Source organism: Marmota marmota, unplaced genomic scaffold (assembly GCF_001458135.2).
Source record: "Marmota marmota marmota unplaced genomic scaffold, marMar, whole genome shotgun sequence".
In the NCBI taxonomy this organism is placed as follows: domain Eukaryota; kingdom Metazoa; phylum Chordata; class Mammalia; order Rodentia; family Sciuridae; genus Marmota; species Marmota marmota.
Window position 1 is genome coordinate 1439794 of NW_026000093.1, and position 144179 is coordinate 1583972.

A 144179-nucleotide genomic window follows, 5' to 3' on the forward strand; every position below is an offset into this window, starting at 1 on the left:
AGTTTGTGTTAGAACAACATATTCTGTACAGTGGGATGATTTGGCTGCATTCCTCACTGAGAAAGATTTGGATATACTAGGGGTGAATTGTGTCTCTAAGACATTTCTGTATCTGGTTAGAAATACCATAGTCGATATTCTTTAGTATTGATACTATGGTAGAGGACACTGTGGTCTCACAGTGCTGCCTTCATTGCTAATGATGAGCCAAGCAGGAAAGAGACTGAGGAGGATTACCATGGGCAGTTGTTTTACTTTTTAGGGTCTGTGATTTATCATCAAGGTTCTTGTGTAACTGATGTTGCAAATGTTCCACAATATCCTGGGGTGATTGGTTCCAGGATCCCTTTGGATACCGAAATCCATGGATGATCAAGTTCCTTGTACAAAATGGCATTGTATTTGCATAAAACCTACACACGCCCTCCCATATACTTTAAATCATATCTAGATTACTTATGATACATAATACAAAGGAAACGCTGTGTAGTTATTCTTACTTTTGATTCCTAGCACCGCACAAAACGTTATTGTACTGTATTGTAAGAAATAATGAATAATGACAAGGAAAATAGTCTGTCCATGTTTGGTATCAACACACTTCCTTTTTCAAATATTTTTGGTCCGTGCTTAGTGGAATCTATAGATGCTGAGCTTGCAGATACAGAAGGCCAACTGTCCAACTCACGGGACAAAAGCTTTGCCCTTAAAGAGATGAGATAGAGGTGCCTAGAGAAGGATCTGTGACTCTTGTTATGATGGTGCATCCCAGGGAAAGTTTCTGCTCTGCTTCCTGGGTTGGGTGACAGCAGCTTAGTTTTATAAAACAAGCCACACTGAGCCCAGTGTTTCACGTTGTCCCTATATTCTCTGAGCTACCCATATCTTTTTGATAAATTGCAGTGTACTTTCTCTTGGCCAGAGTAGATATTGTTTTCAATCAAAGAGAACTAATGGATACTATGAAAACATGTTAGTAGATGGCTCAGAAAGCAAGAGTTTCAGTATTTCACCAACCTGATAGGCCCTGTGCCTGCCAATGAAGACGGAGGACCTGGTCTAGCAAGTCATTTCAGGAATACATTGTTTAAATCACCCACCCTGAGAGGAAGGACCAGTGGAAACAGCTTGTAATAATAGATCTAGAATGACCTATTGGGTTGTTTCTCATTTTCTTAAGAGGACTTGTGCCTCCACTTGCCACCTGGGTTTCTGAAACCTGCTTGCTTACCTGCTATAAACTACCTCAGGGCCTTAACTATCTAGGTTAAATTGTGATTATAGGCAAGGAAACAAAAAATGATAATTTATTTATTTATTTATTTATTTGTGTGTGTGTGTGTGTACGCGCGCATGCATGTGTGTGTACAGGAGATCGAACCCAGGGTCTTGTGCTTATTAGGTAAGCGCTGTATCAGGGATAGAGTGATTGGTTCCAGGATCCCTTTGGATCCATCAGTGCTCTATCAGCTCTATCCCTCATTGTTGTTTTTGAATGAGAGTTGGGGACAGAAGTTTGAAAAGCATTTTTTTGTGTCTTGAGAGAATATCTATAGATATTGGAATACCTTCCCTCCTCCAGTCCTTCCTGTACACGAGGACAATCAGAGGGTCAATGCTGAGACCTTAGCTCCCTGAACTGCTCAAGGGAAGGCGCGCAGGCCTGGCATCCTTGGCTGTAAAGCAGACAGGGTTTTCTCACGCATCAGACAGTCAGCGTCTTCAGAGATGATATAGCATCCCCTCCACCCTTGCAAGGTGGAGATCCTGAAGTCCAAAAAGGTGAGACTGAATCGATGCAGCTCTCTGTTGGGTTCTGGTGGCCCTTCTTGCTGGGTTAGCCTCAAGGTGGACAGGGCTTGGAGTTATATCCCATATCAGGGTCTCTCCACTCAGCACCATTACCCCCAGGAGATGAGCATGATATACCCCGAAATAAACCCAACTGAGATGAGGCTGTGTTGGTCAAAAACAAAGATGAGCTGACTGATGACTGTCTCCTCCACTCCGGTGACAGCTTGACCCTGTCACATACTGTTCCCAGAGGCTGCACTGTCGTCACTTTGCCTGAGAATAAATAATTGCCTGAGGCCTTGGTCCATTTAAAGCACATCATTGTGCTTATCTGAACACAAACAGACTGAAGGAGGTTATGGAGGAAGAAATATAGCTCGCCGGTGCGGTGAGCTGGATTTATAGGTGTGAGGTTAGAAGTGGAATCATAAGAAATTCGGTGGTCAGAGTTAATGGAGTGTTTCAATGAATTGATATTTTTCTCCCGGCCGCGACAGGTTTTGCATGGCTGGGTGTTATTTTGTACCTTCTTGGTTTTGAATGAAAGCCTTTTCCAATTTTGTCTAAATTCAAATGCCAGTAATTGAGGTTTGTAGTCATTGATTAAATCATTGTTATTCAAGAAAACCAAGGCCAGGGTCATGCCCCCCAGATCTGCTTTAATATGTATTGATAACAAGTTAAAAATGTGGATGAAAAGAGAAAAAAACAGCCAGTCTTGGACTTTCCTCAATTGTCACATGTTCAGTGGCCTTGGTGGGCTGGGTCCTTCTTTCCCTCTTGTTTCCCTCCACTTTATGACTCCTGACCCTGTCTTTTGTGGGTGCTTGGCTGCTTTCCAGGATAGGTTAAGTGAGTACTTAGTTTGGTTCAGCTTTCTGTTGCTGTTATAAAAATACCTAAGATAAACAACTTAAAGGAGAAAAGATCTAGTTTGGATCATGATTTCAGAGGCGTCAGTTCATGCCCCTTGGCTCTGTTGTTTGGGGCCTGTGACAATACAGTACAACATGGCAGGAGGGCACGTAGAGGAGGAGATCTGTTCACCTCATTGTGAACAAGGATGCAGAAGGAAACAAGAAGGAGCTAGGAGGGCTGAGGTTGTGGCTCAGCGGTAGAGCGCTTGCCTTGCCCGTGTGAGAGACTGGGTCTGATACTCACACCACATAAAAATAAATAACAGAGCAAAGGTGAAAAAATCAAAATTAATATACTTTTAAAAAAGGAAGGAGCTAGGATCCTAATAGCTTCTCCAAGGACACACCCCAATGACTTACCTTTCTTCCACTGGGCCCCATCTCCCTCCTAGTAGCTCCATAGGCTGGCAATTAGGTGTAATAGGCCTCAGACAATTTTTCATATCCTGCATGTCTTATTTCCAGTGAATCACTATCAAAAGGAAACTCAGGGATTTCTATATGCTTCTGTTTGTATTTTTACTTGACCTATGAAATTTTATTGTTTAAATCATTTCAAACACTGTTAGAATCATAGTCCGTGAGTAGTGTGTCTGATCTGGTTACAATATATATGCAATATATAGTATATGTATACATATGCTATATATTGTATATATTCTATACAATGTTATTCTATAAAATATATATTCTATACCATATATACATATGTTATATATATATTATTTAATATATATTTAATATAGAAAATATATATTCTATACAATATATAGCATATATACATATGTATATATTGGATATGCACATACATATGTATATATTTTATAGATTATATTTTCTATATTCAATATATTTTATATATGATGTGCATACCATATTTACAAGTCATATAAATATGACACGTATATCATAGAAAAATCCATTTCTAAATATTGTGTTAAGAACCACACAATAATAAGGCATAACTACATAATAAGAAGGCACTCTCCAACAAGTGTTATGCATGTTTTCATCTTGGGATTTAAGTTGATTTGACTTTTAAAAAACATAATCAACTTGCTTTTTATCTCTCTGTGGGAATGAGTTCCTCTTCCCTATTTCCCACTTAAGAACCACTATGCAGAGTTCTGAAGTTAATAAAAGTTTTGAATCTTTTAAAATCTTCTAGCCTTGATCTCAAAAGTGCTAAATGTTGTGCATTAAAAACGCTGGTGATGCCTGGCATTTTTCATTTTGTCAAGGAGACACATGTACAGTCTGTAGTCAATGGGAAAAGGTCGGTCCCTCAGCAGAGGTTCCCCTCCACCAGAGGTCCCAATAGCTGGAAGCCTCTGACTGTGGAGCTCACACAACCCTGACATGGGATGGAGTTTTTCAAGTGGGAACGGAGACTTTCTGGTCACATTTAAATACCACAATGGACATCTCCAGGGTCTCTTCACTACGTCCATCACTTGTGAGGGAAAATTTAGCTTATTTTTATTCAGTTTTAACAAAAGACAATATGGATTTTACTACATACAAATTAAATGGCCTAAATAAACTTCAACTTCTTACTTTCTTGTTTATTGTTTTATAATCTTGTGGAGCAGAGTTAATAATACCCAGTTTGTGGGACAGTATTGTCATCTATCTGTGCAGTTTGCTTTGATGCTGTCTAATAGATTTCTCCCTTTTATGCCTTGCGTACTCCCTCGACCTCTCCTGTGGGCACACACTCCCATGTGCTTAGTGCTGGTGGACTTGCATGTATACCTGAAACAGAGAAACACCCTTGTCTAATGTACAGGTTTTGACTTGCATGTAAAATATGGCACTCATGTAAAATATCACAGATGGATAATTGATAAAGAACTGGAATTTATTTCTTACAGTTCTGGAGGCCAGGGAGTCCAATAGGAAGACCTGACATTGTTGTCTGGGAGGCTGCTCTGATCTTCCAAGAAAGCACCTATTACTACATCTTTTTATAGCTCTTTTTCTTTCTTAAAAATATTTTTTAGTTGTCAATGGACCTTTATTTATTTATATGCGATGCTGAGGATCGAACCCAGTGCCTCACACATACTAGGCAAGCGCTCTACCACTGAACCACAACCCCAGCCCTATACCTCTTTTTCTTTCTGCATTTTTTATGCTTCTTTTATAAAAGCCTTAATTCCCATTCACACAAGGGTTTTTTATTAAGACCATTTAATTTGCATGTAGTAAAATCTACATTGCCTTTTGTTAAAATTGCATAAAAGTAAGCTAAATTTTCCCTCATAAGGGATGGATGTAGTGGAGAGACCCTGGAGATGAGCCCACAGTACATCGGGTGAGCCCTCTGTCTGATGTGCTGGGCTCTGACTGATTCTCTTCTCTCACTGGCACTGGCTTCCTAATGGTGATGCTGAGCTCTTGCTCAAGTCACCCAGGCCTGACTCTTGTCACCACAAGGCTGCATGTGAATCTACACAATTCCTGAAGAATCCCTTGACTTTTCCCTACTGGGAATAAAGCTTCCTTCTGTTTTACTTGGGTGGGACACCTCACTGTCATCTGGGGTAGCCTGGTTGCCAGGCATGCAACTGCCACACCTCAGCTCCTACCCAGTCAGTGCAGGTATTAGGTGAACCAAGGATTCTAATGCTGTGTTGGAGGATGGTTGTTTCCAGATTTTCCACCCTGCCCTTTTAGAGTCTCATTTACTGAGATCCCTCCTCAACCTCAGATGTGGCTCCAAAAAACTACGTTTTATCCTGACAAAGCTCTTACAAGGTAGAGATGACTCCGTCCCTTTATAAATACGGCAATGGAGACACAGAGGGGTTGGGGAGATTGAGCAAAATTTCACACTAAAAGAAGTGGTGAGGGCATGACTTAATGCAGATCTACACATCTATGTTTTTTTTTTTTAATATATGTATAATGGGATTGAACCCAGGGGTACTTATCCACAGAGCCACATCCCCAGCCCTTTTTTTTAATTTTTATTTTTGAGATAGGGTCTCACTAAGTTTCTGAGGGCCTTGCCAAGTTGGTGAGGCTGGTCTTGAACTTGTGATCTTCCTGCCTCAGCCTCCCTAACCGCTGGGATTACAGATGTGCTGCACCATGCCTGGCTCATGGCTACACTTTTTGATCTTTCTGCCTAAATGCACTGGCTCTCAAAGATGAGAGGAGGAGGAAGTATAGAGGGACTAAAATGGTCAAGTGCCTCCAGCCATGGAAAGGCTGCATTTTCCCCAAAAGTTGACACCCACCCCTCTGATTGCAGTCATTTAATGTGACGATCACAATATCAACATTTTTCGTGGGCAATAATGCAAAATGAGAGAAACAGGGAAATAAGATGACTAATGTGAGAAAAGCTGGGGTGGTGTCTAGCCGATGGATGATTCATTTATATTCCAGCAGGACATTAGGTGGCTGTGAGCCTGCGATGAGCACAGTACCCCTTCCTTATGTGGGAGCACGCAGCTAGCACTTGAGGTTTTCCCACACAGATGGTACTTGCAATAGTGGCTGTCTACGTGGGAAATGCTGTGACCCAGGACCATCCTGTGTTTGTGTGGAGCTCCGTGCCGAGGCCTCATTCAAGGCTGAGGGCACCTCCAGATGTTTCATCCCCCCAGCAGTTGGAGAACCTGTTGCAGCCACAGACATCTGACTCACTTGAGAAACTTGAATGTGGATCCTGTTTGCCTCACTAACCTTCTTTCCCATAATCTTCTTATCTGGGCCAGACCAGACCTCAAGTTAAAGATGATAAAAATGAATGAGACCTTTCTCCTCTTAGTTAACCAACTCTTGCTTTATCATTTCCAAAGACATGATCCAGGCATAAGTGAATATTTACAAAGAGAAAACTCTTCATATTGTGACATAGAAAAGCCTGAAGTCCCTTGCAAAGTCGAATTTACTACAGAAAAAGGAAGGAAGGAGAAATGACACAGTCCCCACCACCCCCTCCCCTTCTGCACATGCACACAACGATAGGCCCTGGTAAGGGCTGCTCCCTGTTACAGGCAAAGCTGCTGAGAAAGCACACAGCACAGTGGTGAAGTCATGCAAATGCTATGCCCCCAAAGGCCACAGGAATTGTGGAAAGATTTGTGTAAATATCTCATGCATTCTTGTGATCTAAGGTTTATGGAAATGAAAACCACAGTCAAAAAGCCCATGCCACATTTATCCCTCCTTTTCCCTTTCCTCCTTCAGTGTAAATTCATAGAACATTTTTTCTGGAGTGGCCAATAAAATAAATTATTTCAGTTTTATGACCAGGAAGATATGAAGTGCACAGACAAACAACAATGAATCTTAAACAGAACCCACTGGAAGAGAAGAAGAGGGAACCCTGCTGGGCATCCCTTGCACCCCTAGGCTAGAGTGTGAGAGATCCCGACAAGAATGCTTCCCACAGAGGCTACTTCATTTACCCTCGTTTCCAGATGGTGTTGGGAGAATTATCTGTATTCACTGAGATTTGGGCTTCCCTTTCTTCTCCTCTCCTTTTAAAATTTTGGGGTGGGTATTGGAGTTGGAATGTCTCACACGCTCAGAGCACAGCTTGGACATTCAACTTGCTGAAGCTTCTCTGGCACCGAGTTTAAAGAAACCACTGAGGAACACATGGTTTCCTACACAGGCTCCAGCCAGTGCACACCCTCCCTCAGGATCTCAGCAGCAGGCCTCCTGGAGCCTTGGCTTGGGAATGAGGAGGAGCCCCCTCTGGAGAGTTGCCCAGGACACTGTGGACCCATGCAAGCTCCCCTCCCTTCTTCCCCTCTTGCATCACATGGGAGGGAAATCATGGCCATTTTGACCCTAAAGATTTAAATGCACCTGTGTGCAATGCTAAAATTCTCATTGAATTTGTGTTTTAATTTATATATATATATATATATATATATATATATATATATATATATATATTTTATTTATAACCTGCCCTTTCCTCTAAATCACATTCCAGTATGTGTTTTACCCATATCGTGAATAGACTTGACTCAAGAAAGTGAAGGAAATGACCCAACTTTTATTATTCTAGTTGGAATTTTCTTCATTGCTCTTGGATAAGATCTTGGGCCGACCTCACAGCTTTCCTGTTCAATTTCAGGTATTGAAAATCCAACCTGAAGTACATAAAAAGTTTGATCTCTCATCTAATTGAAAGTCTTCCTCCTCTCCTGTTCTGTTCCTACTCTGTCTCAGTCCCGATTTAGCGTTGGGACCGGGCGCTGGGGAAGAAGAACATTCATCTATCCTTTCTTTGTACTCTGGAGTTCAGACTTTGGGAAAGAGGAGAGTTGATGATAAGAGGGTCTCATTTGCCTGGTAAAGCTATTTATCAGACTCTGGTGTCTATCCAGAGACTCTGATGCTGATTTTTCCTTCCATTGATGCTCTTGTGGGTTTTTAATGAATGTCCATTTCAGAAGGATATACTTTCATAGTCTAGCTGACCACTTTGACCCAACTTGGCTTCTGTTCTGACAGTGGCACTGTGAATTTTGCCCATGGAGATTTGGGTCGTTACCTGCCTCACAGGAAGAGTTGCACCTCCCGCGATGGCCAGTTGTTCTTGCTCTGCCATCATGGCAGCTCATGTAATTCCTCATGGTTAGAGTTTTACCAAAGAGAAGCAGTCACATTCATCTAATTCCCCAAGGCCTCTCCGATAGCCCCTGCATAATGCTACAGGGCCTGCGAAGAGCCTTCAGTTGGCTTGAAGTACTTGTGTCTTAGGGAATTTGAATACCATAGCCCCCATCCATCCTTACTAGGACAAAATGTCTCCTCTCACCAGGGTAGGAAAGCAAAATGGGATAATAGACACCGAAAACTCAGCCCTCCACAGCATTGTTGAAAAATAAACAGAAATCGTCAAAGACTTACAGTGACCAAAATAATGCTGCATGAAGAAAAAGGCAACTTAAAAACATGGTAGGAAAGCTTTGTGGAATTTTTATTTACTCTTTCTCCATGCCCCTTCCCAGCTTGGTGGTGGACGTTCAAGAACCACAATAAAAAAGGAATGCGGAAGGTAGTCCACATTCCCAGGAAGGAACCCTGGTCTCCGAGTCTGGGATTTTAAATGGACATTATTGTGTTTGCGTGTTCTAACATGCCTGGGGGTTGCCTGGAATACTTACAAAAGGTGCTTATCTCTGCTTTGGCTAACTTGGAAGTCACTCCGGGTGAAGAAACAGTGGGCATTACTCACAAACACTATAAGGCAAACAATCCACAGACTCCTGGACAGAAGATGACAGTTGAGATATACAATTGACCACACAAATCCTGGGAGGGGAAAGCTGGAGAATTTCTTTGTGAAATTAGGTCATTCAAAAGGCACTCATGTATACTGGGAAATTTAGAAAGCAATATGCATCCCCAGAACAGGACACATGTGGAGAGAATGAAGACTGTAAACTTTCACTTCTTGTTGATTTACAGGCCCAGTGCAAGCTCTGGGCTAAGTCAGAGCTGCAAACAAATTGATTAAATATTGAAGGAGTACACCAGCACAGAGTCAATCTGCAAAGACTAGGAGAGGTTTTGTTGGTTTGCCTTCTTTTAGTTCCTGGTATTCAAGGGGATCCCTATCAAAACACTACCTGAAAGCAAACGAAAGGAACAAAGCTTTCATTGACTACACAGGGGATACAGTCTTTGAAAAAAATAGTCTGGTAAAGTCATTACAAAAATGGATGATCACAGCCTTTAATCAAAAACAGCAAACCCTGGATAAGGGGAATAATCTTATTTTCGGGGTTGCCATGCTAAAGTATTCAAATGTCCAGCTTTCAACCAAAAACTCACACGTATGAAGAAATGGTTACTTGTGGCTCATTCAAAAGAATACCATAAGTGAACACAGAAACTATCTCTTAGGGAAGAAAACACTGGACTTTCTAGAAAAAGAGTTAACTCATTTGTTTCAAACAGATGAAGAAAAACCTAGACAAAGAACTAATGGAAATCATGATGATGATGTATGAACAAAATGAGAATACCAATAAAAAAAAATTAGAGAAGAAACTAAATAGAAATTCTGGAGTTGAAAAGTACAATAATTGAAATGAAAAATAAAACCACTAGAATAATTTAAATGACATATTATACCTGAAAGAAGAATTAGTAAACTTGAGGATAGGACAATTAAGTTTACACTGTCCACGGAGCAGAAAGGAAAAAAAGAATGAAGAAAAGTAAACAGAATCTAAGAGACTGTGGGACAGCACTGAGGAAAAGAACGTACATATTATTGACATCTAAGAAGAGAGAAGGAAAGTGGCAGAAAGAATATATAAAGAATGAATGACTGAACGCTTTCCAAATTGAATGAAAGATATGAATCTACAATTCCAAAAAAACCCCAACAAATTCCAAGTAAGAATAATTAAAAAATATCTGCACTAGACACATTACATAATTGCTGAAAGTCAAAGACAAAGAGTCAGTTTTGAAAACAGCCAGGAGGAAGTCATGCATCACATACAAGGACTCGTCAATAAGATTAACAGCCAATTATTGGAAATCATAAAGCAGTGTGATGACATATTTAAAGTGCAAAAGAAAAATATTGTCAATCAAGAATTTTATGTTCGGCAAAATTATCCTTTAAAAATGAGGGAGAAGTTAAGACATTCCTAGATGAACAAATACTAAACAAACTTTATTTATTTATTTTTAAAATCAGAATACCCTCCCTACAAGGAATGCTAAAGGGAGTGAAATGAAAGAATAATAGGGCATAACTAGAAGCTATATAAAAAAATAAAAATCTCTAGGAAAGTTAATTATATAGGCAAATATAAAATCCACTCTAATTATGTTTTTGGTCCATAATTTTATTTTTAATTTCCTAAAAATTTAAAAGAAAAATGCTTAAAAATAATTATAAATTTATATGATTGAACATATGATGTATACAAATGTAATTTGTGATTAAAACCTAAGTGGGCAGTGATGGAACTGTGTGGAACAGAGTCTTTGTATGGCATTAAAGTTTAGTTGATATCAAGTTTACAGTATAATTATAATCCCCTTGGTAGTCACAAAGAAAACAATGAAGTGAAAAATGAAAATAAAATTGGAAATGGAAGTGGGAACGTTATTACTGATCAAGGAAGTAAAAAGGATTATAAGAGAATCATATGAACAGTTGTATGTCAACCAATTAGATGACCTAACTGAATTGGACAAATTCCTAGAAACATGAAAATAATCAAAACCGATTCAAGAAGTAATAGAAAAATCTCAAGAGACCTGTAACAATTGAGTTGATTGAATAAAAATAAAAAAAACCTTTCAACAAAGAAAAGTCCAGGATTAGATGACTTCATCCATAAATTTTAGCAAACATTTAAAAAAGAACTAATGCTAATCCTTCTTAGACTCCTAAAGAAAACTATGAGGGAATATTTTAACTTATTCTATGATGGTAGCATATCCCTCATATCAAATTCTGATAAAAATATCACAAGAAAATTATAGATCAATATCTCTTTTTAATATAGATACACAAATTCTCAGATACTAACAGGCTGAATCTCACAGTATAAAATGGTTTTACAGCATGACCCACTGGGATTTTTGCCAGGAATGCAAGGGTGGTTCAACATAATGAAATTGATCTATGTAATACAATACTACATAGCAAGGAACCCATCACAATGGCTTCATAATTGATGCAGAAAAGCATTTGATATAACTCAACATGTTTCATGATAAAAATTCTCACCAAACTAGCAATAGGATGGAACTAAATGATATGAAGGGAATTTATGAAACACCTGTAGCTAATATTGCACTTAATGGGAAAAGACTGAAAATTCCCCCCTAAAATCTGTAAGAACGCAAAGATGCTCACTTTCACCACTGCTATTCAACATTGTATTAGAAATTCTAGCCACAACAGTCAGGTAAGGAAACAAATCAACAAGCAAACAAACAACAACAACAACAACAAAAACCCAGGTGTCCCTACTGGAAAAGAAATAAAACTATTTTTATTTGCAAATAACATGATTCTATATACAGAAAATATAAAATAATCCACAAGGAAGTTGCTAGAGCTAACATATGGGTTCAACAAAGTTACAGGCTAGATTAGCATTCACAACTCGGTTGTGATTCTATACACCCACAATGAACAATACAAGAAAGATAGTAAAAAAAAAATCATTTCCAATAGCATAAAAATACCTATAAATAAATATAACCAAGTTGTTTAAAGACTTGTACAATGAAAACTATAAAATATTGATGAAACAAATGAAAGAAGGTACAACTAGATTGAAAATACATTATGTTTACAGACTGAATGACAGTATTGTTCAGATGTTAATTCTACCCAAAGCCAACTACAGATTCAATGCAATCACTATTAAAATTTTAATCACCTGTTGGAAGAAGTAGAAAATTTGATCCTCAAATTATTCATACAGATTTGCAATTGGGCCCTAAGGAACAAAAACAATCTTGAAAAAGAAAAAAAAAGTTGGAGAATTCACTCATTCTTTTCCCATTTGAAAACTTCCTATAAACTACAGTAACTAAAACAATTTGGTTTAAGAATAGATAAATTGGTATAAGAATAGATAAATTGACCAATTAATTGGAATTTAGAGTCAAGAAATAAACAATTTCTGTTAAACTGGTTTTTTTTTTTTTTTTTTTGAAAAGGGCACCAAAACCTTCAATAGAGAAAGAATAGTCTTTTTAATAAGTTACAAAGTACTGGATCAACTGTCTATCCACATGCAAAAGAATAAAGTTGGATCCCTGCCTCACCTCCTATGCAAAACTTAACTTGGAATGAATCAGTGACTTAAATATAAGAACTAAACTCATAAAATACTTAGAAGAATACATAGAGATAAATCTTCAAGATTTTGGACTTGACAATTTTTTTTAACCTATGATACTCGAAACATAAACAACAAAAGAAATAAAAATAAGTAGGTTGGAATTTATACAAATTTAAAAATATTTGTACATCAAAGGACATTAACAAGAAGGTGAAAAGACAACATATGGAATGGGAGAAAACTGTGAAAGATATGGAGAAATTGAAACCCTTGCTGGTGGGGATATAATATGGTTGAACCTCTGTGGTAAACAATGTCATGGTTCCCAATTCTGCTTCTAAGGATATAGCCCAAAGAATGAAAAACAGGCACACATAAACAGGTATATGTATGTGCATGTTCACAGGAACAGTATTAATATAAGCCAAAAAGTAGAAACAAACTAAATGTCAATAAATAGAAGAATGGATAAACAGATTGTGGTATATCTATGTGATGGGATATTATTCAGGCATAAAAAAGAATGAAATACTGATAAATGCTACAGTGTGCATGAAACTTGAAAGTATATTAAAGGAAGGAAAACAGACATGAAAGGTCATATAGCATATGATTTCACTTCTATGAAATATGCAGAATAGATAAATCCATATAGACAGAACTCTGGTGGTTTTCAGAGCCCAGAAGGAGAGGAAAATGGGGAGAAACTGCTTCGTGGGTAAGAAGTTTTTCTCTGACATGATGGAAATGTTTTGAAACTAAATAGGTGGTGGTTGTACAACATTGTGAATGTTCCAAATGCCACCAAATCATTTATTCACTTTAAAATAGTTAATTTAACAAAATGCCCTCTCAATCTGCAATATTTGTCTGGAGTCCCCACCTAGGCTGGAAGTGGGGGATGACAAAGAATTCCAGAACAGATGCTGTGCTATTTCTAGAAAGTCTGTCACCTTTCTTTAGAATTTGGCCAGTGCTTTTGTCTCTTGGGCCTTAGTAGACTCCTGTTACAGTGCTTTGTGACCTATGTTGAAGTGCCCATACATGGCCTGGGACTCATCTCTCCAAGGTGAATAGAATGACAGAGTGGGGTGTGTGAGCAACAGGTACCTGGGGTGTGATGTGCCCCTTGGCATCTCAGGAGAATCTTTTGCTTTTACAATGAAAGGAAGAACAAAACCCAAGCCAGGACCAGCCCCAGGGCCTGCTTTCATTAGGTCATGTGAAAAATTTTTTATTATATAATAATGGATCTTAGGTGTGTGAAAGGCCCAGAGACTTCAGGGGGCTTTACTAACAACCACATGTCCTATCTCCCTTCCTTTCATACACAGAGAAACTGAGGCTCAGGCATATTAAAAGTTTGCCTGAAATCTACAGAGACAGACGGTGGATTAGTGGTTGCCTGGGACTGGGGCAGTTGGTTGTAAATTGGGAGTGACTGCTAATGTTGGTTTCCTTTCGGGGTGGTGAAAGTATTCTAAAATTGATTGTGACGCTGATTTCACAACTTTGTGAATATGCTAAAAATCACTGAATTTGCACTTATAATGAGTGAATCATATGGTATGTGAATCATGTTTCAGTAGAGCTATTGGGCATTATTTTGGGAAACTGGAATAAAATTGACCTGTGGTAAGCCATTCTTATAGACCGTGGCCGCCATTAGAAGATGGCGCCGGCTTCCACTGTGGCCTATGATAAACAACTCCTTTTATGGAGAGTTGGCGCGCAATCCCTTACCACCCTATGAGAGAGATCCACGTGGCGGCTTAGGATTGGGATGCGGGGGGCTTTATTAAGCTGTGCTTGGGCGTGTCGAGCAGCGGGCGCTAGAAGATGATACATGATTCAAGGCCTGAATAAACTGCTGAAAGAAGAATCCTGTGTCGTGTTTTCCCTTGCCGGCGAGGGGTCACGACAGTTGACCCAATTATTTGCATATACAAGTGTGTTGCAATGAATTCCACTTTTATGTCTAACTATAATGCATTTGTTTTTTTTTGTTTAAAAAATAAGTTAGTAGAAAGAAGACCTATAGAGTAGAGAAAGGGGATCAGAAGAGAAGATAGGAGGGAAGGGGAGAATACCGGGAATTGAAATGGAGCAACCCATGTTATATGCATTTATGAATATGTCAAAATGAATCTGACAATGATGTAAAACTATAATGCACTAATATAAACATGAGAAAATTGTCACCTGGATGCATGCATGGTTAAGTCACAGCGGGTTAACTCCCTAGCTCTTTTACCATCATGATCACTTGTCACCAAGAACCTCGAACAATGCTTTGTTTCTAGGATGGGTATGGATCTTCTAGATCTCTTGCCTATGTAGCTGCTATAGGATGGGTTGTACTGTGCATTCTCTACTGGGCTTGAAGTGGTTGATCTTATGACTAGACCATCTCGGTTGGAACGAAGATGGTGCTATGGTTTGGATGAGAATCCTCTAAAAGTTCAGCTGTGAAGACTCATTCCCCATAGTGGGGCTGTGGACCTTCAAGAGGTGGGCCCTAGTAGAAAATTCTTAAGTCATTGGGGAAATACCCTCAAAAGGAAAGGTGGGACCCAAGTCTCTTCCTGTCTTGAGATATGACTTCTCTTGATGTGCTGTCCTCACCAGAGGCTCAAACCCATGGGGCTGCTTGATCATGGACTTGAACTTCCAGAACTGTGAGCCAAAACATACTTCTCTTTACTTCTTCAGTAACCTGTGTCATGTACTTTGTTGTAGTGTTGGAAAACTGGCTAATATACAGGCTTTGGATTTTAGGAACAAAATCTGCCCAGGAAGAAAATAATGAAGTCAGTTTTCAAGACTCTCCCAAAGCAATGGACCCCGTTGGGAAAGCCCTCTGGACATCTTCTAGAGAGGGCCACATGAGATGAAATGGGGAAGGATATGCCTGATGCAGAGCCCACCTCACTTCCCAAACTACCTAGATATGAACCAGATGGACGGTGAACAAAACCCTTCTCACAATTGTGTTTCCAAACCCTCTGGGTAAGTGCATCCCAGAAGCATTCATTAATTACTGCTAGCAAAGATGATTTTGTATAAACTGGGATTCCAAAACGTATGAAAAATGTAACAGGCCCAAAGCTTGCTTCAAACATGATAACATGATGGCCTTGCAGCCATTGGGCTGCCCCCACAGAGTTGACTAGCTGGGTTTCCTGAGTATGACTGCATTTTACCCTGTCCTCCAGAGCTGGCTCCACACAGCACAGAATCAGATGCCAACTTGGTAACTGCACTGATGTGATAGGGATCCACTTAGAGAAGATGCCAGTACACCCGGATAGGGGCATCTTGTCTTCCAGTAAGAATCTGCACAAAGAAACTAACCTAGACTTGCCTTGGTGAGTTAGAAAAATATCTTTCATTATGATGGATTTGGTTGGTTTATTCACATGGATGTCACCTTCTATGCAAAAAAAAAAAAAAAAAAAAAGGGCACATTGGGTGTAAGACGATTTTCCTCAAAATAGTTTCTTTGTACCTGTCTCCAACATGCTTCCTCCTCCATCTGCTGTCACTCCTGGGGCAGGCTGCTGTGCTCTCCTGACCCGAGTTCAGTGGTCTGTTGCTTATTTTATCTCCCCAAACAAAACAAATTTCTCTCCATTTTGTCCTATTTCCTACCAGATAGAATCTTTTGTTTTCACTGCCGTGTCAGCTTCCAAGAATTTTTTTTTTCCTTTTCCATATTGAGACCTGTCAAGACACCCAGGGTTCAGTGGTTTGTGGCCAGGCTCCGGCCCAAGGTCGAGGATTCCCTCCTTTTCCTTCCCAGTATTGTCCAGCATCCTGCAGGACTGCTGTCCTAGCCACACTGGCAGGATAGCACCTCCTGGCAGAGGCGCCCCCCTGCTGCCACGGGCGCCGCCGGACCCTCAACAAACCTCACCCTTGCCGGAGATGCCCTGATTCCCTAAGGAGGATGGAACAAGAAGGCTCGGAAAGTACAGGTTTCTTTTGATCCTTGGCTCTCTGCCTTATTCCGGCCAGAACAAGTGCAGAGCCATTGAGGAGGTGGCTTCCTCACGCATATTCAACAGCACCTTGGCCTCTAGTAGCCTCTCATTCATTGGGTCTTCATCTGTATTTTATGTATTTCAGGGGATGTCCAGTAGAATCCTCAACAAAACTAGTTGGAACAGCACAGCTGTTATTCCAGTGCCTTTTCAATCAAAGAAGAAGATTTCTCTCTTATAATCTTTCTGGACTGAGCTTTTACCCCAATCTAATCATATTGCTTTGCTTAAAAAAATTGTCCATGGCTTCCATTACCCAGAGGACAAGTTTGGATGTGCATCATACACTCTACAAGCTCTTCCAGGATGCTACCTCCTGTTTCTCTGTCAGGACACTGTGATGTGCATGCCTGGTGTGGCTCATCTCGACCTAGGAGGTACTCCAATGACCAAGTCTCTTCTGTGATACTTCTCTTGCTTTTCAAAAAAATCGTATCATTAATGATGATGATATAGCATTTATTAATATAGTGCACTGTGAATCAGTGTATCCCTGACTGTCTTGCCCCTTAGTGAGATCTTGGACTTAGGCCTAATATGGAGGCATTTATTCCCATGCCTGCTCCCTCTCCAGAAGAAGACATTGGAGCAGATAGTAAGTGCTCAAAAAATATTAGTTGGTGAAGGGTCTATAAGGTCATAATCAAAAGGCTTTCAACTTTATTCAATTTATTATCTTTGAACACTGTGCCAGGAAGTAGAATGGTATAAAAATAAATGAGAGGCTGTCCCTGAGTGGGGAAGTACATCATGCCTAAGTGAGGACTCCAATTACAAACTGGGAGCAACAGAGAACACTTGTGAGGTGATTGGTAGCATCTCAGAAGGATTTTCCAAACTTATTCCCGTTTATGAACATTGAGGGTCAATAAGGTGCTCCCGGGGGCATCTCCAAGACTGAGTGAGGCACATTCTGATGTTCAATTTTTTTCCCCATATTGAAACCTGTAAGTAAGTATTTAGCTCCTCTTTCAAACTTCAGAAATCACTTAAGAGCATTATTTCTGTTATTTCTATTTTAAGTGAAATACTTTGCTCAGATAATGAAACTGATGTTCTGTGAGACAGTTTAAATCAGTGGCCCTGAAAAGATGGAACAATGGGGGTTATTTAGGAGCTAAAGACCTTTTATGGGAAGGAAGGCTGAGACCCCATTTCTCCCCAAACCCCTCATGCAAATCCTCCTCCTCAGGGCTGTAGTGATATACATGTGATACTTTTTGAGCAGAAAATCAGGATGGATGCTGTACTGCATTTACCATATCATGATGAATACTATATAGTTGGATTATTAATAATCTGTGTTTTCCAAGTGTGTCCAACAGAAGATATCTCTGAAGAGGTTTTCGAAGTTTTTCATGGGGAAGATTTATGGAGGCTAAATACATTTCGTAAATGTTAAACAGGTTTCTTTCTTGCAGAACCTCCACCAGGGATATAGAAGATGCCCTGGGATTTTCCAATCACATCTAAGCATAGGATCTCCTCTCTGAGCACAGGAACCCCCTCTTTCCTTATAAACATCTTGACGGAGCACACATTTTAGAAATGTTGATGTGTAAAAAGAAGAGAGACTTTGCAGCCAGAAGATAAAATGACGATAAAGCCCACCACACCTCCTGGGCCTTGTAATGACAAGTGTTGGATGTGCAGCTAAAGGCCCATCCGCAGAGTTGATTCTTGGCTCCTGTGTGATCATGTTATTCACACCTGGGGTAACAAGCTTTTCTATTACTGTTGTGCCTACATATCCAAGGGGGCTTGGTTTCAGTACCTGCTGTACATTCCCAAATCTGAGGATACTCATGTTTCTTATAAAATGACACAGAATTTAGATACACTTATCCTGCGAATTTAAAATCATCTCCAGATTACTTAGAATGCCTAATACACTGTAAGTGCTATGTAAATAGTTGCTATACTCTATTATTTAGGGAATAATTACAAGAAAAAAAGGTACAGATGTAATTTTCCTCCCAATATTTACCATCTGTGATTGATTAAATCTGCAGGTGTGAATCTGCAGATATGGAGGCTGACTGCATTTATTCCCATGCCTGCTCCCTCCCCAGAAGAAGATATTGCTGTCATGGAGCCTAAACTACTATAGCCAGTGGGAGGCAAGGAAAAAGGAATGCGAGATTATCACCTTGCCTCCTGACATCGTGACTCTCCATGCTTAGGAAAAATACCTAAGGGTGCGAACATGTGACCTGGGAACGTGACAGATCTGATGATTTCTTTAACCAATACTGACCGAGTTTATGTTGGCATCAGGCACTGTGCATGGGACATGGAGGTAAAACCAGGCAGTCTCTATCCTTGTTGGATTTCTAACTGAGAAAACCAGACACAGTCTCTATCCTTGTTGGGTTGCTGAGTGTGTGAAAGATGTACTTATCAAATAAGCAAAACCCAGGGTAGTATTTTTTCTCTATAGAGACAGTCAAGGCCTTACGTATGGTGGACCTCTACTCTCTGTTGTAGCTACCCAGCTCTGCTGTGATAATATACAAATACCTGCATAGTATGTAAGCATAACTGTGTTTCAATAAAACTTTATTCAAAAAAACGTATGCTGGGATGGATTTTGATGGTGGGTCACAGTTTGCCAGTCCCTGATCAAATAAGTATGTCAATGAAATGTACTAAGTAGTATCAGTGAAAGATATATATGGTATAGTCAAAGTGTACAAAGAGGAATTTAGTATCTTAGACTTGAGATCTTTTTGAGACTTAATATGTTAGATGAGGAAAAATTAGGGAACGAGGGAAGAAAGAGCATTGTAGAGATAGAGGGGACTAGAGGCATGGTGTAGATGAAGCCAGGGGACGAGGCCAGACCTGCTGCACTGTTTGATGATGCATAAGACTTCTGGGTTTTTCAAGAATAGTGGGAAGTGTTCTAAGCAGGGAAGCACAAACACAGCTATGTTTTGGAACCACCCTGCTGGCTATGCCCTGGAGAATGGATTGGTGGTGAGGGAGGAGTGGATGGGAATCTTGTAAGAGTTTTGGTAAAGACTACAGAAGTGCGAAAAGTGGTCATGCAAAGGAAAGAGGAAAGTGCAAAACTCAAGCAATGCTTGGCGAGTAAAATCAGCAATTAAATACAAAGGTAAGGGTATAAGAGGGTTCAAAACGATTTTTATTTTGTAAGTCCCAGGTGCCTTACTTACCTGATTCTGTTGTTGTTTCCGAGAGAGAAAACATAAAAGAGAGATGTGTTTGTCTTTTAGGATGCTCTGACAAAAACTTCCACAGACTAGGTAATTTATAAACAAATTTGTTTCTCACAATTCTGGAAGTGAGGCGTTCAAGAGCAAACTGCCAACAGATTCCCTGTTGCACAACAGCACCTTTTTCATAGATGATGAATTTTATTTGTCCTCACATAGAAGAAAGGGGTGAGCAGGTTCCCTTAAGTCTCTTATCAGGACGCTAATTCCATTCATGGGGGCTCCACCCTCATGACATAATCACCTCCCAAAGGCTCCATTTTGTAAACCATTACATCAGGGGGCACAATTTCAACACATGAATTTGTTGGGGTGGGGGACACATTCAGTCCATAACTTTCCACTCTTGGCTCAGCCAAATTTATGTCCCTCTCAGATGCAAAATACATCATTCCATCTCAACAACTCCAAAAGTCTTCATTTGTTTCAGCATCAACCTTGAAGTCTAAGTCTGAAGTCTCATCTAAATAGCATCTAAACCAGATGTGGGTGAGACTCAGGTAGGATTCATCTTGAAGCAAATTTCCCTCCAGCTATGAGTCTGTGAAATCACACAAGGTGTGTGCTCCCAAAATGTAGTGGTGAGACAGATCTAGGACAGACATTCTTATTCCAAAGGTAGAAATAGGTAAGAAGGAGGGGCTTGTAGTTTCCCAGCAAGTCTAAAACCCAGTCGGCCAAACTGTATAAAATCTTAAGGCTTGAGAGTAATTCATTCTCGATGGATGTTGTCCTCCAGCCCCATTGGTTTGTGTATGGGTCCTAACTTCTGAACCCACTGGAGTAGGAATGTCACCTCTTCAGGGCTTGAAGAACAGAGAGGAGAGAATTAGGTGACACAGAATAGGGAGGACTGAGCAATGTGGCCCAGCGGCCTATGGGACATAGCAAACCTTGTAACCCAGAGTAAAAGTTGAAGGTTAGCCTTCATGCTCTGGAAGCCCTAACATAGCTTCAAAGTCTTCAATAAGACCTTGAGTCACTGCTGCGTGTGTGTTTGTGTGTGTAAATGCAGCATGTGGACAAGAAGTAGGGGGCAGAATGACTTGGAGAAAGTATTTCCAGAAAGTCAGAAACTCTTGGGTGGTCCCTGGACTTGTTTTACAGGGAACGGGGTAGAGATGAGAACACAGTATTATTAGATCTTAAGAAGCAGAGTCTCCAGCTAACATCTGGATTACCATATCTGAGGTTAAGAAGGGTGTGGATGGCAATCTTTTTTTTAAATTGGTGCATGATAATTATATATAATAGTGGGATTCGCTATACAGTATTTGTACATGCACATAACATAATTTGATCATTCTCGTTCCTTGGTACCTTCCCTTTTTCTTTCCTCCTTCCTCCTCCCATCAGCTTGCTCTACTCTATTGAGATCAATGACTTATATCATTGTTACTTTAATTGGTGAATTATAAAATGCACACACATATGATTCGTTGTGGTATATTTATACATGGATGTAGCATAATTTGATGGATTTCATTCGTCAATGGGTAACATATCTGATCTTTGTGGAACTATTCATTTTATGATCATTTATTCCCAATGGGTGCAAGCTTTCTATGGTAGAAACCTGATCCTACTTGCTCATTTGCTAAAGCTAGAATAGCGCCTGGTTCAGAGAATGGCTGAATCCTCGGAAAAGCAAGAAGAAGTAGAAATGCCTGTTATTAAAAAGAAACCAAAGTTTAGAGAGCCAAGGAGTAAGCAAAGAATGAGGTTCATTTTGTAGTTCATAGACAGTTTATTCCTTCCTAATACTGAGGCTGCAGGCAGGTCCTATCTTGGGCATATTGTTTCCTTGTGTGTCTGTGTCCTCTGCAAAGTCCCCTTTGATGATGTAATGATTTGTACAGAGGGAGTCCCAAGGAAAGCTGCTTTCTGACTCCCTGCTTTATAATACCTCCAATTCCAGATCGAACTCTAGAGACTTTGCTCCTTCTAGAACTCTCGTCTCGCCCTCTCTGCTCACTCAACCTTTTGTCCTTGATCAAGTTCTCACTCATCTTTAGAATTTTAGGTATACACTCTATTATGTGAATACGAGTGAAAATAACATAGGCTGAAATGTCACCCCAGTGTGGTTAAGGTCCGCTAATCCTTGCCTCCACTGTTGTTTCTTATTAGAAAATTGCTTTTGACGAACAGTTTAAAAAAGTTGTAGGAACTGCCAAGTGTGAGTGAGGGGAATTTCATTTCTCTGTGTTGACTTTTGTATTTGATAAATTACTGTTATCAGCAGTTACTTTGGCTAGGGGAGTGACAAGAAGAAAAGTCTTGCTGAAATATTATTTAGAATATAAAAGGTAGGGTTCTCTAACCTTGTTTATAAAGTTTGCTAAAATCCTTCCATGGTACCACTCTTTAGACACCAAAGTTGGAGTTCTAATCTGTTTGCAAAACTCAGCTTTCTAGAAGCTTTCTCCCATAACTTCCTGTTCCCAGGAATCATTATGCATTGCTGGTGGGTATGCAGACAGGACCACCATTCTAGAGGGGGGGCCTGACCCTTTAGCCAAGTCAAGTACAGGACTTTCCTGGGACCAAACCATAGGCTCTGCAGAAATACTCAGGTGGGTCCTGGAGCTGATGGGGGTGAAGGTGATCCTAACAGCATTGTTTGTGAGGCCACAGGATTGGAGCAGACTGGATGCTGGTCTCCAAGATCTGGATAGAAGGTATTATGGTTTAGATATGATGTGTCCTCCAAAAACTCATGTGTGAGACAATGCAAGAAAGTTGAGAGGTGAAATGATTGGGCTAAGAGAGCCTAAACCTAAAAAGTGCATCAGTCCCCTGATAGGGATTCATTGCGTGGTAACTATAGCTTGGGTGTGGATGCAGGAGGTGGGTCACTGAAGGTGCGCTTTTAAGGTTATTTTGTTCCTGGTGAGCAGAGTCTCTCTCTGCTTCCTGGTAGTCATGTCCTGAGCTGCTTTTCTTTTTTTTCCTGCCATACCTTTCTACCATGATGTTCAGTTTCACCTCAGGCACAGAGAAATGGAGTCAGCTGCCTATGGACTGAGACCTCTGAAACTGTGCTAAATAAAAGTTTCCTCTTCTAAAATTGTTAGGTCTTGTTAGGTCTTTTGGTCACAACGGCAAAAATGCTGACTATAACAGAAAGGCAGCAGTGTATGTAAAATGCATAGAAAATGTTTGCTAATTAAGTGCGATGAACTCAGTGTGTGTCTAGTGACATGGGCAGTCTTAAAAATACCTCATGTCTCAGTATCTGAGGAGGGTTGGTTCCAGGACCCCTCATGGATATCCAGATCCATGGATGCTTAAGTTTCTTATTTTATAAAATACCATAGTATTTGAACGTAATATACACTCATACTTTCTTGTACTTTAGATGATCTTGAGATTAGTGTTTTTTTATTCTATAAATTTTTTAGTTGCACGTAGACACAATACCTTTATTTATTTTTATGTTGTGCTGAGGATCGAACCCAGTACCTCACATGTGCTAGGCAAGCACTCTACCACTGAGCCACAACCCCAGCTCTTGAGATTAGTTTTAATACCCAATGAAATGTAAATGACATGTAAATAGTTGTTAGGATGTATTATTTAGGGAATAATGACAAGGGAAAAAAGCGTATGTGGTTAGAATAGATGCCGTTTTTTTTCCTTGAATATTTGTGATCCTAGATTGGTTGACCATGGATATAAAACCCATGCATATGGAGGGCTGATTTCTTATTTAAAACAGGAAATTTGATGAGATAAACTACACAGTCCTTTGCACAAATCAAAAATGCATGCACACAAAACCATATAATACGCTTTCCAAGAACACATTCAAATATGAAGAAATGAGCCAAGTGTGGTAGCTTACACCTATAATCCCAACAGCTCAGGATGCTAAGGCAGGAGGATCACAGGTTCAAAGCTAGCCTCAACACTTAGGAAAGCAGGGTCTCAAAGAGATAGTCATATGCCTATGTTCATAATAGCATTATTATAATAACCAAGATGTGGAAGCAAACCAACAAGTGTCCATCAATGGATGAGTAGAGAAGCAAACTGTGATATATATATATATATATATATATATCTNATCTAGATGTGTATAAGAGACAGATATATATATATATAATATTCAGTCTTAAATAAGAGGAAAATTCTTGCACATGCCACAACGTGGATGAAGCTTGAGAATATTATGCTAAGTGAAACAAGGCAATCACAAATAGATGAATACCGTATGACTCCACTTATATAAGGTACTTAGAAATTCTCAAATTCCTAGAGACAGAAAATAGAAAAGTGGTTGCCAGGGATAGGAGGAAGGGGAAAATGAGGAGTTAATGTGTAATGGGTAGAGTTTCAGTATTTTCAGAGGAAAAGATTCCCAGAGATGGCTGTAGGTGATGGTTGCACAGCAATGTGAATGGACTTAACCCGGCTGGACTGTACATTTAAAAATGGTTAGGATGCAAATTTTATGTTATGCATATTTATTTATGTTATGCCTATTTTCCTCAATAAAAAAATTTGACAAAAATTGTCTAAACCCTAAACAGGGTTAAGGGTCTGGATAGGATTTGTGACCTGAGCCCTGCAAATTTCTGCAGGCTTACCTCTACCCAGCACTCTTCTCTCACCACAACCCAATACCAGATTCTGGAAAATATTTCTTAGTTCCTTTCTAGCCTTTTCAGATGCTGTTCCACTTGCCTATAATAAATTTCCTGCTCTCATTTTCTGGATAATTCTGGGTAATCCATAAGCTATCTGCATTCTTCTTCCATGTCCCAACCTGCCTTGATTCCCTAACTTGATTTGATTTCTCTCCTGAGCTCTTATGATACCCTCTCCTCCCTGCATAGTGTGCAGATAGCTCCAGTCCTCTCCCTTCCCTGTGGACAAGGGACCCTGGACAGCCTCCAGCCCTGGCACCTCAAAGCAAGTCTCCTGCTGGAAGTCAGCAGGCATCTTCTATCAAAGGAATGTTTTATTTTCTAAGGAAGTCCAAACATTTAGCTGCTTAGGATAGTAATGATCTTGCTTTCTAATAAATTCTCAGAGGGAAAAAATAATTTTGACTATTTCTTTTCAATTCAGAACTTCTTTTGAACACTAGCCTCTCTGGTTGGCGTAGCTTCACTGTGTTTGCTTGCATGCCTGTGTGTGGGTGAAAACCTTTCCGCGTCTCTCATGCTCTGTGTTGTTTTCTACTGGGGTGGGGTGATTAACAGTGAACATCCCACAGCCCTTTGGGACCTCCTCCTCCGCAGTCTCCATAGAGAGAGGCCATTCTCTTTTGCAACAAACCATGTGCACATCAAACATAATGACACGTATTCCATCTGGGTGTGCGGTCACCCGGCCCCATCCTTCAGATGGGGAGATCTGAATTAAGCACGTACCCTATCTTGGAGTATATTGCTTTGGTTGCCTTTCCTGTCCTGACTGCTGAGGTAGGACCCATGCCTGGCCCTGTGCTTTGTATGGGCTTCTGGTTTCAGTGTCTCAAATGTTTCCAGGGTGTCACTGGAGGTCTTTGCTCCTGAGCCCAGAAGGCTGGATGGGACTCCAGGGATATGGGTGCTTCTGTTCAGCAGGATTGGAAGGTCACATAGGACTTTGGTGTCACCATGCCGGGCAGTGTGCAGCTGTTGATGATGTCCTCCTGCCCCACCACCTACTGATATGTCTGATTGGTGAAAACAGACACCTTCCTGGCTCTACTTGTTGTCCTCCAATCACCTCCAGCAGGCTAGGTGGCCAGGGAATCAGGACCACAGCTTCTGGCCTAGAACTCTGGATCTGCCCCTCAGGCAGGCAGGTCTGGCCAGGGCTCCCCAGCAGAGGACGTGGTGGGCTCACCCACATTTTCATAACCAACTGAGCTATGAGAGGCCTCCTCTAGCAGCTATGCCGGTTGCCAGCCAAAGGCTGCTGTGGAAGGTCTTCTACCCTGGCCCCACTAATTTGTGTCCTTCCCTGAACACACAGCTCACGGAGGATCGCCAGGTCTGGCAGTCTTTGAAAGAAGACTTTCTTTCCACATTGGCAACCTGTCTCTTGAAAGACACTCTGTTCTTTTTCTTGGATGGGCCATAATTTCACAAGTCACACATTTACTTTAAGAAGTCCCCCCACCCCCGTCCTGCCATCCACCTCCCCTCAACAAAATTTCTCTCTTATCTATTTTTTTTTTCCTTCTTGGCCTCTGGTGTTAATTGTCATAAGGTCAAAGTGTAAACTCTCTAGGGGATCCCAGCATTGTAAGAACTTGAGTGAAGATCAGAAACAAATTGCAAGCCGCAAAAACATGAGGGCCACAGCGTGGAAAGCTGCGAACTTCCCAAACGGCCGCCATGTGTGCCGCTCGGCTGGCTGGCGCCTGAGTCAGCTTGGCTTGGCAGTCTCTTACTCAACGCTCTGTTTTCCTTGGGGGGTGGGAGGAGGAGGAGGAGGGCCCAGGGTGGATCAGGGAAGGAGGGAGGGCAGGACTGAGGGAGTTCAGTTGCCCTTTGCCTCATAATTTATATTTGGTCAGAGTAGCCCTGTTCCGCTTTCTTCTGGCTGGAATGTGTCTTGGACATGTTGTTTCAATATGAGACAATCAGCTGGGCCCTCTGCGGAATGTCCCTGGAGAATGGAAACGACCTCCCAACAGGGTCATTTGTTCAGCAGAATTCTACGTCGCATTCTCCAACATCTGCGTTCTATTAATACCTTCAGAATATTTCCATCAGCTTTGGGAAATCAGAAGATGGTTTGAGAGATGTTTGCCACCAAATCCCAGAGCCTTTTAAAACTATTCTTTGTGATTTGGTTGCATTTGTGGGAGACCCCCCCACCCCACCCCACCCCACCCCATTCCTTTCATTTATGGTGGTACAGGTAGATATGCATCATCACCCAGTGAAACTCCAGCCACCCAGTAGTGGATGGCTGTGGATGATGATCCTCAGTGGAAGATGAACTTGCAAACTGCACAGCAGAGAGATGGCCCAGGCAAAGCCAGAACGGACTTTCTGGGACATTTGCTGAAAGCTGTCAGAGAGGGGCCCTGGGCAGGGCTGTCTTCCCCAGTCCACAAGGGGGCCTTACAGAGACGTCCTCCAAGGGGATTAGAGTCTTAAAAGAAAGAAGGAAAATAGCGAGGAAAGCAGAAAAGCAAAGATTTCAACACAGAGGTGCAATAAAGTAAGGGAGAATTTCTTAAATTTTTTTTTTAAATGTGTAACATCTAGAAGGAATGTTAAGTGAGGCTCAGGTTGGTGAGGCACATTTGGTGAGAATGTGAAATGCAGATACAACTGTGGCCTCACAGGAGGGTGGCCTTGAGCTTTGTAAGGAGACATGATGAAGGTGGAGGGTCTCTTGATGGGAAAGACGAGGAGAAGAGTGGAACCCTCTGATCCTAAGAAGATCTGCTCAATCCAGGCAGCATTTAGTGAATATTCATCAAGTGTCCGTGTGAAGCAGGCTTAGAGGTGAGAGGAGACCCCACCAGAAAGTGATCCAGGTTGAGGATGAGGTCTCTGAGCTCTGTTTTCCCCTCACAGAGAAAGCAGAGTCTGACTGATGTTTAAACCCTCCGGAGAATGGGCAGATGTCGTTTTCTGGGAGGACTAGGCCTGTGTCTTCCTGGTGGCTGTGACTCTTTATTCCAAACCTGTCCTGGTGGATGCTGAAAGAGCAAGTCCAAAAAAATCCATTCAGTAATTATCATAAAACAACAACAACAACAACAACAAAAATCTCTGCTACCAAAAACCACTGGAAATGTAATTGTACCCAACATGTACTTATACTTCACGATTCTAATACACACTGTCAGATGAATGAAGGATAAGTCTTGGTTAAAAGGAAAAAAAAAAATGATGGAGCAGCTTTCTTGGAAATTCCAAGGAATGCCAGACCTTGATAAGGCCTCTGATAATGACAAATGGCTTCCTGGTTGTGTGGTTCTTTGCCGGCCTGAGCTGGGTGAGGTGATGTGAAAGTACTCTCTGGGTAGGAAGGAGCAGCTACGTAATGTGTCAGATGATGTTTCCTCTGCTGTCTGTCTGTCCATGGGGAGAGGTCTGTCAGACACACCTGGCTTCTTGAGTTGGGGCCTTCTGTCCTGTCTGCTTCTCAGCCTGTTGGCCCTGTGGCAAATTCTGAATTATAGACTCATGTCCCTTTAGCCAAGATTATTAGGGTGTTCTCTGAACAAATGCCTCAGAAGGGCAATCATATATATTTTGGCTTTATATCTACTTTCCCTTTGTCCAAATTATGCAAAATCTGGAAAACAAACAAACAGATACAACAAATAACTGGAGTCAGATCTTTGGCTCAGGAAATTCCTGAGCTCACGTGTTTGCTCGGAAGAAGTTCCCACAGCTCAGCCGTTATTTTTTTTTTTTATCTATCCCCACAGGATGCACTCCTACTCTCTATCCAGGGTCCCCTGCTTCCTGTTCGTGTTCCCACAGCTGCTGAGGGCCACGGCTCCAGTTTGTACTTGGAGGGTCCTCGCTGTCTGCTTGAGCTGGTAGCTCTCCTCCAAACGTGGCAGATGTTCAGCATCAGGAATCAAAACAGCTTTCACACCACGCAGCGCATTCTTCCTCCCCAGTCCTGTTCATTTCCTCTCCATGGGATGTGGAACAATTTCCCTCATCTGTTGCTCACGCAGTGGGTTTGGGATTTTGTGAATTTTACGATGATACTTAGATTCCGCCCAAATCTGTTCCAAGAGGTTGAAAAAAAAAAAAATGAAAGAAACAAAGAAGAAGAAGAAGAAGAAAAAAAAAGGTTGATTCAGCTCCAGTCCGTTTCTACTTGAGGGCTTTCTGTTTTTGTGTGAGACACAGGTGAAACTGAGAGCCAGATGAAGGAGACCAGAGACCACATGGGGCTTCCTGAGCCTAGGCATCCTAAGAATGGCCCTCACTAGTTTGGTGTTCTCTCTCTCTCTCTCTTTTTTTTTTTCAGGAAACATGACAAGTCTGAAAGACTAAGGGAAAAAGCAAGTCAGTTTTTGTTCATTGTACACTGGACAAATCCCAGACTGTATTTCTGCAATGCTGCATTGGCACAGAGGGCTTCCTGGTGCGAGACAGAGAAGTGGGCACCGCTGTTGTCAGCTATACTCAATATGGGATCAGGGTCCAGTGACACTGATTGGAAAATACACATACTGCAACGCTTTCCTTCAGGATTCCCAGGCTATGTGCAGTTCCCTTGGCTTAAATTCTTTGTTTTCCTCTTCCATTAGCAACCAGGAAGGCAAACTCACATTTGCAACTCCTCACTGGGGACCCATTACATGCAAGCTCATTTGATTCTCAAAACACTGGCAATAAGTGATATTATACCCATTTTACTGATGAGAAAACTGAGCTCAAAAAGATTAGGTCAGCTTGTCCAAGGTCAAGGGAACAGGTAGAGGTGGGATTCAAAATAAGATTTCTGCACAGAGTGCAGAAATTTTACTATGTCCAGTTGATTTCCAAAGCATTGACTAGGAAAAGAGGCACACAATGGGAATTTAGTTTTGTTTTCTTTCTTTTTTTTTTTTTTTGGCTTCTTGGCACTTGAGTGAAATGGGCAGTTTTTCAAGGATTCTCATTCTAACTGTCTGATTTCCTCTTTGTTTCAATACACATTATGTTTCACAGATGCTGTCTTAGCTGAGTGCACTCACTCAGGCTAGGTCTCAGTAAGCGTGTGGAGGGGAACCAAGGCATTCATTCATGTTTTTCATGCAAAGGCGGAAGGCCCCTGACTCAGTCTCAGTCTCTTTGCCCTTTGAACTTTCAGTTTTGTGTGGAGTTCAAATATTCCCACACTAGCTCATGGCCCTGTTCGGCTATAGGCTGGAAAATGATTATTAACTGTTTTTGCATTCTTAAGGCGAGTTGGTGAAATGATTTCCTTCCCTGCCTTGCTTAGAAGCCCTGGAGTTCTGTTTCCCACCCGCCCTGGACGCTGCTGGGCGAGGCTCCGAGCCGGCTTCAGCATGGCAGCTGGCCTGCAGGAACCTATTAATAGTCTTCATTTCCAGTATGTGCCCTGTAAAGTCAGGCCTCATTTTTAGCAGCTCACTGTTACTCACAATTCTAGGAAAAGTTCCCTTTGCATGTTTTCCTGCCAGAGGACGGTTTGACTCCCTCTGTCAGCCCAGACAAGTGGAGAAAAGAGAGCTTATAGTAGATACAGGGGGGATCCCCATGCATCTTGATAGGTTCTGCTTTTACCCAAACTCCACCTCAAGAGGGACCTGTCTTTGTTTAGCAAGTGGCTTTGATAGGCTTCACAGGGCAGGGTGACAGGCTTCGTGGCTGTTCAACACTGAAGTCATGTGTGACTCATCTCTTCCGCTCACATTGCTTGTCCAGTGCATCACGCATTTGATTGGTTTTTAACCTCCAGAATATAACCAGAAACCACCCGTCTCACCATTTCCAACTCTGTCTGGTTTCTCAAGCCACCCCTGTCTCTGATGGGCCTGCCTGATCACCAGCTCACACTATCTCTCATCTTGAGAAATGACAGAGGGCTCTTGAGCTTTTCATGCTTAGCTTGACAGCCTCAGTAGCTTGCTGCCTCAGGCTGAGCAAAAGCCAAAGCTTCAAGTACCCTTTAAGGCTTGCATGACCTGACCCCTTCTACCGACCCCTTTGACCTCATCTTCCCATCACATGCTTCTTCCCTTCCTGGGCTGGACACATTAGCCCTTGCAGATGCTGCTATTCCTGCCTCTGTGTTTTGCACATGCTATGCCTCCATCTGGAATGTTCTTCCTCCAGATAACCGTACTCTCCTTAAATGTCCTTTTTATTCTAGAAGACCTCCAAGACTTAAATAAAACCATCAGGACTGGCAACTGCTATGCCCCTTGTTATGCTTTGAACATGAGTAGTATCCCCCAGAGAGCCATGTGTTAAAGGCTTGGTCCCTTCGGTGATGCTGTCCAGAGATGCCGTGAACCTCAAAGAGGCAGGACATTATGGGAGGTCCTAAGGCTATCGGGGGCATGCCCTTGAAGGCGATTGTGAGACCTTGGTCTTTCTTAGTCTTTCTCTGCTTCCTGGTTTGTGATATATGAAGATTCACTCTGCCATGTCTCCTGCCTCCTGCATAATGTGTTGCCCTCACATATGGGGCTATCTGATCTTGGACTTGAGCTTCCAGAATTGTGAGCCAAAATAAATCTCTTTTTACTTCTTAAGTAGCCTGTGTCAGGTGTTTTTTTTTTTAATATTGATTCAAAGCTGATGATTCTCCCCTATTCTGTTTGGCTTCCCTCCTCTGCCTCATTGTTACCTAATAGGTCATATGCCTGCTACCTGTCTCCCGTCGTATGAAGGCAAAGGCAAACCCCATAAGGGGACCTAGAGCAATGGCTGCTCAGAATAAAAATACAATGAATGTTGGATCAGGAATAGTTGTGGAGTTAAGGTGACATGAAGTAGCCTCACACTGGGAATTAACATGACTTTCCAATAAGTAAGAGGGGTGAGAGGGTAGGAGGGGGGGAGAAAAGGAGCATGGCATGCAGCGGGGTATGACCTGGGTAGAGATGTGGCTGTTGGACTTTAGAAAGACAACTGTCCAAGATGGAGCTTTGTAATCTGATATGACTTTCCCCCTCTTCATGTGCCTACATCATTTTGCCTTGGTGTGTAATAGTTAATGAAGAGGTTTGAGTCTCACAGTGAGTTGATCAATAAATAGATGACACTTGTTGGATTCAAAGGGCAAGAATATAAGCAACAAACCTCTGGAGATTTTCTGAAATCTTAGTGATGGCATTAGCCATGCACAGAACACAGAGTTAGGAAATAAATTGATCTGATGTTGAATTTGATTTTAGGGGTGAGCTTACATTTAGATACTTTCTTGGGCCTTCCAGTTACCCTTTGCTAGAAAAGTCACAACTTACTCTCATGTTGACAGAAAGACAGAGGATAGAAGGAAATGTGGAATCAGGGACTTGAAGTTATGGTTGGGAGGAATATTATATAATAAGGCATTGTTAACTTTCAAGTTATGGAATTTAAAATTCAAGGAAACTCAAAGTATTATTTCTCCAGCTTGGGTTCTAACTTGAGATCTCTCAGGCTGGAGCCATAGTTGCGTCTCTGTGTTTATTCCTGTTACTTATGCTCGGCAGGGTAAGAAAGCCTCCTACTTATCCCTGAATGGAAGGCGAGGAAGAACAATGGAATGAATGGATTGATCTTCCTAACCGCATAAGCCAGCTTATGTGAGCCTTCCTCGAGAAGACAAATGTCCTCTCTATACAGACATCATGTTCTCTTTTTTTAAATATTTATTTTTTTAGTTTTCAGTGGACACAACATCTTTTTATTTTATTTTTATGTGGGGCTGAGGATCGAACATGTTCTCTTTTTTAACAACTAAAAATTATAGATATTAGAATGTCTTTAAAAAATTCGGAATGAAAACCTTTCATGCAGTGTTCTTTCATGCAGTGTTCTTCCTAGGGTAACAAACTTGTTCCTTCTTTCACTAATAAGTTTGTTGAAAATTTGTTGGGCCAGCTCAAAACTCTTTTTTTTTTTTTTTTTGCCAGTCATCAGAGTACTGTTAGATTGCAAGTATAAATAACAAAAAATCTAGCATGGGAAGTGATGACAACCTGTGTGCAGACAATACTCAGCCACGTATTCCAAGGCTGATATGTCCCTGAAGCTCTTCAATGGGAAAGGCCCTGAGGTTCAGACATTGTGGGTTGCCCAGCCTTACAAAGGCACCAACCAGTCTGGGAAGAAATGGCTGAATATTGTCCAAGTACTAGTGCAGCCACAGAAAGGCAAATGCTACACATGCACTGAAGAAGGGCTCTCTCTCCCTGGCAGAGTGGCATACGGGGGTGGGAATAGCATGCAACCAGAAGTCATGGAGACTCCTGTTTTTGCCTCATTTCTATCTTGCCTACCTGAAGCCAAACGGTGACTTGAAGGTACCCTTCAGTGCTAGTGACCCTGGCTTAAGAGTCTCAGACAAGGACTTTATCACCCTGCCATTGTTGGATTCTACGATATCCAGGAATTTCAAGATCTCAAGATTCCCTACACCCTCGCCTCTGACTTCACCTCCATTTAACCACAGCATGTTGCTTTTACCTCTCAGTCATGGAAGATTATAGATGTCAGCAGCTATGTTTGCCTCTCCTTGAACAAGTGGGTAGAAATAAAGTGTGAGGAAGCAGGTGCCTTTGGGACAGATGGAAAAGCCAGCATGGTCCTGAGATGCCCCAAAGCCATTCGGGAACCTATGGGACCTGTGGGCTCCCTTGATGACTCCCAGAGACATTTTGTCAAGACCATCAATCATTTAGCAGTAAAATAATGAGCTTCAGATGATGAGGGACAATAGAACAGAGGACATTTAATGTCTTTCTTTCAACTCCCCCCCCCCACTTTTCCAGAAACAAAAACTAGAAATAGCTAAAAGCCCAAACTTAAATTCCTACAAGAGCCAACTTCTCAGACTGAGAATTGTATGTTCACAGAACAGTTCCAGACAGCTGTGGAGTGGGGTTTGTGAAGGTTCCCACGACTCCTGGGTTCTCTGAGCTGTGGTTGCACCCAAACCACAGGAATGGCCTCCATGTCTGCAGTGGGCAGTGCCTAGATCTTATACGAGTTGACTAGGAGTTGTCAAGCCATCTTTCCGGGGGATCTTTGAGGGATGCCCAGTCTAAATACCAAGCCTCTCAGCTAAAACCTGAGTGTCAGCATTCATCACGGATGTGGGGGACTATGTCTTCCAAGCAAGCTTCCACAGAATCCCCTCACATGGGAATTCATAGCCTGCATTCTGCTTGGTGAAACAGCATCTACTGGAACATTCGTGGTCTTTTCCCCCCCTTTTTAACAGGAGACACACAGTGAAATAAACCCGATTAGGGCTTTTTGCTTCCTCTTGCTGTTTTCTGATTTCAGAACCCAATGAGAGCCCCCTTTTCTGCAAAAGGCTGTCCTTTGCTGAAGGAACCCAAAGCTATTCCAGGATTCATCTCAGGCTACAGTGATGACTGTTAACACTGCCTGAAGTGAATGTTTAAATGCCATCCGAGAAAAAGAGTTGCTTGAGATTTAGTACTGCAGTCAACTTGTCTTTCTCATGAGAACCAAAAAAATGTGTCTGAAAGTTATCTCAGCCTTCTGTTTTGACTTCTGTTCCTTTGCACCATCATCCAGCGGTTGAGTTCTTGGGATCGGGAGCCTGAGGGACATGACTTTGGATTCTGTGGTTGTCCTGGTTTGCCTTCAGATCATTTAATTAACTTCTCTAAGCTTCAATTTCTTCATTAATCACCTGGGAGCAATATCAAGACCCACCCCACTGAGCAACTCTGAGCTCTAAGTGAGATAATTCCTGCACACGAGTATCACAGTGCAGGTAAGTGGTAAATATTCAATGAATGTTTGTTCTACCTCATTTTGGGGCCTGGACCTACATCAACTTGAAAAAACCTGAGCAAGGATGAGCAAGTTCTAAGGTGCAAAGAAAAATCATGACATTTTCCATTTTTTTCCCTTAATTATAGAGGGAAAAAAATGGTGTTGCCACGTGAAATGTGAATTATCCAGAATCAGGATGAGTAAATTTTTCTAGAAAGTAATTTTTTTTTGAACAGCCGAGATTTTAACCCTTTTGTCAGCAGCACTTCAATTTGAACACTTTTTCAGTGAAAATCTTTTTGAAATATATTATTCAATTTCCTGCCTTCTTACACAAAGTTTCCTGGACATAACTCATCTATTTCCTTCTGTCCCAGGTTGTCACTGTCTACATCAATTTTACTGTCCTGTTTTAGGATGGAGAGGGTGTGGGAAACACGGCTAACCACAAGCGTGACTTGCCTCCCTGATGTTCCACACCGTGAACACGTACCCCTTGCTGCTCTGAACTCCCCACTGGACTCATGGCTGTGCCCTTAGACCTCTTTTTCGTACTCCATGTGTCTGTTCCTAACACCTCAGTGATGCACAAAACATAGGGAGTGTTGTGTGGGTCTGGAAGAGAAGGTAAGCTTTTTTAGACCCTGGGGTGGGGGGGGCTTATGGTCTTGGGAATATGGCAGTCACTTGGGAGTTATTTCTGCGTCTTTCTGAGCTCTGAGATTTTGCTTTCTACGTGTGCCTTAGGGTTGATCTTGTACTTCCCAATATTATTTTATTGTTAAATCTTTCTTCACAAACACGTGGGAAGGATTAAGACTTCACTGAATTATCTCTGTTACAAAAGGGTCTTAAATCATGGTTGGATGGTGGAGACTGGAAGTGGAGGAATTTGCTTAGGTCTTAAAGCGTGTCGTGTACACTTTTTCTTAGTCAATAACAGTGTTTCTGTAGGTAGGAAGAGTAATTCCTTTTGCTTGCTGTTTTCCCAGTTGACATGGACACAGTCCTAGGAAGTTCACTTGCTTCCTTCAATTGCACTCTGAGCAGGAAAGCCAGAAGCGACCTGGGTTGGAGATTATTCATCCAGGGCTTCTTCTGCTCCTGACAAGTCCCAGGATTGAACCCCTGTTCAAATTTAAAGAATGCTAGCAAAAAAAAAAAAAAAAAAGTCATAAGAATAGCACTAACACTTTGTACTTAAAATGAGATCATACATGTATTTATTGCAGTTTCTGCATGTGTTTGATTTTCTATCCCTAGGATTGCCCAAATAGTAAGTTTTAATTAAATATTAAATTTCAAATATTTGAAGCATGAGCAAAACCCTCATGTAAAAACAAGAAGGTTTGCCAGGAACACACACCACACACACACACACACACACACACATACACGTGCAATACACGCACCCACAAACTCTCTGAACTATTTGTGATCTTTCACAGTTAGAGTTCTGTTGTACAAGCCCCAAGCTAGGTTGTTGGATTCCACCAGCAGTCTATAACTGAAAAAGCATTATACAAGACCCGTGAATACAGAAGAATGGAAACCCACCCTATCTCCATTTTGTTTTAAAAATCATAAAGCACAAAGTTGTTTTTACAAAGATTGACTGTGAAAATATCAACTTCACCTCTGGTGGCATCTGAAACAGAGGACTGGTGTGACTGAAAGGAAGCATATTACATGTAAAGTGCCTGGTAGCTCCCTCCAAATAACTCAGGCTTCCTTGGTGAAGTCCCCACCTAATGCTAACTGGCTTTGTTGTGACATTTGACATTCTGGATTGTCATGGCATGGAGAAGGAGAGAAAGACTTCATTTACTCTCTATAAATGGATTTATACGAATACATGCTTGTGGAGCTGGGGATGTATCTCAGTGGTAGAGCGCTTGCCTAGCATGTGTAAACCTTGGGTTTTATCCCCAGCACTTCAAAACAAAACAACCACAAAAACACCTACACCTGGCATCTGATATAGACCTAATAAGTGTTGTCTCAGTAGCTTTTTGTTGCTGTGACTGAAATACCTGAACAATTTAGAGAAAGAAAAGTTTATTTTGGCTCACAGTGTCAAAGGGTCTGAAGTGAGGCAGAATATCATGGTGGATAGGCATGGCACAGGGAAGCAGCTCAGGATATGACAGCCAGGAAGCCGAGAGAGCTTTGCTCACCAAGGACAAATATAAACTCCAAAACCTCCAGTGACCTACATCTACACACTACCTGCCTATTGTCACTGCTCAGTTAATTCATATCGATGGGTTAATCCACTGATTGGATTACACCTCTCATAATCGAATGATTTCATCCCTGAAAATTCTTGCATTGTTTCGTACATGAGCTTTGGAGGGACATCTCATATCTAAACCATAACACCTCTTTCTATTTGCTGTGACTGCTGCTCTGCACTTCATGCTTTACCTAAGAAGTTCAGAAAGTTACTTCCTTCTTCAAGGAGCACACCCATAAAACTGCTGGAGAAGAATTAAATGTGAAGCTTTGAGAACATCCTGGGTTATACAACAGAGCCCAGTGGCCCGGGCTGAGGCCAGCTTAGGGGTCAATTCTTGCCACTTGCTTGTTGCAGGGCTTTGGAAGATTTACTTTATGTATCTTTGTGCCCCCATCTGTAGAATAGGGACAATGACAATTATAATTTTTATTTTGTGGTGTTTAGAAAGACCACTAACATTGCTCTGTGAGATATCTTTGCAAGTGCTATGTTCTTCTGTGATAACCCTGCAAAGCAGGGTTTTATACCACTGGATATTTCAGATGCCTGAAAAATTTTCAAAGACTTGAGCCTCTGCATGAAGGTTACAAGGGAATAAGGAGTTAGATATTGGTTCAGATCACCTCCACTTGAGCCCATGTTCTTCCTGCTGCCGTACACTGCCTTGCAGGCATTAGGCTCTGAACCAGTCAGGCTGCTGTTGAAAGAACTGGAAGAGTTCACACATCATCGGAGGGAACCTGTAGCTCGGGTTTGTTGGGAAGGGTGAATGGCAGCATCTCCCGGAAGCTGTCAAGTGCATGTTCTCAGAAGGCCAGCCACTGATGTGGGTAGGAAAGGTTCTGGGTGAAGTTTGGGGCACACTGGTGTGAAGGTGGTGACCAAACACACTGCCTTCCTGTTGGAGCAGGATTATGCAGCTGGCCCCAGCTAGGGCAGGGGACAGGTGCAGGAGACATCTACCCCTAGATGATGTGGGATGGTAGCCATGCTGATACTCATTTGTGTGACTCTCCCTGGCTGACCACAGTCCTGGGGTTTTATTTCCCAGCTTGCCAAACTTGGCTGCATTACTGGTTGCTATGCAAGCTCACCCCCTCTTTGTCCTCAGGGGATGTGTTCTATGACCCCCAGTGAATACCTAAAACTGTTGGTTTTAATATGCATACGCTCCAAAGATGATCTTTCACCTATTCTCTTAAAGGAGGCACTTTTATAGCTTCTCTTTGGCTTATCAGAATTTCCAGGATCACTACTTGGGTGCTTTGCATACATTATTGAGGGAAATAAGGGTTCCTTGAACATAACATTGTGATATGGCAACAGTTAATCTGATAACTGAGATGGCTACCAACTGTCTTCCAGGCAGGTAGTGTACACAGTGTGGTTAGGCTGGACAAGGGGCTGATTCATGTCTTTGGTAGGAAAGAACCAGATGGCCAGAGATTGCATCATGCTCTTCAGAATGGTGACCCATTTAACACTTATAAATGCTTTGTTTCTGGAATTTTCTATTTAATTTCAGATCATGATTGACAGCTGGTAACTAAAGCTGCAGAAAGCAAAACTTTGGATAAGGGGGACTACTGTAACAGTCCCACCTCTTGCCTGTCTTCTGCATCTTGTGTCCATCTTGACATTCTTACCTTTCTCCCTAGCTCCTGGGGTCTCTTCAGCATGTTAGAGTGGGATGAATTCATGAGTGATGTTTGATGGCTCTGCTTCCTGCAGTTTTGTGGGACTAGGAGCTCCTGTTGTCTGACAGCCCTTATGCCCAGAGACCTGCTGGACAGGCTAAATGGCTCAGTCATATTCAACAAATGACTTCCTGTGTGTTTTATGTAGGGACTTTCCCCACTCTGCACATTCTACTAGATTCTGCAGAGAAACAGAAGCCACACGAGCTCTTTGTATTTCAATAATGCAAGTAACAGAGAAGGACTGCCTTGGACCAAGCAGCAAATTAAAACTTCTAGACACAGTAGAATGAATAGCCAGGTTCTTTTTTCATTTCTTTCTTTCTTCTTTTTCTTTTCTATTTTTTTTTTTTTTTTGGTAATTTCCCAAGCTCAGGAATGAATGAAAGATAAATAAATAGTGGCACAGATACTGAAAACCAAATTAGATTTGAGGTTTCTTCCCGCTCCGATCAAATAATAAGTAATCCAAACAGTTATCATTGGGGAGATTAAGGAAGTGATACTATGAAAATAAATGTGCCTCTCCCGCGGCATCCTTTGTCCTGTGTGTTACTGCAGTATCAGAGGGCTTGCTGCCCGTGGCTGCTACTGCAGGCTTTGGCAAGCTCTGAGAAACAAGGACTCCCTGAGAAGCAAGGAAAGCATTTATTCAATGGGAAAGGAGATGGGTTCAGTCCCAGGGTCCCCGGTGAGGAAGGGAAATTTGGAAGTAGAAGACACTGTGTTCCTAGAAGCTGGGAGTCTGTATCCAAAACCATCCCTAAGTTTCTGTTCCTTCTCCTCCTCCTCCTTCTCCTTCTCTGTTTTGAAAGTGAAGAATGGATTGGCTTTTCTTTTTCACTAATTTACTTTTTGTCCATGAAAAAGATTTTTTTTAAGATGATGGTCCCGCAAGAGAGTGCGGGATCATCATCTTAAATTCTCAGTCATGAGATGTCATTAGTTTATCAGCAAGAAAAACTAACAGGATTCAGGCAGGTTTGAAAAGTGACAAAGCAGGCGGGTTTGAGTTGTTTTCAACTCCCTCTAACTGCTGTTACTTGGCTTGGTGAACTGGCCAGGAAATAGCTCCAGGGGATGCTTAGGCCTTTGCTCCAGACAGAGTCCCTGGGAATTTAAGCTCTGCCCTTCCAGCTCAGCCAGGCCTATGGGCCTGAGAGAGGCTCTGGGGTGTTAATCCAGTGCAGGCCAGCCTGTCTGTAGTGATGGAGGGAAAACAGAATGAAATTCCTCTCCCATTGGTTTCTCCAAATAGTCCCTGGGAAAATAAAATGTTGACCGTTCTCACCTTGAGAAATAATCATCTCTGCTTCTTAACAATAAAATACATCCCCCAAAATTGTGCTGCTAGAATTGCGGTTAAATAGTCTGCATCCTAAACCCTTAAAACATATCCTTTCTTTCATAGATTTCTTTTACTTTGCTGCAGGGTAAAGTGCTGTGTGCTTTAATTTTTTCCCCCTATTTTTTCACAATTGATTAAATGAATTAAATCAATCTGATCAATGGTTTAGAAAACAATTTTCCAAGAGCATTAGCAAATACTGTTTACATTATTTGAGACTTTGCTTTACATACAAAACCTCTGTCCTCGTGCTCTCCACATTTTACTGGCACAGAAAATGTGGATGAGGGCTCCCAGACTAGGAAGTGGGAGAAATGGGATTTGAAACCAGTTCTGCTCGCGTGGAAATCTGCAGTTCTTTGACCTACACACTGCACTCTGAAAGATAGCATTAGTTTTAGAAAAACAACTGTTGAGAAATGAGGTCTCTCTCACACACACACACACACACACCATACCTCTGTGTTCTGTAGTATCTGCAGTTTTCAGAGTATCTTTTTGTCACACCTAAACACAATTGGTGTTGTAAATTGTATTTTTCACATTCACTTTTAGGGTTGCCCTTAAAGTTCTGCAGAATACTATGTGGGCGCTTGATGGGCCCTCTGAACTTCCTCATCATTGAGAGGTTATTTCTACAACAGGATTGACTGAAATTGCACGTGGTCATGATGTTTGGCACTTAGAATAGAAATAGACAAAGTGGGCAATGGATTCTTTGGAAGATCAGAAGCAGAATCCTGTTTCAGGCCTTGTGTTGGTGCCAGATACCTGTGTGTGTGTGTGTGTGTGTGTGTGTGTGTGTACACGTTCACATTGTCTCAAGACTGTCTCCAAGAGGCAAAGCCTCCTTGTGTTCTACCATCCTTTCTCTGCTTAACAGAACTCTGGTCTTATTGTGGGTGGCAACTGACTAGCTAAAACCCCTACTTTTCCCAGCAGTCTTTGCTGGGAAGTGGCCACAGGACAATTCTGAACATGGTATGTGGTAACTGGATGTGGTTTCAGTAAAACTCCTTCAAATGAGAACAGAAGATTGGTGCACAGCTTTTTCTCTTCCTGAAAAGGGGAGGGTGGCTACAGCCCAGAGCTGGGAGCAGAGTGGGTACCAGACTGTACCTGGGAGGATGAGATGTCTCTTAGGGTTACAGAGCAGAATCCTGAAGGAGCCTGTGACACTTTTGACATTATGAGCTGCTGCTCAGCCCGGGAACAACTCCTTCTAGTCTTGTTATTTTGTAAGCAAATGTAGTATTTGGTTGTAGTTGTCTGTCTTACTCCCATCTTACCAGTAGGCAAAGAAATCTCTAACTCAAATACCTGTGTGATACTATGTAGTTTATATATGTTGACACTCCAGAATATCATTCTTAATTCCACTACCCTGTGCCACATCAGTTGAAGTCTAAGAGGTGAAATTGGGAGAGTTCCCAGAGGAGCCCAGAGTAGATGTGTCTATTGTGTTTCTTGGCCTTATATGGACTTATCAGCCTCCAAGGGATGGCATAGCTTTTCCATCAGGGCAGCTAAAAGAAATGGTTGAGCGTATCCTTTCTCAAGTCCCCAGAGTTTGCCTAGCAGCCTTCACAAGGGAGCTGCAAAGGTCTGGTAAATGATGCTCCAAGTGTTCTTCACTCACCTTTGGTCCATCAAACATTCCTGAAGCTGGCTTGCCCAAATCCACATGCTGGATTCCTTCTTCCCTGAATGGAGGGAGCAGAAAGAGTGAGCCATGATGTAGTGACTCTCCCAGTCCCTCTAGCCATGTTTCCAGATCTCCCGCCTAGCATTCTTAAGTCCAAAGCTTCCAGTGTTCAACTTGTTCCGGGAGAGGAGGGTTCATGTCCCCTGGGGTTCTGCAGACCTCAGTGGCCAGTGTTCCCTTGTGTGTAGCTTAGAAACCTTGGCTATGCTGGGTTATGCATGTAACAGAAGCTTGGCCCTTTCCTGACTGTGCTGAGGTCCTCCACCAGTGTCACTTTCCCCAGGATTTTTCCCCTTTGACATGAGAAGTTAAATACTGACTCTCAGTGAGACTGCTTCGTGGCAGAATGATCATCAGTCAGAAAAGCGCAAAACCTCCTTGGGGCTGTGGAATTCAACTGGTTTCTATTTCCTTATGGACTTTATGAACTGTAAAAGGATGCATTTAGAGACATTTTAGAGATGTTTTGTAACTCACACCCTCTGTCTACATTCTTTTTAGGATCGAGGAGGAATGCACAGAGATTTACAGATGTACTCTAACTTCCTGTGACCTCCTGGGAATGACTAGTCCATGCTTTACCCACTATGAACAGCACAGGCATAATGCAAACCTTCCCCAGGATAAAACCAAAAGTCTGCTAAAAATGAATGACAATGAAATCAACACATCATTCATCTATTTCTTTCGCTTTCTTATCTATGGAAATATTTTGAGTATTTTTTTTATGCTTATAGCCTGGGCAAAGGCAGATCAGGTTTGCATGAACTTGAAATGATACTAGACCTAGAACAGTGTTGTAAAATCCAGCATGTTTAACTTCATAACATCTTTCTGCAATTCACTAATGTATTTATTTAACACTGCTGAGCATAGAGTATATGCCACGCATTGTGCTATGCATTAAGGACACACCGTTGGGCAAAACTGGGTAGGAGAAGAGCCTAGGAGGACAGTTGGAGAGTAATCAAAGAAACCCAACGTTAAATCTGTAATTGCAAACTTGATAAATAATTTAGAAGAAGAGTTCTGCATTCATAAAAGTGGTGGTAGTCGGGGGGCACTAAGTGTAGTCAGAGTTGGGGTTGGGGGGGAACAGGACTCAGGAAATGTCCTTTGAGCTGAAGTCTCAAGGTTAAGTTAGGTATGAATTCACCGGGGGACAGACAGTCCAGTTGGTCCTTCCAACTGGGTGGAAGCAAACATGCTGGGTGTAAAGACCTGGTGAGAGGTTTTTGGTAGAAGGGGCATGGCAAGGTGAGAGGCTGTCTTGACTCTGTATAAAGGCCTGGTGAGAGACTGGGAAACATCAGGGCAAAAGCAGATCAGGAGTAAGAGAGGAGCAGGAAAGGAGAGTACCTGTTCAGGACTAGTCTTGACTATCCCAGAGGCCATAAGATCATAAGGGAGGGGTGGGTCAGAATGATGATGGTATAAGACAACGGAGAGGAGCCCACAGGTCTTGGAGCAGGGAAACCTGGGCTTGGTGAAGTTTTCCTCGGAGGCCCATTCATTCACAAGGACTGGGCAATGGATTGGAGGGGAAGAACGGGCAGGGATTGTGGCAGGCTCTCAAGCTCTAGCTCCTTATATTTGAGAACCCTGAAGGAAAGTGAATTACAGGGAATTCACTATTTGAGGAGGGAGCACAGCGTATCTGGGACACCCATGGGACAGCTGAGCATCCAGTGGGTGATAGTGTTTGTGGGTTGGGGTGCCACTGTGGTCCCACATTCAGGAGTTCTCAGTATGTGAGGGGTACTAAAATCATGAATGGGTCAGATGGCTGAGGTGGAGAACAAAGTTGCTTCTTTAAAAATGAAAGGCCGATTTCATAACCTCTACAATGATAGAAACGTAAATGCTGACTGTGTCTCTCCGTGCGATGGGGGTCAGTCCTCGATGGGGTTCTTCTCTGCTCACAATCCGGCGGTTGATGTGGTCACGGCTAAGCCTATAGTGGAGAAAAAAAAATGAGAAGCCATGTATTAGTCAGCTTTTTGTCACTGTGACAAAAATACCAGACCAGAATAACTCCAAGGAGGAAAAATTTATTTTGGCTCCTGGTGTCAGAGGTTCAGTCCATGGTGGGCCAAACTTCATCGCTCTGGGCCTGAGTGAGGCAGAACCTCATGGCAGGAGAGTGTGGTGGAGGCAAACTGCTCAGCTCACGGCAGCTGGAAAGTTGAGGGGGAGTGTGAAGACCCAGGGATAAGGCATAAGCACTGAGGCACACCTTCAGTGGTCTGCTTCCTCTGGCCAACGCCCAGCTGCCTACAATTGCCACTCAGTAATCCATTTAAATTATTATTCCATCAAACGGATCAATTCACTAATCAGGTCAATAACTTTCATAATCTGACCATTTTACTTCTATTAAAAATTTCTGATTGCTGCATGAGCTTTTTTTTTGGGGGGGGGCGGTGGTGGGGGTATCTCAGATCCACACAATAATTACAGTTTTTCTGTCCTAATCTTACAGTTCAATGTGAATGATCTCTGCCCATTCTCAAGCCCAGCCTCTCGGTCCAGAGCCACAGGCTCTGGCTGCATGTGTCTTCACACTCTACCCTGCCCCTGTGCTTTTACAGGGGGCCTCAGTCCAGTCTGCAATGGAACCTACCCTCCATGTCTGCACAGCGGCTGATAATGTGACCTTTAAATTAACTTTAGAACTGGAGAACGTTATTTAAAAAAAAAAAAAAACTGCCTGGCAGCAAATGCCCAACTGGACTAAAATCAAGCAGAAGGAAAGAGAAGGAATCTGGCCAAGTCGGCGTGGGCAGCAGACGCCTGGCTGTAGCCATTAGTTCTAGCGTCCAGGGCGGGGTCCCTTCTGGAGCCATGTCTCCTTCCCAGGGTGGATGGAACTCTTTGGGGCTGGCCTGGCCTGGCCTTGCTGGATCCAGCTTAATCCCCCCACTTCCACTCCAGGAGGTTCCATGGAATCATCCCTGAGGGAGCCTGTCAAGGAGGCTCCTTTCCCTTAAGATCTTTGCAAAAAAGATGAAGGGGCAGGGTTTTGTTTCAAGGCGCCCTGTGTGAAATTGATTTGGGGTTTTCATGCGAATGTTTGTGCATTCTCTGCCTCTTTGCTGCCCCGTCGTCGCAGGATGTAATGAGTTACCCAGAGGAAGGCTCATGAAGAACAAATCCTAGTCACAGCTATGAAAATGAGCTAACCTTGGGTCAAGATGTGAAAATAAATACCCAGGCCTGGTGGACTAGGCCCAAGGCTGAAATGATTGAATTACACATAAAGGCTTCATTCAAGCCTTTTAATGCGGGATTGCAAAACTCTCAAGTTTGCAGACTAGCTAAGGGGACCTGGTAAACAAATCTGGGGCATAAGCACAAGGGGCTCTTGCTTCTTCTTACACCGGTCACTGGCCCTGGTTTGTTCACAGTTGACACCATCATCCAGGATTTAGAACAAGGTGTTTTTTTGGAAAGAACAAAAAAACTTTGATTATAAATAACACTGGAGTCATCAATAATCTTTCTCCACTGACAGGGTCCCAAGTGCCACAGTGGGACTTGTAAACGTGCGTCTGTGTGAAAACTGGACGAGATGCTGCCTGCTCAGCACTGTTGTAAAGTCGGAGGCGAACCATGGCCGGACATTGGCAGGTGCAGAACTTCACTTACAGACTGGCTGTGGTCTTTGGTATAAACGACCCTCTTAGGATGTCATCTGGTGTCTATTCTTTGCAATAGAGCTCCTTTCTTTATATATCACCCCTCCTCATCCCAATTGATTTTTTTTTTTACTGGACAAGAGGGCACTCACACCTTCTTAAAGAATTTGGGGTAAATCTTAGAAGCCAGGAGCAGAACATCAAGGACTTGAGAGCCGAAAGAGAACAAAAGTGGACATTGGAAGTCTCTTTGGTTAAGTAGCTACACTGAGTAAGTTGGGGCACATTCTTTAGTCCTTTTTTTTTTCCAGGTTTTTCATAAAAAATAATTATATCCATGTGTTGTTTACCAGAATATCCCGAGAAGTCAGTCAGGCTTAAATGTTGCAGAAATGATTATGGAAAAATTGATGGGGGTAGGTGGAGCTGTCCTGAGACAGGGCGTGCAGATGAATGAATGTGTTACTGGGCCCAGAAGGGTGCAGGAGATTTGCTCAGGAAAGTGGAGGGATCCTCTTCTGCAGCCTCTATGAGGCTCTGCCCAGCTCCCTAGAAACCAGGTCTGAGGCAGCCCAGAGTGGGGAGGGCACAGGATGTGGCATGGCAGCTCCAGGCTTCATGCAACAGTCCGGAAGCACTGCAGTGACCCAGAGTAGCACCCCAGGGAGTAGAAAGAATCAAGACCTCAAGGAGCTGGAGAATTAGCAACCCAGGAGTCCAGTCCTTTAAAGTTCCATCAGTCAGAGAGCTAAGGACTTTCTGATACACACCCTTTTTAAATTAAAGTACATCCTTCCAGAAGCCAATAGAATCCTCATCAGTGCTTAAAGGAAGTCACATTTTTTGGAATGCGACTCAGGGCTTCTTGAAACAACTTTTGTGATTCTAATTTACTGCTCAACTGTGGTTTTGGAATGTTGTTTTAGAAATTACCATTTCTATTCATGTCAGTGTATGGAAGATGTCTTAAAGGTGTTCCAAATTTCTTTGAATCTTTAGGTAAAAGGTATGCCCACCCGAAGGTTAAGTCTTATGTGTGATGTCATGGACGTATGTATTTAACTGAAAGTTAAGTTACACCATCTCTCATCTATCTATACATCTATGTATGTATTTTGTCTATCATCTACTTATCGTCTATACCTATCTACCATTATCCTCCTCCTCCTCCTATATCACATGCACACATTCATTTATGAGGTATTAAACAGGTATAATTTTACCTATTTAAACATACAATGATTTTTATCAGCCACAGGCAACAATGAGAAAGGAACAAGAGACTTCTCTTTTAAAACTTTTTTATTTAGAAATAACTTCCAACTTAAAGACGTGTTGTAAGAATATAATAAAGAGCCTATTCATATTTCTCCAGTTCTCAGAATAACAAACTTTATAAGGAAAGGCTCGAGTTCGGGGTCACACATTGCACCCACTGTTGTATCTCTTGAAACTTCTTCCATCTGGAACAGTTTCTCAGGCTTAACTTGACTTTTATGACCCTGACATTATTGAAAATTATTGGCTAATAGTTTTATAGTCCATCTTTCCATCAAGGATGGTCCAGAGTTTCCTTATGCTTAGACCCAGTTCTTTTTTTTGGGGGGGGGGGGGGACGGGTGGGTAGCAAGGATGAAACCCAGAGGCACTAAACCACTGAGCCACATCTCCAGACCTTTTTAAAATATCTATTTTTGTTTTTTTTAGAAACACGGTCTTGCTGAGTTGCTTAGAGCCTTGCTTCCTGAAGCTGGCTTTGAATGCAATATCCTCCTGCCTCAGCCTCCTGAGCTGCTGGGATTACAGACATGTACCACCGCACCTGGCCTCCAGTTCATACATTTTTGGACCAGAGTATCACAGAAGTGGAATGTCTCACAGAAATTCTTTTATCACGGAAGGAAGTGTTTTTCTCATTCCATCTTATCAGTTGGCAAATGGATGCCAACTGATTTATCCCATGACTTGTGACATTAACTTTGATCACAGGATGAAGACGCTACATATGCCAGCCTTTTCTACCCCCAGAGTTGCTTTTAATTCTGTGTGCAATTAGTATCTGGTGTAGCAATGACTTTGAAGCTATTTAATGTCTCATTCCTCATCCTCTCATCCACGTGTTTTGGCATTCATTGATGTTTCTTACTAGACTGGATGACTGTTGAGAGGGGATTTTAAATGCCATTGTTCTCTCTGCACTTATCAGTTGACATTTTACCGTAAGAAAAAAAAAACCTTCCCTGTCTCCTTAAAAAGTACATTCCTATAGACACGCATACATATACTTTTAAAATTTATTAATGTGAGGTCTTGTGGGTTCTTATTTTATTCATTGAGTTATAATTCATTGCTATCATTGTTTTGATGTTCAAATTGTCAGAATTTGGCCACTGAGACCCCTTCAGACTAGTTTTCGTGTTCTTTTGGCACGATCCCATTATTTTTTAAGTAATTTCTTATTTCCTGCACCATTATGTTCCCGGCTCATCTTATGCTTCCCTGCCCGAGCTTTGAACCAGCCATTTCTCTAAGGGTCTCTGGTTCCTTTTAGCAGTGCAGTAATTTATTTGTGAGCCAACATCTGAAATAAGGGTGGGGTCTTTGTTCCTATGGCACCTCTGTTCCCAGATGCTTTTGTGGACAGCATTAGGAAATACATTCTCTCCCTTTCTCTACTCTCTCTTTACACACACACACACACACACACACACATCTATGCTTATATACACATTTGCATCTATACCTCTTTCTACATTTTCCCATGTATATAGAACAATGTATGTCAGAAACCACGAGTTTGTACCAACACTTCACATTTCAAACCAGCACCATGGATTTATTATAGTCATCTCCTCTTCTGTATTTATAAGCATTTTCCTCTACAGTGAAAAACTCAAGCTGTTTACTTATTTGCTCAATTCCAGTTGTCCTCTCTGTAGCTAAGCTCCCCACAGTCCTCTGCTCAGACCCTCAGTATGGCCCAAGCCTTTGCTGGGGTGCCTTATAACCTGTACCTTGTTTCATATTTTGCTTTTGTTTTTTGTTTGTTTTTAATATGGGAACTATGTCCCGTAGAACTTCTGAAAAAATTTCAGTGGGTTGATAATTTCCAGCATTTTAAAAACCTCAAAATTCTAAAGAAAGCAAGAGTGTCAGAAATAGAACACCAAACAAGAAGTAAAACACATCTGAAAAATAAGCAAGACTTGGCTGTTCTCTCTCAGAAATGGGCCCCAGAGCTTCCTGGCTAGTTGTACCGCTCAGAGATCCTCAGGCCCCTTCTGTGCTCTACGCCGTGATTTGAAGATTGATATTTATGCTCTGTGCACTTTCATCAGCAGCAAGCATGAATTAATGATAGCTTTGTCCTAAGTCTGACAGATTGTTTAATTGCCGGTTACCAAACCCACTAAGATATGCAGCAGTTAAAGTAGCATTTGTCTGTGGAGTTGCACAAAGTCGACTTGCTGGGTCTTTCTTAATTCTTTGTTTTCCTTCATTACCTTGCAAAACACATGCTTTCCATGCTCCAGGGAGGTCACCCACAGGTGATTAGCTTGGGTTTGCCCTGCCATCGGGAATCCAAGGTCTTTATGGGGGAGCTTTGGATGATCTGTCCAGAAAACAGGCCTGAGCAGAAGCCAAAACCCAGGACAACACAGAGATCCATTTTTAAGGTACAAAATGGGAATGTAAACTAAAGTTTAACATGATGCTCTTCAGAGGCAGGAAGGAGGACAGGCAGAGCCAGCCAGCACTGGGTGGTGGTGGGTGCCTGGTCTTGGAGCGGCTCAGATAACTGCTCCATAGATCAGTTTGGATTCACGCAGCCTCTGCTGGTCCCAGAGGTTCCAGAATGAATGCCTTTCCTGCCATCCTTTTCTAGGGAAGGCCCGCCAGGGCCTGCTGGGGTCATTTACATTGGAATGCAGGCGCAATTAAACACTGACAGCAGGAGCCCCCCAGGGAGAGTTGAATGAGTGTCCAGCGGCTCTATAATTAAGAGCCCTTCCAGGGAAAGGAAGAAAGAGACAGTGTGAGTGAGGGTTAAGGTGTGAAGAGAGGCCTTGGGGGTGTTTGGGCTGCAAAAGCCCCCGAGGAAGGTTCTGGAGCCAACTTGCAGCAGGCCTGGTGAGCTGGTGGGAATGCACTGGTTGGTGTCCCGGGCAGCAGGGCGTCTGGTCTTGCCAGGTCCCTGACACTTAGCTGACATCTCTGTCAGCAGGTGGGGCGCTGGCAGATTACCTGGGGTAGAGAATTCCTGTCATGGGGCAGCTTTTGAAATTGCTGTTCAGGGGCTCTGCTGCTTATAAGTTTCTGCTCTGGGGTCTCCATGGGACAAGAGGTGAAAGAACAGATGCTTTAGAATGTTTGACCTTTGTGAAACAGCCTCCCCCCGCCCCCCGCCCCCTACACCCCTACACCCCTGTAAGTTCACTTTGCATTGTTGGAACTCTCTTTAAGTAAGCTTGTGGACTCACAATGCAGTCCAATAGAAACAGAATGTGAGCAATGGGTGTTATATCCAATTTTATGGTAGCGACATTCAAAGGAAGGGATCGATGAAGTTCATCTTAACCACATATTTTAGTTATCCCAATATATACAGAATATGAACCCATCAATATGGAACCAATACAAATGATGAAGAACTTATTTTTCCATCCCCCTCGCGCCTTTTTTTTTTTAATTCTAAGATCTGGTGTGTGTGTGTATTTTATGCTCAGTTCATGAAAGCTACCTTTCAAGTTGCTCAGGTATTCCCCAGGACTAGGGGCTCTCTGGACTTTATGTTTGAGATCAAACTGAAAATCAGGAGTTGACTTTCCAGTCACAAGACACTAAACCCTGGATCCACCGAGAGAACCTGGGGGTCTGGTCATCAAGAAAGATGATCTGTCAATCATTAGAACAGACAAAACATAATACTTGGACAATGATCTTCTAAGCATCATGTATATGTGTGGGATGGGCAATAATACAGCATGGCCTCATCTCCCTCCAGTGATAAAAAAATATTTATCAGATATCAGTAAAGGAATCCTATTATACCATGAAAAGGTGATAGATGGAAAATATCATGATATTATGTTCTTCACATTTTAAAAATTTGTTCTTTTTAGACATATATGACAATAGAGTATATTTTGACATATTTATACAAACAAGGGTTATATCTTATTCTAATTAGGATCCCAGTCTTGTGGTTGTACATAATGTGCAGATTCGTGTGGTGCATTCATATTATACATAGGGAAGTTGAGTCAGGTTCATTCCACTGTCTTTCCTATTTCTATCCCCCTCCCTTACCTTCACTCTTCTTTGTCTAATCCACTATAGTCCTTCACTGAATTAGACAAAGACTATAATATTCTCCCTGCAATGCCCTGCCTGTTGTTGTATGTCAGCATATTATCGAGAAAACATTCAATCTTTGGGTTTTTGGGATTGGCTTATTTTGCCTAGCATGAGATTCTCCAGATCCATCCATTTACCAGCAAAAGTCATAAAATCATTCTTCTTTATGGCTGAGTAATATTCCATTGTGTATGTTTACCACATTTTCTTTATCCATCCATCTGTTGAAAGGACCTACTTTGGTTTCATAGCTTAGTTCTTTTGAACTGGGCTGCTATGAACATTAGTGTGGCTGTGTCACTGTAGTATGCTGATTTTAACTTCTTCAGATATATACCAAAGAGTGGTATAACCAGATCAATTGATGGTATCACTTCTAGTTTTTTAAGGAATTTCCATACTGCTTTCCAGAGTGGTTTCACCAATTTGCAGTCCCACCAGCAATGAATGAGTGTATCTTTTTCCCACATCCTCATCAATATTTATTGTTACTTGTATTCTTGATTGTTGCCTTTCTGACTGGAGTGATATGAAATTTCAGTGTAGTTTTAATTTATAATTCTCTAATTGCTAGAGATGTTGAACATTTTTCATACATTTGTTGACCATTTGCATTTTTTCTTCTGTGGAAGTTCCTTTGCCCATTTGTTGATTGGGTTATTTCCTTTTTCAGTATTAAGTTTTTTGAGTTCTTTATATATTCTGGAGATTAATACTCTGAGGTGCAGGTGGCAAAGATTTTCTCCCATTCTGTAGAGTCTCTCTTCACCCTCTTGATTGTTTCCTTTGCTATGAAGAAGCTTTTTTTTTTTTTTTTTTAACCATTCCATTTATTGATTCTCAATTTTACTTCTTGTGTTTTAGGGGGGAAAAATGGAAGTCTGGGAATAGGTTGAGATGCCCAGAAATTCATGAGCATTAAGGAGAAGAGAAGCTGGGCCTCATGGGGGCACTGATTAGGTCTGGATTGGGTCTTATCTCAGAAAATAAGAGACAGTGGGGTCCTTTGGGACTTCCATTTCTCTCTCAGAACACAAACATATAGGGGAAATTTCTTGAATGATTGTTTTTGAGGATACCATAAATTCAATTTGTCATTCTCTCCTCTCTTTCCAAGGAATCGAGCAGTGTTTCTTGTTGAGTCATTCAGACACAGTTATACTTTCCAAGTGGGACAAAGCAGGCCCCAGAATATCCTTGGGTCTTGCTGGTGATGTTCCTGTAATCCTGTTGAACAACCTGTGGGAGGTGGTGGGAAAGAGATATATGAATGTAAAGGTTGTATCAAAAGGAAGAGCAGGGGTCTGAGCCCTGGGGACCATCTGTCCAGTGGGTTCTAGGAGGTGGGTGAAGGAGACCTGTTACTATGCATGCAGCTCTGTCCCTTGAGTTCCTTCAGCTCCGAAGCTGGGCTGTGGGTGCTCTCATGATGCTAAGCACAGGTGTGGCCGTCTCTTGTGTAAGGGTGGGCATGAACTGGACATTTAACCCAACTTCCCTGGTGGCCCAAACAGTGACTTGTCCAAAAGGAATCTGACAACACAGGGTTTGCTGTGGTGCTCAGAGAGATTTGGGGAGTCTGGATAGAGTCCAAAGGCCTCAGCTCATAGGGACTTCTCAGATCCTGGGAAAGGGCCAGCTGACAGGCAGCATAAATTTCCTACAGGGACCTGGTATTCGGATTTGAGTTCTTAGTGGGACCAAATTGGGAGAGGAGAGAAAGTGAACATATTAATTTGGACACATACAGCCAGATATCAAAGGAAACCGGTGATTCGGGTAAGGCGACAAGATCCAACCTAATTTACTGAGAAGTCTTTTCACAGTGGGAAGAAAGTCAATTAATTCTTTACCAGATACTGTTCCCTGGTGCTGTGGACAGCCTTGCATGTGTTAGGCAAGTGCTCTGTCTCCAGGCTATATCTCTGACCCCTGGAAAGATTGTTTTTGTGCACCTGTGTAAAGCTACAAGGCCTTTACTATTGTCTTATGTGTAGTACGTTGTGTGTGCACACTTGTGTTTTGTGTTGTATGTCTGTGTGTGCGTATGTCCATATATCATATATGAGGAGCGCTCATGAAAAAATGGATCCGAATTTTTTTTTATTCATGTGATTCTAATGGCTTAATTTAGATTGGGTAAACAGCTGTTGAGGATTGTTTTAATATGTGTACAAATAAGGAGGTTAAGAGATCTGTTTGTTTACTTTCACCTTTCCTTTTCATTACATTTAATAATTCTGTTCAGGATAATGTAAATTGTTCAGAAAATTGTTTTCTTAGTGCCTGTTGGAATGTTACATAATTTTTTTTTAGCATCATTGCCAGAATTCCTATCTTCATCCCAGTGCCGGTGAAGACAAAGATAAAACCAAACTACAGCTTCTATAATAGCTATCACAGTAAACTGTATAAACTGATGCATCAATGAATAATAACTCAACAAGTAATGCTCAATCAAGGAGTTGATTTACTTTGGGAGGAAATGGACATATTGATGGATTCCTCTGCTTTGAACTGCTTGCAGAACTTGCCTGGACTATGTATCACTTGTATGCATTGTGAACTATCTGCTGGTGCAGCGAATTGTGGTAGAGCTGGCGTATCTTTGCTGATGGTGTCACCGGTGATACAATTTTTCCAAAGGAGCCGTCAATTGGCTTGGTGTCGTGGCATTTCTGTATCCTTCTCCCTTCTACTAGTGATGATCTAAAATTTGTGGGCCAACAGAGGTGAGGCAAAGAACCTCACCCCCCCACTGGCATCAAGGCCAAATTTGGGGGCCAACAGAGGTGAGGCAAAGAACCTCACCCCCCACTGGTGCAAAGGCCAAATTTGGGGGCCAACTGAGGTGAGGCAAAGAACCTCACCCCCCCACTGGTGCATAGGCCTATCCACAAGTATGGCTGTATGCTGGACCGGTAGTCAGTGACGGGTATGATCCAATTGCAGTGGTACCAACCTAAGACAGGAGGCTGACGCCTAGAGGTCAGCTCATCCAATGACGGGTAAGGACCATATGTTGTATTGGACAACCTAACAGGCAGGGTCCCTAAGCCACATTGCTTGTTGTTTAATTAAACAGAAGGGGGGAGATGCTGAGAGCCATAGCCATAGTAGGAATGACGCTTGGCATTTTTGGTTGAAAGGTGACCCCAGCAAGCCATTGAGATGATAATGATTATGTTAAGATGTGCATTCAATTGGAGATTAGACCCCTGCTGTCTGCCTAGGCCTGCTACTTTGGAGCTCTAGCGGGACTCCTGGAGAGTTCCCATTGGTTGGGGAAGTGCGGTAGGAGGGAATTCCGGAGGAGGGATTTCCTGTTGGTGTAGTGTGTCCCGGGAGAAGGCCGTGTGCGTGGCATATTCGCGGGAGTTTTGGAAATAAAGTTTGTTCCTGCTTGAGTGGCTCGTGATTTTGTGCCCAGCCAGACTGTGGCATTTTTGATCACACAATAAAGCAGGTCACACTGCACTTCACCTGCTCTTTCCATATATGCAGCCGAATGTTAGTTTAGTAGATAAGTACTACGTTATAGTCTTAAGTCTTCTGTGCTACAAGTTGTCATACAGGATCTCACATTCAATTTCTAAAGCCTCCTAAGGCTAGGACACAGAGCAAGAACAAGCCACCAGATTTTAAATGCAATACATAGAAAATTTGGACAAATTCTTCTCTTCTATAAATTCCCAACATATCCTAAGTTTCTTAGGCTTACCAGGAAGTGATCTTCTTTACTTACCTGGAGGGTGGGAACCTATGGATCAGATAGCAAACCAGTTTCACAGGAAGAATTTGGCTCTACAAAGTCAGTTGAGTACCTTAAAAGTGTGTGATCATATCTGATTAAATGGCCATCATTCCCAATGATAACACTTCATGCGCAGCCTTTGTCATGTCACCAAGGTTTCTAGCTATGTCCTGTTACGAGGAAAGATAGACAGTTGGACTTAGATACACAATCGTATTGCCATGACAAGTAAGAATACTTAATAAGAGTTTGGGATTCTCAAGGGCTCAGGCAGGGAGAATACCACTTTCAAATGTTTCATTTCAACCCAGTAGATTGTAAACCGAGTTTACTACATTGTTATAAATAACTTAAGAAGAAAGCAAGAGGACTTTCCTTTTGTATCTAGAAAATAGATCTTTAAAACATTAACAACGTTTCAAACAAAACCCACAATCATCTCTTGTCAATTCCTTCAGCCCTACACATTTGATTTTTGGTCTGCTAGCTCTTGAGTCAGCATTTTTTTTGTCAGAAATATTTTAATAACAAAAGAATACACACATATTAAGAATATTCTCTTTCCATTTGGAGGAAGAACAATAGCATTGTTTGGGCCACCAAGGAAGTTGGATAAAATGTCCAGTTCATGCCCACCCTTACACAAGAGACGGCCACACCTGTGCTTAGCATCATGAGAGCACCCACAGCCCAGCTTCAGAGCTGGAGGAACTCAAGGGACAGAGCTGCATACATAGTAACAGGTCTCCTTCACCCACCTCCTAGAACCCACTGGACAGATGGTCCCCAGGGCTCAGACCCCTGCTCTTCCTTTTGATACAACCTTTACATTCATATATCTCTTTCCCACCACCTCCCACAGGTTGTTCAACAGGATTACAGGAACATCACCAGCAAGACCCAATAACAATTCAGCATTAATAAACAAAGGCAAAGAAATTTTTTCTAACATACAATAAAAACTTAAATAATTATTTGTTAAACTATGACAAATAAAGATGTATGGTATTTTTTTTTAATTTGTTCTTTTTAGTCATATATGACTATAGAATGTACTTTAACATCACACATACATGGACTTGGGTTAGCATTCTCAAGAACACATCTGCTGGGTTCTTCATGACTCCGTCTACTTGACAGAGTTCTGGAAACCCTCAGGCAATGCCAATGGAACCCCATAGCCAAGGTACCTGGCACCGTCCTTTCCATGGGTTTTGAAGACAGTCCTTAGTTGAGAATGAAGTACTTTCACCTGTAGCAGATAAATGCCAGAGGAAAACAAAAAAGCATCTGTATATGACAAAAGATTGACAACTTTAAGTTAACTTATTACCAAAAATTTTCAGAAATGAGGTCTCCAATGAGAGTTCATAGCAAGAATACTGCAACAAACCAGGGAAATTTGGTTGTTACTATGGCATGCAAAACAAGATAATAAAGTCAATCAAAAAAATCCTAGACAAATATCTATAAACATGATTAATCTTATTTGCAAAGGAGAATGACTATTATATGTAATTTATTAAAATGGATGAACATGCTCCTAATAGTGTGATTATTTTTAGATATAGCTTGTAATAATCCTGAGAAAATATACAATGAATATAGCAAAATTACCATTAAAATATATCAAGAATATATGAAGTGCATCCACCAAAGTGACTTAGGAAGGCTAGAGTAGGTCCTGAATGTCCATACATTAATAAACTTCATATAAAATGAGGTGAAGCCCCAATTGAAAATCACTGAAAAAGACAATGCTAGATTCAAATTATACATATAGTTATGACCATGTTGACCATTTAAAAATAACTGAAATTATAATTGATAGGACTATCCTGTTGGATGATAACAGGCAACACAGCAGTAGGACTCTGCCAAGGAACACATGGGCAGCAGGGGCTGACCAGTCTCTGGGGTAGTGCACAATTTGTAAAATACTTAGGTTGACATCATTTTGCTCATGTAAATTTAGCCTAGGGAAGATGATGCATCTCTTATGATCTGACAATGCCTCCCATACAACTCAATATTCACAAATCAAATGAAATTATTTCTAGCATCTCTCTTTTTTAAATTGACATGTAATAACTGCACATATTTATGGAGTCTGATATAGTAATTCAATACAAGTATATAATGTACAATTACCAGATCCAAGTAATTAACATATCTTTCTACTTAAATATTTATCTTTTCTTTCTATTGGGATGGTTCAAACTCTTCTAGTTATTTATGAAAGATTTAACAACTTCTTGTGAGCTACAGTGAATAGTTTAACACAGGAACATATTCTTCCTGTCTAGCTGTATTTTGGTACCCATTATCCAACCTCCCCTGATCTCCTCCCCCACCTTCCTAACCTCTCATGCCCCTTTCTTTTTACAAGATGAAAGCACAAATCTTTTGTGATTTTCCAAAGGCCTCCAGGAAACCTCAAAGACAGCTTTAGGTGCAAAAGATAGCATTTAAGATTCGTTTAGGGAAGGCAACATATCAAACGTTGTCAGGAGATTTGAACATTGGACGAAGTTGTAATCGTGGATTACTGAAAACCAGTGCTAGGTTACCTACTTAACTAAAGTGACACTAAAATATTTTTAAAGAAAATCTAGGGGCTAACATGACTGTAAAGAACCTTAGCACTTGCAAAAGTGAGACTATTTGGCTCTCTTAAATATTAGGGACATGGTAAAGTTAATGTGAAGCACAGGAACTCTGGTAAAGCGCAGCACCTTTGCTTTCTAGACAGATTATCCGGAAGGTTAAGGAAAACCTTTTATAGTCTCTCAGTGAGGGCAGAACAACAGTTCAAGAAAAATGCAAACACAAGTCCTCTTTTTTGACAATCTTGCAAATAAGTCCCTTAAACCTTGTCAGCTTTGAGCACTTCAAATGAAACTTCCTTTTTTAGAACCTTCTATAATTTTCTATTTATTTCAGGTTTTGTCTCACATTTTGCTCTTTCTTACTCTAAAACAACCAATCATTTTATTTTAGGACAACACTACTCTATTTTCCTTTTAACAAAAATACATCCTGTATATTTGCCTAGGGCCTTTGCTCTCTGTCTTTATTGCTTTTAGGAGAGTTCTGATTAGGAGAGTTATAATCAATATTGATTATAACTTTTAATCAAAGCAACTTCTATTGCATAGAGAAAACTGGGAGGTAGGTAACTGGGAACTGTCTGTTATGCACCAGTATCTTGCAATAGACAAGGATACATACCTCAACATGGATACACACCTCACAACTTTCTATGACCATACACATCCCTTGTAGCACAACTTCTCGAAGAAACAAAAACACATTCATCAACAAATACAAAAATATATAGAGCTGTATTAGAGGTGGAAAGTATGCAAACTTAAAATTATGCTTAATAATTGATGTTCCAGCATTCATTAGATCTCAATGTCTAAAGAGTATTCATTAAACTTAATTTAGTATCAGTCCCAGTTTTAAATTACCTGAGGATCTTAGAGACCATCTTTAAGCTCATATACTACAAAACATACAAAACATAGTTATAGTTAAAATAAAGTTTGTCTAAATAATGTTTTGGTTTGGTTTAGCCCAAATATTTTTCATAATCATAAATATTTAATAGAAATAATGCTAACCTATTTGATCAGTATACCTGTATAGATTTAGGAAGGACATATTCAAGTAGAATAGAATCATAGACTTGTATTGTACTTTGGGCAGAAGACATCTTTTAAATTAAATCAATAATAATAAACTAGTCTCATTTACCAAAGTCTTACCTAAATTCTGTGAGCCTGAGTTCTTGACACAACTGAATTAGTTTCTATGAGGATACTTTTTTTAAAAAAGCACGTTGAAAGTATTAAAAAGATATTTCCCTCAGTTTCTGGGAAATATTCAACTTATTTCTAACTATCTCTAAACCAATCACAATAGAGTTCCTTTAATTTAATCTAATTTTCCAAAATCATTTGGAGGTAGGAATATATTATACACCCATATGAGAGACTTATGACTTTCCTGAATTACCAATGAGGTGGGGGGTGGAGAAGGAAAGAAAGTGTAAATTCAATAATTCGTTCAACTTTTGGTCTTGTATCAAGAGTGAACATAGAATTGCAGAGCCCAGTGACCCATATGGAAGAGCTGTTCTCTTCCTGGTAGGTGTGGATCCTTATTGTGCCACCTATAAAGCAAGACCTTAGAGGACTGGACAGGGTCCTTGGATCACTAACCAGAAATAGAGCCCAAGTGACCAGAGGGTCTCACCTCAAGACATAGGGATACCCATTTCTTGGCACATTTGCCAGGAGAGAGGCTCTGGTAAATTTCAATACTGTCATTATCTTCCAAACAAATGAAAATGTATTAAACACAGAAATCATTTTCTTACTAAATCGAGACCTGATATATTTTTCATTGATTCATCAATTATTTGTGATTCTATAAATTCTTTGTGAGTAACCACATTGTACAAGAATAGAAAGAATTTGAAAAAAGCACTGATCAATTCTGGAGGAATAGTTTCTCTGTTGAAAACTATTTTTATTTATGGGGAGATTTGTTTCTTAACTTCAAGTTAGAAGGATCCTCATTATAGCCAAAGCACAGAATCCCTGCTGAGCAGATCTGGGGGACAGCTCTTCTTGCCTTGGGTAATGACATCCACAAAGCAAGATTCTCATAAGTAGCTAAACCCAATCACTTAATTCAATGATTTTGTTTTTCAAAAGAAAAAACACATCTAAGGAGATTTATATTTCTGGGTATACATTTAGTTTTTCAGGAGTAAACCTGACTACATAAGTAGAAAAAAAAAATCATCCTCCTACCACGTAACTTTCCCACCCAAAGCTTTCCATTATTATTTTTCCTTAAGGGAATTTCACAGTCACATTAAATTATAGAAATCCTTGACTCCGGGCGGCAAAATATTGCAGTGTATTTTTTACATTAAAGGAACATATAAAGCAAGACACATAAGGGCGATTTCCGGGTAAATTGAGGGTGAATTCAATTTCTAGTTTAGCTGCTTGTGTTTTACCTGACCAGGAAGCAGCCATGAGGTCATCTGGGACTATCTTTCTGACTGTGCAAGTCGCTAACGGTGCCACATCCATGAGCCAGTGAAGGGGCATTTTCCTTCTCCAGGACAGAGGCAATAAATAGCTAGGGTTACAAATGGCCATCCCAGGAAGGGTGGGATTCCTAGGCCATTATGGAAAAGCCCTGATCCCAGTTAGCTCAAGTCAGTGGTATAGCTAGAGGGCTGAATAGCCTTCCTGCCCACTCATTATAGCCCCATGTGACTTACTGACATGACTGTTTCCATGGTAGGTATAAGCAAATGGAGCCATGGGGCCGTGGGGTGACCTGCCTCTTGTGGAGGGATCCTGGTGGAAGCTCACGTTACTGACTGTGTGGCCAGTACCCCTTTTGCTGCTCCTGGGAGTTTGCCTCAGGGAGAAAGACCTCTGGCATTTGACACAGACAGTATTATGACCTCGGACTTAAACAACCATTTAACATGATGGAAGGAGAGACCTCTGTCTATCTGTGGAGTAGGGGGGACAGCAACCTTCCTATCAGAGCAGAGGGAGCCAGGGACATTGCATTTTTAATCTAGAAGGGGGCTTGGCTAATGCCCTAGGGGCAGATTCACCTTTCGCAGCTCAGGCCTGTTGTCAGAGGCTGAGGGCACTAATAAGGAGATAAGCTATTGATGTCAGTGACAGTGACAGCAGTGTGACACTCTGATGTTTTGGGCTGTGCCTGTTTTGACCATTACCTCAGATGAGGAAGGGTGAGACCAGACAGATCACCAGAGAGACCCCAGAAGGAGTTTTCTAGTCTGTTATTCTCACAGGCCCAGGAGAACAGGGTCCCGAGGCCTCGGGTGGTCAGGATGCATAAGAAGACAGGACCTCTGGACAAATTCTTTTATTGTGTGGCTTCTGTGAGAAGGAGCAGGGAGGGGAAGCCAGAAGGTGGAGGCTGGTCAGGTCGAATCACTTCAGGACTCTAGACATAGGAGCTGTCCCTGGGTGTCTCTGATGCCTGGTCCTCTGGTGATGAGGATGCGTGAATAGTGTGGCCACGAGGGGTACGAGAACCTGACAAAAGAGTGAGTTGGGGTGTGAACTTAATTGGCTGCTCAAGGTTGGTGTGGGTGCTAACTGGCCTCCATTTATGGCCTAAAAACTGGATCAAGAGCCCTTATGAATGTTGACCTCTTAGAGGTTGTCTTAGTCAGTCTTTTTTGCTGCTATGACTAAAAGGATGTGACCAGAACAATTGTAGGGGAGGAAAAGTTTATTTGAGGGCTCATGGTTTGAGAGGTCTCAATCCATAGACAGCAGCCTCCATTCCTTGGAGTTTGAGGTGAGGCCGGACATCATGGTGGAAGAGTGTGGCAGAGGGAAGCAGCTCAGATGATGGTCAGAAAGAAGAGAGAGGTTCCACTCTCCAGATACAAAATATACACCCCATAGCCATGTCCCCAATTCCTGCCTCCTCCAGTCACACCCCACCTGCTTCCAGTTACCACCTAGTTAATCCCACCAGGGATTAATTCACCGATTAGGTTAAGACCATAACCCAATCATTTCTCCTCCAAACCTTCTTGCATTGTCTCACACATAAGCTTTTGGGGGACATCACATCTAAACCATAACAGAGGTAACAGTAGAATAGTGGTCATCAGAGGCTGGAAAGAGAGAGGCTTTATAATGGGCACAGGGGGTGCACTGGATAAGAGAAATAGCTTCTAATGTTCTATAGCACAGAAAGGTTGATGACAATTGATGAGATATTTCAAAATAGCTAATAGGATCTCAAATGCTCCCAAGACAAAGAAATGATAAATGTTTGAGATAATGAATATGACAATTACCCTAATCTGATCAGTACATATTGTATACATGAATTGAAATGTTAGACTCTGCCCCATAGACATGTACAATTATGTTTCAGTTAAAAATTTAAAAACATATATTAAAAAACCAAAGTCCAAACAAAAGCAAAATCAAACCAAACCAAAGAAACCCTAATTTCCTGCTGCTGCTTGCCTCTTCTATACCCACCCCTGGGCACACCTTGTGTGGCAGCAAAGTCTAACCCTGTAACCAGGTTGAGATGAGAGGAACCCAACTGGGGTCTGACTTCCTTATAGCTCTTGAAGATACTTTCAACTATCTACTGTTGAATTTTAATATCTTTTAAATATGCAAGAAAAGAGGTAGGGATTTGGGTATTAATGAGACTAAAGAAATTATTTTGCCTATTCTCATTTTATCACTTTCCCTTGTCTCTCTTTTCTACCTACAAATTTAGCACCCTGAAAGCAATTGTGTTGGGATTGAATCAAATCGACAGTGTATATGTAAGACAATCAGACTTCCAAATGATTAGTATGAAGATAGTTTCTGTATTATTCTATTTTCTGTTGCTATGACAAAATATCCAAGGCTGGGTAATTTCTAAAGAAAAGATGTATATTTAGCTCAAAGTTTTGGGAGTCTGAAAGCATAACACTGATATCTGCTCTGTTCTGGTGAGGGTCCACCTGGGTGTGTCACACAGTGGATAGCTGCCATGGCAGGGGGGAGTGCAAGAGGGAGCCACCACGTGGAGAGATAGGATGTCAGAGAGTCCAGACTCACTCTTTTATAAAAAACACCTTCATGGGAAATAACTAGGGTCCCATGAATGGGGAACAATACAATATTTATATAATGAGTTTGAGTTTTTTGGGCTCTCCAAAGAAAACTTTTAGGGATGCAAATAATCCAACATCAGATATGAGGTTGTAGAATACTTCCTATGGTGCTCAATACTAAGTGCATTCTCAGGAAGACATTGTGAGCTGACTAGGAGTCAATCTCACTCCTTTCTTCAGGCTGTGATCATGACCTTTTGCTCATTCACTCAGACGACCTGTATGTGTGACTTGCTATTATGAGCCAAGCACTGTGACTCAATCAACAGTGAAGAGGACACTGCTCCAGGGGACACAGCCCAGCAGGTGCATGGCACACGAATGGCCCTCTGAATGCAGTGTCAGGCACGTACCACAAGTGCTGGCCCACAGAGGAACTGCACTGGGTCCTTTCTGGGGGTCTGGTGTATCTACTGAAACTTATAGGAATAATAGGTGTGTTTTAGGTGAAGTGGAAAACAAAAAAGTTGGTCAGGGCAGCAAAGAGAGCAGTGCAACACGTGGAGTGAGAGAGTGTGAGGCTGTATACAGGGTGATCATGATGGGTGATGGCTTCTCGGGGCTGAAAGGTAGCCCGTGGGACTTGGTGAACATGGTGCAGAGCAGCAAGGCCATTCCAGTCTTGTCCAGGGGTCTGGCCATTAAATGGAGAACAAGGGAGGGTCCTTTACAAGGGTGAGTAGGCAGCAGCAAAACTTTAGGCTTTATTTAGTGTGTGAGTAGCACCCACGAGGAAAGACTTGGGGGACAAAGATTCGAACTTGAGAGGTCTGGGCTGGGAAGATAAACTTGGGTCTCATCAGTGTGTAGCTGGTAAATGAAGCTGCTACCTGGGTTGGAGCTCCCAGGGTGAACATAGAAATGGAGGCTGCCCAGGGAAGGAAGGCCAGAGGGTCCCCAGTTTACAAGAACCATGAGAGACAAGGGAAGCCATGGCCTTGGAGGAGGTGACCAGGACTGCCGAACATCAGAGAATGTCAACGGCTATCCTCACTTGATGTTTTCCCTATTTATCAAAATGTTTTTGTAATACGATTTTCTGTAAGATTCTTCATTAAAGATGATTTAATTTTTAAATGGAAAATAAAAATCACATTTATTTATGCCATACAACATGTTTTGAAATATGTGTATGTCGTAGAATGGCTAAATTGAAGAAATTAATATAAACATTACCTTGCATTTTTTTTCCTGATGCGTGTGTGGTGAGAACACCTCAAATGGACTCAGCAATATTCAAGCATATAATACATTATTATTAACTATAGTCACTGTCAGGGCTAAGAACTCAGTACACTAAAACATGGCACCCTGGCGTGCTGAGTACGTTGAGCTGAAGGTCATTGGAAGAGGTCAGAAGCAAGGTCTCTCTGACTTTCTCCTGCCCCTTGTCTCCAGCTCCAATTTTTCCCTGGCAGTGAGTCATAGCAACCAGAATTCCACTTTCTCAAGACAGGCCATAGACACTAGAACCCTGCTCTCCAAAGACAGCCTTAAAATCTAGAAAGGTCCCTTTTTCCCTCTGAAAGAGCCCTCATTCCAGAAGTTTTCTGCCTCACACTGGGAAGGAGGAATGCTGCACAGAGAGGCCAATAAGAGCTGTGCCGACAGGCCTTCCTGGGTGTTCAATCAGTGTGTTTCATTAGCTTACACCTTTGTTCAACTGGTTCAACTGCACTTCTACACAACTGTCCGGGTTTCTTTGAAAGTATATGCAAAAAGAGATCGCCTTGGGTCTTGAGTCTACTTTCTGAAGTCTCCCAGGTCACGTAAACCTTCGATTATGTGACTTTCTCATGTTTTCCTCTTGTTGGTCTGTCTGTGGTAGGAGTGTGGCTGTGACCCTCATGATGGGTCACACCTTTCTGCCCTTACTTGCATCATTATATTACACCATAGACCTCTTGCATTTATTCCTTTCACCCACCTGAAGTTTTGCATCCTTTGACCAAAATCTCTCCAATCCCCCTTGGCTCCAATCCTCTGGTAAGACCACATCTTTTTTCTTTTGGTTCTCTTTCATCTTTCTTTCTTTTTAAAACAATGTATCCTTTTCTTTGATTCTGATAAAGCTCTTTATAGACACCCAAGAAGACAACATACATCTAACATCAAATCTTTTTGAATTTTGGACAATTTGGTTTTCTTTCTTCCCTAAAAATTTCTCTGAAAGAGCAATAGTCAGAGCTGATGATTCATTTAAAAGAAAGAATGCATCGATTTTGGGTAAAGGCTCCCCCATAATTTCCTGTTTGATAAAATGGTGTGGGGTGAAGGGTCCCTGCATAGGAGAATGTTTTGTTAGTAACCGAGAGTCAGAATTAAAGAGTTGAATTGATCCCAAGGAAATCCAGCTTTATTTTTCCTGCTTCTCCCCACCCCCCACGAAGAGTTTATTCATTATAGAACTTCTTTGTAAAGTGATCTTTGTGTTCTTTTGAGCTTGAAATTATACTCAAATGTTCTTCTGGAATGTTTTCATTTTCCTTTAAAATAATACATTTATTGACTCTCTGGAAGTAAATTAAATTAGGCTACATGGCCAGGAAGGAGTGGGGGGAGGTTGGACAGCACTCTTACCCAGGGTTATTAGGAGCTGTAAAGTCTCTTACTTTGGCCAGTGTGGCCTCGGATAAGCTGTAGTTTGCTTCCCAAGCACACTAGACTGCTATCCCTTGCCAGTTGTGTGACCTTAGGCAAGTCCCTCCGTTTTTTTTTTTTTTTTTTTTTTTGTAGCCTTGAGTTTTTCCATCTATGGGTGTGTGTGGGGGGGGTAATAGAAGTAAATAATCCATAGGGTTACCAGTAAGTTTAAATGAGAAAATTTCCTGGCATACCCTGAGAGCTCTTAAATAAAGCTTCGCAGTTTTATTATTATTATGAAAATGGAGAGGCCATCCACATTTCACATGGGAGGAAACCCCATCACAAAGGGCAATTTCCTCCACTGAAGCATCACATCATCATGGTGTTTCCACAAAAACCAAGATGGGGGCAACATGTGCTCTTCTGTGTTAGGGGACAGTGCAGACCAGAAGGTCCAGAGAGTTCCTTTTGGAATCCTCACCTGGGTTTGTGAGTGAAGGGAGACACTGCCTCCAGATCACCCTGCACTGTTCACTCCTCTGGTAGCTGGTCTTTCCCCGGGGGAAGCACACGCCCCACAGTGAGACCAAGATGCCACTCTCACTGCTCTAGCTTCTGGCTGAGGTTTCTTGGCAAAGCTGAGTGTGTCTACACCTGAGTCACTGGCCAGGGCTGACCCAGTGTCCTTTTACCTGTGCGCGACACCTTGAGTGTCCTAACATGGTGCCTTGGGGTGAGCTAGAAACTCAGGTTTGCCCAGTCTCCTCTGAGACATCCACTGTTAGAGGATGATGGCAGCAGAAAGTGAGAGGAACCAGTTTAAATTAGCCTTTTGCATAAAAAAAGGAAGATTAAATAGTGCATAGACTATGCACAGGAATTTTCAACTAAAATTTTGGTATATGAAATAATTGGCACAAAATTAGCATTTGTGACTATTAAGGAAGCAAATGTTAGAGACCTTTGCCATCAGTTTCTCCAAGCATCTTTACAAGTGAAGTACTGTGACAGGCTAATGCACTTTACTAGTTCTTCTGTACTTCTTCTCTTATCTTTGCATCTTCAAGATACCTTTGGGTAACCTCAGTGGAACACGCAATTGACCTCTGAAGCACTTTGGATGGCTCATGGAGTTAGTATGCTACACTTCAGGTCATTGTGATATAGGGCCTATCCTCAGGAGCTGATAGCCTAATTGGGAAGACAGGAGAGTGATAAAGAAGTATGTTTAGTGCTATAATAAAAGCAACCTTAGGTGGGGAAATTGTGAAAACCATAGAGAAGAGGACACAGGTGACTCTGGGGAGGGAGAAGGAGAGGAAAGATTGTAGGCAGGGAGTCAGTGGTGTGAAAATGCATAGCATGTCCAGCTTTTTGTTATAGCTCTGACCTCTCTGTGCTTCACTCTCTTAAATATTATTCCATAATGCACTCGTGGGATGTTTAATAATGGAATATGTGCTGAGAAAGGTAGTATTAGGGAAATTTGTGCATTTCCTCAAAACTTAGATGGTCTACATCAATCACTCCAAGTTGCTTCTTGATGCAATCAAGAGATGTGGTTTAAAATGGGATGCATGAGGCTGCTGCTGTGTGTGGCATAATATATCATCCTGTTTTACTGCAAAGTTGTCTTCATAAGTAGAAGGAATACACTCTGCAATAATGATAAAAGCCTAATACGTTAACGACTTGAACTAGTAACAGTTGTTTATCATCATTATCAAGTATCATATACCATATATGATTGTTTGGGCTACACAGTTATATCATTATTATATCATTCGCACTGGCAATATCACAAATATACGTGCTATGATGCCACCGTGGCTTTGACATCACGAGACAATAGGAATATTTCAGCTCAATTATAATCATATGTGACCACTGTCATATCTGCAGTCTGTCATTGAGTGATTTGTTGCTGTACAGCACATGACTGTGCCTGAACACACATATCCAGGAAGTACAAGGTGACCTGCCCTAGCATAGTCCTGCCTGTAACCATAGTATAATTTCTGACCATTCTGCACAGCTCTACACCAACCTGCAGTGCCATAAAGGACAAGGCCTAGGTCCTGCTGCTCAGCGACCTATATTTATTCCTTTCTTTGTGTCTGTTTCCTCTTCCAGGCAATGGAGACAATGACTTCTGTCCTGGAGTACTAAGCAGCATCAGATCAACTCTACCTCTTTCATACAGCTTAATGTATTAGTGATCGTGTTCCTGACTTTGTCAGTGTAATGTCTCATCGATATGAAAAATGTATTGTGTGTTTTATTGTCATGAACAAAGCCTTCTATTTCCCCCAGAAATTGGCAGATGTTAACATTCAATTTTTCAAAGAAGTCAAGTATTTCTCAGAGTGAGTCACTGAGTGTGTTATCGAGGTTTTCATCACTGTGACAAAATACTTGAGAAAGCCAACTTAAAGGGGAAAAGATTGATTTTGGTTCACAGTTGCAGAGGCTTCAGTCCATGGTCAGCCAGTTCCATTGTTTCTGGGCTTGATGTGAGGCAGAATTTCATGGAAGAAGGATGTGGCAGAGCATAGCTACTTACCTCACTGTGGCCAGGAAGCAAAGAGAGAAAGGGTCCAGGGACAAGATATACTCCCCAAGGTCATGCCCCCCGGAGACTCCCTCCCTTCAAATAGGTCTCACTTGCTGTAGTTACCATCACCTCCCAATAGTCATTTCAAATTATGAGATCATCAATGGTTAAGCCACTGATGAGGTTAAAGCTCTCACGATCCATTCATTTTCTAAAAATTCTTACCTCTGAACCTTGCTTCATTGAGGACCAAGCTTTCAACACAAGAACCTTTGGCAGGGGGAAATTTTATGTTCAAACTGTAACACTGTGACCTATCCTAGGGCCGCAGATGGTGGGAAACAAAGCCCAGATTTCATTCCTAATGCTGCTGGCTTTGCTGACTCATCGTAAATTGAGCAACACTAATGAGTTCATGAGAGCCAACCACAATCAGACAGCGGCTGCCTGGGATTTTCTCCCTTTGAGACTCTCTGTCTCATCTGATGACGATAAGGGGTGGCCACACCAGCCACCACTCATTGTCCGTGTCATGGACATGGCACAGAAGCCAAGTATCAGGCACAGCAGAACAGGAGGCACTGCTGCCCTCAGCTTGCTAAGGACCTGTGGGACCAAGAAGAAAAGACATTTGCAAAAGGCCCCTTAGAGCAAAACTCTGCTCCTGGGAAATCAGACCTACTAGGTGGCTTTAGCACTGGGTGGGTAAGGGGCATCCTTTAGCCTCAAGATGAAAAGTGTTCCCTGAGAAAAATGCACATGTCCTTCTTTATTATTTTTTTTAAAAATTTGTTTTAATTAGTTATATATGAGAGCAGAACACATTTCATTTCATGGTACACAAATGGACTCAGTGGTAGAGCGCTTGCCTAGCATGAGTGAGGCACCGGGTTCAATTCTCAGCACCACATAAAAATAAAGAAATAAATAAAAATGCACGTGTCCTTGGAATGTGGTTCATACACACACAACAGGTATATCAATATAAAAAAAAAGAGATCCTTGGCCTGCTCAACTTGAAGACTTATTTTGTCTTCCAGATATTAATAGTCCATAAGGGCTTTGTCTTCTTTGATTCCTAGGGCTCTCTGTGGGAATGGATTTCAAGGAGAACAGAAGTTTGAGAGAAGAGAATTCTGCCCTAGATAGTGGTAGAAAAGGCTGGGCCTGGGGCTGGGGCCTTTTGTGGACGACTGTGTGTCTGGATAAGACACAAAATCACCACTCCTGATGGGTAAATGTAGTAGAATGGGACTAGAACAATCTCTAGGCACTTTTAAGGTCTAAATTAAATCAAGTCGCTAAGGGTCCTGGGTGTAACTCCAGCCAGGAACTTCCGTGCTTTCTGTACCTCTCTCTGTTTTTGCAAAGCCATGGCCATGGTGATCTCAGGACACATGGTTGGAGGAAGAGCTGTAGGGGTGCTGATATAAGTAGACCTTGGCCTCTGGGGTCCAGGTAGGTTTACAAAGGCTGTCAGGCGTTTGATAATTATCTTGAGAGTAAACTGCACTCTCCCTGGAGGAAATGGGTAATGTAGGAGGAACATGTTGATTTCTATTATTTCCCATTCTGATGCAAATTACCCAAATTTCTAGAGAGATGATTCTTAGAATCTGGGCACTAGGCGCTACAGCCTAAATTTGCCAAATGGTGCAAATAAAAATATGGGACATGAATTAAATTTGAACTTTAAAAAAAAAAGCAATGATCATTCAGTGTAAGTATATTGGAATATTATACTGGGCATACTTATATTAAATTGTTCCTGGTGTTTACGTTGATCAAAATTTAAAATTTCTGGTCACCCCTATCCAAGATGCAAATTCACCTGATAATCTATTGCTTCATTGGTTTTTGTTTGGCATAGCTTTTTCTAGCTTTTATGGTCAATCTTTCTGTATGGTTGTTTCAGATTTGTGTCTCATATAAACAATATGGTGCTTCATCTAAGAATTTTGTTTTGTTAATTGAGCAAATTGAAACAAGTTACATGTATATAAGCGCATTATATGTTTCTACCAACTTATTTTCTGTTTTCTTTCTAGTATTCTTTATCCATTTTTTTCCTATTTTTTTCCTTTTGCAATGGATGGGGTTTTCCCCCTTGACTACTGAAACAAGTCACATAATTTTTTTTTCTATTTTTTAATGTTACAAGAGTAACATGTATATTTCAATTAACAAAATTTAAAGTAAATTAACATCTCTATCATTCTTCTGGTATAAGAATACTGGAATTTAATTCTGATAATCTCTATCTTCTATATTATATATTAGTATTTTTATTCCATCGTCTTCTCTTGTATTGCTATTATTTTGTGTTTATTTTATAGTCAAAATTAATATATATTTACAAAGACATATAGCAAATCCTTTTTCATTATTGATCCTTGTATTTTTATCCCTTTGTGTCAATTTCTTACTTTTCAAAATGAATTCCTTCATCGTTGTGGGAGACAGAATTATGACCACTCTGAGGTCATCCATGTCTCAGTCTCCAGAACCAAGGAATATATTATAGGACAATTAAGGTTGCAGATGAAGGTGGTAGAATTAGGTTGCTTTTGACAGACCTTAACGACATTATTTTGAATCATCCATACAGATCCCACGTAACTACAAGGGCCCTTTAAAGTAAAAGGGAGAGACAGAAGAGAATTCTGGAGTCTGAACATGATTTGAAGATGCTATGCTGTTGGCTTTTAAGATGAAGAAGAACCACATGCTGAAGAATGTGAGTGGCCTCTGGAAAATGAGAAAATGAGGGGAAATGTCCTGCCCAAAAGACCCCAGAAGGAATACAGCCCTGCCAACTGTTCCATTGTCGCCTCGGGGAGATGCCATTTGGGCCTTACCATTTTTTGATCTTCAAAATGGTAAGAAAATAAATATGTGTTATTATAAGTCATTACTTTTGTCATAATTTGTTACAGGAGCAAGAGGAAACTAATAGATCTGTCAGCAAGAGTCAGGAAAAAAGGTAAATTCTCAGTCTATTTTTTAGCCTCACTTTGTGAACGTGGGCAAAACTTTTAATCTCTGAATTCTCCATTGCTTCATCAGAAAAAACAGAAATCATAGTCACCAAAGCTCTTATCTACTGCCTGCTTAGCGGAGCAGTGGTGGTGGAGGGTCAAAGAGATAAAGTTTAAACTCCATGCGGATTTGAAATCCCTATGTGGAAGACAATCTGTACTCTCCAGTTCATTGCAGCACTATCCATAATGGAGATGAGAAAACAACCCAGTGTCCATCAACAGATTAATGAATAAAGAAACTGTGATAAATACACAGTGGAATACTATTCAGCCTTAAAAAAGAATAAAATCCTGTCATTTGAGATAACAAGGATGAACCTGGAGACCACCATATTGAAGAAAATACGCTAGGCAGAGAAGGGCAAGTACCTCGTGATCGTACATGAAGTCTAAAAATGTCAAGCTCATAGAAGCAGAGAGTAGAATGACTGTAGGGGCTGGGATTCAAAGAGAAGACTCAGGAGAAATTAAAAAAAAAAAAAAAAAGAACTCCTTAAAAATTATGTCATCTGGGGCTGGGGATGTGGCTCAAGCGGTAGCGTGCTCGCCTGGCATGCGTGCGGCCTGGGTTCGATCCTCAGCACCACATACAAACAAAGATGTTGTGTCCCCCGAAAACTAAAAAAAAAAAAAATTAAAATTCTCTCTCTCTCTTTAAAAATAATTATGTCATACCTGATCATTTTTTAAATTTCCCTTTATTACAGTTCATCATGATCAAGAACTAAAACCTTATTATTTGCCTAGTATGTGCTAAGCCTCTCCTGTCCCCCAAAACCATGCAAAATAGTTTAAGTATTATAATACCTGTTTATGGGGGGGTGAAGCTTGAAACCACGGAGTGTGCAGTGGAAGTCGGTGCTGCAGCTGAGTGGAGAACAGAAGCTCAGCCTGCTCTGGCTCTGTCCCTGGGCCTGTCACATTTGAACTCCTGCCCTAAACTGGCTGGCAGTCCTCCCAAGACTGGTGTTAGGCCTGGGTCTTATCAGGCTGGGCACCAGGAAGGTGGGCAAAGGCACCGTAGGATCCCGTCTCTAGCTCTCCTGACACCTGAAGCCCTATTGCACCAGACACACCCTTGGTGCTCCGACAGGTCCTGTGGCTGGCTCTTCCTTGGTCTGTGCCTTCATTTCCCAGGGAGCAGCGGTCACGCAATGTCTTAGCACAAGTAGAATACATTTTTACTAAGCAATTAGGATTTCAACTGAAATCTGTCCTAGACCAATTCCTAAAAATGCTGCTTTAAAAAAACTGGGCTTAACAGGATGGAATTTTTTTTTAATCTTTTGATAATTTTATATGGATCTCCCACAACACTGATATATATAGCACTTAAAATCGCAATATTTTTCTCAAGAGGGAATTCCCAAGATGAGATTTTTTTTGGAAGTTTTTTTAGCGCTTTATTTTAAGTACAAAGAACTAGGATGTTCTTTTCCATTGGGTGGCTGTCTTGGGCAATCCATTCGAGGAAGGTCATTTAGTCTGACTTGATGAAGCCTGTATCTTTCCTGAACTGATGGAAACACTGGGGCATATGTTGAAGCCGTATTTCTGGATCAGACCGCACTAATCAACGGCAATTTCATCTAAGGTCTATCCTTACCCCCACTGGAACACATGACTGGAGACACCCCTTCTCTCTGGTGGACAGTGTGTATTTGTGGACAAATCTGCCTGGTTTGTTACAGGAAAGCGGAGGCGGTGATTGGTGAACATCAAGATAGGCAACCGACAATGAAAAATTGCCGGGGAAATACTCTTGATTGAAAAGGGGATTTTTTTGTGTTTATCTACTTTGGCTAAACTGTCTGTTGGCCGAGACTGTGATTTGTTGGATGTTTTGTGGTGTTTCTAAGGCGAAGTTGGCGGGTGAATTTTATCTCTGAACTCATCATGATGGGAAAGAATGTCTGTGATATTCATTAAGCACTCTGGGCTTTATTTTCATTGGACAAAGTCTAAATTGGGTTATTCCCTGAAGAATTCCAATAGCAGATAAGATTAGAGGAAGCTCTTTACCCAGGAGGCCATGCAGTGTGGAGAAGGAAGCAAGGCAGTGCGCCTGCCCTTTGAAGGGGGGACCCCGGCTCTGCTGTCCATCAATGGACTCTTCCACTGTTATCCAGATTCCATGCACTGCAACTTGCCCCGCTGAGAAGCAGGTGCAGTATCTGTTCAAGTCTTAGCACTGTCCATGGATTAAATTACAGAAAGCGTGCAGAGTGCTTTAGAAGAGCACTTGGCTTTCAGTGGGCCTTTTGTACTTGTTTGCTTTTGAGATTGTGTGTGGAGGGCTTGAGGCTTGGCTCTGGCCTCCACGGACCGCCCCTGCAAGGAACTGGTTCAACAGCAGGGCTTAGAACATAAGAAGGACATTTCATGATTCCTCCTAAGGATGTGGTCCTTGAAGGTAGAGCAGAAGAAAAGGCCCCTACCAGAAAAGGAGACCAAAGACTCCCACACATTCACAAATTCCAGCAACTGGGTGGCTTAACCAACAGAAATTAATTTTCTGCCCCCACCTGGAAGCCAGAGTCCACAATCTGGCAGGACCGTGCCCACTCTGGGGATTCGGGCAAGAATCTGTTCTTGTCTCTTCCAGTTTCTGGTGGCTGCTAGCATTCCTGGGCTTGTGGCCATATCACTCCAACCTATGTCCCCCTTGCCACAGGGCCTCCACTGTGAGTCTATCTTACAAAGACACATGATTCCATTTGGGACCACCCAGATAGCCCTGGGTAAGTTCCTCCTCTTGAGATCCTTACCTTAATCATCTTTTTGTTTTTAAAGGTAATATTAACATTTAATATTTCTGTGTGACTGTTCCTTTTTATAAAGATATTAGTCATTGTTATAGAGAGCCTATGCTAAAGTAGTACAATTTCAATGTTAACTATGTTATGGTTCGGATCTGAAAGTTCCCTCAAAGGACTCATATGCAGCAGGGTTCAGAAATAGGGCTTTTAGGAAATGATTAAGTCATCATTAAGTCACGAGGGCTCATCAGCGGATTAATCCAATTGATGGATCAATAATTTGAATGGATTACTGGGTGGTAACTGTAGGCAGGAGGAGTGTGGCTGGTGGAGGTGGGTGACCGGAGCTTGCTTTGGGGGATTGTATCTGGTCCCTGCTCCTCTTTCTCATATTCTCTCTGCTTCCTAGCTTCCAAGAGTTGAGAAGCTCTCTGCTGTGCCTTCCACCATGATGTTTCTTCCCCAGAGCTAGATAACCATGGACTGAAACTTTTGAATCTGTGAGCCCATATAAATCTTTCCTCCTCTAAATTGTTCTTGTCATGTATTTGGGTTGCAGTGATGAAAAGCTGATTAACCCAATTAGTTAGTTAACACAACTAGTTGGCAGTGACATCTGCAAAGACCCTATCTCCAAATAATATTACTTTCTCAAGTTTCCAACTGGACAGGAATTTTGGGCAACAGGGTTCATTCTACCAAGGCTTCCATTCGTAGATGATAGCACTTAGTGCATTTGTAATTAAATGCTTACTTCTTCAGTCTTTCTCTTCCCTGTGACAGGCAGGAGTGTGTTTTATTCCTAGTGCCTAGCATTACACACTAAATGTTCTAGAGATGTCAAATAAATAGAAGAATGAAGTTGCTGAATTGTCCACATTTTGTTATATTCACCTCAGGTGAGGACTTCAGAAGAGGAGACTCCCCAAAGCCTGTGCCTTCCCTGCAGCTGCTGAATTGTCTTGTCCATGCTAATCAGATGGTAAGTCCACAGACAGGGTTAGCATCCACCTTGCTCATCACTGCATCCAACCAGAATGTGCCACACGTACCTTAGTATGTCTTAGCTTAAAAACTCTTATTTCCCAAGTGACCAAACAAATGCAAAATGGAAGATCCCGGATATCAGCCAGGACTCATTCTGAGGATCAGAAGCACTAAGAACCTAAGGGTTTATAGGTGGCCATTCAGCCTTAGACATTATGGGAGGAGCTGGGTCCCCAGAGCGACACAGGGATGGGGAGAGGCAACAGCGCATCCTCAGACTGAGGCTGGCATATCTGGTGCCAACACAGGGCTGTAGTCCAGGGCACTTGGGGGAGGCTTAGTTGCATTTGTGTAGCTGCTGCTGCCTGAGTCCCCAAGCAATGTCTGTGGTTGGCTTGGGGCTTCTGTTGGGTAGAGGAATCAGAAGGTAAGACAGATGCTTTACCAGGAAGGGTGGATAAGGAGCAGGGACAGCCTAGAACTCCTCTAACACTATGCATCTGCCCTTCACCTCATCATCTAATTTTGGAAAAAAGCTTTAGAAAAATGGATTTGTCAGAGTCCTCCAGAGGAAACAGGACAAATTTAATACAAAAACATAAAGGAGGAGATTTCTTATGGGAAATGGCTTCACAGTTATGGTGGCTGAGAAGTCCCACTATCTGCCATCTGTAGCCTAAAGAGCCAGGGAAGCTGGTAGTTGTCAGTCAGTCTAAGTCTGAAGCCTGAGACAGGAGTTCTGATGGCGAAGTCCAGAAAGTGAAGGATGTCCTAGCTCAAAAAGAGGGCATATTCACCCTTCTCCTGCCTTTTCCTTTTATTTGGGGCCCCTACTGATTGAATGGTGTCTGCCCATATTAATGAGAGTTATCTTTCCTCCAGGAACACCTTCAACGACACACCTAGAAATAATGTTTCTTGTAATTTTTTCCACAACGCATTTGTTCCTTAGCAGTGTGCATTTAATTTCCATACATATGTGAACTTCTCAAACTTCTTTCTGTTTTTTAATCTCTAATTTGATTCCATTTTGTGAGATAACTTATTTTGTATGATTTTAATTACATTAAATTTATTCAAGTTTGCTTTATGGCCTGTCATTTTGTCTAAGCTGGGAAAAGTTCCATGGGGATTTTTAGAATGAAGTATATTCCACTTTCGTTGGGTAGAGTTTGTTAGGTCTGGTTAATTTACAGTGTTATCTCAAGTACTTTATTTTCCTGTCGATGGTCTATGTGTTTCATCCATTGTTGAAAGTGGGATAATGAAATATACAACTCTTTGCAGTTGTCAATTTCTCTTTTTAATTCTACTGGTTTTGCATGATTTACATTGAGGTGGACATATGTTTGTAGTTATTATATATTTCTGGGGGTTTTGTCACTTGATCATCATAAGATGTCCTTTATTAACTGCAGTTACTTCTTCTGTTTTAAACAGACATTATCATGGGTGACATCTTCATTTACTTGCCGTTTCTTTCACCATAGTTACTTTATCTGGAATTAGATTAATATCACAACTTAAATCACCTAACTAATCTGGATATCAACTTAATTTTGATAAAATACAGAAAGTTTCACTTTGATAGAATTCTATTTCTTCCGCTCTCATTTTGACTATCAGTGGTACAAAAGTTACATCTTCATACCTATAAACCCATAAGTGTAGTTTCACAATGATTGCTTTAGGTGATTTTAAATTAGGTAGGAGAAGAACACTGTTAATAACAAAAAATACAAGGACATCATCTGTTGTTTAACTGTGTAGCTGCCTTTTTCTTTGCTTTTTATTTCTTTCTATGTCTTTGTATTATTGTCTCAGGTCCTTTCATGGATCCCTGTTAGAATTCCTTTTCAGGAAGGCCAGCTCGTGATAAATATTTTCAGTTTTTGTTGTTTTGAGAATATCTTGATTTATCCTTAATTTCTGATGAGTAGTTTTCCTGTATATAGAATTCTTGAATAATTAATTAATTATTATCATTATTATTTTTTTTGGAGGTGCTGGGGATTGAACCCAGGTCCTTGTGCATGTGAGGCAAGCACTCTACCAACTGAGCTGTATTCCCAGCCCCCTAATTTATTTATGTTTGACACCATGAATGTCCACTTCCTTCTGGCTTTCGTGTGTTCCAATGAACGTCGACTAGTGATCTGATTGACCATCACTTGTATATGTTGGGTTGTTTTTCTGCTATTGCTTTCAAAATTTTCTCATATTTGGCTTTTGAGAGTTTGATAATGATTTGTCTAAATTTGGGATCTTGGGCATTTAATCTATTTGGTATTCATTGAGCTTCTCAAATGTGTAGCTTAATATTTTTAATTACACTTGGGATGTTTTTGGCCATTATTTCTTCAAGTATTCTCTATGCCCCTTTTCTTTCCTTTTAGAACTCTCATTGTGCATGATGATACACCACAGGTCTCAGAGGCCCTCCTCTTCTTTGTGTTACTCAGACTGGACACTCTCAATTAAGTTATTTCAGGTTCTATGATTCTTTGGATCACATACAATCTTCTCTTAAGCCCTTCTTGTAAATTTTTCGTTGTAATGATATACAATGTAACTATAGACATTCTTTTGTAAAAATAATTTTGACCTCTTTCTTGATATTCCCTACTTGCTAGAATATCATTCTTATACTCTAATTACCTGAACATTATTTCTCTTAGTTATTTAAACATGTATGTTTATAATGGCCTTTTTTTTTTTTCTTTTAGGCACGGGGAATTGAACTCAGGGGCACTTGACCACTGAGCCACATCCCCAGCCCTATTTTGTATTTTAGAGACAGAGTCTCACTGAGTTGGTTAGCACCTCGCTTTTGCTGAGGCTGGTTTTGAACTTGAGATCCTCCTGCCTCAGCCTCCCAAGTCACTGGGATTACAGGCACGCTCTTCTGTGCCTGGCTTCACATCTTTTCTTATAGGTATGAACATTTGGACTTTGTCAAAGGGAAGTTTCTATTGACTTATTTTTTTCCCTAGGTATGAACCATACTTTCTTACTTCATTTTATGTCTTGTATTTTGTTGTGGTTGAAAATCAGAAACCAGGTTTTTCTTTCCCTCTCTTTTGTACTAGTGTTTATTGTTGTTGCTATTTTTTTTTTAGTGACTTTCTTGAAATGCTTGTGTAAATTCTGTATTCTTTGTCATGTATGGCCACTAAAATCTGCTCAGGTAGCTTAGTGATCAGATAATGATTAGACAGATATTTCCTTAATGTGTTAAACTAGTAAGTGCCCTAGTACTTTGCTCCGGGCTCTGTGTGTATGTCGAGGCTTGCTTTGAACACTCTGCTTTTGACCTAATTTACTTCTTGTGTAAACCTTTAAATTATACAGAGTTTGGCATTTAGGGATTTATGTAGGTGGCCTTCTCAGCTCCCAGCACTATGTGAGAACTTTTCAAAGCTGTTTATTGACCTGTCATTCTTCAGATATTTTTTTGGTGGGGGGCAGGAGGTGGAGGAAGTACCAGGGATTGAGCTCAGGGGCACTCAACCACTGAACCACATCCCCAGCTCCTTTTTATATTTTATTTAGAGACAGGGTCTCACTGAGTTGCTTAGAACCTGGCCATTGTGGAAGCTGGCTTTGAACTTGGGATCCTCCTGTCTCAGCCTCCTGAGCAACTGAGGTTAAGGCATGCCACTGCGGGGCCAGATATTTTTTTAAAGGTGTATGATCAGCCTATAGTTCACCCCAACTGCTACCAATGCCTCAGGAAGCTGAAATGTTGAACAGTTGTCACTGATTATTCAGTAAAGGTTCTAAGTATAAGACTTTTCACACAGAGTGGATACCAAGTCACGTCAAATTAAGGCAAGCCCTGAGAAGAGTGATCTTCCAGACACTTAGCTGGGAAAGAAGATTTTTGGAGTGCTTCAAATTCAGTCTCCCTCCCTGGGGCTACCAGGCTTCTGCTTTTCAAGCTAGTGTAGTTGTATGGTTGGTAATTTTCAATCCTACCACAAAGCTAAGTAGAGAAGTACAATAGACAGAAAAATGTGACCCTACCCCAAATTCATGTCCTAATACTCAGAATCTGCCATGTTACATGACAAAGGGGAATTATGGTTGCAGATAGAATTGTTTGCTAATCAGTTGATGAGCAGATGGACCTGGATTATCTCAGTGTGTCCATTGTGATCACAGGGGTCCTAAAAAGTAGGAATGAGAGAGGCAGAAAAGAAGGCTGGAGTGCTGTGATGTGAGAAAGACTCGACCCTTTTCACTGGCTTTGAAGATGGACAGAGGCCATGAGCCAAGGAATGAAGGAAACCGGAGGAAACCTTGGAAGGCAAGGAAATGGATTCTCCCCTGGATGCTTCAGAATGAAATGTGGTTCTATTCATCATCTTGACTTTAGCCTAGTGACACGCATGTGTAACTGCTGACTAACGGAAATGTAAGATAATAAATTAGGGAATTAGCATCATTTTAAACCACAAAGTGTGTGGTGATTTGTTATCATGACACTTAGGAAACACATGGAGTGGAGATCCGAATAGGCAAATTAAGGCACTGAGAAGCTCACTATTCTTACTGTGATTCGGCCATTATTATTATTTTTTTAACTCCTTGGATTGTTAATGATTTTTTTTTTGGGGGGGTCAGAATTTCCAGAATCCTGACAAAGCTGATTTTGAATTTTTACCCACATGTTCTCACTGCATTTATGGAGGACCAGATCTTTGGAGGTCTTTATCCCCCTTCACAGAATTGCTTCTAGCAGAAAGCTGTTTTAAAATGGTGTTGTGGGAGTCCTAAGGAATCTGTAGAAAGTGTTCAAAGGACATTCTTTCCAGGAGTCCAAAGAATGGCCAAATAAGACTCCAGGTCTTCATTCAAAAAGTTAAATCCAATGCAGATTCCATTTTGATCCATTTAACACGTAGACATTCCATTTCAGCTTTATTTGAAATGTCTTTGTTTATTGAAAATAAATATTAAAGGGTGGGGGATGTATCTCAGTGGTAGCAAGTATGATGCTCTGGGGTACAATTCCCAGCATCACAAAAATATAATAGTAAAATAAATAAGCGATTTGTAAACTCTGATTTCTCCTCTTGCTCTGTCTTTTCCTATGTGTCTTATAATCACAAAAAAGACATGTTAACAGTTGTAGGCTAACACCTTCTTTGTTGGGCCATGCTTGCTCAGCATGAGTCATGGCATTGTTCTGGACAGAGGTGGCTGACAGCTAGTTCAAGATATGAGAACATAGGCATGAACAGCCTATGGAACTGTCAATCAGCTGTGAACTGGTTAACTGGACTAGAATGTGGCAGGGCAAGAACTGTCAATCTGAATTGAAGAGAATAGATAGTAATGTTAAATACAAAAGCAATAAAACAACAGGTTATGTCCAGAAAAAAACTCCAAAATAGAATAGAATTACATGAGGTGTGTTGGAGCTGAATGGGTCCACGGAAGTCATTTGGTCAAGCTCCTTGATTTATAGAGGGAGATAGGTTGTTCCTAAATTCCACAATGACTGGCTTAGAAATGACTTCATTACTCTCTGGAATTATTCCAAAGAACCAGAGCAGGGTCATTGGTAAGGTTAAAAACCCATTGCTGAGGGGCTGTGTGCTAGAGGACCACAGATATCATCCAGAAAGCAAATGCATGTGACCATGAGAAAGGTAAGACTGTGATGTTGGGTCCCATGAATTCCACTCTCACTGATATTATTTGAATTCTATGTCTAATCACTGGCTGTATGACTTTGAGGTTACATAACTCACTACCTGTGAGCTTTCTTATTTTACAATCCTGAAATGAAAACAGTACTTAACTTCTCTCAAGACTAATAGGGATAGCAAATGTCAAATTGGCTAGCCCAGGACCTGCACACAGTAGGGTTTCCTTTCCCTGACTTGCCAGATGATGTTTTGGTCAAAAATCCAATTGTAGGAATTAGTTTCTGCCAGAAGATGCGATATAGGCATGTGCAGAAAGAGTTAGTGTGACTTCATTTATGTTACCTATATCGCTTACTTTTGTAAATGACAATTTCTAGATAGTTCTCAGAGTGTTCTTTCAATTTTCAAAAAAAATTGAGGTTGACTACATGAAAACATTCTTTGAATAAGAAGGAAATATAAGTAAACCAGTGATTCACCCTAACACAAGCCCAGTAGATGTTGCCTAATGGATGGGTCCTGTAATCTCACAGCTTCTCAAACATGCCCTTCTCCCACACTGTGGCCATTTGGTAATGTCTGGGACACTTTTGGTTGTTCTGAATTGAAAGTGGGTGCACTGGTGTTTAGTGGATGGAAGCCAGGGATGCTGTTAAACATCCTGCAATGCCCTAGGATTGTTCCCCCTCTAAAAAAGTATCCAGTCCAAAATGTTAATAATGCTGCTGTTAAAAACCCTGCCTAATGTTATCTAATTTTTTAATGGTGCTGAACTCCTGTGTAATATCATACTCTGATTTAATGCCAAAATCTTTTTATCTGTAACATCTCAGTGCTATCTGAATACTTGCTGGAGTATGCCCTCTTCCTCTACCTTCCTGTAACAGGGGTTTGAACTGGCACTAGGGTCAATTAATTAACTCCTCCAGTCTAGGCAGGGCCAAACACCTGAGTAGAAGATTGTACAGGGTGACTCACGGGGGCAGACTCTCTGTTCTGCTACCACTTCAGCTGCACCTTTCTCTCCCCAGTTGACCTAAAATGATTGTGAAGCATGGAGGTGGGGTGATCAAGAGAGACGGGGAAAAGTGGCCATCATCTGATTCACAGGTCATAGAGAAAGGTTGATATTTATGGTGAAAAGTCATTTTCTTCCTTTCCTATAGCACCTTCTCTTTTTCTTCCAAGACAAGCAAACAAGTGAGGGAAGAGGCATTAGTCTATGAAGCAGCCAGTCTCAGCCAGATAAATAAAAATAATTTTGCCTTGTTTCTTTGACCTCCTCATCATACTAATGAACTGAAGAAAAAACACAGGACAGAGTGATTTACAAGACATTTTACAGCAATAAAACTACTTCCTCCCCACTTTAAGAATTCAGGGTTCACTTAAGCCTTTTTTTGTGTATTGGGGGAAGAAAAGATATGTAAATTGGGTTTACGTTTCAAGTTCAAGTCAGACTAAGATACATGAGCCAGGAGAGAACAGAATGTTACAAAGTTTGTTATAAATTCTGGAAAGAAATTGGAAAGGAAGATACAGTGGAGCAGAAATCAACAAACATTTTCTGAAAAGGCCTAATTACATACTTTAGGCTTTGTGATCTAAGAAGTCTTTGTTGGAGCTACTCAGCTCTGCTGTTGAGAGAGAGAACAGCCAGAAACAACATGTAAATGAATGGGCAAAGCTGTACTGCAAATAAAACTTCATTTATGAACACAGTCCTCTGTCTAGATCTGGGGAGCAGGTCATAGTTTTCCAACTTCTCAAGAGTGTTAGTGAAGCCAGAGAGACCAGGAAAAAAAAATTAAATCTTTTGATTTCATATAGTCCATCAACCACAGTTCCCTTTTAAAAGATCAGGTTCAACCATATTTACAAAATGTTCCCAAGCTCCTGTATGTGTACTTCCTGTTGCTTTCCTCAGCTGTCCCGATGAGGAATGTGCTCACCTTCTTTCGAGCAAATCTTCATTTGCAGATTTGTGAGTTTCTCACATTTCTTTTGCGTTTTGTCACACGGGAAGATTTGACTCCATGAAGTCATACATGCATCTTTGTGTGTTATGAGCCCCATGTGCCTTTCGTATGTCAGACGGCCAATCTAATTGGTTGAAAGAAAAAAAAATCAATGAGTCAGGATTAAAATATTTTTAACTGACACATAGCAATTATACACATTTATGGTGTATAATGAGACATTTCTATACAGGTGTAATGATCAGATCAGCGTAACTGGCATATCTGTCACCTCTAATATCCATCGTTTCTTTTTGCTGGGAACATTCAAGGTCCTCTTTACTAGCTATTTTGAGATAAGAATCATGACCATACTTACTATAATCTATAATGTTCTATGAACTATTGGAAATTATTCTTCCTATCCAACTGTACCCCTCTACTCATTAACCATCCTTTCCCCTTGTTTCCTTCCTTCACACTCTTCCCAGATTCTAGTAATCACTGCTTTTTCTTTATTTCTTTGAGCTTCCACATGTAAGTGAGAACATGGGGTATTTTTTTTTTTTGGACTGGGTACTGAACCCAAAGGCACTTTTACCACTGAGCCACATCGCTAACCCTTTATTGATTGATTGATTGATTGATACAGGGTCTCACTAATTTGCTTAGGACCTTGCTAAGTTGCTGAAGCTGGTCTTGGATGTGTGATGCTCCTGCCTCAGCTTTCCAAGTTGCTGGGATTATAGGCATGTGTCACCACACTTGGCTGGTCTTTGCTTTTTGATGCCTGATTTGTATCACTAACCTAATGTTCTCCTGTTCCGTCCATGGTGCTGCAAATGACAATCAATTTATGAACTTTGAGACAGAGAGTGTTGTGTTTTCTCTGCTGCATAACAAAATACAGCATCCTTACTTCACATTTAGTGGCTCAAGGCAATACACATTCTTTACCTCTGTTTCTAGGAGCTAGAAATCTGGGCATGTGCAACTCAGCTGTCCTCTGCTCAGAGTCTCACAAGGCTGCCACTGCATTGTTGGTGAGATGAGGTCTCATCTGGGAGCTTGACTGTGGGAGGCTTCACTTCCTCATTTGTGTGTTTATTAGTCATGTTTGATCCCCTGTGGTGGTAAGGACTGAACTTCAGTGTTTTGTTGGTTGTCATCTGGAGGCTACCCTCAGGTCCTTACCACATGGGTTTCCTTAATATAGTTGTTTATTTAAATCAAACCTTCAGGGAGTCTCTGGAGCCACTTTGCTAGAAAGATGGAGTTTTCTAGAACATTGGTAACCATAGAAGTGGCATGCCACTTCTTTGTCATATCCTGTTGGTTTGAAGGAAATTAAGGGTTCCATTCACACTCTGGGAGTGGGATCTGCACCAAGGCATTAAGACCAGGAGGCAGGGGTTCCATAGAGCGTGTCTGGTGTGCCACAAAGTGGCATGAGTTTCAGATGGGCTCTGCAAAATGTTTACTGAATTGAATGACAGTCAAGTGCCACATATGAGATAATGATCCTGTAAGATTGTTATGGAGCTAAAAATTCCCTACAGCCTAGTTTTTTCACGTTACCATTTCTATGTTTAGGTATATGCAATATATAATTGTGCTACAATTGCCTACAGTTTTCCGTACAGTCACATGTTATATGGGTTGTAAGCCTAGGCTACACTGGATAGCCTAGGTAGGTGATAGCATCTAGGTTTGTGTTAATAGACTCTGTTATGTTTGCATAACAGTGAAATTGACTTAACAGTGCATTTATCAGAATGTATCACCATCATTAAGTAACACACGATTGTAGACAATTACAAAGTGAGAGAGGCCAAGTGAGCCCTCTGCGCCCCCCCCCCCACCTGCCTAAGAAAGGAGGCAAATTCATTTCTCTATAACGTCTCCAGCAAACAGAGGGGTTGTCTCTATGCCCCCTTGAACACTGATGACTGACAAGCTCTGTGTCAGGAGCTTCCTTACAGGGCCTGGTTGAACTTCAGGGGAAATGTTCCTATTTTTTAAGGGAATTCAAAAAAGATTTTCTATAATTCCATCATTTGGAACCTTGTCTACTCAAAAAAGTTATGATGTCAGAAAGGGCTTCTGTATCTAGACAAAAAGGATTCCAGACAGTCAGATACTTTCCTACAGGGAAACTGAGGCACAGAACCTGAGACCCCAGAGTACAGCTTGATGAGATGGTAGCAGATTTCCGGGTCTCTAGAGGCACTGCCTGGGATTTGATACTCTGGATAACACAGCTTCTCTTTTAATAATAGGAGATATTAAAATAGTCATCTGGCCACAGTATGGCTCTTATAAAGGAAGAAAGCTGATGGAGAATGTTATGCCTATTCATAGCAAATAAGTTCTTAAAAGACTGTCTTAAAGTTCAAAAAAAATGTTTTTTTGGCATGAAGCCACTATTCATATCTTCCAAGAAAGGTCTTCTTTTTCAATTTTTGGTGACAGCATGAAGAATGTTGGTGCCGGAGTTTCTGCAATGGTTCTTCATGTTAAAAGGCCTTTTTACCAGCCTGCAGTGCTATTGGGAGGTGATGGAAGCTTTAAGTGGGGGGCCTCGAGGTAGGTCTTTAGTTCATTGAGGACACATCCTTGAGGGGAATGGTGGGATCCTTACCCCTCCTGTTTGTCTCTCTTTTGATTCCCAGCCATGAGGTGAATGGTTTGCTCTCTGCCATGTGCTCTCTGCTATGATGTGCTGCTTTGTCACAAGCCCCCAAACAGCAGGACTGAAACCTCCGAAACTGGGCACCAAAATAAACCTTTCCTCTTTTCAGTTGATTATCTCAGGTATTTTGTTTTAGTTACTGAAAGTTAATACAGTTGGATATTAATCTGACTGGTAACACTTTATAGAATTATTTATAATCAAAAGGACCACAGATTTATCTTTGTGTTAGTTTGGACTGCTATGACAGAATACCATAGACTGGGTGCCTTATAAACAACAGAAACTTATTTCTTATAGGAAGCTGGAAGTCCAAAATCAGGTTGTGGCATGGTTGGGTCTGTTGAGGGCCTTTCCTAGGTTTCAATCTGTTGTTTTCTCGTTGTAGCCTCACTTGGAAGAAAGAGAGCTCTTTGTGGTTCTTTTCTAAAGGCACTAATCCTGTTTGTCAGGGTGGAGCCCTCATAGCCACATCCCAAAGGTCTAACAACCCAATACCACCAATTTGGGGGGACATATTAGGATTTCAACCCACGAATTTTGTGTAGAAATTCATTTGGTCCATTGCATTCTTTCGTCAGAAGAATATGTATCTGACTTAGGACTTGAATATTCAAATAGCAGGTTTGGGATATAGGGAAGGAATTTAACCTTGAGCTGTTCTGAAGAGTAGAATAAATACTAGAACATATAAGATTCATTTCAGTGAATCCTTATTAATAGTTCGTGAAGGCATGGTCCTCAAATATCAGTATGTATAAAAAACACTAGGGATGTGTATTGACAAAAGTAGATGTCAAGATCCTACCTCAAGATTCTGATTCATGAAGTCTACTAAATGCCCTAGAGTTTGTCTTTTAACAAGCATCCCAGGTGATACAGGCAATGCAGGTGCACAGAACCACGGAAGAAACCCAGAAGTCTCATTGCCTACTTAAATACCTTGATTTATAGTTGGAAATCAAAGATCCAAAGAGGTGCTGAAACCCAGGCAGTTAACAATGACTGGAACTCCACTCTCAGACCATGCATTCTTCTCATTACATTGTTGTATGTCCCTAGAAGATTTCTTCTGATTTATGATCTAAGGTGAGGAAAAATTATAGGAAAATGGTTTAAAGTACAAATTGAAGAAAATTCCCAACTGGATACCTTTACCTTTGCAAAAGCAAAACAAATAAATAAATTTAATTAATTCAGTATCTGAATTGATTCCAGGCATGATGGTTAGAGAGATAGGGGAGTCACAAAAGAAAGCAGGTTTCCTCTTCCATTTTATCATTACTACTCCCACCTTCCTACAGTTACATTGGTGTCCTTTGATTTGTTCCTGGAGATCCATTAACTCAGGCAGCACAGAGCACTCAGGCCAGTGCTTAGAACAGGCCTTGAAAATTTCTCTAAGCCGAGACTGGCATACTAATGCATCGGGACTGTGTGATGTGACCCACGTGATTAAATGATAAGGTCAAGGATCCTGCTTGGGCTTGGGATATGTTTTGCTATCTATCTTCATGTTCTGAAATGATATGTTTTCCCCCTCATTTGGACTTAATTATGAACATAAACATTTTACCAGCAGAAGACAAAATTAAATAAATAGAATTAAATTAATCATCTTGATGGGGAATAGACATCATTCAGGTAAGACCTGAAATTGGACATTAGTTTTCACTTGCAGAAAGCGGAAAGAAAATTACTTCGTGGCAGAAGTTCATTGTGCAGTTTAGTTTCTTCCTTTTTCTGAAAAACTTCAGTTGAGACCTGAAGTAAATTGATAGTCTCAGGAAAGCACCCTGGGATCGTTTTGTGAACAATGGTTCTTCTGGGACCTGTGCAAACATCACCAGCCACCCAAGAGCATAGAAGTGGGGATAGCCAAGGCCACCATGTCAATATGCCTAAGAGATGGCACCCTGAGCACATCTTACACGCCCTGCTCTGGATCCCATAATACAGCACCTGTGCATTAAAGGAACACTTTATCATCAGGTGATGGAATCTTCTCACCTAAAGTTGGCAGACTTCCAGAGTGACTAGCTTGCCAAGGTGAGCCTCCTTCGAAGTCCCACAATTAAAACTAGGCTCAAGCTAGAGGGTATGACTCTGCTACTCGCTTTGACATGGGCCCAACTGGCCAGGGAAGGTCCTGCCTGCCTTTTCTTTTTGTTGCAATAATACTTTGCCAACAGCAAGATATCCTGGGGGTGTGGTATAGCTGAGATGCAAGAATGATTCATAAAAAAGATCTCAGTCTGGGGACTTGTTCCTATGGGATTCCCACGTTATGTGGGAAAATGTCGAGTACAGTGTACACATCAGCCCCGGAGCCAACAGTGTGGATTTCATATTGTAAGTGATTGGTCTCTGTGCAGGTGAAGTGTCAGGGTGACACCCACACAGGGAAGAGCTGGAAGAACTGCTAGCAAACTGTCACATGGCTACTTTTTCCATCATCTCATTCTATTATTTTTCTAGCACAAGTCAATAGCCAAAAAGTTGGAAAATTTCAAAGCTGGTTATATGCAGTTTGTATCATGTATTCAATTTGTTGTAAAACAAGCAAACATGAGATTTAAGAGCATTGTGAAAATCTATCCTTTAGACACAATTGTATGTTTCAAAAATAAGGTCTTAAACTTACATGTGTCATGAAACAGATGATGACAATTTTATTAAAATATTTTATCTTTAAAAATATATTTTTAATTTGAGGTTTGTGCTCTTTAAATTTTAATGTGAGACTTGGAAGCTCCAATGGCAGTTTAAAAAAAAAGATTAATTTATAGTGTACTTTAAGATTTGGTATTATTTTTTTTGTAATGTAAACATTGGCTGAAATAAGAGAAGTGGATTGGCTTTTTAAAAAGAACTTAAATCTATTTTTCTTTCTTCTAGAAGGTTTAGGATAATATTAAAATGTGGCTTAAAATAACCTGTACATTAGCAAGAGCTTTAATATTAATATTTTCATTGTTTATTAGTGGAGACCATTTCTTTGATCTGTAGTACTCTGCCAACTTTTATTTTAAATTGATTTTGGTTATGAGCTCAGTGGAGAAGACTTCGTGTTTTTATGTTTCCAGGATTCTGAATCCATTTTGCTTATACTTCATAAATAAACTGACCAGCTGGCCAATTCCAATGGAATTTACACATAAAGGTGACCACAAAATCTTCCATCTCTTTTTATCTTAGCTAGATCCAAAGATGAATATCTTGGACTCAAATACAAGTCTATTTACTTTTTAAAAAATACACATTACTTATATGTGTTTTTTAAAGCACAGAGGTATTTGTATTTTATTATAGAAGCATTTCTAGGACTCAGGGTGGAATCCAGAGGTCTTGTGTGTGGTCTTATCTAATTTTTTTTTTCCTCCTGAAGTCTACCCCTATAAATCTTTCATCCCTCCTGCGGGTACAGAAGGGAGGAAATGTATCATTCCTTTCTCACCAAAAACTCCAGGGCCTGTAGGCCTCCAGCAATGCAGCAGGTGCAAATATTGGCAGCATGATTAAATGAAATGTTAGGTGATTTCATTTTTTTTTTAAATCAGTTAGTTGATGAAGAAGAGCAAGAACTTTGGGAAAAAGTGCTTAGTATGAACTGCCAAATGGCCCTTTGAATCTGCACTTGCCAAGTTTATATGCACTCACTTTTCCCCAAGAATATATCCTTGAGGAACACATTTAAGGTTAATACCCAAATCAATGTAAACTTCCCCCCTTGTATGATACGTTTTTATGTTATATTTACATAATTTGTGTGAATATAAAATAGATATACGTCTTTTAGTTTGTTTCCTCTTGCTATGACAGAATACCGAACACTGAAGGCTTTAAGAAGAAGAGTATTATTCAGCTCATGGTTCTGGAGGCTGCAAGAGCCAAGTGCATGTTGCTGTCACTACCCAGCATTTAGTAAGAGCTCTCCTGCTGGGTCCTGACAGGACAGAGGACCTCACATGGAGAGGGAGAGCTAGTGACCCTGAGAGCTGTGTCTTTTAAAACACAGCTGCTTCCAAAATAACCCACTAATTCACATACGGACTAATTCATAAGCAGAGGCAGAGCCCCATGATCCAATCACTTCTTAAAAGCCTATCAGTCTCTCCTCTTTTGTTTTTCAGTGTTAAAAGATTTTTAATCTTTAATTGAAATGAAGTACAGTTATTCATTTGTCATATTGGAAAACAGTTGATACTATCTAGAGTAGACCCACCTCTTAATACTTCCCAATGGAGATTAAATTTCAACATGTTGGGCTGGGGTTGTGGCTCAGTGGTAGAGCACTTGCCTAGCACGTGCAAGGCCCTGGGTTCAATCCTCAGCACCACATAAAAAAATAAATAAAACAAAGGTATCGTGTCCACCTACAACTAAAAAATATTAAAAAAAATAAATTTCAGCATGTTTTGGTGGAGATATTCAAACCATGGCAATATAAATTTTAGTATATATATATATATATATATATATATATATATATATATATATACACATACATATATGCATATGTAATATACATGTATAATTTATATAAATACAACATTTATATGTTATATATGATATATGAATACATATGTGTGTGTGTATATATATATATATATTTTTTTTTTTTTATATTTTTTTTTTCCTCATTTTCCTCTTGGGAAGGCCGACAGTATGGGGCTAGAAAGAAAAGTCCCCATGACACCAGTGTCCTCATAGCCTACTCCCTGCTGTCTTTCAGGTCGTGGATTCTTTGGTTGAGATTTTATTTTTTTAAATCCTGACTTGATGATTAGTGTACTTCAAACGCCATTAAGAATGCTTAGGTTCCCAGTCTTTTTGCTTCTACTCTTTAATAGAAATAAAACAATCCTAGAGAAAACGAATGGTCTAAATATCCAGGTTTTCTTTTTGTATTTGCTTCTATGTATTTATTTATTTTCATTTTTTTTAAAAAATAGTCTTAGACCATGTATTACTCTCATGTGTTCCAGCTAATCAGGGAAAAACCCCAATAAATGTCATTTTGCAGAATGGACTTAGGCAATGAGGGCAGTGCTGGGTTCCCATCCTATCAACAGCGTGAGAAAATTTCCCAGGGTGTTCCATGGGCTGGGAACCTGCTGGGAGCTCAAACCTGCTATGCAGCTTTGTCACCTGGCCACTCACTGGGCCCGTCCCTCAGAGCCCTCGCAGGCTTGCTCAGTTCCCCGTTCACCTCCCAGAGCCCTGGCCCCACCGGGCAGCTTTCCCACACACAGCTCCTGCTGCTTGGCTTCCTGCATATTGTGAAACCTGTTTATTGAATATGTTTCACAGCAAGATGTGGATCATGCGTTTCCCACGAAACCCTGCCCTTTTCGTTAGGGCGGATAATTAGTTCATCGGGTTTAATTTTACTGTAGGACCTGCCAAAACTTTGAATGCTGTCACTTTCTAGGGGTGTTGGTGGTCACTCTGGGTTCTAATATGAGAGTGGAGTTCTGCTTTTACTCTTGGGAACCAGAGGCGGGTTGGTGGTATTCACTTGGGATGGATTTATTGAGCAAAGAAAATCAAAACAAGTGTGTCTTGAATTTTATGAAAGCGTCCTGTTCAGGATAAAATGAAAATGAGACAATTGCCACAGACTCTCCCCAGGGATATCCCCTCACTCTCTGTCTTCTAGCCAATGCTGCACTGTTCTGAGAAGAGGGAACTCTTGATGCTGGAGATACAAGGCCTTTATGTCCTGGGTGGGGCCATCTTTCTTACCTGACTTCGTGGGGACTCATGGGTAGAATCGTTAGATCAAAATGCACAAGAATTAGTTCAGTAGGTTAGACAAAGGGGATGAAGAGAAGGGAGAGGGGACAGGAAGGTACATTACAGTGGAATGATTCTGACATAACTTTTCCATATACATATATTAGTAACAACACACTACCGAATGTATCTTGGTAGTGCATCTCTACCAAATGTACAACCCAAAGACTGGGATCCTAATTAGAATAAGAGGTACTCCAGATTTTTGTAAATAAGTCAAATTACACTCTACTATCTTGTACAACTAAAAAGAACAGAAATAATTGAGTAAAAAAGTGGTTACAAAAAAGAATTTGTGGAAAACACTCTAATTGGGGAAAATCTTTTCCTTCTTCAAAACTCAAATGTGGATGGAATGATAAATAAGCACGGTCTTATAAGGGGACTAACAGACTTTATCGAGAGTTGGAGAGATACCGTTCTCCTTTACCCTCAAGAAATCCTTGCTTTGAGCCAGAAAAGTGATGACTTCCTGGAATCATCTGATGAGAAGATCTAACATATGTAATCTGGAGTGCACTGTCCGTGTTTCAGTTCCTCTCTGGGATATACTTAGATTGCTGCCTTCTGTTGGGTTGAGGGGTGTTCTCTGGAAGGGAGAGACTGACCCCGAGGGCTCAGGAGAGAGAGGAGTATCTGTCCTAGAGGGTAGGCATACTGTCAGCCTGAGACACAGGGAGTAAAGCAGCTCCTCCAGTTCTTCATTGATCACTCTGCTTTTTGATGCAATATATTATTTTTTAGCGATGAACAATAAACGCAATACAGAGGTAAGTTTGATTTTCTCTTTGTGCCAGATGCTCAAGAAAAGAGAAACAGGTGCTCTGTTTCCTCACATTGTCCTGAGGCAGCCCAATGACTGTATTGATGGCTCTTAATTTTTTTTCTTTTTTGTAATAAAGCAAATCGTAATTTATATTTTACTACTATTGAAGTTCATTTCACGAGAAGTTAGATGTTCTATATTAATTGCCTCTGCATTCAATACTATTGTAACCCTTTGGTAATGAGCTAGATGTACCCATTCATTGATACAATGTTCATTGAAGACATGATAAGTATCAGGTACTAGGTAGGTAGGGACACAATGATGAACAGAATCACTCTGTCCTTACTCTGGTGGACTAAACTTCTTCTCTGATGAGAAAGAGGATAAACTGAGATTTGGGCAAAAAATATTAGGTATTTTATTTATGTGTCATCTCTGTTGTATGCTTTTCTCTCTTATCTTTTGAAAAATTATATTTCCATGTGCATATTATTTAACATGTGCGATATAATCCAATAGTACAAGTACATACTTTTAAAATGAATAAATATGCTTATGTTGGGTAGATGAAATTCATTAGTTTTACTAACAAATCATTAAGATGAAGCATATTTGGAAATATTTGGGCTGAAGGATGGCCAGTGAATCAGAAAGTCAATCAGAACGTTGAAAGGCCTGGGATCATCTGGCTTAAAATAAGAACAACTTCTGTCAAGCCTTGAAATACGCGTCAGGAATGCCATGCTCGCCCTTGCTTCTGTGTCCTGGCACATGCTGCTGTCCTTGCTGGGAGCATTCTTTTCTAGTCTTTCCAACTATTCACATGTATTTGTACATCAAGACTCAGCTGGCTGTCCTCTGTCCCCAGAACCTTCATGGGCCCACACGGACTACATGAAGAAATGCTTCTATGAATTGCTCGAGTTCCTCAAATGAGAACATGGATGGATGCTTATATGGTGCTTACTGCTGTGCCCAACAGTTCATGACTGTTGATGATAATAATTATCACCTCTGGGCTGGGGATGTGGCTCAAGCGGTAGCGCACTCGTCTGGCATGTGTGCGGCCCGGGTTCGATCCTCAGCACCACGTACAAACAAAGATGTTGTGTCTGCCAAAAACTAAAAAAAAAAAAAAAAAAAAATTAAAACAAAATATCACCTCTTACAACGCTGACTGCTTTTTATTGTTAGCCTCTGTTTACTTACATGTCTCCCCATTCTGTGACACTCTGCACCTCAGAGTGTCTATGTAGGGACATTAGACTTCAGTTCCATTTAGCTGGAGAAAGCCTTGAAGAAGGGAGGCAGGGAGGCAGCTGGAAGATTGTGCAGCTGTATTCTCAGCCCAAGAAGGAGGCTGGCATGGTACTCTGGAACTTGGTGTGACCGATCACATTGAGGCTTGTCTCTTGGTTGCACACATGCAGCATGCAGGCAGTTTGGGGATGTGTAGATCTTCAAGGAAAATTTTAGGAAATATTTAAACTAATGAGAGGGGTCCAAACTCACTGGACAATGTCAAAGGGGATATGCTTACATCTGCATCTCTCTTTTGTTAAGCTCATAGTATACAGAAATGGTATTTTTTTTTTCATTTTTTTTAAGATTTTAATTTGTTTTATAGGACAGCAGAATGCATTACAGTTTATACAATACATACAGAGCCCAATTTTTCATATCTCTGTACACAAAGTAGAGTCACACCATTTTTTTCTTCATACATATACTTAGGGTAATGATGTCCATCTCATTTCACCATTTTAAGATAACTTTTGGATGGAATAAAATAGCATTTATCTATCTTGCCCTTTGAGGATTAGAAAAGGTTTAGCCATTTAAGTCTGGAGATTTTATGGAGAAAACTAGTTTACATTTTTTTTTCTCCTCTGTCCACTGCCCAGTTCTTACATATACTTTATGATGTCAATTATCTGACCTAATTGTCTTGCCTAACTCTGGGCTCTTTCTTGGTACTCTGACCAGCTTCCTGCTCAACTAACTGTTCAGCCAGCAGCTGCTCTCACCATTGTTTTTTGTTTCTTCTCTAAGTCCTTGATTTATCACAAAACATTGTGGGTATATGACAAATGTGTGACAATTTAGTCAGGTCAAGATAGGGAAAATCACCAGGAAGAGTTGGTGTCAGTGGTCAAAAAGTAAAAATAAATAAATGAAACCATAAGCACAGAAGGTTTCCAGATGAGTCAGTGGGAGCTACACCCCATCCAATCTCTGTACTTCTTTTGAAAGTATAGTTATGTTGCACGATGACATTTGGGTCAATGATGGACTGCATGTAGGATGATTTCCCGTAACAGAACTGAAAAACCGCTATTACCTGCTGACAAAGCCATTGCAATGTTGTGACAAAACACATCACTCATGTTTGTAGTTCTACTGGCATAAGCAAATCTAACGAATTGCCAGGCAAATAAAGGTATAGCATGTATGGTTATGTGCAGTGCATAATACTTGATAACGATATTGAATGACTGTGTTGCTGGTATATATGTACTATATAATACCTTTTATCATTATTTTAGAGTGTACTTCTACTTACAAAAATCAATCAACCATAAAACTGTATTCCATGTTATGCTGGCAGCAGCTTCTTACATCTCATGTTTACTGAATCCACTGATCACACAATTTTCTCTTATGCTTGATTTAATCTTAATTTTATCCATTTATTATGGCCCTAGAAGCAATAGGCTATACCATGCATATATATGCCTTATCTATGTATGTGTATGTATCTCTCTCTCACACACACACATGCATGCACACATACCATATAGCCTAGCCGTGTAGTAGGCTATACTCTCTAAGTTTGTGTCAATATGCTCTACGATGTTTATATAACAATATTGCCTAATGTCATATTTCTCGAATGTGTTCCCTGTTGTTAAATGATGCATGACTGCATGTCCTCCTCATGCTTTTATGTTTGTTATTCCTTGTAAGCATTTAGACTAAGCGGCAGCACCAGATAGAATCCATGTTAACCATTTGAAGAATGGCGAGGAAAGTTGGCATGGTACCGTGCAAAGTGTGGGCAGTGCTATCTTCCTCATTTGTTTGCTTCAGGTGCCCTGGTGGGCCCATTCATTTTTATTGCACAAGACACCTAATGAGCTCTTAATTGCAAAATACTCCTTTTGGGGACCATAACAGGACTTCAATTTCTATGATAAAATAGCCTCAAAACAAACAAACACACACACACATACACACACACAGAGAAACAAAATTAAAATTAAACACATTTTTCTCATTTTTTTCTATCTTATTCTTTAGAAACATCTCTGAATTTTTTTTTTCCTATACTGATTGCCTTCCCTAGTTATTATTTATTAACCAGCCTAGGCTAATTGTCTTAAAAACAATTCTAAAATCCTAGGGGTTTAACACAACAGTTTATTTCTCACAATATTTACATAGATTTGAAGCCAACAAGAAAAAATGGTGACGAGTGGAGATGTGGACTGATGATGGCGGGAAGTGCTTGTTCCACATGGTCACTCAGGGATCCAGGATCTTTTCAACTGGAAGGTCAATCCTTGCTGGGGCTGGGTTTCTCAGTGTCAGTGCTATTGGCATTTTAGGTTAGGTAACTCATTGTTCTGGCAGCCATTCTCTGTACTCTGAAATGTTTAGTAGCATTCTGGCCTCTGTCCACTAGTTACCAGTGGTATCTTGTCCTATTGTGACATTTAAAATGGATCCAGATATTGCCAAATGACCTCTGGACATAAAATTGCCCCTAATTGAGAATTAGTGGGCAAGGGCTTCAGCAACCTCCTCCAGCTACTAGACACTGACTAGCAAGCAGAGAGGAGATAGCTTCCAAGAGCACACAGGAAGGCTTCAGGCTCAAAGCCAGAAACAATGTGTCTCATTTAACCCACATTCCATGGACCAGACATAGTCACATTGTCCCCACAAAGAGGCTGGGAAATAGGTGATGCAACAGATAGAGAGAAAAAAAAAACCCTAAATAACATAATATTTTAATTTTAAAAATCACAACAGTAAACTGTACAATATATGAATATTCCAACTTCGTGAAAATTTTATCTATCTTCGTATATTTCTGAACTGTTTTTCCTTGTAACTTTGAGCTAACCCTTGCTTGTTACATTTTACATATAATGTGTATGTGTGGTGTGTGGGTGTGTGCATCTACAGATATAAATGCTTTTCTCCCCAGAATTCCTCTTTCAGCTCAATTATCAGCTAAAGTAGCAGCAGCAGCTGATGCCGTCAAAACAAAACAAGCCAGCATATCCTTTATGGCTGGAACATGAATGGACTCGCGTTTAATCACTGACCACTCTTATATCATTGTAGGAAAAGCAGGCATCAGAGACTTGCTGAGGGGAAATGCTGGAAAGAGTGGGGAGTAGCCCCTGTCTCAACTGCAGGTGCTCCAAGGCTGGAGTTCCTTGTATTCCCAGGTTAGTGAAGGTGGAGTAATCAGCCCATGCTGTAGAAACCCGCTAAAAAGCATGTGGGTATCAAGAGAGAACTATTCAAATAAATATGTTACATCTGATCTGATGGGTCACAGTAATATATGTAGTCCTAGTTTTGAGGGGGTAGGGGTGGTCCTTAAAAAACAGAGTTCTAAATATCGGACAACTGACAACATTTACTGACTATGGACTTCATGCAGGCTGCTGTACTAGGGGGGAGGGTACAAAGGAAATGGAAGTCATGGCCCATGTACTCAAGGAATTTACAGCCTAATAGATTATATACACATGCCAGGGAATACGGAACATTCTGGCTGACTGCCAGGTGTAGATCCGCTCACTTGTTCACTGTCTTCCTACATTTTCCACTAAGGGTCTCACAGCAGAATAAGCAGGATCATCTGAAAAAAAGTTCTTCCTTACATGAGTGATCTTTGTGCTTTTATCACAAACAACAGACCACTTGGAGATGAAGTCTAATTCTACATAGACCAAATCAGACGAGCAGAATGCTTTTTGAGTAAATTAAATGTGTGGATTATCACTCTGGATGCTTTTGGGTTTTCACCGTTTTCCTTAAAAATCCCCAAGTCTATAAAGAGGTTCCATAAGTCGTATTTCTTCCAGAAGCAGGTAACCTTGATTCCTAGTTTATTTTGCCTGTGTAGCTATGCTGAGTTGCACGATGACTGGCCGGTCAAAGCTTGGCCAGGGAATGTGGCTGGTTTGGTGTCATTTGGTGCTGTTGCAATCATGGGAAGATGAGGTCTGCCCTGAACTGGGGGTGGATCCTCTGCTTTTCTTGAGAGATGGGACTTTTATTAGGAGGAGAGAATGCTTTCATACCTGCCTTTATTTGCAGTGGAAGAGCTTGCACAGTCTTTAAGCTCCACATATTTTTTTTTCTTTGTCCTTCTGTTCTCCAGAAAAACAAAACAGCATCTTAGCTATTTAAAGACTGTTTCAGATTATCCCCCGCTTCTGTCTCCACCCTATTTTCACCTATGCTGACTCCCAGCAATTACTGAACAGTCAGGCAAGATACAGGTGGGGTCCTCCCAGGCAAATACCTCCAATTTCTCATACACAGTACCAAAGCCTCAGGGCCTTTGCAGAGCTAGGTCACTGGGCAGTGAGAGAGTTTAAGTATTTTTATTTGAACTCCTGTTGGAGGAAAAGACCCAAATAAAATAACATAATACCTATTCAGGTTAATGTTGGCTGAAACCCTTTTTATTTTTAGAGTGTGAATGGCTTCGTTTCTATGATGGCTGAACTTTTTGGGTAAACTAATCAGTTCCCAAAAAAGGAACTGAAAAATAATCTGAAATAGACCTCCTCCTCAAATGAACCAGCAAGTATTTTTGGGTTGGGTCTTTTTCATGTTTCATCTTAGCTAAAATAGTGTTCTATTTTTTTTTTTTAAAGGCCTGTGGTCTTCTGAGAAAAGCTGACATTTACTCAGCCCCTACTCTTCTGCAGAGCACCAATGTATGCAGTATCTCATTAAAATCTCAGAAGAAAACCCAGGGAATAAGTATTTTTTAATATTACTGTTCTATAGATGAAGACACTAGACTTTAATGACCTTTTCAGTAAATTGCCCAAGATTACATCTGGGGCCCACAGCCTGAATTTAGGTCCCTATACTTGGAGGTTGGTTCTTAATGTTCACAGGGCTAATGTTCTAGTGAGGTCAAATTAATGAGGTAATAAAAAACCAATAGCTTAGTAATTACCTGGCAAATTAGTTGTTCCATCTTCCTTTTTTATTCAGGTTTCAAATAATGTATTTTGAAGGTACTTGATATATATTTTTTATTCCTGGAAAGTTCTGTCTAGCACATGCTTATATTTATCTTTTATTTCCTCATGAGGCCATCCTGTATTGTTTTTAGGGCCTTGTGCAGTTTCTCTGGAAATCATAGATTTGCATTCTTATTCTATCCAGATCAGTCAGGGCCCATGGTCAGAGGACACAACCAAACCAAAGACATGCACAAAAAAACAACAACAAAAAAGCAACAAAAAACCCTCATCTGAAGATGTGTGCTCTGGACCGAACTGTGTCACCCTCAAAATTATATGTTGAAGCCCTGACCCCAAGTGGGTGGTGTTTGGAGGTGGGGACTTTGAGAAGTAATGAGATTTAGATGAGGTCATGAGGGTTAGCCTTCGTGTTGGGATTAGTGCCCTTATAAGGAGAGAGAGAGATGACAGAGATTGATTCCTATCTCTGATTTCTTTCATGTTAAGGGTACAACAGGAAGGCAGACACCTGAAAACTAGGAGTAGAGCTCTTGCCACATATCACATTTGTTAGTATCTTGACCCGTTTAGCTTTCAGAACTGTGAGAAATACATGTTTGAAGTTTAATCCACCCAGTTCATATTAATTTGTAATAGTAGCCCAAAGACAGCTCATATTTTTGGTTGGTTTATATTCATTAGCTGTGTAATTCTGGGCAAAACATTTAATGTACCTGACCTTTGTTTCCTCACCTAAGTGAAGATAACAATGCATATCAGGAGGGTCATAATATTAAAATAATACCTAAAAGTATTTGGAGAATGACCAATGTTGGTGCCTATAGTAAATGTTGTTATAGTATTAATATTGTGATTCACATCAAGATTTATCCCCAAATATCATTCATTATAAAAAGCTCCTGGTCAGATCTGGGTAACTTTCAACCCCAAATCTCGGTAAATTAAACTAAAGGTGGGCAGTATTTGGGGAGAGGAACAGGAATATAGAAGAAAATATTTCTATTTGCTTTATTCTTTCAGTTTCATTATGGTAATTAAAGAAGGGGAGGTCTATTAAAATTTGGTGATACTTTGTATATTTTTGCCATTCCTTAGAGACCCAACTGAAATTCTGCCATATTTTTGGTGTTTGGATTTCATTTTTCCTATTTCATTTATTTATTTATTTTAGTGTGGGGATTGAACTCAGAGTGTTTTACCACTGAGCTACATACCCAGCCTTTTTATTATAAAATTGGAGAGACAGGGTCTAACAAAGTTGCTTAGGGCTTTTCTAAATCACTAAGGCTGTCCTTTGACCATGGGCCCTACCTCAGCCTCCTGAATTGCTGGGATTACAGACCTGCACCACCATGTCCAGCTATTTTTCTTATTAAATTTTATGTGGATAAAAACACAAATCAAAGTAATAAAAAGCCAAATGAGCTACTTTGAAAACTTGTATTTCAGATATGAGATATGCCTTTTTTTTTTTTTAAATGAAGACTGTTCTAGATCATTGGTTTATAGAGATAGGGCCTTTGAGTATTTTTCAACAGTTTGAAGAAATTCAGCCACAGAAGTTCTTTTCCTTCAATGAAACAGTTTGGCAAATGCATTTTACTGGGTAAACCTGTTCTGACAGGAGCCAATTTCTTCTGTTTCTTGAGGATGCAATTCTTCTATAGACAAAAAAAAAAAAAAAAGAATTTTTAATCCTTTGAGTCAACATACTAGTATATGAGGATGAATAAATTATTATGTTCAATGTTTTTTTTTTTAAATAAAATTCACAGAATCAGTGACACAAGTGGACAGTGGAGCAGGTGGGCTTAGAAATATTGGGTCTTTGGAAGGGAGGAAGGTATCAGACTTTGTACCCCATCCTAGTGGCTGTAAAATGTCTGTGAAAACTAATCTGTAGCCAGATGGTGCAAGGGGAAATGCCAGCACCACTGAGGTTCTATGAAGCAATATAGGGTCATTGAAGACAGAGGCCTAAAATACTAGTACGCTTCTCAAGAAGTTGCAAGAACTTGTAAAGTCCTGATGTACTGATTAAAAAAAAACAAAACAACCCCTGGTTCTGCCACAGGCCTGGAGACCTGCAGATCTCAGCTGTAAGGCTAGGCCTTGTGATGTCTGCCTGTTTCAAGTCACCCAGGCTTCTGTATGCTTCAGGTCTTCCTTGTCTGAGTCGGTGAAGACCTAGTCATAGCCCAGGGCCCTTTGTGGGTCCAGTGTCTTCTAGCATTTTTGCCTAGTTTGCCCTGGATCCTTGCACTGGCTGAAACTCGCAGGCCTTCCATCTTCTGCAGCACATTCAGCACATAAGAGGAGCTGGAGACAGACAGAACAATGATGTCTGTTGCATAACCGACTCTTGTGTTCCCACAATGAAGTCCTGGATTGGGTCCAATTAATTTTAAACAGCATATTGGGAGTTGTATGAGATGCTCATTGGCAAACACACAGAGATTTTCTTTCGGATTGCTATTTATTCAAGCGAACAAGTCTCCGAGGTGGAAAACTGCCTGTTCATGAAGTACTGTGTGACGGAGGCCACGAGAATGGCAGTGTCCCCGCCCTGGGTGCTCCTTCTGGTTCTGGCTGGGTCCTCCTCAGGGTTCTCTCAGCACAGCGCATCCGGCCCAGCCCACACAGTTCCAGTAACAGGACCAGCAGCCTCCCAGCCAAATGCCTCCGGTGCCACAAGGAAAAGTCACCTCCAGTTGGCTACCCCACACCTGTCTTGTAAAAGCAGGTCCTGAGGCAGTGATGTGAGAAGCGATATAAAAAGCCCGTGTTATGGTGGGCAGGCAGCCGCTTCGTGGTTTGGGAACAGGGATTTTATGCTGGAGGATGGCTCCCTCTGCGGCCAGGAGATGGGGGACAGAGACCCCTGGGCAACCAGCCTTCTGGTGGAGTCCCAGCTTCCTTCCCCCCACTCACCCCCCCCCCCGCCCCCCGAGGTCTGCGGTGCCCTATGGTTTCAGAAAGGGCCGGACAGGAGTGTCTGCCTTCGGGGGCTGGGGCGCTGACGTCAGCTCCAGGGCCCCCTGCGCGGTGGCCGGCGGCTGGGCGGAGCCGGGTGGCGGGCGGCGCCGGCTTTGGCCCGGAGTTGCTGGGAGGCCGGTGATGGATGGCCAGCCTGCCCTGCTCCAGGCCGTCTGTGTCCACAATGGCTTCCAGTGTCCGGCAGGCCAGCCAACCCCTCTGCAAACAGCAGCTTCTTGCCCAGTCCAGCTACCTGTCGCNGCCCAGGCTTGTCCAATTAATTACAAACATTTTACAGGGTTGAGAATTCCAAGCAAGGTTTCCACCCCAGAGAAGAGCGATTCCCCCTGGGTGCTGCCTTCGGAGGCCAGCACCCCCCCTCCCCCCTGGAGAGCCTGGGGGAGGGGTCCTGGGGAGGAGGAGGAGGGAGGTGCAGAAGCTGCCAGCACTGGGAAGGGCTTCCGGTCTCTTCCTTCCCACCAGCCTCGCCCCCCCCCACACACACCCAACCCCTTCCACGCATCTGTTTTCATTTTCTTAGTGTTTAAACTTGATTCTCTCCCCACCTCCGTGTCCTCCCACCACTCCCATGAAAGACAGAAGATGGATTTCATCTGCGTCCTGAAAAAGGGCGAGGAGCACACAGCGACTGGGGACACCAGGGAATGCAAAGTGCACACTGTCGCCTGGGCGGTCTCTGGAGAAAAATAAAGGAATGTTACAAGTTTTAATGAAGAATCCAACTGAAAGTTCCATTTTTTTTTTTCTCTCTCCCTCAAAGAAGCTTTATAAACGATATGTGAGACCCGTAAACGAAATCATTGCAAGGCGGAATACTTATTTTTACCTTGATTCTTTGACTGTTTTTTAAAATTATTTTTATTTTTTATTACACTAATAAGCAGTGGAATCATCAGATGCTCATTACATCTCTATACCTCAGTGTTTGTTTAAAAATGACATTAGCCTCATTTATTTCCTAGGCGCACTGTACTGATTCCCAGTCTAGGTTCTAGAGTGGGATACAAAATTCCTCCAACTTCCCTCTTCAGTTGTGTGTCTGAGGGCTAGAAAGGGGAATCAGGGAAGAGGAAAAGCCAGGCTGATCTCTCAGCGTCTATAACACCCCCAGCCTACAAGACATTGGCAGCCTCTGAAGGGATGGCCCATGAATATTCCCTTCCAAAGTTTCACAGTTTTAGGGCAATTGTATTTTTATTAAAGTTTTGTAAACATAAATAAAGGAATTAAGCAACTGTGTTGGGATTTTTCCTTTGGGTGGAATGAGAATGATTAGAACCTCACTCCTATCATAGATAACCTTCTTACTTCAAGAGAGGCCACCAGGGAGGAAAGGTTCCTTCTCCACTATTCCTGTAAAATTCCCTTCTCTCAAGATGTCTACCAGGGGGCTTTGTGACTCTAGGGTCATTTAGCAGAAGACTTGTACTGTGCTTTCTCCTGGAGGAGAACTTGGGATATCTTTCCACTGTTCTGTGCAGTAGAAGAAATAACTTTTGTTTGGAACATTTTTTTTTTTTTTTTTTTTGCTACAAGGCAGAGCTGTGGGAGCCTAGGTGGTGGACTTCTTCCCCAAATTATCCCACAACACATTTGATTGTTTTTTTTCAGAGCCAATGTAATTCCTTTAACATGACACTTAGTAGGACTCCAAACATTGGGATCAATATCAAAGTCTGCTAAAACACAAGGATTTTTATTATTTTCGTTTGAATATGCTCCTCAAAGTTTCAGTTGATGAGATAAATTCTAAGTTGCCTAATATGAATTTTCTCTTATGGGACAAAAAATAAAAAGTGCTGTGTACATATACGTATTTGTATTTGCTGTGGACATATATGTAATTGCAATTATTTTAACAGCTAATAAGTTTCCATAGTGTAGCATACACAATATAAAAATGCTTGATAAGGGAAAAAATGCAGTGATCTATTTGACCTTAGCGATTTAAAAAGTTAATTTTATTTTTATATATTTTGATTCATCTAAAAAGCTACATACCCAAGAGAAAAGAGGTACCAGAATTGGAAGCCAGTCCCTCATGAAATTGTTGGGTTAACTTAGTCTCCAAATCCAATATGTTCTTGCTATTCTTATTTTCAACATGGTTGTTCTGTAGCCCCCTGAAAATGGAAGCCAAAGGGGAGAATTTCCCCCCAACCTCCCTCTGCCCCCTCCTTCTCCTTCTCCTTTGTATTAAAAATCCCTTGAAACAGTAACTTTTCTCTGGCAATGGGTAACTGACAAAAAAAGCAGAATAAGCCATTTCAGAATTAAGGAAGGAAAAAAAAATGTGTGTGACTCCTCTTTTATTTTCATCTAAAGAAGGGAGTCATTGAGAAGGCTGTGTAATCATCAAGAGCTGCCTACCCTGTGGGGCTCCTCAATGATTGCTTTCCACGGTGGCCCCAGTGGGGCTCCTCAATGACTGCTTTCCACGGTGGCCCCAGGGAACCATCCCATTCCCAGCATCTTCAGAATTCCCCGGGGCCGTGAAGTTAGTCTCTCATGGCCTTATATTAGCCATGAACACTGGAGAGGCTAAAGCTGCTATCAATGTGTCACCTTCTCTGGATCTTTGAAAGAACAAGAAAAGAAGATTCTGAACTACCGGGAAAGTAAGCAAGGCAAACATTTCTCAATAGGAAGGTTGTTTTCCACGGGCATTTGGTGACCCTTGCCTTGATAGAAGTGAGGCACAGTATGCTGTTTGTGAAGGGCAAACACTGCACCTTTATGCAGAGTTACGGAGGTTAAGAGGTCTGATATTTATGGAAACGACAAGGGGTTTTTGAAAAGAAGAAGAAACCTCCCTTGGCCTGGCTGCAGGTGCAGGACTAGTAGGGCCTCTTCTCCCAGTGCTGAGTTATGTTCTGGTCTGCAGGGCCTCATCTGACCCTTTGGATCTTGGGAGATCAAGCACAGGGAGGGGAGATCAGGGCTCCATTTGAGGAGGACAAGCTTGCTGTTCAGAAACTGAGTTGGGATATGAAGCATTTGAAAGATTTTTGGACTTGGGGACAAACCTTGAGGTGTTATGTTCTGGATTACTAGCAATCTCTTGAATCCTCTGCTCTAGGTCTCTGTGTTTCCATGCCTCCCTTAGGCTTAACAAAGAGGAAGTCATCTTGAGGTAGTGGAACAAGATAATGACTATACTGAGAGTTGCTTGGGCAAGTTATTAAATCTCTCTGAGCTGGAACTGGAGTCAGATTGCTGAAGTTTCAACACTGACAACAGATGTACAATCTCAAGTGGGGGATTCAAACTTTTTGTGCCTTATTTTCTTCTAGAAAATGGTCATAGTGAAAATACCTGCTACCCCATTTGGTTGCTTAATTTAGAAAATTCATGTGCTTTAAGTTAGAATTCTTGCTTGCAAACATCCCAGATGATCACTGACTTACTTAAGCGGGAAATGAGTTTATTAGAAAGGGTATCATGGCACAGCTGGGAAAGTATATTTTTAAATGGGCAGGAACCAAAAGAGAGTGGAATTTGGAAACCCTCAACCCCTGGTGGGTACTGCTGCCAGACTCCACCCCACTGAGGCTTGAAAGGTAGAATTGCTGTTTCTCAAGATTGACTAACCCATCTGAAGGTTAGGATACCTAACTACCAGGGTATGTGTCAAGGGGAAATGGGAGTCATTTCTTCAAATAGCGTGAAGATTCACATGCGGAGCTACTAATCAATGGAAAATGTACACTAAGAATTCTAAATTGTATAGGATCATGGTTGGTAAGGAGCAAGCACTCACTAGAAGCTTGTTACAGTGATTTACTTCTATCAAGTAATTATGAAAATATCTGTCTGGAAGGCCATATACGAAAGACTTAGTCTACTATGTATGTAATCATACATGTGAAACCCATGCTAGCCAATGTTATTAGTAAAACATTAGGGATAACTGATGTCTGTGGACAAATAATTTTCTTCTGATCAGTACCTAATGCTTTTACCCATGAATCATTTAAAAAACCACAATAAAGGAGCAAACTGACCAAAGTTCTTCTCCTTGGTTTCCTTTTCACTTCATAATCAAAGCTTGCTTTTACAATCCTTACTTCACAGAAGGAAGAACATTTGCCAAAAGTCGAATTTTCTCTCAGAAAACAAATTCTAATGAAAAATGTCCGTGTGACAGAAAGCAGCATTTATTCATTTTCACTCTAATTTTTTAAATCTTGGGAGAATACTTTTTAACTCAGGAAGACATACTATCTTGGAAATAATATAAATGATGTTATTTTGCAGTTTATTATTTTCTTTTAAATTGAAGCTGTGCATTCTAGTGATGGTTTGAGGGTTTAGATGAGAATCAATTAAAGATTAAAGATTTTAGTTATGTCCTATATTTCTTTGGTTCCTTATGAAAATGTACACAGTTCTAGATAGGGATTAAGATTCTGGGAATTATTTGGCCAAATTATATTGTTATATATGTAACAAAGAATCTCACCATTATGTATAATTCATTTTTGCACTCAAAAATTCTGGAAAAAAAGAAAAAGATTCAGAGGAGAGGAAATGCATTGGTGTATGCTTCTCTTTTTCTTTCTGAGAGGGTGTGTATGTTTCTATATAAAGAAACCAGAGTTTGCAAGGTTCCACTGTTACATGTTTCTATAGCAATCTGGACTTTCTATTTTTCCTGGAATCATTTCATACATTATTTGTATTTTTTTAAATCAGTATTTTTCCTTGTAGGATACAGGAGGAACCATTGATGTTTTGAGTGCCAGGATATGTCCATGCTTGGATTTTGGAGCAGTGACCTGGGTAAGGGATCAGATTTGCTACTTCCTTGCTGTGTGATGTGTGCCAGTGATTCCACTCTGTGTTTCAATTTCCTCATTTGTAAAACTGGGTTGATAATGTCATCTGCCTCCTAAGGTACTGTGAAGATTTTTGTTTGTCTGTTTAAATACTGTGAAGGTGAAAGGAGGCATTTTTAATTGCAAAACAACCCAGTTCACTGTAAGCAAGGCCTACAATAAATGCCAGTAGCAAACCAGCAAGCTGTGAGAAGCTCAGGAAGTGCTTGTTGCCCACTGAGTTGCAGATTTTCTGTCCTGTAATGAATAAACCCACCCATCCCCAGGATAGAAGACTTTAAAGCCATTCAAGACCAAATGGAATAGCAAGACCATCTGTAAGAGGCCCATTAGAGACAAACCCAAAGGGCTTGGGATTGAGGATGCATTCTGGAAACAAGGAAATTGAAAACCTGAGAAAGCCCTTGTGAAACATTTAGGTTTGGAGACTGACGGATTTTCCGCTTGGGCAGGGGTTTGCTTATAGTGCTCACCTGAAAGTCAGCCAGCAATTCTAGTGGTTTTGAATGATCCTAAACACTTTGGCTGGTTTGGGAAGGGGGTTTTAGCACATTGGCAGTAACATGGAACCATAGAAGATGAGGCCATTAAACAGAAAAAAAAAAAACAAACAACAACAACAAAAAACTGACCTTCTTGTGTTCTGCCCTGGCAACTGCTCACTCCAACACAATGGCTATTGGGTGGTGGGCATTGCTTTCCCAAAGTGGAGTTAAGTTAAGGTAAATGTGCAAGAAGGGAACAGAGCTTTGAATCTCTGTGCACATCCCTTTTAACAATGTTGTAACCATTTAAGACCCTAACTAAGCTTTTACAAGTAAATGTGTTTGACTCTGAGGCTACAAGAATCAATGTGTCTGCTGGTAAACCCAGGTCCTGGTGCTCAGACTTGGATTTCTCAACTGCAGAACACTCCCTTGGGTTTCTTTGAATACACATGCCATTTTTTTTTCATTAAAACGAAAGCCTCTAGGCAAGTCAGAAAGATGGATGAGAGCCACAGCTTTACTGGTAACTAGTAGTACTGTAAAGTCTTAAAGTACAACAATAGAAGTTGGTTAATTAGGTTGAGTATTTCCTATTTCTGTGAATCCATCCATGCACCTGTGTTCATATTGCACTTGTCCTTCATGCCCACCCATTTCACGGGTGCTCTGTGGGTTTGATCTGCCTAAGGGTCTAGGTCTCCCTTCTTCCTGCCACTTGTACCCAAAACTCTGGGAATCATTGGCCAGATTAAATGAGATATTTCTACAGCTCGTCTGTTACAACATTTTCCACTATCTCCTTTGCACTGGGAGTATGAGAAACAGGCCTGAGGCCTCCAAAAGCCCACGCTAGAACAAAAAGTTCACTGATCTATGTTCATATGTAATCTAATGGAATGTGCTACAGAAAAGCATTTCGGGGAGAGAGAAAGGATGGTAGTAAGTTGGCACCATTCAAGGTGGCATCTTCATGGAATAAACATCCACAAGGAAACCACAATATTGACTGCAATCAGCTGGACCACAGACAACACACTGAGAATAGACCGGCCATGGCTTCCTGAGTGCAGTAGCTTTACTTTCCCGTGATGGTGGGGAGGTAGTGAGAGCAAAATGGTGGGGTTCTCCTGGGCTTTGGCTTTTACCAAAGGCTGAGCATTTGGAGTATCTCTAACACCTGGGTTTCAAATTTCTCCAGTTCCTACATGGCAGGGAAGACAAGAGAGCCCCCTATCTTGCCCACACTGTAAACGACCTAAAAGCCAGGTCAAGAACGAAGCAGCCAGAGGAATGAAAAAGAAACCCCAAATTATTATTTTTTTTTTCTTTGTCATGAAAACATGTCTTCCCTGTGTTTCATTCTAATCTTAAATTAAGTCTATGGAACACACTGATGCAATCCCTATTTACATGTGCATTATCAGGGTGCTTTGCCCACTCTTGAAGAGTCTCACTCATACATTGTGGCATAATGAAAGCATTCCTTATCTATTATCACCTAGGCACTAATTTAGTGTCTCTGTGCAATTAGATTTGGCTTCAAACAGGATTCATTTCTCAGCAGGATTACTCAATGAATTACTTTATTGTCTCTTTGTTCCATTAGTGGGGTCCTGTCAGACCAGCACAGGAGAAAATACTGCGACTGGGCACATCCCCGCAGAGGATGGGCAAGTGACTGATGGTGTCCTCTGGGCCTTGGTTACCAGGGCTAGTTCTTTTCCTGCTGTTTGACAGCAAAGAGTTAGGAAGAAGAATCCAAAGCCAGTAGCTTTTAAATAAAGACTCCCCCCCCGGCAGTGGAAATTCATGCTCAATAGTGAACACTTTCTTCCACTCCTAAAATACTGATTACCCTATTAGGCTCCCAAGTGCCACAGGACATTTTTCCTCCTATTGTAACAAAGCCTGAACACCAAGCATTCTTTTAAATCTGGAGACAGAGAGCATTGTTAAGAATATAACTGTGGTTCACAAACACCTGCTCACCCTCCCACACCATGCGTGCATGTACAAGTACATTTTTCAGCAAGTACAGGTCTATTTCCCAATTGCTTTAACAGGTAAAAACTGGCAGAATTTCCTGGCAGAACAAGCACTCTAATTGTTCTTCTAGCTGATACCTGTTCTGAGTCGCTCCAAGTGGATTTATTATAAAGTCTTCCTATGATCATCCAACTATGAAGCATTCCATTGGGCTTGCTTTGAAAGCTTGGTGGTTGCACAGACCATATAGAATGAATCGGAGAATTATAGACAAAGTCCGAGGAGGAAGCGCTGTGTGGTTGCCATTGGCTTTCTAACCACCCTGGGCGGAACAGGTGTATATAAAGGTGACTCTTACTCCCTGAAGAGAGCGCCCTGGGGGAGTTGCAAGTCAGAGCATGCGGCAAGGCTTTCAGAAGTGAGGTGTAAAATTCCAAAGATTTGGGTTCGGTACAGATAAGCACCCACATGTTTGGGTCTTCAGCAGAAAACCTGTCTGAAATGTCTCCAGCAGCCTGTTAAAAAAAATGGACTGGAAATCTTGCAGCAAGTCCATTTCTCCTGAGGTTTTTGCTACTTCCTGTAAGTGTCAGCCCAGAATAGCCTTGCCGTGTCTGAGCCAAAGATGGAAAAGTAATGAAACAGCCTTCTCACTTTCTATTGTTTGGTGTTCAAAGGTTGTGCTTATTGGATGGTTGTGAGTGCTTTACACGCAGATGAAGTAATAGAAATGTTCAGACATCCAGACTCCTGTTTGGTTTTGGAAATCTTCAGAAGCAGGGCTGGGAGTGGGCTCTCATTTCACACAGCCGGTTTACCCATATACAGACACTTCCTGCTCACTTAGTGCTTATTGGTATTCCGAGGAAGGGGAAGAAGGATTTACATTGGACCTGATATCCGTGCTGGAGTTGATAGAATTATTATGTTGATCAGCAAATCTCAGTTGATTTGCTAGAGATTCTGTACCAATCAGGTAGCACAAGAATAGGAAGGCCAGACCTTGTCAATATCACTGCAGAGCTGGGGTGGGGGATGCAGACAGGGAGGCCAAGAGACACAGCTTTCTCCAAACTCCACGCTGTCCTTAACTATTATAATAGGCTGCTTCTTGCAGCAGAAGCTAATAAGGAAGCAGCTGCTTTCATCAGTAGCTAAACTGCGTGCCTTTTGCCCTTTGGGAGGAGAGACAACACAATTTTTGCTATGCTCTGGTTTTAGGACCTGCACACAGAACGACTTCTTTTCTTGGGGGTCGGAAGACTTGGGAAACAAGACCTTTCTAGAGGATGGTGCTGTGTCTCTGTGTTAGGGGTATGCTTTCTCTTCTTGGGAAGGGTGGCAGTGTGTGCCCCAGGGATAGCAATGTTGCAAATGAGCCTCCCTGTAAGTCCCCTCATTATTATCCACCTACTTTCGAAATCCAGAAAGACTGACAAGTGAGTTGTTCAGCCATTTCCTGCATTTCCTCAACACCCTGGTCTGTTACTCATTTTAATTCAACTTCAAAGCAATTTGGGAAAGATTTTCTGCAGGGGCCACGTTGGATGACAAAATCCACTCTGCTGGGTTTTCCTGGCGAGAGTCTCCTCCTTTCCAGGGACAGGCGCCTTTCAGAGGGAGCCTCCTAATGGGGGCCTGATGACTCAGTTCAAGGCGGGTTTGGGACCTGGCAAGTGCCCTATTCTGGCACAAGACCCTGCACCACAGTGAGAGGCGGATTACTCGGCCTCAGTCTCTTCTGGCACACTGGAAAACCTGCTTTTTGGCAGGAGAACTGAGTTATCTTGCGGGTGGATCCCCCAGGGTGGGCATTTGCCAGGCTGGGAAGGACTGGCTGTGGCTTCCCACCCATCTCTTTGGGGAATGCTCGTTTCTCTGTCATCAGGGACCCTTGGCTCCTAGGAGAGCAAGGTCACCCAGGAAGGCATCTCCTCATTGTGCAGAGTGTTACACTGTCTGAAGCTGAGTGATACAGAACATTTGGAAATATCAGAAGAAAAGATCAAAGCCTGTGAATTTAATTACCCAACCCCACCTAATTAGCTGCGGCTGGGCTGCTTTTGCCTTCCATGTTGAGGATTATTGATGGGCCACTGCCCCTTGTCCTGCCTGCCCCTGGGGGCTCGATGCACCCTGGCGGCAAGTTTTCAGTTATTTGCAGATGAGAATTAATGGCAGCAGTGGAGGAGTTCAGTTTGGGGTGAAGGACCTAGGACAGGAAGGGTTGAGAGTGTTCAGGGATACACACACATTAGCAGTGGAGATGTCCTTTGACAAACTGTGTGCTTGGTACACTTATGAGCAAAAGTCGTAATTTTTCAGAATCTGAAGACACCAGATAGACCCTGACTCCTTTCTGATATACAAACCTCTGTGATATAAATTCTGAGATGGCTCAAGGGAATAATATTCTTTTAATAGAATTGGCTGTGGCATGGAGTAGGTTTGTGGAGTCGGGGGTTACAGCCTCTGTAGGTGGGAATTTGGGTAGCCGTGACCAGTGACCATGGTTGCTGAATTGAAATTCAGTCTGGGACCCCTGAGGGAAGAAGTAAAGCCTCCTATCCACTGGACTTGGTGTGTGTCCTGATTTTGCCTGCTCTGCAGAGGTGCTGACCTCACCTTAGGGCAGAGGAAACATCCCTGAAAGTCTGCAGGCAGTGGGCCCCTCCTGCGCTGGTGGAGTCAACATCCTGTGCCTTATAAATGAACCGAATAAAGCATATCCTTCTCTAGCTTCCATAAGCGAAATAATTTTAGAAACCATCACATCTCTCTGTTTGTTCTAGTCCTCTAATATTGCAGGGCAGGTTGGTGAGCAAAAGGACTCCCACAAAATGATTCTTTTATATAGTTTGGCTAATGATTATTAGTAAGAATGAAAGTTTGTTATCTGCATGTATGAATATGCCACAAAAAGCCCTTGATTATATATAATTAAAATGCTCTAACAAAAAATTAGTAATGCAAAAAAAAGCTGTTTTATTTTTCATTAATGTGGACACATCTTTGCAGTAGATCACATATTTAAAAATGCTCACATATTTTGAGTGTATCGGGACATGTATCTGGGTTCAGTATGTCCTTAGATTCTGCTTTCTCCATAGTGTTGGCCATATTTGTAGGAGTTTGGGTAACAGATATTGACAGGTTGAGTCTTGGCTCCACCTAAGTCCACCCATATGGTTGAGCTGTTTAGGGGATTTTTCTGTTTGTGTTTCAAAAACTTGAGGAAATATATTCAAGGTCCACCACCACCCCTTCACCACCACAAGCCCTTCTTGGGGGTGTTTTTTAGGGACTTCATTTCAATGCCATTGCAGTGAGGATTTTTCCTTTATCTGATTTCCTTTCTTTAGATAATTTCTGGGGGCTCCTCCTTTTTTGTTTTCTGGGTATTTTAAACCTTAAATATTTGTATTCAAACATACTTGTTTAATTTGTATTTCTGAGCTCCCTTCAACTATCTCGCTGGACTCTGGGAGTTTAGCAGAAGACAAGGATTGGCTCAGCCTCAGGCAGTGCTTGGGGAGGTAGGGATGGAGGCCCTTTGGGCAGTTGGAGCTGGAGGTGGGGTGAGTGGCACCTGATGCACAGAAACTTCATGGATAGGCAGCAGCCTCAGCAGATCTTCCAGAAACCCTGATCCACTCTTTGGGGTTCTTGCTGTAATTGATTGATTGTTTTCTGGGTTCCATTACTCTTTTTACTAAGCATGCTGGAATTTCCACATATGTTTTCCAGAGAATTTTGCTAGCCTCATATCTTAGTCCATTTTCTATTCTATAACTGAAAATCACAGACTGGGATATTTATTTTAAAAATAAATATGCCTCTAGTGTTTCAAGGTGAAGGAGATACGTTTAGTGAAGTTTTTTTTTTTTCCCCACAGAGTTCCAAGGAGGTGCAGGGTGTGACGTAGCAAGACAGTAAGCTTTCTAACTTGGGTCTCTTTTCCTCTTCTTATAAAGCCACTAATGCTACCATGCAGGGCTCACTATAAGGACCTCAATCCTATTTGCCTCCCAAGGACATCACCTCCAAATTCCAGAGTCCATTAAATTTCTACTCTTTTAATGTCTCACAATGAGGACTAAACTTCAACATGAATTTGGGTGAGGATATTCAAACCACGACAACACTCTTCTTTTCAAGAAACCCAAGCCAGGGAACCTCGAGAAACCAACGAGATTGCAGAAAGCTGGGCCATTTGTGCTGGAGGTGAGAACATAGCTTCTTCCTTAGGTTGTCCCCAGGATACAGGAGGGTCTCACAAAAGAGGCAGAGAATTCCCTGCATTTTACTCTGCAATCCTGTCCTCAACTGCTTAGCCATGTTCAAACCCTGTTTTGGGGAGCCGCACAGAGCACATTGATTTTTGGACCTTCTCTAACCTGGACAGTCTCAGATTTTGAATCTCAGGATAAAAAAATTGGTAGTTTTTGGCCCTTGCCCTTTAATTTCCACACTGCTCTGGGTCCACATGCATGCATAAGCCCCCCATCTGTGGAATGCATGCTTCCTAAAGCTTTTGTTTGTTTACCCTTGGCACAAGGATCTGCTGCTAAAGCAGGCAGAGTGAGGATTTCCACTTTTTTCTTTTGGTGTGTAAAAAGTACAGACATTTCATGTTTATTATTGTTGAACTTTTCTCAGCTAAGTTGAAGAGGTATATAGAAATGGCTTATTCTCTGGGGACTAAGTTCATCCATTTCAAGAAACATCATTAACATTAGCTACATATTCTGTGTTTTTATATTTTATGGAGAATTTTATTTGTTGTTAATAAAATGAATAATGCACACTTTGTGGACTTGGTTTCTAATCCTATAGTCTTGACCTAATCTCACATGTTTGGTGCTGGGAAGATTCTCATCAACATGGTATTACTGGTGAACTCTGAGATTCTTTAGTGAGCTTCACTGAGTTCCATACACTGGACTTTGTGCTGGGCATGCAACACAGAAAGACAAAGCTAGCTGTGTCTACTTATGGTTCAATCTCAGTGTATTCTTAGTGTGGTCCAAAAGCAACTTGTATAACAGCTGTTTGAATGGGCAATTGGAATTAGACAGCCAATGAACCTCAATAAATCTTAAGGCCATAAATGACTGTCTTCTAGAGAATCTTAATCTCAGGTCTTTTTACAGCTTACTGTTCATTCACTCTCAAACTAGGAGCTTCTATTAGCTTTTCAAACATAATACATCATACTTTCTGGAAAAGAGTTGTGTACAATGGCTAAGCTGACCTCCCAGATTTTGGCATTTCAAAATGCCCAGAGGGGTGTCTGAAGTAGGACTTGTCCAGCATAATTTCTCCTTGTTCAAGTCAGGCTGGTTCCCCTAAAATTCACATGTTCTCTCTGAAAACATTGGTATCTATGTGAACTAGCAATTTTGCAAAAGTCATGATTTAATTTAACAATGTTGATTTTGGTTGTGTCTACCATGCAAAATGAACATTTTCTGAACTCTAAAATAAAACTGGAGGCTATTTCCTCTCATCTTATTTCCATAACATTCCAGACCCAGATTCACAAAAGGGGAGTGTGCCAGAATGCAAAACTTTTGGGAAACAAGAAAACCCACAAGGCATTATGAAGCAATCAGTAGCCAAAGATTCTAGGTTTTAACCCAATGCATTATTTTAAAGAATTTTGGAGTCAGGCAGACCTGGATTGCCACCTTCTCTATCACTGAACAAGCTCCCTTCTGATTCTAGAGTCCGTCTCTACACCTGGTAGCATCTACCTTATGAGACTGTCTAAGCACCAGCACATGATACCCAATAAGTGCTCAATGTGAGGACATCTGACTAGTCAGACCACTTTTTTCTCTGTTCCTTCCTTCCCTCAGTGTGATCTATCAAGTTCAAGAAATGGGTTACCTTAAAACTGGATCCCATTGTGATGGCAGCCAATGCAAATCTTTTCCTAAGAAGAGAAGAAGGGGGGCTTCTGTGGATACTAAGGAAGTAGGATAATGGTGGAAGAAAAATAATATTGGATTCGGGCAAATTTATTGATGTGAGCCTCTTAACAGAGATTCTGCATTTAATTTTGCAGCTCCTTGGGGAGCTGAAAGAACTCCAACCGTTTGGTTGATTGGCTGAAACCTAAAGGAGGTCCACAGTGAATGAGTTGGTATGCTAGACCTGTCATGGTTTAATGCAGAGGAAAGGATTCAAAGGCTTAGAGAGATTGGAATGTTGGAATGGATTGGCACTTAAGACCTACTCACTCACATTGGGAGGGTCCAGAAATTATACCTTTCACCACAACTGTGAGAAATAAATTTGTGAGGAGAGCTCTAGCATCCTTGAAGAGTTCTGTAGGACTAAGCTTAGCAGTGGGAACTGTAGTCACAGAATTATAAAACTTAAATGCAGTGGGAGTAATTGGATCCTAGAGTGGCAGAGGCCAAGTGGTGTTAATTGTACTCGATAGTCAAGGGCAAGGTTGGCATGGTCAACATAATGGACAGTGTAATCAGAATAGTCTGACCTGTGCAGACCTTCGGCATTGGCTTGTAATTATGTTGTTCTAGAAGTGGAGTAGATAGGAAGTCTATTAAATTTTTTCTTTATTTGTATAAGCAGAGAAGTTCTAGGTCAAGTGAACAAAAGTCTAACTTGAATCATAAAAACAAAGAGGTAGGGTTCTTCAGTTTATTCCCAGACTTGAACCTATTAATAGATCAAGACATCTTGAAGAAAGGAGACGTTGGTTTTCTTTGAGGAAAGACCTTGATACACTACCAAAAATTTACACACCACTTTTCTCCCAGCCAAAGGTACCTAGATTCTTCGAGACTTGAACTGGAACAGGGCTTTGGACTTTGGGCTTGAACTTCAAACATAGCACATTACTGGAGCTCCATCCTACCAACCTACCCTGAATATTTTGGATTTTCTGCTTCCATAATTGTAGGAGCCAATTCCTTAAAATAGATCTCTCTCTCTCTCTCTCTCTCTCTCTCTCTCTATATATATATATATATATATATATATATATATATATATATATATATATACATACACATATATACACACACACACACACATATTCTATTGATTTAATTTCTGGATAGAAACCCTAGATTAATATACATAGTTGCTATCTACCAAGCCAGTGGCCAACTCTCAGTGTCCACTCAACCTGGGTTGCAGGTTTAGAGTTCAGTGCCTGCCAATCATACTGGGAACCGGAGACACTGCTCTCCATGATGATGGACATGGCCTCTCAGGCTTTGCTTCTCTCTCTCTCTGGTCCCAGCCCGTTTACCCCTCCCGTGACTTGCTCATTCTTTACTCCAGTGCCATTTAGAGTTGCATTCGCAGTTTTTCTGGGAAGCCTAATTTCTCTGCTTTTTCTGACAGGTGCTGACTAGTCTCTATCCTGTTCATTTTCAAATACCTGCATAAGACTCCACTTCTCCAAATGAAGTTTTGTTTGATCTCTTTGGGAGCAAGCCGAGTTTGGCTGTGTGGGTCACTGACTGTCCCCTCCCAGACTGCGTTTAGGAGTCTTTCCATGTCCTGTTCTCTGTGTGGTCTTTTTCTTGAACATGCACTTAATCTGCTATGCGATTGCACAACACCAAAGGACAATATTTGCCTTTGGTCTTCCTCTATGTCATTAAGGAACAGAGATGCCTGTAATGCAATATCTGCTCTTGACCAGGACTCGATTATACATTGATGGGTGATTACCTGATATCTAAAATTCCCTTTCTCCAGAATTCATGAAAAAAACAGCATAAACTTCACCTGTCTGAATTGCTATTCCTTTGTACCTTGTGGAACATTGTCATCAACATTGTCATACATCACAACTTTACAACGAAGTGTTTCATATTTGCAGAGCTGATGCTAGAATCTGATTTTTATTTCCTATATCTTACTCCTCCTTGGAAGCCTACCCAAGTCCTTTGGCATCACAATTTCTTTCTTTGGAGAAGATTTCCAAGGTTTCTAATGATATATTACAGCCTGTCATATATTTGGCAGTATTTTGTAGATTTTAACAAAGGCAAATGTTTAAATGTATGATTATTTGAAGGAGTACACATTGACAGTTCTGCAAATATACCTAAAATTTAAAATTTTAAACAAACATTCAGTAGAACCCAGCTTTTCTGCATTGTTCACAGTTCCCGTGGGCTAGATCCATGAGTAGCACTAATGCACCACTGCATTAGCATGCAGAACCACGCCAGGTTCCCAACACTGCCTGAGCCACCTCAACTGAGCTGATCAGTTCCATAATATAAAAACCTCTTTGTTTTTATGATTCAAGTGGCTGGTAGCCACTGATCAGCTCCATAATATAAACAGGATCTGACAGTATAGATTCCTTGAAATTGGCTTCTTTGGCTCAGCATCATTTCCTGGAGATGAACAAAATGGTTGAGTATATCAATAGTTGGTTCCTTTTTTGTTGCTGACTAGTATTCCATGGTATAGAAGTACCACGATTTGTTTATTCATATGTTACAGGACACTTGGGTTGTGTCCCGTTTTCTGTGGTTATTAGTATAACTACTATAAACATGCATCGACAGGATTTTAGGTAAATATAAGTTTCCATTTCTCTAGAGAAGGACTGGCAAACTTTTTCTTTAAGGGCCAGTTAATAAATATTCTAGGCTTTATGGGCCCAGGGGTAAAATCAAGGTTCATATGCAGGTACTTCAGTAACTATTTTAAAACCTCAAAACCATTGGCAACTTGCTCAGATCATAGGACAAAACAAAACAAAATAAAACAAAACAGGCGGTGCCTGGTTTTGAACGCAGTTTTATTGAAATATAGCCATGCCTGTTAACATATTTTTGTATGGCTTCATTCTACAACAGGGGAGTTAAGTTGTGATAAAAATCTTAAGTCTAAAATATTACTCTATGCTCCTTTAAGAAAAGTTTTCTACCTCTTCTCTAGAAGAAACACCTAGGAGTGAAAGTTTAAATTTATAAGGAACTAACAAGCTTTTTGTCAGAGTCACTATGATGTTTTACATTCCACTAGCAATGCAGGAGTGTTCCCATTCTCCACCTCCTCACCAACACTTGATATTGTTGATATCTTAATTTTATTTATTCTTATATGTGCATAGGGTTTTAAATTGCATTTCCTTAACGAATAATTTCAAACATCCATTTTGTACTCATATTTACCATCTACTATCCTCTTTGTTGAAATGTCTTTTACATCTTTTGTATATTTTTTAAAAAATTGGGTTTTTTTTTTATGTTGCACTGTGGGAATTTTTTTTTTTTTGCATATTCTGGATACATATATACACTTGGTCTGACACATAAGTAAGCAAATGTTTTCTCAGTCTGCAGCTAATCTTTTTATTCTCTTACTAGTATCTTTACAGAGTAAAAGTTTTAATTTTAATTAAATTCAATGTATTATTATTTTCTTTTTAGATTATGATGACATGTTTAAGAACTCTTTAACTTGGTCATAAGATGTTATTTCAGGCTTTTTTTTTCCTAGAGGTTTTGTAGTTTTATGTTGTATATGTAAGGCTGTGGTCCATTTCAAGCATTAGTGATACAAAATTGTGAGTTTTAAGTTGAGATCAAGTTGGGGGTCCACCTAGATGTTTTATTGTTTCAACCTCATTTGCATTGAATTGCTTTTGCAACTTTATCAAAAATCAGTTTGTCATATTTGTGCGGATCTATTTTTGGATTCAGTTTTCTGTTTCACTGACTTGTTTTTATGCCACACCAACACTACCCTCTGTTCATTAATGTAACTTTCCAGTGAGTCTGAGAACTGTGTACTGTGATTTAATCTTCACCCTCTCTCACTGAGCATCTATGTTATTTGTTTCACCCTGTCCTTGTATCACTAGTGCCTCCATTTGGTGCAATTTAACTCAGACAACAGAGATAAAGTCTTGCTACACAATAGGCATTTTCACAGAACTTAGAGTACCTTACATAGAACATGTCTACTCAGTTTCAGAACTGGGTATTTTACTGAGTGTTTCCATAAGCATTAATCCTCTCTCAGACAAAATGTGATATTTTCCCAAAGAGTAAATGGAGGCTCAGAGAGACATACACTTTGCCTGAGGAACCATAGCTCCTCATTATGAAAACGGACCCAGGTATATCCTGGTCATATCTACATTTCACATCCTCCTAAAGAGTCTTTATTTCCCTTAGGAATAAGGTCCAGAGATCACTCAGACTCATCCCTGTCAGGTATAGCCACTTTGCATCCTCCTAAAGAGTTTCTATTTTCCTCAGAGTAAGACCCAGAGACCTCTCCAGTGTCTTCCAAGCATCCCCACACTCTGTCTGTGCTCACCCTGCCGCAGAAGCCTGTGCTACTTCTTGTACAACCTCTCCTTGAGCTCTCCACACTGAACTTTACCAACTCCTTTAGGTCTCTGCCTAGCACCACTGTCTCATTGAGTTATCCCTGACCACTGCATTGAAAGGTTGGACTGCTTTGTAAGTATCCCCCAATTTTACCTTCTTACTTTTTTCCCCCCACATGGACAATATACTACACTTATTTGATTATTTTGTTTCTTTTCTTAATTCTTTCTTCTTGTCTAGAAGTTGAATGACAGTAGGACTTTGTATTTTGATCACCTTTGTATTACGAGCCTCAATATGGTATCTAATGTTTAATAGGTATGCTATTAAGTGAAAACTTCTCATTTGTCATGACTATTTCTCTAAACCAAGACCAAATCCTTTGTCATTTTATTTTTTATTTAAACGTTTTTTTTTTGGAATAGACCATGCTAGAGATCAGCTTTTTTTTTTTTTTTTTTTTTTTTTTTTTTAATTCTTTGGCTTCCAATAGGTCTTTGATGAAAGCTCTCAAGGAACCAATATATAGATACTTTCAGAGAATGTAAGTATACAGTGTTATATAACTTGCAGATAAAAGGTGTTTCTTGGTGACACTTAACCTCTTAAAACTTTTTAAAAACAATCCCAACATATAAAAAAAGAAAATCAACTGTGTTTCCATACACTAACAACAAACAATCTGAAAAGGAAATTAAGAATTCAACTTACAATGACATAAAAAAAACAATAAAATACTTAGCAATAAATATAATCAAAGGAGCAACAATTAGTGTTTTGAAAACTGCAAAACAGGGGCTGGGGATGTGGCTCAGCGGTAGAGTGCTTGCCTAGTATGTGCAGGGTGCTGGGTTTGATCCTCAGCACCACATAAAATAAAATAAAATAAAGGTATTGTGTCCAACTACAACTAAAACAAAAATATTTTAAAAAAGAGAAAACTGCAAAACATTGCTAAAAGAAGTGAAAAAAATCAGAAACAAATGGAAAGGCATCCCATTTTTGTGGATCAAAAGACTTAATATCGTTAATTAAATTATTTTGTTGTTAATAAGTTGAATAAAGTATGCGAATTTTACTCAAAGTGATCTATAGATTCAATCAAAACTACTAATGATATTTTTGCAGATATTAAAAAATGAATTATAAAATGCAACAAGGAATCTCAATGATCATGAATTCCTGCAACAATTTTATAAAAGAAAGCAAATCTAGAACAATCACACCTTCTGATTTTAAACTTACTATGAAGCTATAGTAGTCAAAAAGTGTAGTATTCTTACACAGATAGACTAATAACCATGGAATTGAATAAAAAGTCCAGAAATAAACACTCATCTGCATGATCAAATAACTTGACAAGAGTGCTAAGACCATTCAGTGGATAATGAGAAAGCTTTTTAACAAATAGTGCCAGGGAAAAGATACCCACATTCAATATAATGAAGTTGAATTCTTACACCACATGTGAAAATTAATTCAAAATAGGTCAAAGATCAAAATGTAGGAGCTAAAACTAGAAAACATAGTTTTGTAGAAAAGATGGGGAAAAGCCTCATAAGTTTGAATTTGGTAATGATTTCTTGATTGATGCCAAAAGAACAAATCAATAAAAGAAAAATAGATAGTTGGACTTTATCAAAATAAAACAATTGCATATTGATGGATACTATCAACAAAGTAAAAAGGGAACCCATAAATAGGACAAAATATCTAATGAGTGATTGATACAAAAATATATTAAAAAAATCTCTTATAACTTAACAATGAAAAAACAAATTGCACAATTTAAAAAATAGGCAAAAGGTTTGAATAGAAAGTCTCCAAATATGACAATTTGCCAATATGCATCTCAAAAGAGACTTGGCATCACCATCATTGGGGAAATGCCAATCAAAACCACAATAAAACATTAACCTTATACTTAGAAGAATGGCTACTATAAGAAAGGCACAGAAAATAACATGAGTTGGTGAGGATGTGGAGAAATTAAAATGGTGTACATTTGGCAGGAATGGAAAGTGGTGCTGATTCCATGGAAAAGAATATGGCAGCTCCTCAAAAACTTAAATATAGAATTAGCATGCAAGCCAGTTAATCTCACTTCTGTGGGATTCTTTTCAAAAGAATTGAAATCAGGGATCCAGATATTTTTACATCAATATTCACTGCATCATTATTTGTAAAAAAGCCCCAAAGGTGTACACACCAAGTATCCATTGATGGATGCCTGAATAAACAAAATAAAATAGTATTTAGCCTTTAAAAGATAGGCAATTCTGATACATGTAAAACACGGATGAAGCTTGGAGATATCATGCTAAGTGAAATTAGGGAGAAAAAAAAGTACAAATGTTGTATGATTCCACCTCTGTGCAATGTCTACAATAGGCAAATAGAGAAAGCAGGATGGTGATTGCTGGAAGCTGGAGAGGAGGAGAGATGAGGACTTACTATTTCAGTTTAAGAAGATGGAAAAGTTCTGGTGATGGATGGTGGTGGTGGTTGCACAACAACGTGAATGTGCTGAATACCACAGAAGAACCGCGCATTTCATAATGGATAAATGGCAATTTTTATGTTTATGCAACTTAAAAGAAATTTGTCCTGTCACTACACAGGTCAATATGTAATACTGTCTCCAAAAGTAATGTTCTGTTCATGACCACTGGAGAAGTCAGTCCAAATGTAACTGATGACACATGGGCTTGGTGGGAGGCCACAGTGACTTCTGGGAGACATTGGTTCGTTCTAAATAAAGCAGATTCACTCAAGGGAAAAAAAATGAGCTGTAATTGCACAAAATTTTCCTGAACACACGATTATTGTATTAAGTTCCCCTGAACCATGAGCTCTTATTACAAGCGCTCTTTGCCCATGTCTGGAACTCTATCTTGTGGTCAAAAAAGGGAAAATTTTGTTAAAACTTTGAGGATATATATCGTATGTAGGGAGAAAGAGGTCATTTTTTTAAAAGTGTCTTCAAGTCCTTTAAAAAATAGCTACCCCTGACACCCTCAAAGAGGCTGGACCATAATGGCTGTATGGCTTTCACTCAGGGCCCCCTCTTTAGTGTGGGCTCCATTTTTAACCAAAGTGGGTGTGGCTTATAGCTGCCCAAATTACAGCAGCCAATCTGCATGAATGATTTTTTCCCCCCTTTGTAATAATAATGTCAGGACTGTTATTACGCTTGGCTCTGTGGGGGGATTGGAAGTGTTTCTCAGAAGGGAAGTGCTTCCAGCTCTAGGATCTTTCAAGAGCTCCATTCCCATGTACTTGCTGGAAACTTTCAGGAAACCACATTCCTTTTCACGTCCCCATTTAGCAATGTGATCTCTCTCAGCCAGAATGCTTCCCAGACCACCTCATCAGCCAGGCCTGGGAATGGAATGTGACCACAAGGGGCTAGCGTGTTGGGGTTTGGGTCCTGTTTCTATGTTGTGTTTGTAAGAGAGGAATGGAATGATTTTTTTTTCCCCTCCTGAGAATATTTTGTCAACCCCCAGCATATTTCAAAGGATTCAAAGTCTCTAATGAATCAAAGGATTCCAAGTCTCTAATCTGGGGATGAGAGGGAATGGAACTTGAGATGACAATGATATCAAGTTCTATCTCAAAGTGGCTGGAGTTGGCCTAGATTTGAGGTCAAGAGACATTTGTCTGGTGTAGGAAGAATCCATAGGAATCTTATTAGTAACTTTCTCTAATTCATTTTGGAAATAATCAGACCAAAGGAAATTAACTATAAAGAGAGCAAGATGGTGAGCCCTTATGTCATGATTCGATGTTTAAAAAAAAAAGAAAAAAAAAGATGGGTGGGAAGATCTGAAAAAAAAATCAAGTTTTGAAAAACAAAGTAGGAATTTTGAATATCATATGATTTTGAATGAATTATTCCTTTTATTTGTTTAATAAAATCGAGTAAAGCAAATCTCAACACAAAGAAAGAACATCCAATAAACAGAGCCACATGGATTGCCACATGGATTATTGGATTATTATATACCATCATAAGTCATCAGAAGACATTGCCATGGAAACAATTGGCCATAATGAAGTTCCTTCCCACATGGAGACCATTCTCAGTGGGATGGCCCTTTCATTTTGTGCCATATTCATTTAATTAGGTAAGTATATGTGGGAGAGTTTGACAGGATGGGAGATTACATGGTGGGAGTAATAACATTTAAATGAGAGGTGGTATTTGGTGGTTAGATGTGGCACACGTTTTGTTTTTTCATGTGTATTTGACTCAACTACTCAGTATTTTCTATATAAAACAATTAAAATTTATTTCCTCCCTCACTAAAATGTGTAAGTTGGAATTATGTTAGTTCTCTAAGATTTCTAGGTAGCATCAGAAATATGAGGGGAACCCCATTAGGTCCTAAACTTTCCCTTGTGGTAGAAAATTGACTTTATAATCTGCCTTTTAGAGAAAGAACTGGAGAGGGTCGTAGAAGTCTTTTCATACAGTAACAGAGACCAGTATTTGCTAAAAAAAATAATGATAGTGGAAAGGGAGCTGCTGAGCTTCTTAGCTCAGTAATTTCTCTTTTTTTTTCTTTTTAATATTTATTTCTAGTTGTAGATGGACACGATGCCTTTATTTAGTTATTTTTAATGTGGTGCTGAGGATCAAACCCAGTGCCTCACATGTGCCAGGCAAGTGCTCTACCACTGAACCCCAGCCCCAGCCCCAGCCTCTCAATAATCTCTTTTAATCATAAGCTATTGCTAAGCACTGTGTGAGTTTCACCTATTCTTATAGCCAATGGCTGTGAAGATTTACACACATGTTCATTAATTCTTTTGCTCACTAATGCTTCTGGAATCTTTCTTTTGGCTTCGTCTTTCACCTTCTGGACATACATTCTTTAGAGGTATTTCAGTGAAGGTCTGTAACTGATAAATTCTTCATCTGAAAACGTCTATTTTGCTCTTAAACAACAATTTAGCCAGGTGTAAAATTCACGTCAACAATGGTTTTCTCTCAACACTTTGATACTATTATTTCATTGTCTCTGAACTTTTTTTCTTTTGAGGAATCTGCTCTCACTCTAATCTAAATGTGCTCTCTCTGTGGTTACTTTTAAGATTTCCTTTCTCCCCTTGGTGTTTTGAATGTGTTTAAGCATAGATTTATTTTTAAACTTTCTGGTTGGAACTTGGTGAGACTCATCATTATGAGTATTTCTTTCTATTTGGAAATTTCTAAGGGACTTTCTATTTAAAATATTATCCCACTTCTATCTATCCTCTCCTTCAAGAATTTTCTTATGCATTTTATGAACTTTATTATATCCAGCTTCACATCAGATAGAAAAAAAAAAAACAACTTTAATGGTGATTTGAATAAGTAAGACTTTTTTTTTTTCCCCTAACATCATTAAGTGTTTGGAGGTAAGTGGGTTTAGGAACTTTTAGCTTTCTGCTTCATTGTTTTTGTATATTTGCTTCACCTTTATTACTGTGCTTGTTTTCTACACAGGAGGAATTGGGATGTCAAAGGACATTCTTTTAGAGTATCCTCAGGAACTTGGAAGTTTCTGCTTCTATTTCATTGGATATAACTGTGTTATTTAATTGCTCTTTTACTTTAGGGAGCTGAGAGATTTTTCTTTCTTTCTTTCTTTTTTTAAAGTGGACATACTATCATTCTAACGAGAATCAGCCATCTGTGACTAAAGATGTAAGAATGGAATTATCCATAAACTATAAGTGGGGTTTGATAGCACATGTTGGGATTCTGTCTGGTATCTTGTATTTTTTATGTAATTGTCTCTGTCTCTCTGTGTTTTGATATTCTGGGTGATTCCTCAAATACATATTCTAATTCACTAATTCCTCCTTCATCTATGTCTAATGAGGCATTTAAACCAGTAATGATTTTTAAAATTTTAATTAACTACATTTTTCTCTAAAAGTTTTATGTTTTTACAAAGCTATTCTTCTTTAGAAGTGTCTTAGTCTTTCTATGTGAATTCTATTCTCTTTTTAATAATATAAAATATTTATTTTATAACTTGCTTGAGCCTATTGTTCTATGACTTCAAGCTCTTAGGATTTACTGTGTCTGCTGGCTCATTCATGATAAATACTTCCTTGTGTGTTTTGAAAGTTTGATTATGAGATTCTCATAACTTTTCTCCTGCGCTCTTGTGTGGTCCTGATTGAAACACTGTTGCTCAGGGCATCCTTCTGCTTTCTTCTCCAGATGTTTTGGGGGTTCCTGAATCATGAGGATATCAGACCATGCAAGGGATTCCCCAAAGGTTCCTGTTTCTCATGGAGGCAGAGGGTGTCTGGGCTGGTTTGCAGACCTTTTTTCCATTCCAGCTGTTTTGGGGATTTTCGTTCTCATTTGTCTCTGCACGGTGTGTGGCTTGCCACACCACCCTCCTTGGAGGGCCTGGGAGGGATTGACAAACACAGTAGAGTTCTCAACTAATTGGGGCTCAATACACAGATTGGAGGCTCTCGGAGAAAGAAATTGTCAAGACAGTGCTGACCCAGTGAGATACTCTGGAGACTAACATAGAATTGAAAAGTGAACATCTAGAAACCAAAAGGGAATTCAAGATGACTATTTCTAAAACTTATGACTCTATGCACATCTTTGATAGCATCTTGAGCTAGCCTTAGAGGATTGTCACTTGAGTACAAGTAAGAAATAGCAAATGATTCAAAGTTTCATTTATTTAATTACCTGGGACCCTCCAAAAGTATGGAAGCATTTCTGCAGTAATTCTTTTATTATGGCATTCTTTTTTTCTGACTTAGCCACTAGATAAAAGGTATTGTGAAGAACTGGTGGACAGAAGTGACTGAGATGGAGTTTTTATTGATAAGTATAGAAGCAAAGATACAAACAAATCCATGTAATCAAATAAATTGGCAGTTCTATTTCTATTCTATTTATGGAGGTTTTGAGGAACCTCTGTACTATTCTCCAGAATGGCTGTGCTAAATAATGTACATTCCCACCAACAGTGTGCACAATTCCCTTTTCTCCTCATCCCAGTCAGCATGTGCTATTTTTTTGTCTTTTTGATAATAGCCATTAGGGAAGGATAATATCTCATTGTGGTTTTGATTTGAATTTCCCTGATGATTAGTGGTGTTGAGCATTTGTTCATATTATTTTCGGTCATTTTTTCCTGTCTTCTTTTAAGAAATGCCCAGTGAACCCATTTAAAATAGATTATCCCATCACTCTTTAATTAACTTTGTAACACTTCTGATATTCCTTGTTTGTTTAATAATTTATTATCTACATCTATCTTCCTCCATAAGATGGCAAAATTCATGACAGTAGAATTTATTTTTTTTGTCTTTGTAACTGTAGTACCCTAGAGGAGAGAAAAAATATTTAGCACATAATCTCATATATATATATATATATATATATGTAAAATATAGATTCACTGAATAAGTGAAGTGACCTGCTTGGACTCCTGAGTTGTGGAGGGCGGGAATTAAAATCTCTTTTTGAACCCTCTAAGAGTGACCAGGAACACAAGGGTTGCACTGTGTCTATCTTCTTGGTCATCGACCTGGTGTGTTATGTTCCTTTGATGCTTCAGGCACAGCCAACCTTCAGTAATGCCACGATGCCAGTCCGGATTCTTTTTCCTTCCATTTTGAATTGTAATTGAAAGCAGTGATCTTTTTTTTTTAAAATACTTTTTCTTTAAATTCGCACATAATGTCTACAGAATGCATTCATCATATCCGCCATGAACTACTTAAAAAAGCAAGGCAGCTGCTCATGCATACCTTCCTGGGCTGTGTCAATCTGCTTTGCTTCACCAGAAGCATCTTTGTGTGTATCAGATCACATCCTTTTGCTTTGCATTGTGCAGTTATGGAAACCAATCCAACTTAAAAGTTAAAAAGACTCTCCAAATCCAAAATAATAGCTGGTATCTCCCATTCCCCATGAATTCAGCAAGTAACTTAAAAAAATAATGTTGTATTTTGGATCAATTGTAAGTTATTTGAAAGTTAAAGTGACCTTGATGTATAAGGTTTCCCTTATACATCAATGGGAGCAAAGGAATGGGTACAGGGTCAGCAGAAGTCGTCTGAAGTTTACATAGAAAGTTCCACAAAGAGTGTCATCTCAGAGGTCACGGAGTTCTTGCTCATACAAAGCCTGCACATTTACTAAGAAATGCAGCTGCATAACTCTACTTCCCTACTAAAAAAAGTAGGCACACATCTTATTATTTTATTTTCTGTGTAGAACCGCTAAATTTAGCCAGACTCAGTGGCACAAGCCTCTAATCCCAGCTACTCAGGGCGCTGAAGCAGGAGGATGCACATTCAAGGTCAGCCTCAGCAACTTAGCGAGACCATGTCTTAAAATAAAAATAAAAAAAAAATACAAAGGATTGGGGATATAACTCAGTGGTAGAGTGTCCCTGGGTTCAATCTTCAGTATGGAGAAAAGAGGGTGGGGGAGGGAGAAAAAGAGGGGGAAAGGAGAAAAAGAAAGAAAGAAAGAAAGAAAGAAAGAAAGAAAGAAAGAAAGAAAGAAAGAAAGAAAGAAAGAAAGAAAGAAAGAAGTGCTAAATTTATAGACAATGGGAGAGAAGTCAGTGGTCCTATTTTACACCCTCTGACTTTTTACCCACAAGAAAATTTTTTTTTGGGGGGTGGGGTGCAGCAGCACCCAGTTGTTGAATCAGTTACTGCCAGGTTATGCTGCGTGCAGTGTCCACTGAGAGCAGGCCAGCGGAAGCCAGGCGGCACCTAAGAAAGCCTTTCAAAGACAGACATTTCCCCTGTCTTGAGAAGGGAGCATCCTTTTGTTCTCCTTCCAGAAGGTCACGTGGCTGGCCAGCCTCCTCCAGAGCAGGAGAAATTCCTCAGGAGTTCCCTGGAATGGTGCTTCTGTTCTCTATCAGGCCACAAGTCGTGGTCCCCGCACTGTTTACAAGATACCCCGTGGCTTTTTGGAGTGACCTGGTTTCAGAGATCAGGTCCCAGGTGGGACATGAAAGCTGTCCGAGCTCCTGAGACAGCAGAAGGCATTTGTCAGCAAAGCGCGCCACTGGACTGAGAGAGTGGCAAATGCTCTCTGAGAGGGGCTTGCTCTCTGGAGTTCTCTGATTCATTAAGAAACTGGGGGAACGTGTTAATCCTTGCAGATTAATGAGGCACCATTAAGTCCTCTGCCTGATCAAAAAACCTTCAGAGTCACGGCATACTGAAAAGGGTCCGAGACCCCAGGAGGTGAACAGTAACAGTAAAAAACGTCCTTGCTTCTCAGGGAAAATAGATATCAATCAACACATTCCCTTTGGCCTTGCTTTTCTTTTCTTTTCTTCCTTTCTTTTTTTATGAGATCATCCATGGGCAAACAGATTTTAAAGCCATTTTGGCAAGAGAGCAATTGGACTTTTCTGTGTTGTTGTTGGAGGCAAAATGGCATCAGTGAAAAAGGATTTGAAAGTTCTGTTAATGGAGTACAACAGAAGTTGTTTTTCTTAATTAACAAGTATCAAGGCAAGATTTGATAGCAATTTCCCCCCCTTTATCCCCTCCCTGCTAGCTAAACAACCAATTAGTTGTTTTTTGAGATGGGGGTCTAGCTATGATACCCAGGCCAGACTCGAATTGATGGACTCATGCAATTCTCCCACCTCTGCCCCCTGAATAGCTGAGTCTCCAGGCATGTGCCACTGCACCCGACACCAATTAACTTTTAAAAAGGAATTTTATAATTGCACGAAGGGAGAGTTTTTTTCTTTGTAAGCTGCCTGACCATATGCTCTTCCACCTGTCCCAGTAGTGCTGTCTCAGGTCTGGTTGGTCAGAGGCACACTTTGCTCCGAGTAGGCTGAGTAGCTGATAGGAAAATGAGAACGGTCTAATCTTCTCGGAGATTAAAAACATTCATATTCTCTACTTCCATGGCCCTACTGGAAGTTGAATAACTTAAACTTCATGGGAGAATCACAACATAATATAAATGAAAGGCATGGAACGTGGGAGAGAGAGAGAGATGAAAGGAAATGAAGCAGGAAATCCTAGTGGTGAGGCTTCATTCTCAAGTCCCCTTAAAGGAAAAGGCCAGAATTAATGAGAGTGCTGAGCACTCTTTATCCCATATTTATTTTGGCCAGACATCAACCTTCTGTATGAAGATTGAAGGAACATGAGGAACTTTAGTTATGGGGCTGAGGGCTCTCACGTCTAATAGCTACCAACTTTGTAACACGCAAGGAGTGTAAAAGCTTTTGTTAATAGCTCAAGAAGCAATTTCTTCTATGTTAAATATTTTTTACTTTGTGGTCTTTAAAAATGAAGGATGCTTTAATATAACACTGGTCCTCAAGTCCAACAAGAAGTCCTCAATCAACAAGAAAGGACTGGATTCTCCTTTATGCTAGCTATGAGCAAATGTATTCTCTGTTATACCTTATAAAATATTATGCATCTCTCCTAAAGGTGGGGACTCATTCATAACTCCCAGGATTTAACTTAGCTCTCCTGGTTTTCTATGATTTTAAAGTATGAGAGAGTAACATTTTGAACCCTAAGTCCCCCGCCCCAAAACTAAACAAAGAAAAAAGACAAAACAAAACCAAAACTCAAATTAAACTAAGTAATAGTGTTACCCTAAAGCTGAAGGACAAATGAAATGCAGCCATCTTGGATTTGCTTGCCACAGCAACAATATGTACAAAATAAAGTTCCTGTAATGAAATCCTTCAGAATTTTCCAAGTTTTAGATTTCTGTGTTTTTCTTACCAAACAATATAAATTAAAGATCAGTGGACAAAATTTTTTTTCTAAAAAAAATGTTGGTGACAAGAAGCCCCATTTGTATTGCACCGTATTCTTTATGCTGATTAGCTTGGATGAAACCGCCCTCTCTGGACTCCATGACACCATCCTGTGACTCACTTTGGGCTTTCTATGAGCTCAGGCTAACATCATTGGAGCTGTAGCTTAGTGGTGGAGTGCTTGACTAGCATGTGCCAGGTCCTGGGTTTGATCCCTAGCACTGCAAACAACAACAACAAGATCCCCCTAATGAATAGAAGTTTGTGTGTGTACTCAAATATGTCCATGTGTCCATGGGTAGGGTGGTCAACATTTCAGGATGCTGGCCTTGCAACACTTTTGGAAGTACAGTGTATTATCAAGAAAGCCCTAAGAGGCTAATGATATCCGGTGCAGCTTTGGGAGTAGCCCTTTGAGTTAAGGAGCATGACACATTTTGCAGGAAGCTCAGGAGTCAGAAACCGGCCACAGAGTGCCTCTGCCTCTAGTGTGCTTGATCACCTGGGCACATCATTTTACCTATTTTAATCTTGATCTTCTCACCTATGAAATTCACAAGGCACAATGTCAAAGTTCCTTCCATCTCAAAGAGGTTGCTACAAGAATGGGGCAGGCCAGGAGGCTAGGTTCCAGGTGGAGACCCTGGGAAGACAGGGTTATCCTAGGTACTGTGGCTACTGGATCTAAAGTTTTGATTCTAGCTACTGGGGTGGCAGGAATAATCTGGCATTTGGAAAAGAGCTTGGACTTTGAGTTTTGACAAGGGATAGACTCTACTTTATCGGGTGTCAGTCACAGTGATTTGACCTCAATGTTCTAGTCTGTAGAGATAATGGTACCAGTCCCACTATTTAAGATTGCTCTGCAAATGAGTCATATATGGGAAAGCCTTTAGCATTTCACAAGTGTCTGATGAATGTTTCCTCTCTCTTATTCTTGGGATTTTGTCTGCTGACTTCACATCATAAGGGTCTTAGGGTCTGGGGGATCACCATCCAGCTGGGTTGTGAACAGGATTAATACAGTTGTCTAGTGACCCTTCCTTCCAGCTGTGATGTCCTTGTTGACCTCTGTAAGGCCACCTTGCCATTCTTTAGACCCATGCGAAGGCCTGCTGGAGAGGGTATGTTTTGGGTGTTACTCTCTATGACAGTATGACTGGCCTCAGTGTCAGCGGTGCTGTTACCATCAACAGTGTAGCTCCTCCCTTCCTTGGAAAGCTAAAGGAGGACCAAGGAAGAAGGGACTGGGGTATAGGCCGGCCCCGTGTGTTCCTGGGTTCTTTCACCTTTCCTTTATGATGCCTAGAAAGGTCAAGAGAAGGTTTCACTTTTGAGTCTCCAACCTTGAGACTTCAATACCAGGCGCTGATCTTAGTGCAGACTCACTCTGAAAGCACGCCTCCCTTTTAAACGGGGCATGTGCAGTTTATTCAGAGATAGTCTGAGTAATGTTCTTTTGAACAAACATATAAAGCAGCTGTAGATGCTGTCACCCCGTATAAAGATCATATCTCATCCACAGAGAGGGTTCACAGTGACCAGATAGCACAGCCTGGCATAGACTCCTCCCTACGGATGCTGGCTCCATTCCAGGGCACAATGACGGTGGCTCCACAATCTCTCCAAAAACAGGGGAGGGGAGACTGGCTACTCCTCCACTCCACTTGGAATCGAAAAACTGGCACCTGTGCTTAATTTTGCAGTCCTCACGTTCAGCACATGAGGGCAAAGTACACAGTTGGTGCTTATGGAATGGTAGTTGAGCAATAGGCTTGAGTGTACACTGAAGAGAACTGCAGGGCTCCACCTCAGCATTAGAAGCATCCACACTCTTCAGGTCTTAGCTCAAATGGCGCCTGCCCCACGCTGCCAAAGTTAGGGCAGGACTGTTACTCCCTTTTGTCTTTCTCACACCCTCTGCTTATGTACAAGATCACTTGTGTGTGTATTGTCTGTCTCACTCTTCTGTCCCACTAGAGTGTAAATGCTGGGCTGAGATGAAAGAGACATTTTCTGTCTTGTCAATGCTTCTCCCTAGTGCTTAGGACAGTGTCTCATCCAAAGTAGGCACTCAATAAATATTTCCTGAACTTGTTTGAGTGGTTTATGGAGGTCATTAGATACACAGATGTGAAAGACAGCGATGGTCCATTATCTAGAAGTCAGAATTTTGGCAACTTGAACTTTCTGAAAAATGCCTTTGAATCTGGAAATGAATAAGCATTCAGTGTCAGAAGTATCAAGAAGCAAACTCCTAACACAGGAAACACGTACTGGATGTGTTCAGTGTCATTATCAGGCCACACTGACTTCTAGCTAGTATTCAGGTCTTTAACCAGGTTACCTAATTTTTCAAGTCCACACCACGTTATAAGGAGTAGACACGAATGATGTTGGAGATTGATGCGGACATGTTCCTGACAGAGTAGGGTAGCAAAATCTGAGTCATCGGAGCACTTCTTAGCCTGTCTTATCTGAATTGGTTGGGAATCCTGTAGTTGATGAGTTAGGGCCTTGCAGACTGTTCACCAGTATATGCAAGGGGGCTATAGAAGTACCTTATCTTTATATTGATACATCTTAAGTGTTAGCACATAAAAGGGTAAGCTTTATGTGTCAGATGTTCACTTGGCTATTTCTTCATTGTTTCAGTGTGTGTTCATTTTTTGTCCTAAAGAGAGAAAGAAGTATTGCTTTCAAAGTCCCACATAAATGTATTTTTCTTTTTTATGTTCAAGAATTTGTAAATGCCCATTGCACTATATTGCTCTGGTAGACACTGTGGGTTGATGGTTTCTTGTGCCTAGGATAGTCATATTAGGAACATGGCTTTCTCACTAAAAGAGACTGAGCCTGTAAACAAGGCTCTGTGTGGCTGGCACGGACGCAGCTGCTCTTATTTTTAACTGCTTTTGTGTGAGAATACAAAGAGAAATATTATGTAAAGAACAGGATGTTTTGGACATCTACTACATTACCTAATACTGTAGTTGCAGATTTAACAAGATTCATCTGCAGGTGTCGGGAGCATCAAAAATGTGTATTATTATGCTTTAGGCACTGGTGATAACAGCAGAGTTGAAAACTCTGAAAAGTCATCTTGGAGATGCCAAAATTAAGTCATATATAATCTTGGACTAGACTGGTAACCGTGGCTTGGTACAGATAATTTCATTTAGGAAGGTCAAGTTCTAACTGTTTCACCCTCGACAGTTATCTAACTTTAGGGAGGGCTTGGTTTCCATATTTGTGAACTGAGAAAAGAAATACGTCCTGTGACTATTACATAGGGCGGTTGTACAACCGGACTGGGTGTCAGATACGAGAGAACTTTAGAAATCTGAGTGCTGCTCCTGTGAGAGTTATTCATATGTGGTGCATTAATTTTTACTCAAAAAGCATTTTCTCACCTCTTATTTAATTTTCATACCACCCACAGGGTGCCCATGTCTTATAGAGGACTCCTACTGCCAAGGTCAATTTGTTGGGAAGGTAAAGTTGGAATTTGCGTATCTCAGCTCCTGTTTGGATTTGTTCTGTTACTCAAAGCAAGATGGAACAGGTATAATATAAAAGTTCAACTCCTTAATCATTCCGTCCGGAGCCTAAAAGCATGTGTGAAATTGATAACTGATCATGGCAACACATAGGCCTCCTTAAACTAAGAAGGGAAATGCTGAAGAAGAACCTTCACTTTTCCATGGTTATAGTAGACTATATACAGGGAATCATTCCCCCCAAATACTAAATTGTAATGATCTGTTCTTGTTAGGGTTTCAGTTCTATCAGGGTGTCTTAAACCTTAGGCCCACCATGCAACTCCAACTTCAAGGGTGGCATATCAACACGTTCTCCCACGACGTGAATATAGGTCTGTGGCTTCCCTTTTGACTGGCTCTTCCAGTAGCATTTATACAAAGGGAAACAGAAAAGCAAGCTCATTGATTTAATTATAGTATGGCTGTCAGTGATGGGACAGTAAGTACAAGCCTCGTGTCCTTTACTCCAACCAGGAGCCACAAGTAATAGTAGAGCATCCTGGTTAAAAGTCAGGCAGCCTGGCTTGAAACCTGAGCTCCTCCCTCTGTGTCACCTTGGTGGTTGTGTAGCCACTCTGGGACACAGCATTCTTTTTTTGAAATATGCCCGGTCCTCATGGAGCTATAGAGAGAGTTAATTTAGGTTGACATGAAAGCCACCTAGACAACGCATGGCATATAGCAAATACTTAGTTGCTGTCCACTGTTTTATTCATATTGCAGTTTATCCTACAGGTGAGGAAACTGAGGTTCAGAAGTAAAACTTGCTCAACTGAGACTATTACATGGGGCGGTTGTACAAAACTTGCTCAAGGTCACACTCTGAAGCCTCTGATTCACAAGTTTTTCTCTTAAATGAACAACATTTGTTAACAACTTATGCCAAAGCCTGCAATAGAGGAGGAAACTACAAAAAATCGATGCTGAGGACAAAGCTTTGTCCTCTTTTGAGGTAGAAACGCCCCTTTAGGCTTCTTCAAGCTGAGGCTAGTGAGAGATCTGGATTGTATGAGCAAAACCCAATGACTGCCATTTGCAATAGCTATCATTTATTCTGACATTAGTTCTGAAGTCTGTGCATCTTACTCAAGGAAATCAAATACAGACCACAAATGAATAGTGCTACTGCATAATGGGTAAAATGCTTTCCTTTTTTCCTGCATAAAACTCACCAAGATAAAATATTTTTCTTGAAATCATATGCCTGTAATTCTCACTAACTGCTTGGCAGAAGGTGACCGTGGTCTGAGGGTGACATTGATTTTTATTCCAATTTATTTTTGCAAGAGGTTTGGATCATCGCTCTTGCCTTGTGTAGTGCACACTGACTTCTAGTTCTGGTTAGCAGACTTGATTGCTGGGTTTTCCTGCCAGGCGGCTGTGGGTTCCTTGGTGGCTCTTGCTTTGGTAGCTATGAAGTCAGAGAACACTATGGGGCAGTTGTGTTGAGACACTCTCTTGGGGAAAAGGTAGGCTGTGTGTTCAATCATGGATTCTCAACCTTAGCACTGTTGATGCTTGAGGCCAAATCATTTCATGTTGGATGATGGGGGTGTCTTCTGCATTGTGTGATGTTGAGAATCACCCCTGGTCTCTCTACTCACTGGATGCAGTAGCACCCAGATCCTATAGTTACGACAACCATAAACATCTCCAGATGTGGCTAACTGTCCCCTGGGGAGGGGGGAATCATCCATAATCAAGAGTGACTGTGTTAACTTTGGAGTCTTTCAGGTGATTGAAGGCAGGATTTGAGAGCCCTAGGTCAGGCATGCATGGGGGTGGGGGGAAGAAAGCATTCATGATGAGGTTATTTGCATATTAGAACGTAGACTAAATAAACCCGTTGACACATTGTAGCATAGCTGACCTTTAAACAAGAGTTAATTCAGGCTTTTTTTTTTTTGAATGATCTTGTACTTCAGAGGCATGCTAACCTTTACTCCTCACTATTTAAAAAAGCTTGTTATAAGTAAATACACCAAATCCTTCTTTAGAAGGACATTCCATAGAGAAAAGGAAAGATCTGGAGTAGGTAGAAAATGCTAACCACTGCATCAGAATGGCTGTCTGCGGTTCTCATTTCTCCTGCCCTGTTTTCTTGGAAGCTCACAGCATGTTTGTATTGTGGGTCTAAGTCTTCCTTCTTACCCCTCTGGTGCAGAATTAGGATCGTAGGAACAAGGAGGGGGAAATCAGAAAAAGGACTGCTATGTTCCTCAGAATTGACAGTGCAGTCCAATACTCCAGTGGCTATTTCCACCACTGCCACTGTGACTTGATGTACGTACATGTTGTGTGTGTGTGTGTGTGTGTGTGTCTGTGCTTCTCTCTGAGTGTGTGTGTCTGTCTCTCTGTGTGTCTGTCTGCTCCTATTTGTGTATCTCTGTGTTTCTATGTGTGTCTGTGTGGTTTGGACATGGCTGTGTTGGTCCTGGGCAGGACTTGCAATCTACTTTGTATCCAGAAGAGAAAAAAGCAGTTAGAAAATGCCCTGAACTGCTGAGGGAAAGATAGAGTTGCTTTGTGGAACTTGGAGTTTGTTTCATTTTTTTTTTTTATCTACAAGTTCATTCAAATCCAATCACAGCAAAACTCATAGATTGTGATGTCATGTGGATTAAAACCAAAAGAGGCTATATAGAATGCCTTCTGCCAGATTTTACTTACGGCTTCAGGAAACTCCCCCACCCACCAACAGTCTCTCTCTCTCTCTTTTTTTTTCCCTTTGCTTTGTGAGCCAAAACTTCAAGGCTGTGCTTTACTTCCATTTACAGTTTTCTTTTTCTTTCTTTCTTTTTTAATAGTCCTTAGGTCTACAGCCTATCATCTGTACTGTTATTTCTCTAAGCTCATATCACCCTAATTTATTTTCACATTAAAAAGGGAATATATATTCATAATTGTAGGATGGTTGAGGGCAGGAGAAGGTGGTGGGTAGATCAGGTATTGATTATTAGCCTAATCCACCTGTTTATTGTTTTGAAGCTAACTGAATTGAGAAAGCATCTCCATCAACAACAAGGTGGCTCTTCCTGCTGTGAAGTTCCCATGATGTGGCACTAACTTTCCCTAGCCTCTTAGCAAACTGGTAACCTCTGTCACTGTGTGACAGAGATGGATATTAGTAAATGGTCACTGTCACTTGGCAGGACTTAAGGAAGGAATAGGCTAGAGGTCCTTTTAAGGGAAGGTATGGCCCTTAGGATGAGGAAGGAGAGAGCCCTTGGGCCCCTGTCCTATATCTTTCTGTGTCTGTCATGCTTGAAATATTAGGGACACTCCAGCACCAACTCCTTTACCATTGCTGTCTGTGGGAAGGACCACACCCTTTTGTCTGGATTGGGTCAGAACTAGGAATACATCTGATTCCTGGTAGTAAGTCTTCTGCTAGCTAGAGAAAAACCAAAACCCACCTCCTCCTAGTGTAATTTTTGAATCACATCAATGTATGAGTGTTAGTTCTAAGTATCAGACACAGGGAGTAGAATCTTGGTGTACAAATGAATTAATAGATACATACAGATGTGGCTTAAGAGTCACTTTAATTTACTGAATTGTCTCTAGATTTCTTCTTCTACCATGTTTCTGTTTCCAGCATCTTTCTGCTAAAGAGACTATATCCAATCTCTTTGGAGCTCTGATTCATTTAATAAACAGTTATTGGGGTACTTCTTATATGCAAGGCATACCATTAGGTGCTCTGTGGTATTTGCCTAATAAAGAACTCATACAATCAAATTTTTGAAAGGTACATTAACTACTGAAAGATTGAACGATCTTCATTCATTTATTCACTCCCCCACTCAGCAAACTGCTCTGTGTCAGGAGTTGTGCTAGAGACTGAGGCATGGAGTTTTATGATATACAGGACAGAATTCTGTGTATCAGTCAATGTATCAGTTTTCTTGGCAGCAAACACTCACACATTGGGTGATTTGAAGAGAGGAAAACAAAGGAACTGTGTACAGAGATGTGAGCAGGTTTAGGAAAAGCAGTAGAGAATGGCACAGGATACAGGGCAAGTGGTAGGGAGGGGTAGACCTCTAATCTGCAGCTCCACTGGCCTCTAAAAGGTGGAGGACAGAAACCACATGAGGGAGCCAGGTGGGCAGCCCCAGTGCACCTGGCAGAGCACAGAAGGCTGAGAGGTGGGTCCAAGGCACAGTTTGGTAAAGGTAGTAGAAGTTGGTGGCTTGGAAACACTTGCCAATGCAGCCCTGCCCATGGAATCTTGAAATATAGAGAAAGACATAGACTTAAGTGTTGCATTAGTCTGCTTTGCTATAACAAAACATCTAAGGATGGTTGACTTATAAAGAAAAGAGTTTTGTGGGTCTGAAAGCCCCCAGGTGCTGGCTTTCTCGAGGGCTCCCTGGCTTCATCACATCATGTTGGATGACACCCTGGCTGGAATGCATGTGAGAGGGAGAGATCACATGGTGAGACAGGAAGGGGAGGGGGCAGGTTTTATCTTTTATAACAACCCTCTCTCTTTGGAACTAATTGCATTAATGCCTTCTGTAAGCATGCCCCCAATACCCCCAATGACCTAACCAACTCCCACTGGGCCCCACTCACTTCTTAAAAGTCCTACCATCTTCCAGATAGAGCCTTATTTCCAGAAGCCTGGTATAGAAATTAGAATAAAAATGATAAAAGAGGGGAATGAGTTAAAGAGAGGCTCTGAGGGCATGTGCCCTCCGTGACCAAGGGACCGATGCTACCTTTGGTAGGCATTGGAGAGACAAGGGGGTCAACTAAGTCCAATTTGAGAAGAAGAGGACCCCGTTCCTTGCCTTGTAAATTTCAAAGGATGGTATGAAATTCAAATGAAAATGTCCAGTTACAACTGGAAGAATGCACCTAGAACTTGAGAACAGTGTCTATGATACAACTGTTAGTACAAAGATAACGACTGAAGAATACAATATGTAGAGAGCGAGTGGAGAGTGGAAGGTCATGGTCTTAACCATAGGGTTCAACTAGTGTTTTAAAGAAAAGGTTTTTTTTTTTTTTTTTTCTGTCGTAACTGAAAGACTTGGGAAAAAAAATTAGAGGAGGAAAAGTTTATTTTGGGGCTACTAGTTTCAGAGTCTCAGTCCAAAGATGGCCAACTCTGTTGCTCTGGGCCCAAGATGAAGCAGGAAGGAATAGACTAGAGGTCCTTTTAAGGGAAGGTATGGCCCTTAGGATGAGGAAGGAGAGAGTCCTTGGGCCCCTGTCCTTGGAAGAGTGTGGGAGAGGAAAGCAGCTGAGAACATGGCACCAGGAAGCAGAAAGTTCCCCTCACTACAGACAAAATATAAACCCCAAGGGCAAGCCCTCATCACCTACCTCATCCAGCCACACCCTCCCTGCCTGTAATTACTGCTCAGTAAATCCCTATCAGGATTAATGCACTGATTAGGTGAAGACTCTCACCTCTAAGGTTTCTTGCATTGTCTTACACATAAGCTTCTGGGGCACACCTAATAGCTGAACCATAACAACTCGCATCAGGTAGGAGGTGGAACATGGGAGCAATGGAGGAGAGAGATGAGCTGGTCAGGAAGAGCCAGAGGTGATGGAGAAGCAACATGGAAACAACATTTGCTGAAACAGGCTCTCCAGCATTAACATGGTGCTATTTTTGAGTGCTCAGCCCAGAAGACTCACTAATTGATTGTGGACCCTGTCATTAGTCAAATCTTCTGAAGCTGTGAATGGTGCTAGTGGGTACGTTGGGGACCCAGGTCACAAATATTTTTTTTTTCCAATTAGACTCTGATTACAAACTTTCCATTGGGAGACTTCAAAGCTCTAGGCTATGAAGGTAAAAGTCATTGCCAGATAAGGAACAGTTCTATCTCTGAAGAAGGCCCAGATATAAATAAGTCTGTCCTTGAACTTCAGCTATCATCTCTGAGAAACGCCCCCTCCCCATCACAGTGCACACATGTGAAGAAGTTTGGGGCTCAGGGAGTAGGACATGTTCTTGATGGTTCTATAAGAACTCTTCATCTCTTGTCTGGTTTAATGTTACTTTAAAATAGCGTTTGTGGTTTAATCACTTTTTGAGATCTTGCTACTAGATTTTTAAAATCTGTTGCTAGAAGCCAAGATAATTTGCTCATATAATTGTTTTTGAAACAGATCTTATGCAAGATATTCTGTACTGGTAAGGCTGAGCTGTGCATCTGCTGACTTGTGGCCAGACACCAAGAAGGACCCCAGCTGATTAGTAAAGTTGTATGCTTGCCAGGAACTGGATCTGGGACACATGTGGCGGTCCTCCTGACTCAGAAGAGGTGGGGACTAAAATCATTGTGGGTTGAAGAGGCCTGGCTAGAAGCCGGCTCCTCATGTTGCTGAGATAAGCAGTTCTTCTCTAGCCAGCAACATTCGCCTCTTAGTCCCTAGGGAGTGGGCCCTAGCTTCCTCTCCTAGCCATCCCCAGTCCCCAGAGGCTCAAGAACTATCACAATTCTTCCTGGGAAAAAGCATTGGTCAGCCTAAGTTTTTGCTGCAACTTTAACATTTCTATACACATTTCTGGAAATCCTAAAATGAAGTCAAAAAAGTTACTCAAGGAGGATGGAGAAGTTCACCCTGATTCATTTCAGATTGTGATGTTACATGTTCTTGGATTCTTGTCTGGCACAAAGCAAGAAAAAATTTTAATAATCAGAATTACTGTAAAATTAAAAACAGTTTTCGGTAAGCATGGCCACAGTCTGCTTGAAGCTTGGGGCTGGTTGGTAGGAACTTGGGATTGTAAAAAAAAAAAAAAAAAGTTCCTGTCTTCTCGTTTTTATTACAGCCCAGCTAGCAACGGCTGTGTAGGCGGCAGGCGATCAGAAATAAATGTCTAACTTGGATTTTGCACAATTGGGTTCTGCTCCAAAGCACACTGCCTGCCGGCTGACCCAGCTCCAGTTTTACAGGGACAGTAAATAGGTATAGTTTGGGAAATCGCAGGGCCCCCTCCAAGGCTGCTCTGGGGAACTCATTGGTTTGCAGTTCACTCCTGATTAGAAGGCCCACAGCTGTGTTGCTTCCCTGTTCTATTCCGGAGACCACCACAAAAACGCATCTAGTTTCTTTTAATTTTTTTTTTCCTGGGGCATTTTCTTCTTATTTGATTCCTTTTTTTCTCCCTCCTCTTTCTCTTTCTCTTGTTTTTACAATCTCCCTGTAATGACTAATTGGCAGTGTTTCCCAGTCTTTTTTTTTCCCCCCTCCAAGTTTCTCTTGCTCTGGTTACAAGTCGTTCTAACCCAGTAATATCCACAGGGACCTATAGACAGCCAACATTTCCAAATGATATACAGCATTCCCCCTTTCTTTCAAAAGTGTAAAACATTTACAAGGAAATGTACAAATGTATTAGGAACATATCCCGGGTCGGTCATTAGCGCGCGCGGCTTCCCCGGCGCGCCCAGGGTGCGCCCCCTGCCCAGACTCCCCCGCCCCCTCCCCCACGGTCCCCTCCGGAGCGCACGTTTCCGTGTGCCATTGGGGCGGCCCGGGAGACCGCAATTGCTCTGGCCCAGATTGACGAGCCTCCGATGCCCATTTACTGCGCGCGGCAGCCACTCTGGAGCCGCGGCACATCTGGATGGAGTCAGCTGCCGAGCGCCAGGGGCCAGCGCGGCCAAGCCAGCGGAGCGCGGCGGCAAGCGCAAGGGAGGCCGGCGCCCGGGCAGCCTCCGCCGGCCGACCCCCCGGTCCCAACCCGGGGCTGGATTTCCTGATGTAAACAGAGCGGCCCTGCAAGAACAGAGCCGCTCTGCTGAATGTGTCATTGAGTGTTCTTTATCTGCTTGGGGTCAACACAGCGTCTTAGAAAAACAGAAGCGTTGCTTTGAATTTAAACAGCTCCAAAGCCATATAGACGGTTGCTCTTCGGGGTGGAGGGGAGGTGGGGAGGGGGGGAGGCCTGAAACCTAGCTCCTGCTTTCGTGTTTACTTGTTCCACTTTATGGTAATTTGGGGGCTAATTTCATTATCTACAGCCAAATTGGAAACAAGATGCCTTTTTTTTTTTTCTGTTAGTGGTGCTAAAGGCATGTGTTAGTTTCAATGCTGGAGGTTGAAGGTTTCAACCGCCCCACCGGTGCCCGGCAGCCCTCTCCCCTCCCGCACAAGTGCCAAAGTGATCAGGCTTTGATTTTTCCCGGGGAAGCTGACACGGGGTTCTGGGAGAAGTGCGTTGCATTCTGTCCTTGAGTACCAGCCAAGAATGCGTTTCCTTCCTGGGTTCCCAGAAAGGCTCTGCTTTGGGGAGGGCTGAAAAGACAGGTTTCCTACCCTGAAAAGTGGATGCGGTTCCTTCTCTATTTTTTTTTTTTTTTTTTACAGGGGCTTGGGACTGTTCTCCTTGTCCTGCTGTGCATTCCTTCGCAGGCTGGGACCTCTCTCCCCCCTTTAGCTGTTTGGCTTCCCTTCCTCTATGGGCAGGGGATAAGAGCTCTCTCTCAAAACGTTTGGATTCTGAATGTTCGTGAAAGTAGAGATCAGCCAACTATTAAACCACGACAGTCATTTTTGACCTCGATGGTAGAGAAGGAAAATTCTAAATGATGGCAAAGCCTGGGTTGTCATCACTGATAATTAAAATGAAATGTAGATGCGTTTCCAGCCCAGTTACAAGCCATTTGAAAACCCGTCGCGTCTAGAAATTTCGACTGGCGGCACGGTCCTCAGATACTGGCAGAGCTTCCCCAACCCTCAAGTAGGGACTAGTTTTTGCGAAAGTCTTTTTAAATGGCAATGGGGAGGAGCCATGTGTGCATATCTGAGGGCAGAATCTGGCGGATGCAGGGTATGAGCAGGCTTGGAAGAAGCTCAGGGCTGTGGGTGTAAGATTTCAGTAGTGCAGCTTCCTGTGGAGACTTCTCAGAACGTTTTGAGTCCTCAGCCACAAAACAATGGCAGGACTTCAGGAGCAGTTTTACGGTGAAAAGAAACCCTGGTACATCATTCCGACTTACCATCATCTCTCTATGAAGGAAGGGGTTGGGGATTAATCACTCACTGATAAGTTAACAGGGGGCTTCTTGTCTTCCCAGACTGTATTTTAATGAATTTGCCAGCGGTTGGACCAAGACTCCTGGTCCAGCCGGGCCCATTGGCTGTTAGCAGATCTACTCCTGATTTTGATAAGAGATTGGGGTCCAAAGGAGTTAATAATGAAGTTAAGTTTAGAGCAATCTCTCTTGACCCTCAAAAGCGAACAGAGAATAGGGAGAACATCTGCTCCCTGTACATGTTGAGATGCAAGTAGGAATCTCCAGTGACTTTCTAGGATTATTATAGTGTCCCTGCTCATGGAGAAGTGGGTCAGGAACTCAGGAGTCCTCCATTCAAAGACCCATGTCCTTGGCTTTTCACATGCTATCAAATTTTTATGGAGATACAATGAAAACAGGCAGCAGGTTTTATATAGTTTGCTACCTGAGAGACAAGCATGGATACTTGGTGACTGAACCACTCTGACACTCAGTCTCCTCATCACTATGATGAGGACAACAATATCTATGTCTCCAGGTTACTAGAGGTTAAACTAGGTAATGCATATAAAGGCCTAGACCAGTGCCTGCAACATAGGAGTTACTTGGTGAATGTTTACGGAGGAAGGCTTATTGCACTTCAGTTTGAGTTTTGTATTTTTGCCCTTTGCCTTCCCATCTGTAAAAGACAAGGGGAATATGAAGACATATTGTTTTCTTGTCTTTAAAGAGACCTCCTTAAAAATCCATTACAAACATCTGCTTTTTATTTTTTCGGAAGTTCCTTGTTTCAAATGCTTTGTTCCATCATCAAACCCAGTGTCAGGTTGTGGACTTTGGGTTTTTGAGTCTGGACAATCAGTTTACCTCAGCAAGTGGATCTGTAGGAGCAGATGTGTCAGTGTGTGGCCATGTCACCACACCATCCTCTTCGTACTTGGGCCAGAGACTATCTTATTTATTGATTTATTTTGAGGGGAGGGGTCCTGAGCCAAACATGAGCCTAGCGCAGAGCACTGACTGGGTCCTAGCCCATGTTTTCTTCTTGGAATTTTTATTGTGATAATAGTGGTGCCCCACTTGTAAGTTGTAAGAAATAACATAGAGATCCTAGGTACTCTTTACCCAGTTCCTCCCAATGGGAACATTTTGCAAAACTGTAATTCAGTATCACAACTGGTAGATGGATATCAACCTAATTGTCTTACCTTATTCAGTTTTATTTGTATCACATGTGGGTGTTTATTAGTCCTTTATAACTTTTCGTATTTGTAGGTTCCTTGACCACAGTCAAGATACTAACATAGTTCAATCACCATGAAGATCCCTTGTGCCACCCTTTTATGACTACACCCACTTCCCTCCACCACTGCTTCCTCCTTCTTATGTCCTAATCCTTGCAAATCTGTCTTCTAATTCTAAAACTTTTGTCCCATGAACAACATTATGTAAGTAGAATCCCAGTTTAATCTTTTGGGATTGGCATTTTTCACTTAGCATGATTCCTTGAGAATTCATTCAAATTACTGCATGTATCCATACTCTTTTTCTTTTCATTGATGAGTAGTATTCCATAATGTGGCTAGATCACAATTTGTTTAGCTATTCACCTGCTGAAGGACTTCTGGGTTAATGCTAATTTCGGCTATTACAAACAAAGGTGCTACAAATATTTGTGTATAGATTTTGGTGTAAACATAGTTTTCATTTCTCTAGGATAAGTGTACAAATTGACAATTGCTGGATTTTATGGTAGTTTAATGTCTAATTTTATAAGAAACTGCCAAACTGTTTTCTGGAGTGGCTGTACCACTTTTTATTCCCACCAGCAGTATATGAATAACTCAGTTTCTCTATATCCTTGCCAACATTCGGTTTCATGATTTTTTCCATTTTTGCCATTCTGATAAGTGTATAATGATATCATTTGTGGCTTTAATTTTTAATGCCTTTAATGTCTAATATTATTTAATTTTTTTTCCATGGGCTAATGTATATATATATTTTTTTCTTTAATGTTGAGTTTTTAGAATTCTTTATATATGCTCAATAGTAGTCCTTTTTCAAATGTGAGGCTTGCCAATATTTTCCCCCCAGTCGCAGGCTTGTTTTATTATCCTTTTTACATGGACTATTATTGAGAAAATACTTTTAATTTTGATGAAGTTCCATTTATCTGTATTTCCCTGTATGTCTCTGGATTTCAAGTCTAAGAAGCTTTTGTCTAATCTTAGATCTTAAATATCTTCTCTTAGGGCTTTTCCCCAGAAGTTTATAGTTGTACATTTTGTAGTTAATTTAGTTTGAAACAAGTTTTGTATATGAGAGTCTTAATGTTTTTTTTTTTTTTTCTTCTGGAAATTCAGTTAAATCAATATCATTTTTTGAAAAGATTAGCCTTTCTTGATATTACTTTTGCACTTTTGTAAAAAAATCAATCAAAAATATTTGGGTCTATTTCTGGGTTCTTTATTGTGTTCCATGCATCTATGTGACATTCTCTAGCAGCACCACACTGTACAGTAGCTACATGATAAGACGATACTGAGAGCTTCCTCCTATTTTATTCCTCTTTGTTGAGATTATTTTAACTTTGCCTCTGCTTTTCCATACAAATTTAAAGAATACACTTTTTGGTATCTACAGAAAAAATTAGTTGGATCTGTAGAAGAATTGCATTTAGCCTATGGATACATTTGGAGACACCTGACTTTGCTAGTAATGTTGAAGCTTCTGATTTATAAACACTGCATGTCTCTCCATTTATTTATGTATTATTTTGTTTATAAGCATTTTTTACATTTTAATTACTGAGTTTCTGTTAAGTTTCTGTTTAAGTTTTTGTTAAGTTTATATCTTAAATATTTCATTTTCTTGGGGTAAATGGGAAAGCGCTTTTAATTTCGGTCACTATATGTTCATCATTAGTATTTAGAAACCAACTAATTTTGGTAAACTAATCTTGCATCCTGGAACCTCAATGAGCTTATTTATTACCATAGACGTTTTCTCTGTAAATCCTTTATTTCCTATATAAAGAACCATATCATTTGTAAATACAGTTTTTATCTTTTTCTAATATGTATGCCTTTTGTTTCTTCTTCTTACTCGTTCAGTAGCTAGAACTTCTAGTATTATGTTGAGTGAGAGTGGTAGAGTCTTTTCTTATTCCAAATATTAGGATAAAAGCATTTGGTCTTTCATCCATAAGTATAAAATTATCTGTGCAAGGCTTTGTGTGGGTATGTGTGTAGGTTAGACAGTCTTTAATAATTTGAGATAATTTCTCTCTACTACTCATTTCTGTTTTTGACTTGAGTGAGTGTGGAATTTTGTCAAATACTTTTCATTATCAACTAATATAAATTTTCTTCTTTGCTTATTAATACGGTAGAATATTAGAATATACTGACCAAATTTAAAATGTTGAAATAAATTTGCATAACTGCAATAATCTCACTTGGTTAGGGTGTATATTTCTTTATATACATTGTCCAATTT